The sequence below is a fragment of the Phoca vitulina genome, unplaced genomic scaffold (assembly GCF_004348235.1).
Source record: "Phoca vitulina isolate PV1807 unplaced genomic scaffold, GSC_HSeal_1.0 scaffold30, whole genome shotgun sequence".
In the NCBI taxonomy this organism is placed as follows: domain Eukaryota; kingdom Metazoa; phylum Chordata; class Mammalia; order Carnivora; family Phocidae; genus Phoca; species Phoca vitulina.
In genome coordinates, this window is record NW_022589733.1 from 4,227,645 (window position 1) to 4,370,360 (window position 142,716).

General features: G+C 45.2%; 2 protein-coding genes across 11 annotated transcripts; both read left to right on the plus strand.

Annotated features, from left to right (window-relative positions):
• The first annotated feature begins 659 nt into the window (after positions 1-659).
• On the plus strand, positions 660-36,004 carry NOD2 (nucleotide binding oligomerization domain containing 2). 2 transcript variants are annotated; one of them, XM_032424569.1, is made up of 11 exons: positions 6,669-7,127; positions 13,851-13,956; positions 16,511-18,326; positions 22,434-22,517; positions 22,732-22,815; positions 25,063-25,146; positions 27,062-27,145; positions 27,870-27,953; positions 29,493-29,576; positions 33,003-33,086; positions 34,509-36,004. In XM_032424569.1, exons 1-11 carry the CDS (start codon positions 6,669-6,671, stop codon positions 34,579-34,581), a joined length of 3,042 nt encoding a protein of 1,013 aa, XP_032280460.1. In that variant the 3' UTR covers positions 34,582-36,004. The 2 variants fall into 2 exon arrangements, with proteins under 2 accessions (XP_032280459.1, XP_032280460.1); XM_032424568.1 differs by lacking the exons at positions 33,003-33,086; positions 34,509-36,004 and adding an exon at positions 660-744 and having other exon boundaries at positions 6,661-7,127; positions 29,493-29,592.
• Positions 36,005-43,264: 7,260 nt separating this feature from the next.
• Positions 43,265-108,512, plus strand: CYLD (CYLD lysine 63 deubiquitinase). Of its 9 annotated transcripts, none has more exons than XM_032424096.1 (19): positions 43,363-43,467; positions 44,118-44,198; positions 44,813-45,153; positions 50,371-51,022; positions 52,221-52,523; positions 54,804-54,909; positions 77,860-77,958; positions 79,499-79,615; positions 86,866-87,245; positions 88,120-88,285; positions 89,562-89,703; positions 90,971-91,093; positions 93,211-93,302; positions 94,213-94,279; positions 99,128-99,260; positions 100,189-100,297; positions 101,314-101,432; positions 101,709-101,925; positions 103,433-103,617. In XM_032424096.1, the coding sequence occupies exons 4-19, from the start codon at positions 50,519-50,521 to the stop codon at positions 103,615-103,617; spliced, it is 2,862 nt and encodes a 953-aa protein (XP_032279987.1). In that variant the 5' UTR covers positions 43,363-43,467; positions 44,118-44,198; positions 44,813-45,153; positions 50,371-50,518. The 9 variants fall into 9 exon arrangements, with proteins under 9 accessions (XP_032279986.1, XP_032279987.1, XP_032279991.1 ...); XM_032424100.1 differs by having other exon boundaries at positions 44,118-44,178; XM_032424099.1 differs by lacking the exon at positions 43,363-43,467 and adding an exon at positions 43,474-43,558 and having other exon boundaries at positions 44,118-44,178.
• The last annotated feature ends 34,204 nt before the right edge of the window (positions 108,513-142,716 follow it).

The window sequence follows — 142,716 nt, forward strand, 5'->3', positions numbered from 1 at the left end:
AGAGGCTCAAGCCCCATTAGTTCCAAACAGAGAGGGCTTGCTTCAACTTAAACAGAAGGCTTGCAGGAGAAAGGAAAAAAAGAGGAACTTGAAATGCCCTGTCCACTCTCACCTAACATGTAACCCGTCACACTCTGGAAAACACTGTTCTGGGACTTCACAATATTAAGGCCTTAGATGACTATGGACTTACTGGCTGTCAAAGAGTGCTTTGGTTAATACTGACTCCCACAGCTTTCCTAGCTTTTCCTTCCACAGGATGTCTGGGGCGTGTGTCTCGGGAGGGCGCCTCTGGTTCCCTCTAGTAGAAAGGTGGCTCACTAAGTGGGACACACTTGGCCCCGGGTCCAGTTGACGGGCTGCCCAGGCCTGTTCCTGTTCACCCTCCTGCCCAGTCTCGGGAGACCTCTGGGTGGCCGCGGGCCGTGATGCCAGGACCGGGTGCCAGGACGGGGTGGGGCGGAAGGGGGTGTGGCCCGCCGGGAAGGATGGGTGGGCTCAGCGCGGGGCGGGGCGCCCGGGCCGGGGCTGAGTGTCCCCGCAGGGCGGGGTAGGTGGGTACAGCGCGGGGCGGGGCGCCCGGACCGGAGGGGTGTGGCCCGCAGGGCAGGGTGGGTGGGCAGAGCGCTAGGGCGGGGCGCCCGGACAGAAGGGGCGGGGCCTGAGCGGAGCAGGAATGGGAGTCCGAGCCTTGAGTTTTGCGCCCAGACCGCAGGGAGGAATTGGGGCGCAGGTGACTGTGCGGTGAGTGCTCCTCTACCCAGCACGGGAGCGCGGGGAGGGGCTGGGCGCCGAGGGGAGCTGTCCCCGGGTCTCGGACACTTGGCTTTTGAGCCGTCCCGGCCGTCGGGCTTGGGGGAAGGGGATGCCCCGGTTTTCCCTTCGGCAGTCCCGGCGTCTAAATGGAGGTTAGAAGGAAAGGGGGAGTCTCGAGGTAGCGGAGCCCCCTGGCGGGCAGCGGCTACAGAGAATGAGTAGGCTTGGGGGCGTGAGCAGAACTTCCAGGCCCCTTGAGCCTTTGAGGTCTGGAGAGAGGCTGTGTAAGGCGATCCTGACGGGTTTGAAGGGAGAACCCGCAGAATGAGAAGTCCGGAGGCACGGGGCTGGCCTGGGAATGAGATTTCAGTTCTTAGAGGAAGCCTCCTCAACTCTCAGTCGAGACTCCTCCTCTCTCTGGGCCTCAGTTTCCCCATCTTCATCATGCCTGTGAATGGGTGGGTATAGGTGAGAGAATGCCTGGATGGTATCTAACCCTGCCTGTGGCCTTGTAACTCTTAGGGGAGCCTCCTGCCTCCTTCCCTCCCTTGGTGGGTGTGGAGACCCCTCCTCATTCCCATCCCTTCCTGCATGGACCCACACCAGGGCCTGCAAAGCCTTGCATTCTCTGTGCCTTCTGCCCTGTCCTTTGGTCCTCATGTTGGGGAGCAGCCATCTGGTCTTACTTGCTTTCCAGCAGATTAAAAAGCATCCCCAAATCTCCTCCCACAGTTGGATCCCTGACTGTTTGTCTGCTCTTGCTTCTCTCCCTCTTTCTGAGCCCATAGGATTCTCCCTTGTGTGGCCTTGATCTCCCCATGGGCTGTTCTTGTCTGCCATGTCACCTGTCCCCTTGGCGAAGACCAGAGTGACACTCCCATTGCCTCTGCTCTCCTGTCCCAATCACTCCGGCCCTAAGTTTGTTGGTTACTCAGATCCCCTTTGCCAGTCTGGGATCTGAGGCTGGAGGGGACCCCTATTTAGCCCACCCACCTCCCACCTGGTGCATCATCCCTAGTGATGATGACTTATGGGGTGCCTGTTCATCGTCCTGCAGCTCTCGTTACACTGAGCTAAAATCGATGGCTTGCAGATTTCCACCGCTCCGTTCCACTTCTGCCTCCTGGAGCCATGCAGAGACCCTGGGCTATAGCAATAAGAAAAAAAAAATCGGGCAAAACTCCCTGCTTTAATGGAGTTCATATTCTAGAAAGGAGTAGGACAGCAATCAAGTACATACGTGATCTGTCAGGCAGTGAGAAGTGCTATGGAGAAAAACAAAGCAGGCAAGAGGGGGTGAGGGCTGGGCTTGGGTATTGCGGTTTTATAAAGCATAGGCAGGGAGGGCCTCTCCGAGGTGGTAACAACCTGAACAAAGCCTTGAAGGAGGTGAAGGGTGAGCTATGTGAATATCTGAGGGGAAGGACAGTGCACCCGTGGAGGGAAGAGCACAGAGCATGTGCAAAGGCCCTCAGGCAGAGGCATGCCTGGTGGGAGCAGGTCCAGCTTGTTCCAGGAACAAGGAGGAGGTCTGTGTGGCTGGAGCAGGGTGGGTGAGGAGCCCTTGGGGGGGGGTTAGTAGGAGATAAGTGAGGAGAGGGAAGGGGTGGGGAAGTGGGGGTCCATTGCCTGGGGCCTTGAAGGCCACTTTGGTTTTTACTGGGAGTACAGTGAGAGCCATTGGAGGACTTTGAAGAGAAGAGTCACCTGCTCTGACTCAGGAGTTAGCAGACTAAGACTGCAGGGAGGTGAGGGCAGAAGGTGGGGGGGGGGGGGGGGCAGGGACGGGGCCACTGTTGTCATTCTGGGGAGAGACCCTGGGGGCAGAGAGGCTGTGGGAAAATATCCGATTTTCCGATTTGGGGTCAGGAGGGTTTGGATGTGAGAGAAAGGTGGAGTCAGGGATGACTCGAAGGTTTTTGGCCTGAGAGTCCGGAAGCTTGGAGCTGCCATCTCCTGAAGTGGGAGCTGTTTAGGGGGAAGAGCCGGAGTGCTGGTTTGTGCTTTTTATGCTTGAGATGCTCATTAGGCATCCACTGGGAAGATGCCCAGTGGGGGCCTTGCGGGGGCTTTGGAGTTGGAAATAAAATTTGGGGCTGGCATTTAGAGCTGTAAGAGCAGGTGAGCTCAATTAGGGAGAGAGTGGTATGGAGGAGAGAGACCCAACCTGGGAGCTCTAGGGCTCCCAGCATCAGGAGCCAGCCAAGGAGACAGAAGGAACGGCCAGCAGGCTGGGAGGAGAAGTCAGAGTTGGGGTGAGGGGGGTGCTGCAAGGAGAGGGAGAGCCATTCTGATAGACGCCTTTGGCCAAGCCAGCTGGCCCAGGGCTGAGAACCCAGCTGAGACAAGAACAGTCTGGGGGGCCCAGGGGGATGCGCCTGGAAGACAGCACTACAGACCACAGACAGGAGTCCTGCTGTGAAGGGGGTCAGAGAATTGGGGTTCGAGCTGTCTGAGGAAGAGAGGGCTCTACTCTCCTGATGGAGACACTACAGTCTGGGTGCTGGTGGGAAATGGTCCCCCAGAGAGAAGCTCAGGGAAGGGGGTGGAACGGAAGAGGGGCCACAGGAGGGGCAGGGATGGGTCCAGTGCCCCGGGGAAGGCTTGGCCCCAGCTGAGAGTCAGGACAGTTGAGAAACCAAGCTTCCCTGGGCCTCCCTCCTTCTCTTGTCTGCAGGGGCCCAGTGGGCTGAGATTCAGCCCTTAAGCCAATCAGCTGGCTCAGAGCTCCAGAGAAAGTCGGCTGGCTGTGGTCTCAGGAAGGAAGGAGGTGTGTCAGGGCTTCGGCCTGGGCCTGGGCTTAGGGATAAGGGAGGGCCCACGTGGGTTGTCCCTTCCACTTGACTCTGTTTCATGCCTCTTTCTTGGCCTGGGGCTCACCTTCCTCAAGGAAAGACTGATAAGGACTCCAAAGTTGTAGTAACTCAAGTAAAGAAAAGGCAGTGGAGATAGACTGATTTAGTTAGACTGAAGAGGGGAAGTCTGAACGGGTGATTCGGGGGCCAGAAGCTGGATTTTTAGGGACAATTTTCATGAAATAGGGGATGATTGGTCATCTGTTTTCTCTCACTCCCAACTGAAGCTAAAGCAGGAGAAACTTAAGTTAGACATGATGAAGAACTTCCTGAGCTGGTTATTTGAGGACTGCAGCAAGCCCAGGTCCTCCCCCTGCCTGTTTACAGTAAGAAAGGACAATGTCTGCTCAGAGACAGGGGTCCGACCAAATGGGTCCTTGGGGATTCTTCCTGCTCTGAGGTTTCTGGAAGGAAGCCAGGGAAAAGTTGGGACTTTCCAGCTGCTGGTGGGGGTACAGAGCATCAACCTTTAGGGCTCAGGCCTGCTTCTCCTTCCTGGTGTCCACAGATCCTTGATGTTACTAGTTGGGTGTGTGTGGCTCAAGCATTTGTCAGCTGCTGCGGACTTGGTGTGTTTGGGAAGGGCCCCTGCTTACTCCCAGCTTGTCCCCTTGGGGGTGAGCACAACTCTGGGTATCTCAGTGCAGGTCATGGTGGATGCACAGAATGTTCCAGGGCTTTACACCAGAACTGATGAGAATTACCTAGTTCTGCACAGTGGCTTGGCCACCTCTGGCTTCCAGACCATCCTTTCGGGATTTCCCAGGGAGGTGGGGTCTGTAGGTGAATCTAGACCTGGCAGTCCTGTGCCACTCAGCCTTTGCCTTCCTGCTCAAGGCCGTGCCTGCTCCACCAAGCCTAGTAATCTTTGCAGGGGGAGAGTGTGGTCTAGGTTCTCCTGATGCCTACGAGGGGGCAGCCCTCCGTCCTCAGGCATCCTCTGGATAAAAGGAGCAGGTGTTGCCTGGTCTCATGTTAACCTTGCAACATCTTTAATTCCTGGCTGCACACATGCCCTCCAGGCATGGGGTCAGAGAGAGAGTGCCCACCCCATGTTTGGGCTCTTCCCAGAGGGAGGGGCGGGTGGTTCTTTTCCCCAGGTCCTGGACGGGGGTGGCAGTGGGGCTGGGCTTTCCACAGCCGAGAGCCACGCCAGGGCCAAGCCCAGAGCTTTTCCTACCTGTCCTGTTCTCTCCTCTCCCCCCTCCCATGTCTACCCTCCTGACTCCTCTGCCTGGCAGTGGGCACAGGGTGGAGGCCTGCTTGGCCAGAGAGAACTGCCCTAGAGCAATCTCTGCGTGGGGAATGCCCTCCCGAGCTGCCAGACACGCAGGCAACCTTTGGCGTGCCTTTGTCTCCTCACCTGGCCAGCCCAAGGCTTCCATCCCGAGTGCTAGCAACAGTCTGAGTTGGAGACGTCTCCTTTCACTTCCCTTGGCTGGCATGAGGGCAGGCACAGAATGTTCCAGGCCCTCCTCTTCCTCAGTGGATTTTTGATTCATGAGCATTCCCACCGTGCCTCCCCGAGGCCCAGCCCTGTACCAAGCTTAGGGAGGCCAGGATGAGTAAGACCCAGGCTTCTACTCGGGCCAAGAAGGGGGAAAGACACATAAATAGCAAATAGGAGAGATGCAAAATCTCCAAGCACCTTGGCGTCTGCTCCCTTGAGTATCTCAGAATGTCCCTGTTTTGTAAAAAGAAGGAAGTGTTCCTCTTCTTTTTCCCTTTTGCTTTCACTTTCTCTGGGCACTGTACCCATCCACGTCCCTGGTCCCTGTGACAATCGCGGAATGGCTCCCGCTGAGAGATTTTCTCTGCTGCTTGGGGATGCTCCCGGGGCCTGAAACTCAGAGAAATCACTTCCTCTCAAATTCCCAGAGCCCAGAGTCTGAAGGCTGAGCCCAGAGTAAGCCCCCCGACAGAGATGACAGCATTTAATGTGTGGTGGCAAGGGAGTGGGAGGGAAGGGAGGGCCTGGGGGCAGTTGGGAAGGAGGCGGTGACAATTGGGGTCCGTGCTCCCCTGAGCTTTGAAATGACTTAGTGTGCGCTCTGATTTTTGCTTCACCTGGGCTGAGTTCTTTATAGCAATGTTCTGGTCTGCCCTCTGGGGTCGCAGCAGGTTACCCTAGCAGGCATGGGTTCAGGGGCACCCCTGTGGTGGAACCCAAATATGGGGGAATTAAGGGCATGCATTCTGGAATCACACTGCTTGGGTTCAAACCCCAGCTCCACCTCACCTGACGGGGAACCCTTGTACAAGTCACTTGGCCTCTCTGTACCTCGGTTTCTTCATCTGTAAAATGGGGCTGATCATAGCAGCTCCTTCAGAGTGCTTGGGAGGGTTGAATGAATTCCCATGCGGAAGCGCTTAGACTGACTGACAGCACTCTGCATGTGCTTAGTAAATATCAGCTGTTACTGGAGAGAGCAGAGCCGTCAGCCTGAATCCAACCAGCAGGGGAGAGCCCTCTCATAAGGTCCCAAAGAGAGTTAATTTCCAAATCCCTTGGGAGTCATTGCTCGACTATCAGCTCAAGACTTACTAAGCCTTCTTTTTTTTTTTTTACTATAATCTTTTTTTTTTTTAAAGATTTTATTTATTTATTTGAGAGAGAGAATGAGAGAGAGAGAGAGAGAGCATGAGAAGGGTGAGGGTCAGAGGGAGAAGCAGACTCCCGGCTGAGCAGGGAGTCCGATGCGGGACTCGATCCCGGGACTCCAGGATCATGACCTGAGCCGAAGTCAGTGGCTTAACCAACTGAGCCACCCAGGCGCCCCAAGACTTACTAAGCCTTCTTAAGCCAGGGATGAAGTGCAGATGTGGAAACCAGGAGCCGTGATTGAACTCTCTGTGGGACCTCGAGCCAATTTCTTGCCTTCTCTGGGCCTCAGTCTGTACATCCGCACAAGGGGGAGCTTGGATTGGGTAATGTCCTAGTAGATCCATGGCCTCTTCGGATTGGGGTGGGGCTGACTTGTCCTCCTCCCCTCACCCCACTGCCCCCTGCCTGCTTTCAGAGGAGTCCTGACCTCACTGTCCTCCCCAGGTTATGAAATGTGCACGCAGGAGGCCTTCCAGGCTCAGAGGAGTCAGCTGGTGGGGCTGTTGGTCTCAGGGTCCCTGGAGGGCTTCGAGAGCATCTTGGACTGGCTCCTTTCCTGGGAAGTCCTTTCCTGGGAAGACTACGAGGGACTCAGCCTCCTGGGCCAGCCCCTCTCGCACTTGGCCAGGCGCCTCCTGGACACTGTCCGGAATAAGGGCGCTTGGGGCTGTGAACAGCTTGTCGCGGCCATCCGGGAGGCCCAGACCGACTGCCAGGCCCCAGAGCTTTCTGGCTGCTGGGATCCTCACTCGCCCCACCCAGCCCGTGACCTGCAAAGTCACCGGCCAGCCATCGTCAGGAGACTCTACAGCCATGTGGAGGGCGTGCTGGATCTGGCGTGGGAGAACGGTTTCATCAGCCGGTACGAATGTGATGAAATCAGGTTGCCCATCTTCACATCCTCCCAGCGGGTAAGGCACTTCTGTCTTGGGTAATCAGAATTCACAGGAAAAGGGTGCTTAGTCACCAGGATGGGTTTGTCTTTAGGGAGTCAGCCCCGTGGGAAGACAAAGGTGCTGGCCTTCCCCCTAACAAGGTCACCAGGCAGGTAAAAGTCGTTCAGGGCCTGTTCTCTGTGATGCCGGGGCTTCTCTGTGGAAACTCTCCCTCCTTAATCTCCCCTGTCTCTTCTCCTCGTCTGTGAAATGTCAGTAAGGTTCTCGGGAAAAGTCAGTGAGTTGATTCATGTAACCCTTCGAACAGTGTCTAGCGCATTGTAACCACTCGTTAACATTCCCATTGGCTGCCATTTGTTGTGTTATTGGTGATATTCTGTACTTGTATGCTTTTTGGCTGTCTTAAATTAACAGCTTAACATCATCAAAATTCATTAAGTTGTCTTTGTATTTCATAGTTAATTATTACATTGTATTTAATAGATACTTTAACATTTCATTACTAATCGTTAATAATTAGCACACTATGGACCACCATTGTTCACATGTCTACGTTGGATTTCTGATACGAACTTGCAATGGCTCATAGACGTTCAGAGTTGGGGTGTAACTCCCTCTGAAAACGCATTCCGTTAGACCAGAAAAGTGTCTGTTGGGTAGTTTTGAAACTCCTTATTCATTTTACCCCAAATAGCGACCCTCTGGGCTCTTGTGATACAGATGGACCCATCACGGACATCCCCCTTTATATATTGGAGAACTGATGCCCAGAACAGTAGTTTGATGGCATGGAAGTGCCGTGCTGGACCTGGTACCTTGACTCGCTTGTTCATTGTTCATTCATTCATTTATTCAGCCAGAATCTTTTTTTTTTTTAAAGATTTATTTATTTATTTGAGAGAGAGAGAGAGAGAGAGAGAGAGAGCACAAGTGGGGAGAGGGCAGAGGGAGAGGGAGAAGCAGGCTCCCTGCTGAGCAGGGAGCCCGATGTGGGGTTCGATCCCAGGACCCTGAGATCATGACCTGAGCCCAAGGTAGACGCTTACCTGACGGAGCCACCCAGGCGCCCCATTGGCCAGAATTTATTTAGATGCTTAATATGTGCTGGGCTCTTAAAGCTTCTTGTGCTCAGTAAATAGGCACTCAATAAATACTTGTTGATGAAACACCTCAGTTATTGAATGAATGAATAAATGAATTGGAATTAAATGGCAGTGTTAGGATGGGTCAAACTGGGGGGTTTTCTAGTCTTTATTTATCTATTTAAAAAAAGGGCTGGTGATTAGGTGAGTCTAGGTTGAGACTGATGGGATAAGCCAGTGCATCCTTAAGGCTGGCTTAAGGTGGCTGCGTATTTACAGAGCACGCGTGGTGTGGGCCCCTCCTGTTACTCACTAGTGCACATGAAACCTACAATTCTACCCTGAGCACCAACTCCTTGAGCCTGGCCCTGTGGGGATTACAAAAAACATGTTCGCTGTTGCACCTACCCTGGTGTCTTTGTGATCTGTTGTGGAGATCGAATCAGCCCATACGGGAAGTGAAAGGATTGTGTCTTGTCATCTTTGATCAAGTGTTCAACAGTGTGGTAGTGTGGTCCAGCCTGGATGCTCTGAGCAGTTTAGAGAAGGCAGCCTTGGGCCTAGAGACAGGGCATGCATAGAGGAGGTATTTGGATTGATGAAAAAAGAAAGTAGGGTAACTCATGGGCCAAAGAAGAAATCATAATGGAAATCAGAAAATAATTCAGAACCAAACAGTAATGAGAATCTGACTTATAAAAATTTATGGGGTACAGCTAGAGCGGAACATAGAGGGAAATGTATAACCTTAAATGCTAGTATTAGGAAAGAAGAAAGGCTGCATTTTAATGAGCTAAGACTACATCTTAAGAAAAGGCCAGGTGGACAGCAAAAGCACCCATCACTGGCACTGTGCAGAGCATGTGCCGACAAGACCTCTGAGGGTCGTAGGAGTTTCCCGAGGGACTGGGCGGCCTGAGGTTTAAGTTTTTGGAGTCCAGCTCTCTCTGAGCCTTCTTTGAGGTCTGGCATCGTATGGTTCTCTAACTTGGTGGCTTGCCTTCAGTGGTTGAATTTCTGATTCAGGGTGGGTGGCACTGTGGTATGTCCAACCAACATATCCTCCCAATCCAGGACTGCCTTGTTTACTCTTGTAACTGACCTTGTAATTTCCTATAAAGAGGCAGGTATCATGGATTGCAGGTTGGGCACCAAAAAATGCTGTGGAATGAAACAAAATGCAAGTTGAAGAACTAGATCCCTAAAAGACCCACTGCTACTATTTACTGAGTGAGTGCCAGGCACGGTCCGTAGCCCTCGACGGTTGTGATCTCTAAGCCACACTGTGACCTTCTCAGGGTGTCGTGTTGGCTCTGCTGTTTCTTAACAGTGGAGAAACTGCCCAAACCACCCATCTGGGAAGTGGCCCAGCTACAGTTTGAATCCAGGCCTGACTGTCCCCAGAGCGAATGATCTTCTCTTTCTGACCTGAAATGTGGGGCTTCGTGCAGTGACCTCGCACAGTCGGGTATAACATTGCTAGCAGACCTGAGGCTATAAAGCCAGCTCTCCATCTGACTCATGCACCTGCTAAAGTTGCTAGGGCCAGAGTGTCAGACTGAAATGCTTGACTCTTTTATGACATTAACTCCAACACCTTTAACTTGGGAAATGTAGCATGCCTGCAGAAAAGTGTATAATTTCATATGTTGTGGTATAAACACATTCCCATCACCCACATGAAGACAGAATGTTACTAGTACTTTCCTCTGTTGCTACCCCTAGCCTGACTTTTGTGTGAAGTCATTTCTTTGCTTTTCTTCATAGTTTTAACACCTTATGCAATAATTCTCCAAACAATGTGTTTTGTTTTGAAAAAGTTCTAGCAAGCACAAGCATAGCAGTGTCAGGGAAGGGTAGTCCTGCCTCTCCTTCTTGGAGGCAGGCTCCCAGGAGCACGGAAGCTGAACAGGGCCTCAGGGACTTGGTCTTGGCTTTACCATTTGGAGGCTTTCTAAGGGCTCCTGCTGGGAAGTTAGTGGGCAAGGTCATTGAGTGAGTCCCGAGAAACAGAGCATTCACTACAGTTGGAGGATCTGGTAGGGCAGGTATGAGTCAGAGCCGGATGTCTGGGAATAGTCAGAGGAAGTGGGCTACTCTGTATGGTCAGTTGTAAGCTTGTCCAAGGCTCTTCCAGCTCCCAGGAATAGGGCCAGGCCAAACACTTCTGCGGGGTGAAATGGGTGTCTTCTGCTGACCCAGGCCACAGGGGTGGAGAGAAAGAATATTAGCCTGCGGTGCAGACAAGCCAAGTATAGATAAGGATTAGAGCCAGGCCTGCCTGGACATCTAGGAAATAATTGCCCTGGTCCTTTGTGAGTCTTGAGTCACGTTGCTCCAGTCTGCCTCAACTGGTGGCCCTTTGCTTATGGTAGAGCCATCATCCTGAGATTTCCCTTGATAGTCCTCTTGTGTTGGTTTTCCTCTATCCTGAGTAATGTCTTCCTTTTTCTTGGTTTGTTCTATTCTGGGAGATTGTATCTCCCCCACACTGTAAAATGAGTATATGGGAGTTAAATTTTAAGCTCTTATATAGCTACAAGTTTCCTCGTATTTGGTCAATAATTTGGCTGGGTATAAAATTCTGGGTTGGTCATCATTTTCCTTCAGAATTTTGAGATTATTACTCTCTTATCTGCTCTCTTCCAGAGAAGAATTGCTAAAATTCCAAAACTCTTTTATAACTCTTTCTGGACGCGTGTGGAATTTTCTTTTGGCCCCCTAACATTGTGAAATGTCACAGTGATGTGCCTTAGTGTTTTTCCATTGTGCTGGGCACTCAAGGGGTGCTTTGAATCTGAAAACTCAGTTTCTTTTATGTTCTGGAAGATTTTATTGATTATTGATGATTTCTTTCTCTTTTTTCTTTTCTCTCTTTATGGAACTACTCTTTGAATTTTAGGACTCCTAGACTGATCTCCTAATTTTCTTCTCTTTCTTGTCCATTTTCTATCTCTGTGTCCTTTTTTATCACTTCCTCTATAATATCTTCCACTTAATCTTTAAACCCTTGTGCCCTTGTGTTTTTCATTTTTGTGATCACTTTTAATTTCTAAGAGCTATTTTAAAATGTTTCTTATTATAGCATCCTGTTCTTGTTTCATGGATGCGATTTCTTGTCTCACTTAAGGACCATAACGATACGTGGTTTTTTTGTTTGTTTTGTTTTGTTTTTGGTGGAGGGCAGATTTTTTCCCACCCTGCGTAACCTTTTTATCCCACAAGTTGCTTTCCCCTTCCCCACTTATTTGGCCTCGATCTCCCATATGAGATGCTTTCTTTGGGCATGTGGTGATCCTTAGTTGACTGCTCATGACTGAAATATACTCCCTGAATCTTACTCTGGAAACTCAGAGCCTACAGGTGAAACTTGTCTGTCTCAAGTTTCACTGTAGACATTTTGGGAAGTGATGGTATTTGTATCTTTAGACTTTTCCTCCTAGGTTGGTCAAGTTACCAGCCTGGAGGTAAAGGTCTGACTTCCAGAGTTGTGAGAACCCAGTGAGTAAGAAGGCTGGGTGGTGATAGTGGTGGGGAGAGGTCTCTGTGTTCAGCACTTATTTTGCACATGGTCATTTAAAGCTGCTTTTGGGGCATGATGCCCACCTCCTTTATTATGCCTGGTACCTCCCAGTCCAGGGACCCTGTTTTAGCCTTTCCAGAATATAAATCTCCACACTTTGCCATGGCAGGGCAGGAAAAGTTGTTGTTGGCTTGGAGTGGGTCAGGGGAACCAGAGATCTGTTTTCTAAACCATGTTGACTCAACCCTCCTTACTTTAATCATTTCCTTTGATTATGGAGGTACCTGATGCTCTTAATTCCAGAGATCTTTATAGAGTCTGAGATGCACATTGTGTGGTTTTCAACCCACTGTTGGCTTAGGATCTGGCTTTCTGGGCTCTTCTAAGTCTATTACTATTCATTCCTTTGGCAAGTTCTTGAATGCATGCTCTGTGCCAGGCACTCTTCTAGGTGTTGAGGATACAGCAATGAGCAAAATAGACAAAAATCCTTGTCCTGGAGATGCTCATGTTCCAGTGCAGGGAGATGGATAATAAGCAAAAGGAAGCAAATGACAGGGCATGCTGGAAGGTGACGGATGTGCTATAGAAAATAGCAGAGTGGGTCTGGGGGTTGAAAGTTACAGGGGGTGGAGGTAGTGATTGCAATTTTAAGTAGAGTGGTCAGGGAGTTCTCAAGAAGGTGATATTTGAGCAAAGGCTTAAAGGAGGTGAAGGAAGGAGTCATGTGGACAGCTGGAAAAAGGGCATTCCAGGCAGAGAGGACAGCCCCAGCAAAGGCCCAGAGGTGGGAGCATGCTTGATGTTTCCAGAAAACCCAAGGCTGGTGTTCTGAGCGGAATGAGCAGGGGGAAGATCAATAAGAGGTGAAGTGAGAGAAGTTAAGCAGGATCCTGAGGGTCACAGACAGCACTTTGGTCTGTTTAGAGCCTTGTAGGTTACTGTTGAACTTAGGCTTTTACTCTGAGAAAATGAGGGAAGTGCTGGGACATTTGTAACAGGAGAGGTATGATCTGACTTTTATTTTTAAAGAATGACACTCTGCCTGCGATGTTGAGAATAGATTCTGGGGACAGGGATGGAAGCAGGGACACAAGTTAGGCAGACTTTGCTGTTTTCCAGGTGAACAATGATGGTGGCTTGGACGGTGGCATAGAGGAGGGGACAAGAAGGGGCAGGGCTCTCTAGCTGTGCATCCAGTGGGGTAGACACTGGCCACATGTGGCTATTGAGCACTTGAAATGTGGCCGGTCTGCAGTGGCATTCTGTTCTGGAGAACGAATGTAAAATAGCTCAGTAATTTTTTATATTGATTACATGTTGAAATGGTGATATTCCGGCTATCTTGGCCTAAATAAAATATACGATTGAAATGGATTTCATTTATTTTTACTTTAAAAAAATATGGCTACTGGAGGACTCAACATGACAAATACGTCTCACATTTGTGTCTACCCTCTGGGCAGTGAGCATTATACTTCTATTGTGCTGTTCTGGATATGTGGTCAAGCCAACAGGGTTTGTTGGTGGATCGCAGAGGAGAAGTTTCCAGGGTGATTCTAGAAGTTTGGGGCTGAGCAACTGGAAGGGTAGAGTTGACATTAGCTGGAAGGAGGAAGGCTGCAGGTTTGAGGGCGGGTGTAGACCAGGAGTTTAGTTGTGGATATGTTAAGTCGGAGGTGTTTAGGGGGCATGGTGGGCAGGCAGTTTTGGGTGTGTGTGTCCAAGGTTCCGGGGAGCAGTTCAGGTTGGAGATGAAAATGTGGGGGTCGTGCTCAGTGATGGTATTCCAAGCCTTGGGGCTCCATGGAATCACCTGTCTTCCAAATGATTTCTTGCTTCCAGAGTTGTTTTTCCTATCCTTGCAGGTTTATGGATTTATGTCTTTTTCTCCTTTTTAAGTGATTCCCTCTTTTAGTGAGAGACAGATTGGGTGCGTGTGTTCAAGTGTTCGCTTCACCATGCAGCACCTAGTAATGTCTTCTTCAAAGTCCTCTTGCTTTGGGGTGTTTTTCTGGCCTCTTATTGTGGTGGAAGGGAGAGGCCTAAGAAACTGTAGTGATCGGTAGAAACCTTCCCATACCGTCTCCATCCGCCTTTCTGGAAAGATACTGACTTTTGCTCTCCCCATAGGCAAGGAGGCTCCTCGATCTTGCCACAGTGAAGGCGAATGGGTTGGCTGCCTTTCTTCTACGTCATGTTCAGGAATTGCCAGTCCCGTTGGCCCTGCCTTTCGAAGGTATATACTTATATGTTCTTCTCGGTTCATCAGAAAGGGAAAGAAAGGCTGTACGGATTCCTGGTTAAGGGAAGAACTCCAGAGCAAGACGTGTCCTAAGTTAGAATTCCACTTACCGGCCCTACGGGCCTCCCTACGGCTCAGTTTCCTGATTTCAAGGATAACACCACCACCACTGACTCACTGGGCTACTGGGAGGATTGAGAGGCTCACCATGTGTAATATTAGGGTTAGCTTTTGTTACTTCCCAAGATGTACCATGATAACTGGAGCCTACTGTGCCCTGAAGCTAAGACAGGTCTTCCTCACCAGCCAAACTCTTACTATCTGTCCTGAAAGGGATATACTTTTGAGATAGGGCTGTTACCTCTTGATTTCTGCAATTTAACTACTCACTATGAGAAACTCTGGGACCAAATGGATTTAGATAACGTGGTAGCTCTCTCGTTGCACATGGCCACCAACCCAACCCAGGGACAGGAGGGGCTCGGATCCCACAGTTGGCACGTGGTAGGCATCCTTGCAAAGGTGCTTTATTTACCATATCCGTCCTTTGCAGCAACCTTGAGAAATCCGTGTCATTTTTTCCATTTTACGGATGTGAAAACTGGGGCAAGGAGGGCGGGGTTCGAGGTGAGGAGGATGTGTCTGGTTTTAAACCGTCTCCACTGTCGCTTCCCCTTTTCTTGGGAGGTGAGATCATTAGTTGTAAAGAGAGGGCGTGAGCCTCGTATGTCTTGTTCCACCGTCACCATAGGGACTGCTCATTGGCAGTGAGGGCCCCTGACCTGTGGGTGGTGCTAGCAGAGAGATTTACCACCCTGGGCTCTACCCTCAGGGCAGGGAGCATGCCTGCGGGAGGGATGGCTAGAAGCTTGTGCTTCGTACCTCGGTGTGCACCATCTCCCTGAGAACAGGGCACAGACATCAGTGTCCAACAGGGGCTACTCATCACAGAGCACTGTGCCCGGGTTGGGCCTTGGTTAATGTCTGCTGTTGACACCATCAAGCCCAGCTGGCTTTCATGCATTGTAACTCTGTGACATGGGGTCAGATTCCCCAGGGTGACCAATCCCAAATGGACGATTGACCTGTGTTTGTTTTTCAAATGAGAGATACCTGTTTTTCTGGAGAATTTTTTATTGGTGGGTCGTGTCTGGAAAACCTGCATTAGAACTCAGGGAATTAGAAAGGCAGGTGTATATTTTATGGTATCTACATTCAGTGCTCCTGGTATATCCAGATTTAAGAGCAATGATGACCATCAGCTCTGGGAACAGAAGACGGAACACAAATACGGGGCAACTGCTTTGGATGACCATAAACATAGCTTCGGTATGCTAAGTATGCTCTGTGAGAATAACTTGTTAGCTTTTGAGTTGAGGACCAGGGGGCTGGTCTTTGGTTGGGAGCAGCGAAATCATGATGCTCGAGTGTCCCCCCACCCTGGGGGCTCTGGACTACCACTTCCCCATTCCCTGAAAGAGGAACTAACCCCTGATACAGAAAGTAGTTTGCTCACATTGGTTATTAGGATGGTAAAGGAAAAGCAGCTGCCTTGTGGACACACCCTACGTGCAAGAGGGTTGCCGAGGGTTATGTGAAGAGGATGGGGAAGTGAATCGTGACCAAGGACTCTTGTCCAAGTGCTTGACCCAGGCACCCCGCTGCCCCTGAGACCAAAGAGTGCTAGGTCCACCTGGATCACCCAGGATATGTCCCTATCTCTTTAGTTTAATCACATTTATCTAGTCCCTTTTTTGTAAGTAAGGTGATATATTCACAGATCCTGGGGATTAGGACATGGTGCTACTGTTATGCCTACCAAACCCATCAGTATCACGATAATAAATACCATCTTTCAAGAGTTTACCATATGTCAGACATTCCTCTAAAGTTTATCTTATCTCATTTCCTCCTGTAACAATCCTTCATGGTGTGGATTGTCCCTGATTTTGGAGATAAGTATACCGAGGTTGAGTGGCTTGCACAAGCTAATGATGGAGCCAGCTTTCAAACCCAGGCGTATCTGACTTCAGAAACGGGGCTGCCAGGCTCATACACCTTGTATTTTTCTTTAGAAAGACGCAGCCGAGATTGAGTGGTGAAGAGGCTTCTCGGAGGCCGTCTAACCAACATGGTGGGACAGGCATCGGAATGCAGGTCCTCTGATCCCAGCCCAATGCTCCTTCTAATCTACAGCTCTTCCTGATGTCAGTAGTAATAATACCACTAGTTAATATCTTTTGAGCTCTGTGTGGGATGCTGAATGAAGCACTTGACATGAATTATCTTAATTGCTCCATGTAAACCCTATAAGGTAGGGACCACCATTTCCCCACTTCCCAAGGTGGGGGGGGGGTGGAATTCCCAGGCTTAGGAAGGTTACCTGACTGTCATCAAAGCCCACAACCTGAACGTGGAGAAGCCAGGGCTGGCACGTGCTGGCTCTTCTTTCCATGCATAACATCACATTCCCCCATGCAGCCCCCTCTCTGTCAGATCCCATCCTCCCCACCGTCCTACCTCATTCGCCTCTTCTTCGGTCTTCCAGATGCCGCATGTAAGAAGTACATGTCCAAGCTGAGGACCACGATATCTGCTCAGTCTCGCTTCCTGAGCACCTATGATGGGGCTGAGAATCTTTGCCTGGAGGAAATATACACAGAGAATGTTCTGGAGATCCGGACAGAGGTGGGACTGGCCGGACCCCCGCAGAAGAGCGCTGTGACCCTGGGCCTGGAGGATCTCTTCAGCACCCGTGGCCACCTCAATGAAGATGCAGACACCGTGCTGGTGGTGGGCGAGGCGGGCAGCGGCAAGAGCACGCTGCTGCAGCAGATGCACCTGCTGTGGGCTGCAGGGCGCGACTTCCAGGAATTTCTCTTCGTCTTCCCATTCAGCTGCCGGCAGCTGCAGTGTGTGGTCAAGCCGCTGTCTGTGCAGATGCTGCTCTTTGAACACTGCTGTTGGCCTGACCTCGGCCAACAGGACGTCTTCCAGTTCCTCCTCGACCACCCCAACCGTGTCCTCTTAACCTTCGATGGCTTTGACGAGTTCAGGTTCAGGTTCTCGGATCGCGAGCGTCACTGCTCTCCCACCGACCCCACCTCTGTCCAGAATCTGCTGTTCAACCTTCTGCAGGGCAACCTGCTAAAGAATGCCCGCAAGGTGCTGACCAGCCGACCCGATGCGGTGTCCGCATTCCTCAGGAAGTACCTGCGCTTGGAACTCCACCTCAAGGGCTTCTCAGAAGAGGGCATCGAGCTGTACCTGAGGAAGCGCCATCGTGACCCGGAGGTGGCCGACCGCCTCATCCGCCTGCTCAAAGGGACCTCGGCCCTGCATGGTTTGTGCCACCTTCCTGTTGTCTCGTGGATGGTGTCCAGATGCCACCAGGAACTGTTGTTGCATGGCGGGGGCTCCCCAAAGACCACCACGGATCTGTACCTGCTGATCCTGCAGCATTTTCTGCTGCATGCCTCCCCCCCAGACTTGGTGCCCCGCGGTCTGGGATCCGGCCTACTTCGAGGCAGACTCCCCACCCTCCTGCGCCTGGGCCGGCTGGCTGTCTCAGGCCTGGGCATGTGCTGCTACCTGTTCTCAGCCAAGCAGCTCCAGGAGGCACACATCGACAGGGAGGACATTTCTCTTGGCTTCCTGGTGCACGCCAAGAGCGTTGTGCCCGGGGGCGCCGCCTCCCTCGAATTCCTGCACATCACCTTCCAGTGTTTTTTTGCAGCCTTGTACCTCGTGCTCAGCGCTGACCTGTCACCGTCCTTGCTCAGACAGCTCTTCAACTGTCACCGGCCGCGCAGCTCGCTGCTGGCCCGGCTGCTGCCCCCCATGTGCGTGCCGCGCTCAGAGGGCCAGGAGGGCGGCACGGCCGCCTTGCTGCGGGAGGCCGAGCCGCACAACCTCCGGATCACGGCAGCCTTCCTGGCGGGGCTGCTGTCCCGGGAGCACCGCGGCCTGCTGGCCGAGGGCCAGGCGTCCGAGAAGACCCTGCTCCAGCTCCAGGCCTGCGCCCGCGGCTGCCTGTCCCGCAGCCTCCACGAGCACTTCCACTCCATCCCCCAGGCCGTGCCGGGGGAGGCCAAGAGCATGCACGCCATGCCCGGGTTCATGTGGCTCATCCGGAGCCTGTACGAGATGCAGGAGGAGCGGCTGGCCCGGCAGGCCGTGCGGGGGCTCAAGGTCGGGCACCTGAAGCTGACGTTTTGCGGCGTGGGCCCTGCGGAGTGTGCCGCCCTGGCGTTTGTGCTGCGGCACCTCGGGCGGCCCGTGGCCCTGCAGCTGGACCACAACTCTGTAGGGGACCTCGGTGTGGAGCAGCTGCTGCCTTGCCTGGACGTCTGCAAGGCTCTGTAGTGAGTGCGGGGTGACGCAGGCTGGGTGTGGTGCGAACGCCGGCGCGAGCGCTCGGTGCCTTGTGGGAGGTGGGCGGGGCGCGGGGGGGAGGGGCCGGGCGGCCAGCCCCCCGCCACCCCTTCGGGGCAACCCCAGCCCCGCCCCTTCCCCGGTCCGGGGTCCTTAGTTTCCTGGTGATGATGACAGCCATGCGTATGGAGTGTCCCGCGTGTCAGGCGCTGTGTTACACGCTTCCTGCAATTAATTCCTTTCATCTCGGTGAACACCCGGGGCCGTCTCCCCGTTATCCTCCGTTTGAGGCCCAGAGAAGCAAAGTCACTGGTCTGGTGGGACACGGGAGATGGCAGAGCTGGGTTGAACAGATCACATCTTTCCTGTGACAAGTCCTTGCTCCCCACAAGCAGCCTGCCCGTGGATAGGTTTCGGAGCTCCACGGGAACCTTGAAGCGACACGCAAAGTTTTGTGTCATATGTGTGTGTTATTAGGAACCCCCCACAATTTATTTATTTTTATTTTTTTTTTTAAAGATTTTATTTATTTATTTGAGAGAGAGAATGAGACAGAGAGAGAGAGAGCATGAGAGGGGGAAGGATCAGAGGGAGAAGCAGACTCCCTGCTCAGCAGGGAGTCCGATGCGGGACTCGATCCCGGGACTCCAGGATCATGACCTGAGCCGAAGGCAGTCGCTCAACCAACTGAGCCACCCAGGCGCCCCTAGGAACCCCCCACAATTTAGAGGTGACTTAGGCCCCATGAGAGATTTTAAAATCCCAATGAGATGCGAATTCCAGGATCCAAGAGCTGGAAAGTGGCTGCAAAGTCGCACCGCATGCCCCCCACTTTTTTTTTTAAAGATTTTATTTTTCATTTGAGAGAGAGAGAGAGAGAGAGAGATCAGGAGCAGGGGGGGAGTTGCAGAGGGAGAAGCAGACTCCCCGCTGAGCAGGGAGCCCAATGTGGGGCTCGATCCCAGGACCCTGGGGTCATGACCTGAGCCAAAGGCAGATGCTCAACTGACTGAGCCACCCAGGCGCCCTGCACCTGCCCTTTCATCCTGCATGCAGTGCGGCACCCACATGAGGGTATGCTGTCACCCGTACTGCTTCCGGACCCCCGTCTGGACATGTGAGGTTTCCTTCCCCCTTTGGAACGTCTGTTCCCAAACCCGCAGGGCCTCTCTCCGTCTAGGGCCAGGTGAGAGCAGAGGTCATGGCCGGGTCTGGCAGCCAGCTGGCTGCAGGCTCCCCCACTTTCCTCCCTGCCTTGAAAGGGCATGTCCTGCTCCCTATTTAAAACCTCTGAGAAAGCAGAAGTGGTAGCTTAACATTAAAATCTACTCACAGCTTTCTGGGGCTTTTGGTCTATCCCAGATGACCTTATTTGACCCTAAGCAAGGGACAAGCCTCTCCTTGAATCTATTAAGATGGCACACCTTCTCTGGGCCAGAGCAGCAAGATTTTTTTTCCCTCTGGAGCAAACATATGCCTATCTATTAGAAACTTGGTGGCCTGTGTTATCCCTTACATAGGGTCCATGATCGTAAGTTTATAAATATAATGTAATAATAATAATATGTAGCATATTTTATATAGTTAACATGTATATTATAGATAATATATGTTATGAATATATCAAGAGGATATAGTGTTGACATATTTAAATTGGGTCATTTGCAGAGAGTTTAATAAAGGGACTGTTTACAGAGGCTTGGGCAGCAGTTAGGAAGAGCCAGAAAGGACAGGGCAGGGTCCTGGGGCCAGTGACGGTGGGGTGGGGATGGGGCTGTCACCCTCCGCAGGCCTGGAGAGGCAGGGCTGGGGGGCAGGTGTGGAGAAGGCTGCCTAGTAGGAGCTGAGACTACAGAAAGCTGGGAGAGTGGGGGTCCTGGCCTTTCCTCCCCTTCCCACTCTTGCCTTGACCAACCAACCGGGAGTTAGCGCAGGGTACCTGCTGCTGTCATCCGTAGGCATCAGCCCCTCAGGACCGAGAGCCAGGCAGAGAGGGGAAAGTGGATCTGGCCAGGCAAATGGAAGATGGCCAGCACCATACTCTGTTTCCCCAGGAAGGAGGAATCCCCATATTTTCACTCAGGAAGTCTGAGACCTGTCTGTGGGAGTCATTTTCCTGATAAAATATGAACGTGCATTTTTCTGAATAGTGGACCCGTCATCCTCAAAGGGGTCCTTGAGTCCCAAGAGGTCGGGAACCACTGGCCTGGATGATCCTTATAGACCAGTCCATCCTTAGAATGAACGGACCCCCTCTCCTCAGTTAAGGAAAGCCCACGTCACTCCCAGAATGTGTCAAAGGGCTGAGGGGAGGCTCGAGGTCTGTTTTTTATTCTCAGAAGAAGGTTCCAGTGCTCTGCTCGTAGGTGAAAAGGAGCTTGTGGAAATGCAGATTCGAGGGCCCATCCGCAGTGATTCTCATTCCCTAGGTCTGGGGTGGTTTGTGGGAACCAGCTTCATTTTGCATGAGCCGTAAAAGACCTTGACCAAGTCCCACTTCTGTTTACTCTCTGTACCGAAATTGCCAGTGCTGTGTGGGAGGGGAAAGGACCTGGAGGTTGCTGCTTGGGCATTTCCTGTGTGTGTGTGTGTGCGCGCGCGCGCGTGTGTGTGAGACAGAGACAGAGAGACAGAGAGACAGAGACAGAGGCTAGTGGACAGCGGGAGGACTCCTCTCCCCCACAGCCATACTGCCTCTCTCCCACTTGAATTGTTTCCATGCCAACAGAAACGCGCAGCCTCCAGGAAACCTGTCTACCGAGTGTCCCCAGCTAGGTTTCTTTAGACGCTGGCTCTGACTCTAGGCTGCTGGCTTTCACAGTTTTTGGGCTGTGACCCACTGTGAGAGAGAAGTTACAAGCAGGCACACAGGCATCTAAGACTGAAACAAAAACTTCACAAAATGACTTTCCGGTGTAAACTCGGATGCATTCTGCCCTCTTCTGTCCTTTCTCCCTTTTCAAAATGCTGCTGGGCCCTTCAGAGTTGATTTCATGACCCACCAGCGGGTCACGACCTGCAGCCTGAAAATCACGGCTCTAGGAGCCCCTAGAAGGCCTGGGGGGAGAGGCAGGGGATGTCATGCTCAGGGGTGGGGTTCGGAGCCAGACCTCCCTGGTCCAGATGCTTTAGGCACTGTGCAACCTTGGCGCGGTCACTCCACTTGTCTGTGCCTCAATTTCCTTCCCCTTAATAGACATCATGGTAGTACCTACGTGGTGAGCTTTTGTGAGGATTAAATACCTTTACTTTTGGGAAGTGCTTAGGTGAGCACTCCATGCATGCGAGCGGTCATGATTATAGGGAGCTTCTACCCATTCCAGGTGCTCACAGGGCTTTATGTGCACTGTCTCTTTAAATCTTACTCTACAGCCAGGTGGGGCTGGGAATACCATCCCCCCCTTTTTACCGAGGAAGGGAGCAGCAAATAACTAGTAAGTGGCTGCTAAGGATCCGAATTTCCACTGAGGGATTCCAGAGCCCACGTTGTTAACCTTTAAGTTAGGGTGTCCCCGATCTGCCTGAACAAGGGGATCATGGGCACAGTTGTTAACATACACAGATCCCTGGGCCCCACCGCCCCACACATACAGAATCACCAGCTCCAGGGGAGGGGCCTGAGAGTCTGTATTCTAGAGACGCTTTCTGAAGATCTTGTGGCATCAGGTGAGTTTGGGGGACGCTGCCCTCCGGTGCCCACCATCACCTCCTGCGGGGGAGGGGGCCGGCTAGTTCCCACCACACCCACCCACCTCGGGACCCTTCTGTGAGGCTGCTATGAAGATCATTTCTGTGTTACAAAGCTGGAAACAGTTCCTTGGACTAGGCCAGTGACCCCGAGGATTCCAGTGTTCTTTAGCAGGAGCTCTGGGTCCCCGCTTGCTGAGCTGTCCCCCACCTAGGGCATGGCGTCGGCACCCAGACCAGGGATGGGGGCGTCTCCTCTGTTCTGGGGCGCTCAGTGCTTTGCGGTGTTTTCCAGAAGCCCAGACGATGGCACTTTGGGCACGCGTGCAAATCTCTCCGGGGGTCTTGTTTATTTGATTTTTCTCTCGTCAGCTCCGTTTTCAAATTTATTTGTTTTGCCTTTTGTTCAGCTTGCGAGATAACAATATCTCCGACCGAGGTGTCTGCAAGCTCGTGGAGCATGCGCTGCAGAGCGAGCAGCTGCAGAAGTTAGCGTAAGTCGGGCTTGGGCTGCGGACGTCGGGGCCTCGTGCCCCCAGCCACGCTCCAGGCCGTGCCACCGGGGCCGTGAGCCGGGCCGGGGGGAGGTCTGCCTGGTCGGAGGGTGCGGGCGGCTCCTGTGCTGAGGGAACCGGCTACCCGGGGCTTGGGGTGGTCACTGACTGCCGTGCTTGGTTTCCATGGCTCCTCCCTTTTGGAACTTTTCAGGCTCTTCAACAACAAACTGACCGATGGCTGTGCACAACCCATGGCCAGGCTCCTTGCGTGTAAGGGGAACTTCTTGGCGTTAAGGTGAGCACTGCCTTTCTGCTGCACAGCTGAGTCCGCCTGGTCTGGCCTTGGCCCTGGCCCTGGCCCTGGCTCGGCCTCTGCTGGGCTGCTGATCTCCTGGCTGCTTTACAGGGCCAGCGTCGCCTTGGAGCAGGGTTTCGCCAATGCTCTGACCTCCCCAGCAAACTCCGGACCGGCTCTGCTCGGCTGAGGGCTTCCCGCCCTTTGACCTTTAGCCCCAGGGCTGAAGAGGGTTTCCAGGGCCTTTTCCTTCCCCGTGTCTAAGAGTGTCACGAGCTCTCTGGGGTTTCCCAGCTCACTGATGCACGTTGAGCACGGGCTGTGGGCAGAGGTGTGCATCAGTCTCCTGTCCCCACGGCGGTGGCAGCCAGTCACCGAAAAGCTCTCAGAAGGTCCTTTCAGCGCTTGGCGGGTCCGGCTTTGTACTCCAGTCTGTGAAGTCTGCGATTCTGCTGCTCTTGGCCCTCCCGGCTCAACTGGAGTCTCTCTCCTGACACTGTTAAATCACCTCTCCTGCTGGCCCCTGGCTTGGCCTGGCTTCTCTCTCTCTCTCTCTCTCTCTCTGGGAATGTCTTGCCTCCTGGATTTCTGTGGATGAACAATTGCTATTGTCCATTCTTTCTACCTGCTGGGCTGGGTTTGGGGATGGGAGCCTCCAGTTTTAAATTGCTAACCATGTAGCTCAGTCTCAGGCAGGGTTGCTGAGGCCAACCCCAGAGGTGGCTTTCTGTACAAAGGACTCTGTTCTGCCACCACCACCCGCTCCCCCAGACTCAGAATCCTGAGAGCCGCTGTGGCCAGGGGGAGGGCCGTGGGGTAGCGGGAAGGTGCTACACTCGAACCTGAGGCCTGGGTTCTGGGCTAGAATAGCACGATAGTTGAGAGCATGGGGCTCTGGGGATCAGACCGACTGAGGTTTGGGTCCAGGATCCCTGAGATTTGAATCCTCATTTGCTGTGTGACCTTGGGTCAGCCCAGTGTCTCTGTGACTCTGTTTCCCCTTCCGTAAAATGTGGATAATAATTACAGCTTCCTCCTAGGTTGTTGCGATGACTAGGTGAGTTAACATATGCAGAGACCCGGCACAGTAAGTCGGTGCTTTAAGCAGTGAGCTCAGTGGCTAAAAGATGGCGAATAATCCCGAAAGTTCTCAGTATGTTTGTCCAGTAGTTCAGGCCTCTGAGGAGGGATTAGATGTGCAAGAAATTTGTTGGGGAAAATGCCAATGAGGGGCAGAGGGGGAAGGCACTGGGGGAGGCTGGGCAAGTCAGGTCTGACCCTGAGTGAGGGGGAGAGGGAAGGAAGAGGGCTGGGAGGAAGTGTCCTGGCCTTCAGTGCAGTTCTGAGAGCACAGACGGTGGCGGCCAGTCCTCCAGCCAAGTGTGCCCAGCTGGGTCTTGTGTCTCCGGGTCACCGGCTGGGAGCCGCCTGTGGGAAGCGGGCCTCGGTACAGAGGCGACCTTGGGTTTCCCAGCCCAGCAGCAGGGGCCCTTAATCACAGGGCCTGTGGTCAGAGGTGTGAGAGGCCACCACACTCCTTCTGGAAGGGGATCATAGTGCCTGCCTTGCAGCATTATGAGCTAGAGTGGCTTCAAGGGCCTGAAAGTTCTCTAAAAAGAGGAAAGTGTATTATTCCAGGAAGCCTGGGGTTGTGGGTGAGAGTTCTGGGGACCTCCCTGAAACTCTCTGAGGTACCTGGATGTGGCTGAAGCCTCCCCCCTCCAGTCCCTGCTCAGCAGGATCCCCTTCCCTCTCCCAGCGGCCGGGGCCTGCCCTCTTTCCAGAACAGGTGAATGCTCCCTGCAGCAACAGTGGACCCAGGAGAGCTGCAGGGGGGCATGGAGTCTAGTGCCAGCCAGTGGCTGATGCAGGAGGAAAAGGTGTGATAGTGAGTCACCCTCCCTCCCCTGGGGAAACCACCTCCTAGGACACCTGCCTATTGTGCATTCTGCCCGTACCTGTCACACTGCTTTGCAAAACAGGTTTCCCCCACTTCTTTCCCTTTGCAGCTGGGAAATGAAGTAGCGGGAGTCATTACATCCCCCAAACAGGAATAGAAAAGCACATACGCTCACTGTTGGGCAGGCAGGAGCTAGAGGACAGGCTCCTGCGTCCTGCAGAGAGCTCCTCAAAGCTTTTCTCCATGTTTCTGTGTCTGGGACACACTTTTCCCAGCAGCCCCGGGCTTTCTGGGCACTCACATCTCCCTGTCCCGCACACTCTTAGCCTCCCTGCCTTCCCTTCCAGGCTGGGGAATAACCATATCACTGCCGCAGGAGCCCAGGTGCTGGCCGAGGGGCTCAGAGCCAACGCCTCCTTGCAGTTCTTGGGGTAGGTTGGATTCTGGGGCAGAGGGACCGCATTGGGGGGGGGGGGGTGGGGGGACTTAGAGGTAGGTGACACATTTCGGCCGGAAGGTCCCAGAGGCAGTGGGAGAGAGTGGGTGGCCCTTGGCTGCTTTGGTGTTTGTCTTTCACTCAACAAACAGGAAGCTCAGGAAGAGCCCGTGGTGGCAGGAAGCTCTCTGGTCCTCGCTGGGTCCAGGGCTGTGCCTCTCGCCCTCGTGAGTCCATCAGAACCACTTGGGAGCTTCTGAAGAATGCCTGGGCCCCACCCTAGACTAATTAAATGAAGCGCCCGGGTGCAGGGCTTAGGAATCAGTCATTTTAAAAAAAACCTCTGCCGAGGTTGTGCGGCCAGGGATGAGAAGCAGGGTAAGAGAGGGAGGTGGACAAGGCTGGAGACTGGCCCCAGGATGGGAGGGGGCCTTGCCGGGTTCTTCAGAGCGCGTGTTGCTGTGGGGTCAGGCCAGGCCTTCCAGGGAGGGCAGAAGAGTCAGACGCGGGCTGGGAGGGCAATCCCACAGACCACAGGTCCCCACAGAGTGTTGCGGGGGGCGGGGGGAGGAGGGGGGCGTCCTCTGGTTGCCAGGCAGAGTGACCACCCCCCAGGATGGCATCCTTGCAGTCCCCGCTCCCGTCCTGCCTCCCCTGGTGTGAGCTAGGGTCCCTTGGACGAGAAATGCGGGTTTGAGGACCAAGACTGTAGGAAGAGAGACTAAAACCTTAGGGCCCAACCCATTTCATAGGCAGGCGAGCTGCCCACACGCTTGGGAGATCAGCACCTTTCCAAGCCGCGTGCCCAGCCCCACAGAGTCCAGCACAAGCGTGGCCCCAGCCCTACCAAGCTCTCTCCTGCTCGGGGTCACAACTAGTGGATCGGGGCCGTTCTCTTTCAACACATGTTTATTAAGGCACCTGTCTGGACCAGGCACTGTGCTCAAACCTCCAGATGCTATCCTCTGATACAAACTGTTCTGAATATTGGTTTTTTCTTGCTTAACAATATATCTTTCATACCCTAATGACCCCATTTTTGAAAGACAAGCCGCTTAGTATTCCACGGGCTGGATGGCTGTAATCTCTTTAACCCAGCTCCTTTTGAGACACACTGAGGTTGTTCCAGGTTTTTTGCTGGTTGTTGGCACTCTCCCCGGGGCACAGAGCGGTGCTGGTGCGGAGCCGGGGCTCAGTAAATATTTACCTGATGAATGAAAGCGCAGTGAACCTCTTAGTTAGGCCACCTTTGCTCACGTGTGCCCAGCCAGGTCCGGGCTCACTTCCCGTGTGTAAAACAGCCAGGTCACAACGTCTGAGCCAGGCCCCACCTTTGAAAAGGGAAACATCCATCCAAACTGCAGGAGGTCTCGGGGGATGACCCCAGGGGTGAAGGAGTTTGACACCATGAAGGAAAGGGGATGCTAGGGTGGAACAAGGATGACCCCGGGGTGAAGGAGTTTGACACCATGAAGGAACGGGGGACGCTAGGGAGGAGCAAGAGAGAGAGAGCTGGCTTGTGGGAAAAGAGTGAGACTTGTTTCGGGTGGTCCTGGAGGATAGTTGAGGGCTAGGGGGTAGCAGTCCCTGGGAAGAAGGGTCAGGAAAAATGTTAACCCTGTGACTTGTCACTGAGAGGCAGTTCCCTGTCCCTGAGGGCATGTGCTAGGTGGGCCTCTATTGTTCTGTAAATCTGACTGAAAAATGTGAGTGTAGTTTGGCCATGCTCCAAAAAGGTGGAGGTAGGACCACTTTGCTGGGACCTAGGAGCCCCACTGAGACCATTCTGGAATTGGGTGGTCGTAGCCCCTCCAGCCGGGGACGTAGAGAGGAAGGGCAGGCTTCATGCATGTCTAGAACACACAGCAGTTACTCACTGACCGACTGACAGAATCTGTTGGCCTTTTTAGGTTGTGGGGCAACAAGGTGGGTGATGAGGGGGCCCAGGCCTTGGCTGAAGCCTTGGGGGATCACCAGAGCTTGAGGTGGCTCAGGTAAGCTTCGGGGTCTGCATGGCCGTGGGGAGCGGGCATGAGGAGGGAGGAGCCTGGGCCAGTAAGTCCTTCATTTGCTTGAACTTTGTTTTACATCTCCCCCACCCCCCATGTTAGGCAGTGGGATGAGAAAAAAAGACCCTTGGATTTGGAGTCAGGACATTTGAGTCTTTCTGGGTGACTTTGGAGTATCCCTTCTCCTCTCAAGGGTCTTGATTCTCAGGGGCAACTAGGTGGCTCAGTCCGTTAAGCATCCAGCTCTTGATTTCGGCTTAGGTCATGATTTCAGGGTCGTGAGATCGAGCCCCGCGTCCAGCTCTGCGCTCAGCATGGAGCCTACTTAAGATTCTCTTCCCCTCTCCCTCTGCCCCTCCCCATTCTCTCTCTCTCTTTCTCTTACTAAGAAATATTAAAAAAAAATTCTAAAATGGGTCTTGATTCCCTATCTATAAATTGAAGATTTGGGGCTGCATCAGATATATTTTATCTCAAGAACCAACTCTAGTCCATTAATAGTGACTACCCAGGACATCATGTCGGGAGGGAGTCTAAGGCTGCTTCCTGGGCTTCATGGACAAGAGCACTGTAATCAATCAGTCGTGTCCGAAATCAAGCCGACTAGGAAGCTGGGCCATGGGTGTCGTGCATTTTGCCCTTCTTGGCTTAGCTTCTCTCTGAGGTCCCTCCCTGCCCTGACACGTCGTTGTTCTTTGATTCCATTCAGCCTGGTGGGCAACAACATCGGCAGCGTGGGGGCTCAAGCCTTAGCATTAATGTTGGAAAAGAACATGGCACTGGAAGAACTCTGGTGAGATCGGGGGGTCCCCTGCTCTGGGGGGCAGATAACAGCCTTTCTTCATTCCCGGGCCTCCTCCGTGGAAGCGGATAAAACTGAGCTGGATAATCAAGCGGTTGGGCTTTTGGGTTTGTCTTTCTCTATGACCTGGGTGGTGTGAAGCATAGAGAGCCTGGCCTGTAGGTGCTGATTCTTTTCATTAATTATATTTATGGGTTTGTATACTACCTCCATGTGGCATAATGGTTGAGAGCAGAGACCCTGGAATCCAGCTGGCTGAGCTTCCAGGCCTGCTGTGATCTCGGGCAAGTCATCTAATAATCTCTGCATCCCAGGTTTCTTACCTGTAAAATGAGGGCATGACTGCTTCCAACGGTGAAGCATATGTTATCATACTCATAATGTTTTGTTATTTCTAAGTTGAGTGCCTAAGAACACCGGAGAGTAGAGTGAGGGTCACCTTAGAAGGTGGAGTGGGGTTTGGAGCAAGTTCAAAGGTGACCCATAAATTGTACTCGCATTGTTGACCTGAAACTGATTCTAAGTTTCCCGTCCTTTCGATGCCACTAGTCTGGTCTTCGTATGACACGTTCTGGGCAGTCCCTGATTATATCAGGGAGGTCGAACACTGCTTTCTCCAAGAAGTGGAAGGGCATTGAAACCTCTGATCATTGTCACAAAATGGATATTGTGGTGGCCTTGGCTGTCAGCAGGGCTCCCCAGCTCTGCCGATGTCCCATTGATTATACCCCGACTGGACTGTACCACTCGGAAATTCTCGTTAGAGGCGGGTCTCACCCTTGGGCGTATCAGTTATGACTACACGATTAGGCTGCAGGGGAGGGAAAAACTCCATGTCCAGTGGCTCAAACCAGTAAAGGATTTATTTTTTTCACGTCCCACCGGTCTGGAGGTCGGCGGCGTGGGGCCGGCGTAATGGCTCCACCAGGCCAGCAGGGGTCGGAGACTCTGTCTCTCTGTCGCTTCAGATCCTCAGTCTGTGGCTTCGCTGTCAAGGTTGGGTGCCGCATGGTCACCAGAGGGCTGCTCTACCTGCACTACTATTTCTGTGTCCCCAGATTCAGTCTATATATCCAGGAAGGGCAGGAGGCACAGGCCAGTGAGGTCTCTCTCTTTGAAAGAGCATGTCCAGGAGCCCCATCTGCCGGGTTCCCCTTGTGTGTTAATGGCCATGTGGATGTCACCGACCAACCCCGGCCAGAGTGGAGAGTGGGAAATGCAGCTTTTTTTTTTTTTTTTAAATCAAGCACAGGGTTGCCCAAATGGAATGAGGCTTCTGTTAATAAGGAAGGGAAAATGGCTATTAGGTCACCGGGACATGAGGAAGCCTGGGGTGAATTCTCTCCCAGAGACACCCCTGGGATTGAAGACCCTCACATCCGACTCTCCCGGTTCTCACTTTATCTGTAAATGTAGATTTTCAGAAGTTGGCTTTTCTAACTGGGGGGCAAGCAGGTTAATCCGTACTGACATCCTCTTCTATAATAAATGTTACCATATCAACCGGATTTTCTCTCTTGTTCTTGCCAGCCTGGAGGAGAACCATCTCCAGGATGAAGGTGTGTGTTCTCTTGCCAAAGGACTTGAGAGGAATTCAAGTTTGAAAGTTCTGAAGTAAGGAACCCGTAAGCAGGAGCCGGGATGATAATGACTGGCCCGGTGGGGGGGTTGGCGGGGGGTGTCTCTGGGCAGCTTCCCACCTGGCTAACTCACCCAGGGTGACCTGGCAGAAATCGGCTGGTAGGGTCAGGGATCCCCCAGACACAGATGGGGATTCAGTGCAAGTTGTTTACCGGGGAGGTGGTCCCAGCATGCACTGATGAGAGGTCAGTGAAATGATGTGGGGGAGGACAGGGATCCAGTAACAAGTGTGTCATCAAGCAGTTATCACCCCACTTATCACCGAGGCCAATAGCGGCTCAGACCTGCTGGGGAGCTCCAGGAGCCCCTACCCAAGCGAGGAGCGAGGCACCAGGGGTATTTAGCTTGTCCTTCATCGGTGTGCTTGTGGGGATATGAATTTTCCAGCACTTCCGGTTTGCCCTGCACATGGCCGAGCATGCTCCGGGGCGTCCGTACAAAGGCCTCAGGCAGAGAGTGGAGGTCTTCCCAGCAAGCGGCCCTCAGAGTTAGAGGGGAAAGCTGAGGGCATATGGGTGGGTTGCCAATGGAATCTGCTATGGGGCTTACAGGACATGCCCCCTCTCCAGGGGCCATCTCTAGCTCTGGCAGATGTCTTCTTCCATCATCTCTGGTGGGTTCTCTTAGGTTATACAGGTAGGCGTGCTTGCATTTATTCATGTGTGCATTCATTCATTTCTTTGTTGTATATCCATGCCTACATTCATCCATTTATGTTTGATGCAAGAAATATTTCTGGAGCGCTCACTGTGCCAGGCGCTATTGGAGGCCCCGAGGATAGAGTGGTGGAAAGAACAGAGCAGGCCTCAGCCCCCTTAGCTCTTAGATTCTAATGGGAGAGGCAGATAATGAACAAGTAAGCAAATATACAAGATTATTTATAATAAAGGATCGAAAGAGAAGAGAATTCAAGGGAAAGATGTGTCAGGGAGTGTCTGGAGGGGCAGGGTTGCAGCTGCCTGGGAAAGGCCTCTCTGGGAAGGTGGCATGGGAGTTGAAACCTTGAATAATAAGAAAAGTTATTGTTCTTATAATGCTGAGGTCTCAGGAATGCACACTCTAGGTGGACCGAACAGCAAGTGCAAAGGCCCTGTGGCAGAAACAAGCTTGGTGGTTTTGGGAACAGCGGGCAGGGCCTGCATGGTTGGACTGTATATAGGGGTGAGTGGAGGGAGGAAGGGGCAGGGTGAGGAGGCCACATAGGCCTCAGAGCCATGGGAAGGATTTGGGGCTTTATTCTAGGGGCCTTGAGAAGCCTTTGGAGGATTTTAATCTGCGCAGTGACATGATCTGATTTACATCATAACAAGATCATGCTTGCTGCTTTGTGCCGAACAGATGGGAGGAGGGGTAAGATGGAAGCAGGGAGACCAGTCGGGAGCTCCTGCTGTCTTCCAGGCGGGAGATGAAGCAGAGAGACTTGGATCAGGCTGGTGGCGGAGGAGAAGGCTGGTTGAAGGCGGGTAGGCGCTGATTGGAGGTCCTGCGGAGGGAGGGTCCGGGAGCCGGAGGGCTGGAGGGTGGCAGCGCCGGCCGGAAGTGGTGGCGAGCCCTGGTGGTGGGCTCAGCGGGCAGGTCCCCACCCACGAGGACAGGGACGGCCGACGTGAGGAGGAGCCCAGCTAGGGATCATCAGGGGCTTGTGCGCGGGCTCTCCGAGGCTGGCGCCGCACCTGCCGGGGTGCCAAAGATCTCACTGGAGAGGGACGTCAGGGCATCCTCAGACAGCTCCTTGTGCGACAGGAAGGGTGGCATCTGCCCTGGCAAATGTGGCCCGTGGAACACGCTCGCCTTCAGCGGCGGGCAGACAGCTGCCTCTGGGAGAGTGTCTGCTTTGCTGCCAGCCCGCCAGCCACTCTGGCAACACTTGTTTGTATTGCTTTGCAGGGGCGAGGAAGTTGCCAAATGTTTGGGGAAAACACTTCCGCCCGTCACTTGGGTGAAACCGGGCTGGGAGGCCTGGGGGACGCCAGGACTGTCTAAGTGGGGACGCCAGGCTTTGCACACGGGGGGCCGACGGCATACCTGGCTTAGTACTAACCAGGTGTGACACGGCACGTTTGTCCTCCGTCGCTGTCACAGACTTAGCCCCGTCTACCCCGAGGGCTGCCAGGTGATGGCAGCAGGGCTTGGCCCACGCTGCCTAGTCCAGAGCCTTAACATTAAGCTCCCCTGAATTCCATCATCCCTCACTGTTTCCCCTTCTTGGGGCGCCTGGGTGGCTCATTCAGTTAAGCATCTGAGTTTGGCTCAGGTCACGGTCTTGGGGTCCTGGGATCGAGCCCCGCATCGGACTCCCCGCTCAGTGGGGAGTCTGCTTGTCCCTCTGCCCCTTCCCCCTGCTTGTACTCTCTCTCTCTCAAATAAATAAATGAAATCTTAAAAAAAAAAAATGGGGGGAGCTTCTTATGTACCTTAAAAAAAGAAAAAAAAAGCCTGCATCCTTCTTTTTCCAGGCAGAGTGGCTGCCAAATGTTGGTTAAGTGTGTGGGCCCTGGCACCTGGCGGGTTGGGTTTGGACCCCAGCTCCAACATTACCCGCTGTTTCTCCTTGGTTTTGTGCTTCAGTAGCATTGAGTGTAAAGGGGGGTAATAATGGGACCCTGCTCTTCGGGTTGTGAGCGTCACTGGGGTGACAGAGGTATTGAGCTGGCACATAGTAAGAGTTCAGCAGATATTGGCTGTTATTATTATCAGCGCTGGCTTAGGGTCAGCTTCCTGGGTGGTCCTGAAATCCTGGAGGTGGCAGACACATCGTGGAGATGTCTCGAAGGCCAAGCTCTGAGCTTAAAAAGAACAGCAGGGGGTGGTGGCTCTTCTCTGCTGTCTCTGACAGTGCGCCTTCTCCCCTCCCAATTGCCAACCTCGTATTTTCTCGAATCCATGTCCCTGTGCCCCCCATCCCCACCCCACATGAAAATATTACTGTTCATTGATTATTTCCCATCAGTTGAGTACGGTGCCAAATGCACCACAGAATATGCCATTCTTTTGTTTAAGTCTTAGACTCCACGAGGTAGGTGCTCTTTTAGGTCTGTCTTACAGATGAGGAAGTTGGGATTAATTTGCCTGAGATCAAAAAAGATGCGGTGTAAGTTGGATTGGAACCCAGGGAGTAAAATGCACATACTTAACCCCCATGCCATAGCCCCTTCCTAAGGGAGTAGCTACCTAACTAGATACATGAATCTGGGGAACAGAGGAGAGAGGGGTGCATTTCCTTGTAGGCCTTGAACCTTTGTGGATGAGCTTATTGGGAATCTCAGACAAGAGAGTGACATGTCAAGGGGGCAGGTAGGCTTCTGTAGGCTGGCCAACTCCCAAAGCCTCCTTTAATTGGACAGGCCCAAGAGGAGAACCAAGCATCCTTGAAGCTCACCTTTCAGTCTTTCTCTCCAGGCTGTCTAACAACTGTTTCACCTACCTTGGGGCAGAAGCCCTCCTGTGGGCCCTGGAAAGGAATGATACCATCCTGGAAGTCTGGTAAGGCCCCTGGGCAGGCCTCTTTACCTCTCTGAGCCTCCCTTTTCCAATCTGTAAAATGGGGCCAGGAAAGAGGGGGAACTCATTTTCCCTCTGGGCTCTGACATTCTGTGACATTCTGCATGCAGTGGATCTAATTTCTCTCTGGGGAAGATGTTTTCACGTCTCCAAGCATGGATCAAGTGGTTCATTTTTAAACCCTGAGTATTCAGGAATGTTTCAGTCCAGGTAACAGCGTAGGAGGGGGTGTGGTGGAAGACGGACACGGACACAGGAATTTGGGGGCGTTGCACCTGCCTTCCCAGGTTGGGGCTGTTGCCTCTGGGTGGAGGTGACATTGGTGGGGGGGGGGCGGGGGAAGGAGGTACTGTTGTACAGTGTTTCCAGGTCTTTATAATTAAAAGCCATGTTCTTTCATGTGTTTGAAAAAAGCATTGAGTCACACCTTCAGAGATTTATGCTCCTTCTTTACAGGGATATATTTATCACTCACAGAGTAAGTATGAAGTTTCCCGCTGTACGTGTTTCAGGCACTGGGCTATAAGCCCATCTTTTAAAACTAGGAGATTCCCCCCATGGAAATCTATATTTCTGAGTTTTCTCCCCAAAGTTTCCAACTCTGGGTCCGCACGGAAAATGCCAGGAAGTAAGTAGAGTAGAGTAGGGCTGACCCCACTGAGCTCTTGCCGACTGTACACCTAGCAAGCTTGGCGTCCTGGACCAGGCCCCTTTGACTGCCGTACGTCTCATCCCTGCGAGCTTGTGACCCCTGCTTCGCATATGCCAACTGACCGGTCCCTCCCTTAAAAATCAAGGCAGCAGCAACAAGACGTATTGGATGATGAAGTTAAAAATGAAGACTTGTCGGAGTCTGCCCTGGGAAGAGATTTTTCCTTTCTGTGTGATTGTGTAATCCCTGTAGGCCATGAGGTCCTCAGGTCCTGGGCAGAGTGTGGGTTTTTGTTTTTGTGTTTGTTTTAAACCATTGCATGGTCATAGGAAATGTCACATTCTGCGTCTGGGGGGGTGGGGGGGGAAGGAAGCCAGCATCATGTTGATATTTTAAGGGTTCTGATGTTATTTGCCGCCTGTTGGCAGAGCTTGGGAGGGCATCAGTGTTTGCTCATTGCATTCTTGACGGATTCTGCTGTTGCCTTAAAAAGAATCGCCAGCCTTGGGGAGTCGGGGCCGGCTGGGTCTAGGGTGGGTTTTCTCTGCAGAGTCCCAGAGGCTTGCTTCATCACACGCAATGATTCATGAGCCGCCCTGGTGGACCAAGGCTAACACCAGCATGGGAGGGCTGCAGCTGGGCCCAAGGGGCCAGGCCATTGAGGCCCAGGTTTAGGAAGTAGCAGCTTCCAATTAAAAGCACCGCCCTGGCTCAGCACTCATCCAAACCTCTCTTTGCTTTATCCCCTTTAGGCTCCGAGGCAACGCTTTCTCTCCCGAGGAAATTGAGAGGCTCAGCCAGAGCGACACCAGACTCTTGCTCTGAAGCCTGGGGGCCAATGTTTATCTCAGTTTGTTTGCGAACAGGCTGTGGGTTTAGATCCCAGGAGCTGGATTACATCTGGCAGCAGCCCATTCACACAGAGCCGTGTCCTGCCCAGGGAGGGCTGGCGCAATGGGTCATCTTTGTTCCGGCAGAGGAAGGAGCCACGGTGCCCTTCGGAGCAGACTTTTCTGCAGCCGACTTTTGCATCCGGTTCTTCCTACGATTCAGTCCATGGACTGTAGCAGAGGGACAGCTCCTGCCGCCGACTCCAGCTGATCTGACGTGGGTCAGTGGGGCCCGTGGATGTTACTGCGTGCCCGTCACTGTCGAGACCTAGACCCACAGGAGAGGCCCCTTCCCACCTGCCTTGCAATGAGGAGGGGGACTCAGGAAGCAACTTTCTGCCGGGTTTTAACCCCTGGGTTGTCATCTCTCCAGGCTCTTCCCCACATCTGGTCCCTCCACCCATCCTGGACCCCCGCATGGGGCACTTCCTCTGTGGGGAAGGACTCAGAATACTGGTGTTCTCAGCTTTGATATTTATAGCCTCCCCCACCCCACCCCCCACACATACGCAGGGTGGGAAGGGCTATAATTTACCTGCTGCCCTTCCTGATACTTGACCTTATTGAAAGGGGACATGTGACAGCCATTTAGTTCCTCCAGACATTCTAGATTTTCACTTGCTCTGAGCCAAAAGGCTGAGAAGCGATTTTCAAGAAAAATAAGACCACACTACAGCTAATATCATATGCATACTTTTATTTCCGATGAAATCAATTAGTCTTCAGTTAAGCCTTTGGAAGCCACTCTCCACCCAAATGCAGTTTTTTACAATCAGTCCGGGCCAGAATTTTGAGCAGTCCCACCAGGGCTCTGGTTGATGCCTGGGAGCTGGACTCTGACAGCAGACTTCTAAAATATATTCATAAGAGATGGTTCAGTGTTATGTGATAGAAAGTTATGGATCAAAAGTTTACAGGGGCAAAATCAAAGACTTTTCCATATAAGGCAGATATTTTTCTGGGTTTTTTTTTTTCCCAAATGATGCATGTTGAAGCCTCTGTAAATGGTAGGTGCTGTACAAGTGTTATTATTTAAACATTATTATTTGTGAACACTGGTTAATATTTATAAGCCACTTTGTTTTATTCTCCCCAGTTTGTTTTTATAAAAAACACAACCATGGATTTTATGCTGTAAATAGTCACAGAGAAGAAAACTGTGGAGAGGCCCCCAAAGCTGTCTTCACTGTGACCAAATATTTAAAAAAAACATTCCTGAACGTTGCCAGATATTTAAGCACAGTTTTCTACTTGGAGGGGGAAGGATGATGTTTGGACCAGAAAATGTATTGGTTAGGGCAAAAGCAGTTCTTAGAAATAGGCTTGCAAAAAAACTCTCTGGGCGGGGCGCCTGGGTGGCTCAGTGGGTGAAGCATCTGCCTTCTGCTCAGGTCATGATCCCAGGGTCCTGGGATCGAGCCCCACATTGGGCTCCCTGCTCGGCAGGAAGCCTGCTTCTCCCTCTCCCCCTCCCCCTGCTTGTGTTCCCTCTCTCGCTGTCTCTCTCTCTCAGATAAATAAAATCTTTAAAAAAAAAAAAAACTCTCTGGGCTTTGGCTTAGAAAGGTCTAACCCTGCGTGAAGTCTGTGCAGGAGCCTCGTGGTGCCCCTCATGGCTGCAAGGCAAACGTGAGGAGGCCTCTGGGCCTCCCTTGATTCTCTCCCCGTGTCTCCAGAAGTCTTTAGCAGGAGAAGGTTGGAGAAGGTTCGGGAATAGCTCTCCTCAGCAAGCAGCCTCCTGGGTAGGCCTTGTTGAAATCATTCTCAGCTACATTAATGAGCAAGAGCTCAGGTAGCTCCTCACCGAAGTGAGATCCGCTTCCTGGGAATGTTTTGTGTGGGCCTGGCTCGTGAAATACTGCGGCATCTCCATGGGCTCCTGTGTGTGAGCTTGCCTGTGGGCTCTCTGTTGGTGGTGGTAGTTTCTGGCCAGTCCGCTGTTGTGATACAGAAGATCAGGAGGAAGGTGGAGATCGATGGGCCTGCTTTCCCTGAGGAGTAAACACAGCAGTCCATGTGTGTGGCGGCGACTTGGATTGTAAATTTCGTTTTCCTGAAATTCATTCAGCCATGATTTATGGGCCAGATATGTTAGGACCATCGGTGGATGAACACAACAGACGGGATCCCTGTCCTCAAAGCACTTAGGTTGGGGAGCGGTGGAGAGGTGGGCAGAAAACTAGTGAACTGGAAGATATAGAAAATAAGATCCACTGTGGTAAGTGCTAGGAAGGAAATAAACAGGGGCACCTGGGTGGCTCAGTCGTTAAGCATCCACCTACAGCTCAGGTCATGATCCCAGGGTCCTGGGATCGAGTCCTGCATCAGGCTCCCCGCTCGGTGGGAAGTCTGCTTCTCCTTCTCCCACTCCCCCCAACTCATGCACGTGTGTGCTCTCTCTCTCTAAAAAAAAAAAAAAGAAAAAGAAAAGAAAGGTTCAAGATAGAGGGGAACTTTCAGATTGGGGATTGGGCTGAGACACGTAAGCTGGGACCCTAAGAATGAGAAGGGTCTGGCCTTGCCAAGAGTGAGGGGGCTTGTTCACCGAGGACAAGCTGCATGAAGACCCTGTCATGGGGAAGAGCTTGGTACATGTAGTAGGCTGAATAATGGCCCCAAATATTTAGCTCCTCATTCCTTGAGCCTGTGAATGTTGCCTTACGTGGCAAAAGGGACTTTAAAGAAGTGATTAAGGGGCGCCTGGGTGGCTCAGTTGGTTAAGCATCCAACTCTTGATTTTGACTCAGGTCATGATCTCAGGATTGGGAGATCGAGCCCCACATCCGGCTCCGTGCTCAGCGGGGAGTCTGCTTGAGATTCTTCCTCCCTCTCCCTCTGCCACTCCCCCCCCTCAAGCTCTCTCTCTCTCTCAAAAAAAAAAAATGTGATTAAGATGAGGATCTTGGCTGGGGTGCCTGAGTGACTAATTCGGTTAAGCGTCTGCCTTCGGGCTCAAGTCATGATCCCGGGGTCCTGGGATCGAGCCCCCCATCGGGCTTCCTGCTTCTCCCTCTTTCTGAACAGAAAAAGGGGAGACCAGCTAGGAGCCATTGCAGGTGAGAGGCGGTTGTTTTAACGTGGTGTCAGCAGAGGTGGAGAGAAGAGGATGGATTCCAGAAACGTTCTAGGAGTCGATTCCTGAAGGTTTACAAATGGAATGGATGAGAGAAGAGGGGGAGGGGAGACTCAAGGCTCCTCAGTTTTTGACTTGAGTAACTGGGGCACACCATCCTGGAGGTCAGGTGGGAAGACAGATGGGAAGCCAGCTTGGAAGTAGGAGGGACTTTGTTTTGGATGGTCAAGTTTGGGACACCTGAGTGATGTCAAGTGAAGACACCAAGTTATGCTGTGAGTCTGGAGCCCGTGGGAGAGGTCATTGCCAGGTTTAACAGCATGGGTGTCCTCAGCCTCTAAAGGGGAATGGGGTCATTGGGCCTGGATGTCATAACCCAGGGAGAGATTATGGAGAAAGAAGAGTTCAAGAGGGCCCAGGGAAGGGTGCCACCGGGACCTGGATATGTGCTTACTGTCAGAGGTCAGAGTAGAGGCTTCTTACATTTCCAAAGTCTAGCAGATCCACCAAAAGCATTCTGGGCCTGGGCAGGTAACTTGCGAACAAGTTAGCTGACTTTCCAGAAATCATTTGCAGAACAGGAGCAGACACATTCTAGATTTGTGGCTGAAAATACATAATTCTTATGTGCAGACAAAAAAAAGTACCAGAGCAAGAGAATTTTTTAAAAGAGCTTCAGACTTTTAATTATATTCACCATCACCCTAGAAGAAAAAAAAAATGTCAATCTGAGTGCTGCCCCCCCCTACATAGCGCCAAAATCAGATACTGGAACGAATACACCCCGCAGAAAGTGTGGGAGGTAGAATCACATTCTAAGCAGGCTGAGTTGAGACTACATACAGCATCATTTCATTATTGCACCAACACATCTTCACGCCTCCATCCCCACTCAGGAGATGGGTGCAGCCCAGCGGGTGAAGCACACAGCGGTGGGGACGCACACTCTGGTAGTGCCCGCACCCAATGGAACACATAGGCTCGGGCCCTGGGTGGCAGGTTTCAGGTGAGTGACATCAGGGCCATCCTTCAGCTGTGCGGACAGGCAATCCGAGATTGTTGGATTCTCCAAGATTCCTTTTTTTTTTTTTGCTCTAAATTTAATCCCATCTATCATCACTTCCAGAACAACCCACAGATCCAATCCCCTAGGCATCATCCCTCCCTTATCAGTCACCCTGAAAATCCCTCCCCTCCCTTTTTTACTTGGAACAACTTTCTTGACATCTTCAGTTCCACATGCCCCCCCTCCCCATGTGCTCTCCCCCACCTCCAGGAAAGAAGGGCCTCCTTAGGGGCCCACCCTTACCTGGATTACTGCATCAGTGTCTTAACTGGCCTGCCTACGGCACCTGACCCACAATGTCAGCCTGTTAAAGGGTAAGTCTGTTGAACCACTAGCTCTGATCAAAATGCTCCAGAACTTGCCAATCTAGCCCAGGGTGAAAGTCAAGGTCCCCTCTTGGCCTGGCCCACCCCTGTGTTTTCACGGACCTCCCCTTTGCCACTCCGACTTCCGTTCCTTGCGCTCCAGCCACACGGCTTCTTGGCCGCTCCTTGACAACGCAAACTGCGTCCAGACCTTTGCATTTGCCTATTTTCTCTTACAGGAACACTCTTCCCGAGATAGTGGCCTGGTTGGCTTCCTCATTTACAGCAGGTCTTTGTTCAAGTGTCAGCTCATCAAGGGACTCCTTCCCTGAACCATTTACCTCAAATAGCCGTCCCTGACCACTCTCTCCTCCCCAGCCCTGCTTAATAGCGTCTTCCCAGCACACACCACCTGACGTACGTGTGTTTCTTCCTTCCCCTAGAATGTCAGCTCCATGAGAACAAAAGCCATGCTTGCTGCAGAGTCCTCCAGGGCTAAAATAGTGCCTAGTGCATAGTCGATGCTCAGATATTTGTTAACCGAATGGAGAATCAACCTGCCTAAAGGAGGCAGAACATAGAAGTTGGGGAGGATTATAAAAATGAATCGCCTCTTTCCCAACACCATTGGTATCTCCTTCCTAAGGGAGGAAGGTTTCCTGCCACATGAGATCATTCCTAATGTATTTACTGCCCCAAATGGGATTCCGGAGGTAGCACAAAGGTCCCAACGAAGAGCATTAGACCCCTTTTCTCTGTGGGTGTGTTTTTTAAATCACGCAGAGATCATTTGTCATTGATAACAGCAAATAGCTCAAACGGGAGCATGGATTTATAGTTCAGCAGGATTAGGGGAAAGATGATTAAAGTAATCCCTTTTATCTTATCAAAAAGAGCTTTAGGGTGACCAGAGTAAAAGCCCCCACACAGAATGTTCAGTTGTACCTGCAGATCCACCCCCCCCCCAACCCCCCACCTCTAAGAGACAAGCACATACTTGGTATGGTGGACTCTCCACTCATCCAGTGATTGAAACACTGTGCTGGGCTGTAGGGAGAAAGCGCCCATGCAGTATCCTTGCCTGTGGGGATGCCTGGTCCAGTTAGCCCCGTGGTTCAGAGCTTATTCATTAGCCCCATGGTTTAGAGCTTATTCTGAATGCCCCTATTCCCAGGAGTGGTGGGGAAATGGCTGGAAGCATGGGAAGCTGGATGAACAGCTAGGAGTTGCCATTTCCTGGGATGGGGAAGGCAGAAGGACTGAGGTGGGAGTGGAGGAGCATCAGGAGTTCACTTTTGGCTGTGTGGGGTGGAGGTGCTGAGCAAGCAGTAGGACCTAAAATACTGAATTTGGTGAGGCTGGAAGTAAGAGGTAGCCTGTGGTAGCCATTTGGGGAGCACGGAGCAGGGTCTAAGAAATGACCGTTACTTGTGCTACTGAGATTTGGTTGGGTCCTGGGTAGGTGTTACTCCAAGTCACAGGTCCCTACCAGGTGACCAGGTTTCCAGCTCTTGGGGGAGAGAGCTCAAATTAATCCAATGGCTTTTTGTTGGGTTCCTGCTGTGTACAACGAGAGCTATGGGAGACAGTTTAGAATCAGTGTTAACTACCTTATTAAAACCCTTCAGTGGGATCCTGCTCTTAAGCTAAAGACCAAAACTTGACTCCCAAGGCCCTACCTGAAGGGCTCTCTTGTGCTCACATTTACTGTGCTCTGCCTCTTTCAGTTCCTTCAATATGTCACGCACAGTCCTGTTCCCTTTGCCGGAAGTGCTCCCTTTCCCCCTTGGCTGCTAGTCGTCTTTCCTATTTCATCTTATAGGTGACTTCCTCAAACAGGCCTTCCCTCAGTGCCCAACCACCTCTTATGTGTGCTCAGCACAGTTCTCCTTCTGGGGCTCACCCTGCCCTCCGTAGTTTAGTAAGTGATCTTGTAGCTAGTCCTTTAAGGTCTGCCCTTCCCTGCCAGAGGGTATGGATGGCATCTCTCTTGGACACCCCTGGGTTTCTTGGTCCCTGCTCGGTAACCCAACCAGGAGTTGTGTGGATCCAGGCCAGGCTGAATGGAACAGGCTGTGAGGTGGTGAAGAAACAGAGGGGATCAAGCAGGGCCTGGAGCCATCTGCAAAGACCCTTGGAAGAGGGTGGACTTTGGTTAGGCCTGAAACAAAGGGAGGATTGGAAAGCAGAGAGGATAGGCATTTCAGTTGGAGAATCTGTTTCAACAGAGCTGGAAAGAGCCCTGACTTGAAATCAGGAGAACCAGGGTCTCAGCTCATCTCCTGGGTGACCTGGGACAAGTTATATTCCCTCTCTGGACCTTAATCTCCTCTCTGTAAAAGGAGAGACTGGCTTAGCAAGGATTGCAAATAATAGCACCATGACACTATTCCCCAATCTTATCCCCTGGCAGACATCTCTTTTCCCTGAGAGCCTGAATACAGTTTTAGAATTGTTTTCAACACAGTGTTCTAGGCAGTCATTACCAATTGATGGGAGATGGTAATTGAGATAAGCCCTGTTTATCGGGCCTGGCTTGGAAGAGTATCTCTTGGATGAAGTCAGGCTTTGACACTGTCTGATTCAAGGAATGGGTCACAGGAGGACTGAGCAAGGCTCTGACAGAAAGCAGCGGGCTCAGCAGCACCAAATACCATCATCAGAAAAGGCTTGAAGACGTCTTCGTCCTGTGGTGGCAAACTGACCTTCGGGGGCCAGTAGAGAACGTAAAGGAGAGAAATATGCCAGGTGAATAAACTAGGGAGTGGTGAGCAGTGTGGCAAACAGGGGAAAGGGAGACTGCCCTGTCTTAAAGGATTCAAACTCTTTCTCTCCCATTCCACTTCCTCTTCTCCTTCCTCCTCCTCACCATATAGGTCAAGCAAGAATAGTCTTCAGGCTGAATTGCTCGCCCAGACAGCCAGACGGTGACCTCTGAGTCCTCCTGACTTTATTGGAGAATCTAGACCTGGGAGGGAACTGTGTCGCCTAAGGCCACACTGTGAGCCAGGCCTGTTGATTTCCATTTTATTGCTTTCTACGGCACTGTGGCTTTGAAGCTTGGGACATAGGATAGGGACGAATGAAAGAGACACAAGAGTGGATTGAGGCTTAGGTTTTCAAAAGATGTCCATTTCATCCTGGGTGCTTATGGGTGGCCTGTTTACTAGTACTGTTAGTAATCACTCATGTGACTTCTTTTATGTACTCACTGGTTTAAACTGCCCAGATCTTCAGAAATGTCACTTTCCACTGGGGAAATTTTCCCTCTCATGATTAAATACACACACCCCTCTTCTTTCCTCAGTATTAATCACCTTCTCCTATAATTGGTACTTAAAATGTCAAAGGAGAAGGAATTAATTAACAGGAGTATCCAGTGCAGCAAGGCATGCTATGCGGCAAGGCTCTGGGACTGATTATAAAAAGCACTTCCTTAAATATTTTGAGCACTTTTGGGAATCAGAAACCTCCCTTCTAATTGAAAGATCCTTAACTACACCCCAAGTCCTGGCTGGTGGCCAGGGGTACAGAGCTGAGTGAAGCAGCGAGTGGAAATCCCGTCTTCGCCACCCTAGGGAGACCTCCCTCCAAACTGGGATAGGTGGCAACAGAGGTTTCGAAACAGCAGAGGTCCCGGGCCGAATCTGAGGGAGGAGAAGAGATTCAACACGACTGAGCTCCTGCTGTGTATCGGGAACTTTACCTACGGTGTTTGGTGTTTCACAACCGTTCTGTAGGACAGGTGATGACTATCTCCATTTTACAGATGAGGATACTGAGGCTTAGCGCGGTCGTGAGATCCTCACGTCACGAGGCTACTAATTGAAAGCGCAAAGGATTCAAACTTAAGTCTGATTCTAAAGCTTTGCTTTTTCATGGAATCCTGAAATCCTATTCCCAGCTCGTGTCACCCCAGCCCCAAACTCCCCGCAGGAGTTTTGACAGCTAAGCCGAGAGCCAGGACCCGGGCCTGGGAGGTGGAGCGGGGAGCAGCACAGCGCCCCGCCCCGGCTCCGGTATCGGCCAATGGTAACGCGGCACCCACAGTCCTCTGTCCAATCAGCCAGAGCTCCCCGCCCACCTCCCCCGCTCCACCTCCCCTCCCCTCCGCTTTCCCTTTGGCTCGACCGAGCTTGACGGAGCGGAAAGTCCCTTCAGCCGGCTCCGGGCCGGCAGCCATTGGAGGAAGGTCTGTTACAGGGATGCCCAATCAGAGCGTGCACAGAAACGCATCTCGGGCTACGATTGGTTAGTGCGGCGGTTGGCCCCTCGCCCCCGCTCTCCCTCTCTCCCCCCGCCGGGCGGCTCGGAGGCGGGGCAGGTGGGGGCGGGCCCAGGTAGCAGGTTCGGCTGCGCCGGGGCCGCGCGTCGGAGGTAAATATTAAGGCGGTGGGTGTGGGGCGCCGGGCCGGAGTGGGACGCGGGCTAGCGACACTGGGGAAGGGGCGCTGCCCCGCCGCCCGAGGTGAGTGAGTGAGCGGGCTACTGAGGCGGCGAGCAGCGGACGGCTGGGTCCCCTCGGGCGTCCCTCCCCGGCCTCGGGGCGCCTCCAGCCGCCGCCGCGGCCGTCGGGCCCTCGCCGCCGGCCCGTTAGTTTCCCTGACCCGGAGCCGGCAAGGCCCGCGGGGGTGCTGAGCCCGCTGACGTCAGCCCGGGCTTCCCCACCCCCGGAGCTTCCCCCCCCGCTCCCCCGCCGCCCGGGCTTCCTGAGAGGGCTCCCGAAACGTGGGAGCGTGGTCGCCGCCGCCGGGACCTCCGGAAGAGAGAGGACTTGGGGTGGGAGCCGCGCAGGAGACCGTCTCCCCCGCCGGCCCCCCCGTTTACAGATGCGGAAACTGAGGCGCGGGCCGCTGGCCGGCTCCCGACGGCCTCCGTTGGCCTCGAGAGCCCTGGGCTGTAGTATCTCCTCTTTCCTAGCCGAGGGGCGTATCGATCGGTCGGTTTGGGGGTGTTTGTGGCTCCTGTCCAGGAAGAGCAGTCGGGGTTCTGGCCTCGTTAATGGCGTGTTCTGCTTTTTCTTTCAGTTTCCCCCTTTCCAGGGTGAGGATGCTCTTCTACAACAACCTGGAGTTCTTTAGTTGAAAGGTGCGCTCTGTCGAAACGAGGTATTCTTTTCCTTCCTTTTGTTTTTCTTTATAATGTTAACGATCTGTGGGGAAATCGGGAAGTCTTGACAGAAGATAGTGTTCCTGAATTTGTTTCTCAGCTGGGTCAGCTGCCCGGTTATTCATGTACTTGGCATCTTTTCTATTCCACCCTGTGGCATTTGCATGTTTTAGGATGGTTGTCATCTTCCAGCCACCAAGCCTTTCAGTCTCTCAGCTCCCACCATCCCTGCCCCCATCCTCTCCCCGGTCTCCCTGGAAAGTTGGATCCTTAGCTCAGCTAAGGAGCATTCCTTACCTTGCTTTTGAATTCGGGCTAATAGAGATCTTAATAAGATTGTTCTTTTTGCAGTCATTGGCTCCCGGAGAAAAACCCAGGCCTTGAGGGAGGGTGTTCATTCAAGTGTTGGTTTTCTGCACACCCCCTCACGCCCCAAGTAGACTGAATGGCCCTGAGGATTAGGCTGCCAATTCCCCACTGGGTAGTGGGTGGATTTGAACTAGAACAGTATTAGGAGAAAATGATTTGCTGGGAATTCTTGTGGAAGTTCGCGTACTGTGAATGTTGATATCACCCAGAACATTCTCTAATGTTCTGCTGCAACATGTTATAGTATTCCTGTGAAGAAGCCTTCCTGTGGATGGTAACTTTTGTGAAGAGCTGATAAAACCAGGGCACTATTACGTAAAACAAACATTCAGCAGCAGTGATTTCTCATGGTCTGGCATGCCTGAACTGTGATTTTGCTTGACTTACGGAAGTCCTTATCATAAGAAGAGAGAAAGGATTAATTATCCTATTCATCAAAAGATGAGTATTTTGTTCCTGATTTCCACACATTCTTCTTAAATTTGTCAAGGTATTTTCATTGGTTACACAGAATTTATGGGCATCACACATGATGTGAAGATCTAGGAAACCAGTTTCAAATGAACCTCAAAACAACTTGTTTTGGTAATTGTGAAATTTGTCTTGTTTCTTCTCCTATGTGTAACAATGCAGTGGTGGTAAACATTAACCATGACTTCATTTATTCTGAGAAGTAGTATATATATATATATTTTTTTTTCCTTTTTAACCTGGAAGATATGCTTTTAATCACTTAAACAATTAGGATGAGGAAATGGAATTTTGGCTTTCACTTTTATCACCTGAGTTAACCAAATCATTCATTCATTTCACACGTACTGAATGCCCTTACATGTCAGACAGTGGTTTGGCACTGGAAATACAAAGATGAAGGACTTGAGGGGTTCCCAGTTTGGAAGTGTAGTGGCTGGGCTTAACTCTACGGAGACTTTGGGGTTCCTTGTTCTTCCGCCGTGAATATACATGCAGATGCAGGAGCCAGACTCTTTTTTAACTTTATAAATCCCGCTTGTTTTAGGGACGGAATACTTGTGCGCTTGGGACACAGTTATGTGAGGAAGGATAAAGCTGACTCTCTTTTCTGGTCATGGAATCTGTTTTTCTGTTTTTAGCTGTTTAGTGGTATAACAACTTGTTCTTTTAGTGAGAGAGATTCTTCCTTAAAATGGTGATTATTCTAGCCATCTAGAAGCTTTTGGAAAAAGTCCTGTGTGTCTTCTTTCTTTGGTATTCATGCTGACCTCCCTGTCTCTTTGCCGCCTTTATAATTAGGGGCAGAATTTTAGTCTTGTAAGTTTTATTCTGATTTAGATAGTCTCGTGTGGTTTTTAGTACAAGTTGGGATATTTGAGAAGATGCAAAAACGTTCTTGAATTAGACCTATCTTTGTTTTCTCTAGTGAGGTTCTATGAGCAGTATAACCTGATAGCCTGAGAATTAAAAAGACATTGTATTTTCTAGACAACCATTGTCAATTGTATGTAGCTAATGCTGTTCATGTGTACTGTATATTATCTTTTAGAATGTGGTAATTCTGACCTTTAATATTTTTGTATAAAACATATTTCTTGACCCATCTTTTCATTGCATTGATAGGAAACTGATAAATATTTGTGTCTTTCAACCTTCATCTTGGTTTAATGGCTTTATTTTAATACAGTTAAACTCTGATTTGTTCAGAATCCAGACCCTCAACAAGCTCAGATAACCAGATGTATTTTCAAGTCTTTGTGACCCTGAACCATTCCCTCATCTCGAATGTCGTCAAAGGAAAGGCCTTTTCTGTTCAGTATGGTTTAGGGTTAAATATATCATTGCATTCCACCTCTTTGGTAATTTTCATTCAGTACTTAGAGTAATGATCAGGATATTCATAATCACTCAATTTTCCAGCCTGAAATAAGTGCAGAGGCATTTAGATGAATCATGTGTGATATATTTACACTCAAAGTGAAGTATACTATTAGAGGCAATTTTAAACCAATTAGACCTGAAAGGTAGTAAGAGAACATAAAGTAGGGCGGTTATCATATCTTAAATCTGCCGTACTTCTCAGCATCTAACACTGTGCTGAGTGCACAAAAATACTAAACAAACTAACAAACCTTGACTGATAAAGAACTCATTGACAATGTCATTTAAATCTTTCCCATATCGTCTTTAGTTTTTATTGCTTGGGGTTCTTAAGACTTAATCTAACTGTTGTGCATATCCCAGTGAAAGAAGAACGTTGTCATTCTATTCATTTCTACAGAGGAGGGAAGTCTCTTTATTAACCTATTTCTGCTGTAATGGCAGTATATTGAGATATTCACGGCCATTAAATTTATTATCTTGTATAGCTCTGGAGTCGTAAAGTTCCCCATTCACCTTTCTCGAACTATCAGTTGCAGTGATGAGAATCAGTGTTTAATACGGTAATTCCAAACTTATTCTTTCTTAATGTGTGCTTTCTAAAAGAGGAAAGGCCACAGTCTTTTTATTTTTGGATAATGCTTTTTAAATGTTTTATAAACTTTTGCTCTGGTTCTTCTAGTGGTCTAACACGACCCCTGCTTTTATTGATGTGAAGCTCACTCCCACTTGTGCTAACGCAGGTCCGAGCAAAGCTGCTCCTGTGTGTTTACTGTAAACTGTGGTTCTTAATAATGATTGTTAAGTTGCCTTCCACCTTTTTTATAATCCAAAGGAATTATATTAAATTTTACTGTGGACTGTCTCTTAAATGATTAGCAAATAACACTTCTGTAATCAAATTCATTTAAAATAGTGTCCTAATGCATTACATACAGTAATTTAGTTTTGTCTTGGTAATATTTCATTATCCACTGGTGGGCTTTGTTTTAAATCATGACATGACTTGTTAAGCTGGGGAACCAATGGAGTAGAAATCATGGGCATATAATATTAAGATTTAAGGATGTTCTTAATATTTGAAGGTGTAATTTTTAGGAATTTTATTTTTTTTTTTATTTTTTTTATTTTTATTTTTTAAAGATTTTATTTATTTATTTGACAGAGAGAGAGATAGCGAGAGCAGGAACACAAGCAGGGGGAGTGGGAGAGGGAGAAGCAGGCTTCCCACCGAGCAGGGAGCCCGATGTGGGACTCGATCCCAGGACCCTGGGATCATGACCTGAGCCGAAGGCAGACGTTTAACGACTGAGCCACCCAGGCGCCCCATTAGGAATTTTAAAAAGTAATTTCTTTTCTAAATAGAGTTACCATACTTGAAAAGCAATTTTTGGCCAAAAATATTTAAATACATTTAGAAAGAGAACAAAGCAGCTCCGTTTTTTAGAAATTGCTTTGTGACCATCTCCACCTCCTGGGAGTAACCCAAACAAGTCCATGCGGTAAAACTTCTGCACTTCACTCCTAAAAGGCTGTTCAGAGTTTATGTATACCTCTTTAGTTATTGTTGTGTTTTTTTTTTTTTTTTTAAACACACAAACATATTTCATCCCCTGGCTTCTCAGAACTGATCAGAAGCCGTAAGTAAGGTGGAAAGCAACAAGGCCATAAAATGAGTCAAATGCACCCTGGAGGAAACCACAGAAAATGGCTGATTGCAAGGGAAAATCAGGGACTGTAAATCTGTAGAAAGCAGACACAGGAACTCAGAAAGCATAACGTCAAGCCTTTTAACAAAGTCACAAACATCTTTGCGTTTTGAGAATCACATGAGAGCTTATATTCATATTGATAATTCGATGATTCAGAAAATAGTATTTCCTTGTTGACATTTGAGAAGAATTTTAGTCAGAAATAACACATACTTCATTTTGGTACTTTAAAGGAGTAGAGCCAATTTAAGGGTTTAGGTCTCTGTCTGGGTAGCCTTCATGAGGGATTTTGTTTATAATGGTGCCAAGATAGGGGTTTCCACAGGTGTCTTATGTAAGTGGCAAATATAAACTGATTCTCTTCCTGCTGAAGTAGACAGTGCCCTCAAGTGGAATTAAGACAAACACATTATAAAGAAAGGAAAAAAAAGAGAGAGAAAATCACTTTACACCAGCTCTGCCCCTGCCTTTACTGAATGTTGCACAGATATTTCAATAATGTTGGTTTAAAGGGATGCCAAACTTTTTATCCTGTCTCGGGTAACTTACATGTCTCATTCTGGGTTGTAGAGGGACAGACCTTTAACAAAAACTCGACCAATTCTAGAGTACTTCATTATCTAATGATGCATTCCATGTGTAGATTTGCCAGATTATTTAATCATTACGTTAAATTATTAAACTTAAAATTTGGTTCTTTAGTTTTAGAAGTACTTATTTCTAAATTCCAAGAATAAAATAGACAAATATGATAGTGCTCTCAACTGCTGCTGTGAAATGGAATGGAAATGGATACCTCTACCTCAAAGAAGGATGGAAGGGCTCCTGGGTGGCTCAGTTGGTTAAGCGTCCGACTTTTGATTTCAGCTCAGGTCGTGATCCCAGGGTCCTGGGATCGAGCCCCACGTCAGACTCTCTGCTCAGTGGGAAGCCTGCTTCACCCTCTCCCACTCCCCCTGCTTGTGTTCCCTCTCTCACTGTCCCTCTCTCTCTCTGTCAAAATAAATAAATAAAATCTTTTAATAATAAAAAAAATAGCCTTCTCAACCCTACTTTAAATGATGGTTAAAAACGATACAATTTCATCAAATCAAAATAAGATTTAGTTCATTATCTTAATAATTATCTGACTGAAAAAAAAGTTCTTATGTATTTTCTGTCACATGAGTGTGGCCATTTGGTTTCTAAATACAGTTACTTATTCCATCCTTCTTTTTGGGGAGGGGGGCAGGGAGGGGCACAGGGAGAGGGAAAGAGAGAGAGAATCTTAAGCAGGCTCCATGCCTAGCGCAGAGCCCAATGCAGGGCTCGACGACTGAGCCACCCAGGCGCCCCGAGAAGGCTATTTTAATTGTGAAAGATTAGTATTGTAAAAATTTTAGGTGAAAATTTGAAACTGAAAAAGAAATAATCTTTTTGTATTCGTTTCTAGGATAACATAGTTAAAATTGTGGTATAAAAATTTTTGTATTTGTTACTGTATTAAAGTTATATTCTTTGTTACGTAGTCCAAGTTTTAGTGGCTACAAAATTGATTTTTAAAGACCTCTTTACTATAATCAGATTTATATTATCTGAGATTTTGAGAAATTAGATGATGGCTCTGATTAATATGATTAACATTTGCCTAAGGACAAAATGTACATGATGAAGGAGATGAAACTGGATCAGAGAGCAAATAAATGATCCATTATCAAAATATGGAACACAGATAAATGAATCGTGGTTAAAGTTTCAGAATATGATTGATCATTTTTTTTTTTTTATAAAGGATGTTTATCATAATAATTATGGTGGGTAACTTTTTACTTAAATGGTGTGTACAGAAATAACAGCCTTTTTGATTTATGTGTGTTTTGCCAAAAAGAGCAACTTATTCATTTAAGTTAGGCAGGATCTGTTAAAAATGCTACTTTTTAAAGTTAAAAATATATATATATTTAAAAATGTATATAATGTTATCTGTTACTCGAATTTAGTTTCGTAAATTTCATTGCCTTGGAAACAAACATTATTGTATTGTCTTTGAAGACACTTTACAATTGGATCTCCTTAATTAAAGATGCAAAATTACGGTAGATACAAGTAATGTATGTCTTTTAACCTTTCTAGGTACTTTTGGAAGTTTCATTTATGTGTGTGTTTTTACTAATCGAATGAGATCTTAAGAAATCTTTAATCTTAATTTTAGCTCATGTAGAATAAAGTGTAAAGTTTCTTTTTGCTTGTCCTCCAGGCATTTTGCTTTGCTGTCTTTTTACAGCATGGACACCAAATTGCTAAAAACGTGCTTTGGGACTGCCAGTGAATTTATCTTTTGCGGTTTTACTACAAACTTAGTAGTTCCCTTTTTTTTGAGTTAATGTTTTGGAGTTAATGTCACAATGAGTTCAGGCTTATGGAGCCAAGAAAAAGTTACTTCACCCTACTGGGAAGAGCGGATTTTTTATTTGCTTCTTCAAGAATGCAGTGTTACAGACAAACAAACACAAAAGCTCCTTAAAGTACCAAAGGGGAGTATAGGACAGTATATCCAAGATCGTTCTGTGGGGCACTCGAGGATTCCTTCTGCAAAAGGCAAGAAAAATCAGATTGGATTAAAAATTTTAGAGCAACCACACGCAGTTCTCTTTGTTGATGAAAAGGATGTTGTAGAAATAAATGAAAAGTTCACAGAGTTGCTTTTGGCAATTACCAATTGTGAAGAGAGGTTCAGCCTGTTTAAGAACAGAAACAGACTAAGTAAAGGCCTCCAGATAGATGTGGGCTGCCATGTGAAAGTACAGCTGAGATCTGGGGAAGAAAAATTTCCTGGAGTTGTGCGCTTCAGAGGACCCTTATTAGCAGAGAGGACAGTGTCGGGAATATTCTTTGGAGTAGAATTACTGGTAAGTTTGATAAACTGTTTTAGTGGGCTGTGTGTGTGTGTTTCTGTGTATATTTGTATGCCCACATGTATTTTTTTTCCCCTTTAAATATAACAAAAAAGTTTTTCCAGAAATCTTCTGTAATTTTTAATATTCATAATTCTTAGGATTTACTTTCTAATGATAAATTGAGATGATGCAAAGACGATACATTGAAAACTTTTTAATAAACAACCTACTATGGTAGGAAATACACATAGATCGTGTAATTATTCAAGGCTTTCAAATCTTAGAAATTTTAACATTGTCTATTTTAAAAATGGGGAACTTTACCAGTTATAACTGAATTACTCACCTCACAAATTGTTAATTATCTTGTGACGTTAGCATCTGTAGGTTTCTCAGTTTTTCTTAGTGTGTGGTATTAAGTAATGTAATGTAGCTCTAAGATTTTAGAAAATAAGGTGCAGCGATTTAAACGTGCTTTTGGTCGTCCCTCATAATATATGTGAAAATTGTCTTGGAATTTGTTTCTACTAAAGAGAGAACCAAGAACTCTGTGATACATTTCCAAAATTAATATTAATTCTCAAGAACTTAAATGTCAGTTACATTTTTACATTCTTGCATATAGGATTTCATGCCTTATTTAGTGATTAAAGTTTTTAAAGCAGTGATTGTAAAACAGTTGGAGATTTGAATCCCAGTTATGCTATTTACTAGCCGGGTTGCCAGCTTACTTAACCAAGCCACTTCCCTAAATCTGCTTCCTCATCTGTAAAATAGTGAAACCAGTACATACCTTGAAGTGTTTTTGTGATAGGCTGATTCAAGAGTTACCGGGGTGGCTGGCCTATAGTAAGTACTCAGTAAATGGAGCTAATGTTACCGTTATTTTAAAGTGAATTTTTCTTTTTACGGCAAAATTATTGTTCAAATCACAGTGTAGGATCTGGCCAGGCTCTCTCACAGTGGAATTATGATTTTAAATTAATTAATTAATTAATTGTATTTCAGCATCACATACAGCTTCTTTATTCTTTTTTAGACACTTGAAATTCAGTAGCAGCTGCTAATAATAATATTTTTTGTATGTGTCATTTAGAATTTTCCCAGTGATTTCCCTGAAATCCCCAGAGTGGATCTTTTTTCTTCTGGATCATCTTTCTCCATCTCTTTATCTATCAATCATTTTTTTTCCCTCTCATTTGAAAACTAGGAAGAAGGTCGTGGCCAAGGTTTCACTGATGGGATATATCAAGGGAAACAGCTTTTTCAGTGTGATGAAGACTGTGGAGTGTTTGTTGCGTTGGACAAGCTAGAAATCCTAGAAGATGATGACAATGGATTGGAAAGTGATTTTGCAGGTCCAGGGGACACAATGCAGATGGAACTTCCCCCTCTGGAAATAAACTCCAGAGTTTCTTTGAAGCTTGGAGAAACTATAGAGTCTGGCACAGTTATATTCTGTGATGTCTTGCCAGGAAAAGAAAGCTTAGGATATTTTGTTGGTGTGGACATGGTAAGAAACTTTTGGAGTATATTATCTTTATGGGTATATCTATTTTATGACCAATTTTAGGTATAAATTAAGCACCTTGAATATTTAAAATGGACTAATTTGGAGTAACTTAAAAACATCTTCTAATTTATCTTTGGTAAAGGAACATTGGTATGGGACAGGAGTCTAGATATAGAGTTACACTTACTCTTTTTTCCAATTTGAATAAACTGGAATAATGTTTCAGTCCTTAAATTTGCTCTATGATAGCTGACCAATAAACAGAAAAAAAAAAAAACAAAAAACCCCACCCAAGTGTGTTATCTGAGGTCTTATTTTTCTTTATCTTGCAAAGGTTGTTCTTTTCCCCCCTAATCTGTGATTCTCTTTTTATGGTATTTTGCAAAATCTTATTGGCTGATCTTATTTTAATGAGTAGTGTAAACATCATTTATGGAAAATACGTGCGTAGAGGAAGAGCACATTGCTTTAGAGGAAAAGATGATTAGAGTATCTCCTTATTTCTTTTCATTGTGGTTAAATATATGTAACATAAAATTTACCATTTTAACCATTTTTAAGCTTATAGTTGCATGGCATTTAATTTCATTCACACTGTTGTGCAACCATCACCCCTATCTCCAGAGCTTTTCATCATCCCAGACTGGAACAATGTCCACATTAAATGCTAACTCCCATGACTCCTCTCAGCTAGTATTCTGCTGGTAGCCAGCATTCCACTTTCTGTCTCTGTGAATTTACCTTTTCTAGGTACCTCATGTAAGTGGAATCCTACAGTATTTGTCCTTTTGTTCATTGTTTTGTGTCATTTTTAATGTTATCTTGCAATCATATTTGTTCATAACGGAAACATAATATGACAAGTTGAATGTTACCTGTGGGCATTAAGAGAGGGAGAAGAAAGAGCCTGAGAACATTTTTATTACAGATTGGCACTATGGACAAGAATTTGTTAGGTAGAAAGAAGTAACTCATACAGAATTATTAAACACTAGAATGAGTTAGGAGAGACCATGACTAATAGACTCTTGTCTCATGATGGGTTTAGTGATTATTTTTATCTACTCAGGCATACTTTTTGGGAGGGTATGAATGCTCTAGCATCAGTTTATCTTGTGCTTGGAAATTCTAGGAAATTCTATTTGATACCCTTTAGTTCGACAAACATTACTATGTTGTTTAGACAAACATTTACTGAACATTTGCCCTGTGAAAAGTTAGAGACTTAGGACCACACTATCCTGTGTGGGTCCCTCAGGATAGCTAATGATAAAGCACACCTTTAATATTTACTTAGAGGAGAGATTGTGAGCTGGGTGGAGGGAGGGTTGGAGAAAAGAAGGCCATTGGTCATTGGGGTTAGTTTCTCTTGCTTCGGGCATCTGGGCCTCATACTTGGTAAAAGCCCTGTAGGCCTTCCCCCTTCTTAGATGGCAGTCCTGAGGATCATCTTGTTTACTCGGGGCAGGCTGCCTAGAGCTTTGCCCCACCAGCTTCTCCCCTGCCTCTGTCTATCCTTCAGTTGGCCTGTGCAAGTGTACATTCCAAACCCCTCTGGTGTGCTCTTTGAAAAGAAAGTTCTGGCAAATGCAGTATTCTTCATCTACTTCTGTTTCTGATGACAGCATGTTGTACACATTGGTGTTCAGGGCAGTTGTCTGACTGGCCCATCTCTTAATCTAGCTCGGTGAACAGCACTGTACTACGTGGTGTTACATTGGAATATAAAAGAATTGAATGTAAAAATCTATTTCAGAGGGAATTCTTGCATATCCCTACAATGTCAAAAGAAAAATAAAAAATTGATTTTCTATGTATAGAACGGCATACAGGGGTTCAAATGGAATACTTAAGTGCTCAGGGAGTGTAGGAGTGATTAGAACAAGCTAGGCTTAATTGGGGGCAGATTTCTGGGTGAAACAATGTGTTATTAATAAGTCTTCCTATGCAAATGGGTGTTACCGTGTAGACTAGCATCTGTTGTCCAGTAAAGCATGACCAATACTTTCAATTTCTTGCTCATCTATGAGCTTACTATAACTTGATTATTCTTGGATCTCATTTTTACCAAAACAAAAACAAAAACCAAATAAACACAAACAAACCAAAAACTATTACTGTGGCAATTATTTCTGGTACATTCTTTTCTCTTTTAGGAAAAATAGTTAAAATTGGCCAGTGTAAAATCTTTTGGAAGATCATTTTCTGGAAAATAGAGATTTTCATACTCATGTTTTATTGAGAAGGGTTTACAACTTTATTCTATTACTTAATTTCTAGGATAATCCTATTGGGAATTGGGATGGCAGATTTGATGGAGTGCAGCTTTGTAGTTTTGCAAGTGTTGAAAGTACAATTCTCTTGCACATCAATGATATCATCCCAGGTATGTTTTCTTTGTGTTTTGTATATTATATATTTTATATAAATATAAGGCAGAGTTTCTAAGCTGTATTTTGTTTTGAGGATGTAAATATAAACTTCAAGATGCACTTTTGGAACTTGACTTTTTATATTATGGAATTGTTATTAAATAGAATATCCTTTCTTACCCCCAAATGAAGACAACACTTAACAGATTTTTATTCCAAAAGTCGGTGAGTGTGGCTTGGCATTTATACATTATCATTAACTTTTCATCGCCTGGTTATTCTAAGTGGGAGGAAAAAGCCCTTTCTGATCATTAGAAGGGTCAGATAATACAAGTGAGAAGCTGGTTTTGAACTAGAAGGCTTTAAGCAGAAGTTGGCCATGTAATGTGATCTGATCTACTGTGGAGAGGATTCTTGCTGGATGCCCTATGAGATTTCTCCCAGTTTTGAGATGGTGGAGATTCTCTCTCTCTCCCCCTGTGCCCTCCTGCTCGTGCTCTCTGTCTCTCACTCTCAAATAAGTAAGTAAATCTTAAAAAAAACAAACAAAAAACAAAAACCCAAACCATCAAGCAACCTTTTATTTTACCTCAAACATGTGGCACCTAACAGCTGCTGTCAACTAATTAATAAATTCGTATTGATGGAGAAATCAACAGCATCTTCCCCCTGCCTTTAGTAGAATTCCATTTACAGGCTAGTCAGCTGATAGTATGTTAATCATGAACTGACAGGCATTCAGAGGTGGTGCTTTTTATTGAGCATTATGCAACTATGAGTAAATGTCAGAAAGCCTACATTCAGTAGCCACCAATGTATGAATCCATGAATTAGATGACTTGTACTTCTTTACATTCCTGACAAATTTATAAGGTCTTAATTATTCCCATTTTGCTGATAAAAAACTGGGGCTTAGCTAGGACTAAGATTGGCTAGGATTCAGTAAGTGGTAGAGCCAGAATTCAAATCCAGACCTGTCTGATTATAAAGCTCTGCTCTTTTTAGTACCTCCTCACCCCACATCCTGTGTGTACACTTCGGATGTGAAGACTTGCATAGAAAAGCATACTTCTCAGCCTCAGATGGATACTTGGGAATATTGTTTCCATGGAGATGTATTTTTTCTCTAATTCTATAAAAGCTGAATTTTCCTATAGCAGGGATCATAACCGAACAAAATGATTTTTCTGCTTCCAGTGTTTTTCCCTTCTTCCTAAATTTGACACAGAACACTTTTGCGTTCCCCACAGGTCATTTCAGGTCCTCAGTATCTTTTTTGTAAAAATGAAGGGGCTGATGCTAGATGATCCTTAGGATTCCTACTAGCCTGCGCTGTTTGCCCTTCCTGTTCCCTGTTGGCTTGGCAAGTAATAAATGCTTGTTTCGCTGAGTTGGGAAATGCTTTCTACTTTAGCTTTTAGTTTTACAGCAAGAGGACATTAATTTAATTGGGGGTATGGGATTCAAATAACAGCTTTATTTCGATTTTGCTTTGTAAAAGTCTTGACATACTTGGGTTTTCTTGAATTTTAAACTGAACATTCCTATACCTACCACCTAGATTAATAAAATGGACATTTTATTGTACATGTGGTGTATATGGGCCAATTTAGTCCCCCCTCCCCCAGATAGTTACCCAGTTGTCCCAACGTCTTTGATTAAAAAGTTCATTTTTGGGGCGCCTGGGTGGCTCAGTCGGTTAAGCGACTGCCTTCGGCTCAGGTCATGATCCCAGAGTCCTGGGATCGAGCCCCACATTGGGCTCCCTGCTTGGTGGGGAGTCTGCTTCTCCTTCTCCCCGCTCATGCTTTCTCTCTTCTTCTCTCTCTCTCAAATAAATAAACTTTAAAAAAATTTCATCTTTTCCTACTCCTTTGAGATGCCACTTTTACCATACTCAATTCCCACATATACTATGATGTATTTCTGGACTTTCTATTCTGTCTGCTCATGCTTCATTCAGTACCACATTGTTTTTAATGATTCTTTATAATATGTTTTTGTATGAGCACTAGTCTTGCCTCATTGCTCTTCTGAATTTTCCTGCTATTCCACATTGTCTTCTAAAAGGTTAATAGATACATTTAAGTCTATAATCCACCTGGATTTAATTTTGTGTAGGATGTGAAGTACACATACCCAATTTGATCTACCACGCTTGCTGCATATAAATCCAGTGTCAACATACTATACATGGATCTCTTTCTGGGCTCTACTCTTTCCCTACACTAAGACCTTTAGGCCTTCATTATCCTAGCTTGACAAGAAGCCTTCTAGCTGTAAGAGTACATTTCTCCTCTTGTTCTTTTTTCATAGTGAGTGTCTTGGCTGTTGTTGGCCCATGCATCTTCATTGTCAATTTAACAACCGGCTTCTCAAATATTATAGGAGAGTTCCATTGGGATTTTGATTGGAACTGTTGAGTCACTTGAGGAGAACTGACATTTTTATCCTATTGAAATTTCTAATACATGAACATCGCATTACCTTTCATTTACTTAATCTCTTTTTAGTAAAATTGTCTAAGTTTCTCCATTTCTTGCATGCATTCTGATACGTTATAAAGTAAAACGTATTTTCTAATAATTTTTTGTGGTATATAGAAATATAGTCAACTTTAAAAAAACAAGTTGTATTGAAATCTAATTCATATACCATATAATTCCTTCATTTAAGTTGTACCGTTCAGTGTATTTTAGTATATTTACAGATACATGGGGTCATCACTATAATCAGTTGTAGAACATTTCCGTCACCTCACAAAGAAACCCTGTACCTTTTACCTGTCCCTCCACTATCCCTTCCTTCTCCTTAGTCCTAACCGACCACTAATCCACTTTCTGTCTCTGTATGTTTATCTATTCTGGACATTTCATAGAAATAGAATCATATAGCATGTGGTCTTTTGTGACTGGCTTCCTTCACTTCACCTAATGTTTTCAAGGTTCATCTGTGTTGTAGCACGTGTCAATACTTTATTCCTTTTTATGCCTGCGTCATGTCCCATCGTATGGATGTAACACATTTTGTGTATCCATTTGTTTTTTTTTTATTTAAATTTTTTTATTGTTATGTTAATCCCCATACATTACATCATTAGTTTTAGATATAGTGTTCCATGATTCATTGTGTGTGCATAACACCCAGTGCTCCATGCAGAACGTGCCCTCCTCAATACCCATCACCAGGCTAACCCATCCTCCCAACCCCCTCCCCTCTAGAACCCTCAGTTTGTTTTTCAGAGTCCATTGTCTCTCATGGTTCTTCTCCCCCTCCGATTTCCCCCCCTTCATTCTTCCCCTCCTGCTACATTCTTCTTCTTCTTTTTTTCTTTCTTAACATATATTGCATTATTTGTTTCAGAGGTACAGATCTGAGATTCAACAGTCTTGCACAATTCACAGCGCTTACCGGAACACATACCCTCCCCAGTGTCCATCACCCAGTCACCCCATCCCTCCCACCCCACCCCCCACTCCAGCAACCCTCAGTTTGTTTCCTGAGATTAAGAATTCCTCATATCAGTGAGGTCATATGATACATGTCTTTCTCTGTTTGACTTATTTCGCTCAGCATAATACCCTCCAGTTCCATCCACGTCGTTGCAAATGGCAAGATCTTATTCTCAAAGGGAGTGCTTTCAGCGTTTCAACTATAAAGTGTGAACTTTGCCCTAGGATTTTATTGTTGCAGCCATCATTTATCAGGTTTGAGAGGTTACCTACTGTTCCCTGTTTTCTAAGAGTTTTATCATGAATGGATGTTGAAGTTTATCAAACTTTTTTGTCTGTTGACATAATCTTGTATTTCTTTTCTTTTAATCTAATTTCCTAATATTAAATCAGCCTTACATTTCTGATGTAAATCTAACTTCATCATATTCATACATTGCTTGGTCCAGTTTGCTAATCTGCATGTGTTTAAAAAATCTTAAAAACAAATTGTAAAAATAGCTTGTATTTAAATTATAAAGTTTTTTTTTTAATAGTGGTAAAGTGCACATAACATTTACCATCTTAACCATTTTTAAGTGTACAGTTCAGTGGCATTAAGCACATTCATCTTGCTACCATTCATCTCTGCAACAGTTTTCATTTTGTAAAACTGAAACCCTACACCCATTCAATAATAACTGCCCAGCCCCCATCCTCAGCCTCTGGCAGCTACTTAATCTACTTTTTGTCTCTATGATTTTGAGTACCTCACGTAAGTGGGATCATACAGTATTTGCCTTTTTATGACTGGCTTTTTTCATTTTGTGTAATGTCCTCAAGGTTCATCCCTGTTACGTGAGTCAGAATTTCCTTCATTTTCATGCTACATAATAGTCCATTATATATGTATATGTCACATTTGTTTATCTGTTTATCTCTTGATGGACACTTGAGTTTCTTCCATGTTGTAGTTATTGAGAATAGTGCTGTTCTGAACATGGGTGTAAAAATATCTCTTTAAGATCCTGTCTTCAATTCTTTTGGGGATATACCCAGAAGTGGAATTGCTAGATTATATGGTAAATAGATTTTTAATTTTTTGAGGAACTACCACAAGGTTTTCCACAGTGTCTGAACCATTTTGCATTCCCACCAACAATGCACAAGTTTTTCAGTTTCTCCCCATCTTTGCCAACATTTATTTTGTTTTCCTGATAATGGCCATTTTAATGGGTGTGAGGGTGATATCTCATTGTAATTTTGATTTGCATTTTCCTAATGATTAGTTATGTTGAGCATCTTTTCTGTATTTATTGGCCATTTGTATATCTTCTGTGCTGATAATGTCTGTTCAAGTCCTTTGCCCATTTTTTAACTTTTTTATTTTTTTGCTGTTGTTTTAGGCATTCTCTATATATTCTGTATATTAATCCATTACCAGATATGTAATTTTTAAGTATTTTCTCCCGTTCTTTGGGTTTCCTTTTTGTTCATAGTACTCTCTTATAATCTTTTTTATTTTGGTGGAATCAGTAGTAATGTTACTACTTTCATTTCTGATTTTAGTAATTTGAGTTTTCTCTCTTTTTCCATCTAGCTAAAGTTTTCTCAATTTTGTTGATGATTTAAAAAATCCAACTTTTGAGCTCATTGATTTTTCTCTATTGTTTATTTTGTATTTTGTTAATCTCTGATCTAATCTTTATTTCCTTCTGCTATTTTGTAAAGTTCTTGTAATAAAGCTAGTTGTAAAGTTAGGTTGTTGATTTGTGATCTCTCTTGTTTTTCAGTGTAAGCATTTATAGCTATAAATTTCCCTCTTAATACTGCTTTCACTGCATCCCCTAAGTTCTAGGATGTTGTGTTTTTGTTTTCATTTAATTCTAAGAATTTTCTAATTTCCTTGAGATTTCTTTGATTCATTGGTTGTTTAAAAGTGTTGTTTAATTCCCACAAATTTCTGGGTTTTCCAGTTTTACTTCTGTTGTTGATAATTTCTTCCTCTTGAGAAGATACTTCATATGATATCTGTCTTTTTAAATCTATTGAGAATTTGTGGCCTAACGTATGGTGTATCCTGAAAAATGTTCCAGGTGAACTTGAGAAGAATGTGTATACTGGTGTTGGGTAGAGTGTTTTGTGTATGTCTGTTATATCTAGTTGGTTCGTTGTGTTGTTTAGGTCCTCCATTTGCTTATTTCTGTCTGGTTCTATCCATTATTGAGAGTGGGGGATTGAAGTCTCCAACTATTATTGTAGAACTATTTTTTCCTTCAATTCTCTCAGTTTTTACTTCATAGATTTTGCTGATTACTTATTAGGTATGTAAATGTTTATAACTGTTGTATCTTCTTGCTGCATTGAACCTTTCATTAACACGTAAATGTTGTTCTTTGTCTCTTGTAATCTTTTTTGACTTAAAGTCTATTTTGTCTGATATCAGTATAGCCATCACTGCTCTCTTTTGCTTACTATTTGCTTTGGATATCTGTATCTGTCCTTTGATTTTTAATCTCTGTGTCTTTGGATCTAAAGTGAGTCTGTTATAGACAACATATAGTTGGATCATGTTTTTTTTTTTTTTTTTTTTTAAGATTTTATTTATTTATCTGAGAGAGAGAATGGGAGACAGAGAGCATGAGAGGGGAAGGGTCAGAGGGAGAAGCAGACCCCCCTGCTGAGCAGGGAGCCCGATGTGGGACTCGATCCCGGGACTCCAGAATCATGACCTGAGCCGAAGGCAGTTGCTTAACCAACTGAGCCACCCAGGCGCCCTGGATCATGTGTTTTTATCCATTCAAATTTGTCTTTTGATCGGAGAGTTTAATCAATTTATACTTAAAGTAATTACTGATAAGGAGGAACTTATTTGCATCATTTTGCTATTTGTTTTCTATATGCCTTCTAGTTTTTTTTCACCCTTATTTCCTGCATTACTATTGTCTTTTGTGTTTAGTTGATTTTTTGTAGTGAAATGTTCCTTTTTCATTTCTTTTTCTGTATATTATAGCTATTTTCTTTGTGTTCACCACAAGATTATATTTAACATCATAAATTTTTAACACTCAGGTTTAAATTGGTACCAGCTTAACTGCAACAACATAAAAATAAACTCTTTTCCTTTATAGCTCTACCCCACCCCTTTCGGTTATTGATGTTACAAAATTACATCTTTATACCTTGTGTATCATAAAGCATAAACTAGTTAAGTATTATAAATGCATTGATTTCTTAAATTTTGTAGAAAACAAAATGTAGAATTACTAACCAAAGTTACAATAATACTAGCTTTCAGGCTAATTGTTTTTTTAAAAATGATGACTCTCTTAAAGCCTGTAAAAAAACAAAAAGTAGTGTTACAAACTGTTGTTACAGTAATACTGGCTTTTGTAATTGCCACTGTATTTACCTTTATTGAGATCTCTATTTCTTCATATGCCTTAAGATTACTGTCTAATGTCCTTTGATTGCACCCTGTGTGACTCCCTTGAGTATTTCTTATAGGACAGGTCTAGTGGAAACAAACTCCCTCAGTTTTTGGTTATCTGGGAATATCTTAATTTCTCCCTCACTTCTGAAGGACAGTTTTGCCAGATATAGGATTCTTGGTTCACAGTATTTTTCTTTTAGCCCTTTGAGTACATTGGCTCACTGTCTACTGGCCTCCAAAGTTTTTGATGAGAAATCTGTGTATGTCTTTATTGAGGATCCCTTTTATGCCAAGTTGATTCTCTCTTGCTGCTTTTAAGATTCTGTTTTTTGAAAGTTTGATTCTAATGTGTTGCTGTGGGAGTCTCTTTAATTCATCTTACTTGGTGTTTGTTGAGCATCTTTATATTCATTGCTCTCATCAAATTTGGGGTTTTCACTCAGTATTTCTTCAGATATTCTCTGTTTCTGTCTCTCTCCTTTTTGGGATTCCTACGATGTGCATATTGATATGCTTAATGGTGTTCCACAGGTTCCTTAGGTTCTTAATTTGCATTTCCCTGATAATTATTGATGTTGAACACCTTTTCATATCACCTCTTGGCCATTTGTATGTATTTTTTTTGAAAACTGTTCAGTTCCTCTGCCCATTTTTAAATCATGATGTTAGTTTTTTTGCTGTTGAGTTGTACAAAATCTTACATATTTTGGATATTAACCCCTTAGTAGTTATATTATTTGCAAATATTTTCTCCCATTCTGTAGGTTGCCTTTTTATTTTTTATCAGTTGTTTCCTTTCTGCTCTGCAGAAGCTTTTTAGTTTGGTGTAGTCTCATTTATTTATTTTTGCTTTTGTAGCTTGTGCTTCTTTTGTCCTGTCTGGGAAATTACTTCCAAAATCAATGTCCAGGAGCTTTTCCTTATGTTTTCTTCTAGGAGTTTTACAGTTTCAGGTCTTACACTTAAGTCTTTAATTTATTTCAAGTTCACTTTTGTGAGGGGTGTAAGATAGGGATGCAGTTTTATTCATCCGTATGTGGTTTTCCAGTTTCCCCATTACCACTTATTGAAGAGACTACCCTTTACTGCACTGAGTATTCTTGGCTCCTTGGCAAATACTAATTGACTGTATATACATGGGTTTATTTCTGGGCTCTCATTTTTGTTCCGTTGGTCTATGTGTTGATATATGTTTGTAGTTTGCAATCAGGAAGTGTAATGCTTATGCCCTTGCTCTTCTTTCTTAGGATTGCTTTGGCTATTCAAAGTCTGTTGTGGAAGTGTTATTTTTTTAATGAATTTTTCCATTTAATCTTTGTTTTTTTTAAAGTTTTTGGCACAACATTCTTAAGATCTCTTATTTTCTGTTAAATCTCAGCAGTATCTGCAGTTGTGTCCTTGTTTTCATTCAAACAATTGTGTCTCTAGAGGTTTCTTTCATTTATTAAAAAAAAAAAACAACCTTATCTTTTGGCTTTCTTAATCCTTTCTAGACATTTGTTTTCTATTCTAGTAATTTCTGTTTTTCTTTATTATTTTTTTCTTTGGATTTTTTTGGATTTATTGTTTTTCTTACTACTTTAAACAGTTTATTAATTTTTAGTTTTTCTAGTATAAAGCATCTAAGGCTATAGATTTTATGTACTCATCTACCTACATTCCACAAAATTTATATAGTTATCTTGTTATTAAATTTGAAGCATTTTGTAATTTACTTTATGATTTCTTTTTTATGTAACCCATGAGCTATTTTAAAATATGATTTTAAATTCTTAGGTGACTTTTTTGGTCATTATTATTTTTTTAATTCAGTTGCTTTATGGTAAAAGAATATGATACCAATCCTTTGACATTTGTTGGGGCTACTTTATGGCCTAGTACATGATCAGTTTACAGAGATGTTCTGTGTGGACTTGAAAAGAATGTGTTTGCTCCAACTGTAGCCTGGATGCATTGCATGCATATTTTATATGTCCCTTAGATCAAGCTAATTTATTATGCTATTCAAATTTTATGTATCATTATTGAGTTTTTAATTGCTAGATCTATCAGTTACTGAACAAGCTATGTTAAAACTTCCTAACAATGATGGATTTGTAATTTCTTCTTAATTTTATAAGTGTTTATTTTGAAATAGTTATTTGCTGCATACAAGTTTAGAATTTTTAAGTACCTAGAGTTCGGAGTTGTTATATCTTCCAGGTAATTTGAACTATTTATTGTTATATAGTCTGTCTTTATAGAGAGAGAATGAGAGGGAGAAGAAAAGAGAGGCACTATCTTCATTGCTAGTAATTCTTTTTGCCTTAAATTCTATTTTGTATGCTGTGGATAGGTTTTCTTTTGGTTAGTATTTTCCAGGTATTTCTTTTTTCAATCACTTATGTTTAAGGTATGTCCCTTGTAACAGCATGTAGTGGGATATCTTTTTTTCTTAATCTAGTTTGGCAATTTTTGTACTTTGAAGATTTAATCTATTAATATTTATCATTACTGATAATTGGATTTATTTCTACTGCCTAATTGTTTTCTATTTGTCCTAATTTTCTGCTTTACCCCCACTGTGTTGTTGGATTGAGATGTTTTCTCTCCCTTTCCTCATTTCATTTTCCCATTCAGTTCCCATGCTTTTTTTTTTTTTTTTGAGAGCATTTAATTTAAAACATCTATTCTGATGATCTTTGTCTTTTCATTGTTGTGTAATCTATTAACATTTAGTGTAATTATTGGTATTATTGAGTTTAGAACTATAATTTTATTATCTTTTATTTGTCCATGTTTTTCTTTCCTCTTATACTCTTTTTCTACCTTTTTTGCAGATTATTTGAAAAATTTTAAGAATTCTATGTTAATCTATTGGCTTTTTAACTGCATATCATTGTCCTATTGCTTTTAGTGCCTTCTTCAAGGATTACAGTATATATTCTTAATATTTTAGTGTAGTTAGGGTTAATATTGTACAACTTTATGTAAAATGTAGATGCCTTGCCACCATGTAAGTCTTTACCTCTTTGCCATCCTTTATGCTATTGTCATGTATGTTACATCTATGTACATTAAAAACTCACAGGAAAATGTATTTTTTGCTGAAATCATGTATATTTTAAAGAAATTGAAAGATCCGAGTATCCACCTGTTAACATTTTCCTTCATCCTGAAGAACTTCTTTTGTTGTGTACTGAGGTACAGTTCTTCTAGAAATGAATTTCTCTTAATTTTCTTGTATCTGAAAATGTATCTATTTTGCCTTCATATTTGAAGGATATTTTGAGTGTATATAGAATTTTGGTTTGCTATTTTTTCTTTTCGTTCTGTTTTCCAGTGGTTTTCTAGCATTTTCTAACCTCCATAGTTTCTGGTGAACATCAGCTGTCATTTAAATCATTATCCCTCTGTATGTAATGCAATATGTTGTTTTTCTTTTGGAGTTTTGATGATTTCTCCTTATAGTTGGCTTACAACGGTTTAACCAGGACATCCCTTGCATAGTTTTCTTCATATTTATCCTGTTTGGGGTTTACTGAAGTTCTTGGATTTGTAAATATGTATCTTTTAACAAAGTAGGAAATATTCTGACCATCATTTTTTCAAGTGCTTTCTTTGTCCCTATCAGCCTTCCCTCTTTCTGTGGCTTCAGATGGATACATGTTAGAATTTTTGGTATTGTGCCTGCAGTCCTTGAGGCTCTCTTGATTTTTTTCATACTTTTATGTATCTGTTCTCCACATAATTTCTACTGTTCTATCTTGAATTTTACTGACTTCCCCTTCTCTTGTCCACATTGTGTTTTTAGGGCTAAAATTCATTCATCCAATGAATTATTTTTTCAGATATTGCCTTTTAAGTTTTTAGAAGTATTTTTAAGACATCCATCTTGTTCTTTCTCGTTTGTTTCTTTAAATAGTTTTTATTTCTCTGGTGAGATATTGCTATCTTCTTCACTGTGAGCATATTTTCTTTTTCCTCATTAAGCGTAGTTATAATAGTTCCTTTAAAATTCTTCTTCTCTGCCAATTCCAACATCAAAATAGTCTATGGATTGGTATCCATTGTGGTTTTTTCTTTTGAGAATGGGTCACAAATTTCTTTTTTTTTTTTTAAGTATGTTGAGCAATTTTGGATTATATCCTTGTATTGTGCCCTTTTTAAAAAATTTGGGTTTCCTTCATAATCTGCCTGTTGGGTTTTCTTTTTTTTTCTTTTTCTTCTTCACTCTCCAGTGCCTGCAGGTAGTTGTTTTTATGTAATTTGTCAAAGTTTAAATCTATTATTTCAGGAGAGGAGTTCTGGTGTGAGCTTACTTCATCATTACAGCTTTATTTTTAAATATATATTTTGGAATGTGGAAAGCATTTATTCCAGAAAAAAGGGGATTTCTCTGGGTAGGTATGATGAATTTTATTTTATAGTTTTTTCCCCTTATTTTCAAGTTCTTATTTTCGATTCCAGTTAGTTAACTTACAGTGTACTACTAGTTTCAGGTGTAGAATTGAGTGATTCATCACCTCCATACAACACCCAGTGCTCATCACAACAAGTGCTCTCCTTAATAATACCCATCACCCATTTAAGTTTCTGATTGTTTGAAATACAGTATTGTTTCACACTATCACTATTGAATTTTTAAGTTTTTTTAAAAATTGTTTTTAAGCTTTAGTACAAAATGTTTATAAGAAGGTCATTTCATTTCTAAGCCAAGCAGTTCTCAACCTTGGGTGATTTTGACCCCAGGTGTCTGAAGACATTTTTGATCATCACATGTGGGGTGGGAGTACTACTTTGAATCTAGTGGATAGAGACGGAGATGCAGCTAAGTAAACATCCTACAGTGCAGGAGAACAGCCCCCACAACAGAACATGATCTGGTCCAAAATGGCAATATTGCTGAGGTTGAGAAATCCTGTCCTAAGCAAATTCTGTGAATTATGCTACTTTTATAATGTTAACTTGCCGGATGGCTAAGGAGAATCCCTTGTAAAATAAAATTTCTTTCATTATTAAAGTATTCTTACAGGGGAAACCAATTCTGTGCTAATGTTGTTTCTCCAAAATCACATGGATAAATGTAATTTAACTTGTCTTACCAAATCAGAGATGTTTGTGGTTTCATAAAACAGACTCTTAACTGTAAAGAGCAAACTGAGGGTTGCTGGAGGGGAGGCGGGTGGGGGATGGGCTAGATAGGAGGGCACTTGTGATGAGCACTGCCTGTTGTATGGAAGTGGCAAATCACTCAGTTTATACCTGAAACCAATATTACACTGTATGTTAACTAACTGGAATTGAAATAAACTCTTGAAACTACACAAAAAGTTTCCAAAGGGTGCTTTTGAAAACTCAAAACCTTATTAGTGTAACCATCCTTTTTACCTACCTTCTTTGAGTTTTGCATTTTACAAGTGAGTATAATTCATTACATTGAGTAAATTGAGAGACTAGGGAGAACACTAGTTTACTGTTATAATTTAAGAAAGGAAAAGATACCTAAAATATGAAGTTGGCTTCTGTATAATTGATTGTGTTTTTCTTAGTCTGCAGTAGAATAAAGATTTGAAATGCCTCCCCCTCCCCCCCCCAAACTCTAGAGCTGTATTTCTGTATATTTTTTCCATGTCTCAGTTTGGTTTGAAATGTAAATGATCTTGGGTTCTACACTAGCACAAAAAGAAAATGAAAGGAAAAGCTACCATTTCTATTTTTCCTGTGATGGAATTATATATGACCTGACAGAGGAGTTCTTTAATACTATTTATCTTCAAAAACATTTACAATTCTGTTTTATTTAAATAGTGATGTAGGATTAAAATAATAAGAATTAGTTACATGAATCTCTTGGGAATTACCTGTCAGGCACACTTTGATCTTCTAGATCAGTGGCTCTCATTGTCATTATTATTGGCTCTCAGAGCAGTGACAAGAAAGGAAAATAATGCTTTTTCTTCTCCTTTTAAAGCTTGATTTCATAAACCTTGAATAGAAGATAATTAAGAATGATTCCAGCTTTTATAATGTAATAATACAAGTTATACTTTTTGCCAACAAAATAAAGCTCACAAATAGACTTAAAAAGTAAAGTTGTCTAAATGAAAATTAGTTGCTTTGAATGGGTCTTCGTCTGTATTTCATGTCATCATTAACACCCTTTTTTGGAGAGAAAAAGAGAGTCATAGTGTCTCTTTTAGTTCCTTAGTTTCTTTTTCTTGCCCAATTACCTTCCTTTGTAGGACAAAATTAATATTCCCAGCATTTAAAACTGTTTTGAAGCAGTTCAACGGCTGGTGAGATTAGGGGAGAATTCATCTCCATCAATTCCTTGTTACAGTGGGCTTCTGAGGAGTCCCTTTGACTCCAAGATGCAAGAGTCTTAATCTGTTTCAAAATTTTTTCTCTCTTCATTTCTGCTTCAAATGTTAAAAACTCTAACATAGCTAATTTGATGTGTTCACGTTCTTAAAGCTGTTGTGCTGGAGCAGATCATTTAGTGCTACCCCTAAATTATACATTTCTGCTTTTTCTAGTCCAGCCTGTGTCTTCTTTTTTTAGTGTTGGAGGTTGGGAATGTAATGCTAATTTGGCTTTTTAGATTATTCAGTGCATGCACATTTGCACAGAATTTTAAAAGGCTATGTGAGATCTTTCCCTCCCAACATTGACCCCCAACTACCTACCTTCCTTCTGTATCCTTCTTCTTTTTTTTAAGTTTTTATTTAAATTCCAGTTAACGTACAGTGTAGTATTAGTTTCAGGTGTACAATTTAGTGATTCAACACTTCCATACATCACCTGGTGCTCATCACAAGTGCACTCCTTAATCCCCTTCACCTATATCGTCCATCCCCCCACCCCCTCCCCTCTACATCTACAGTTAAGAGTCTGTTTCTTGGTTTGGTTCTCTCTCTCTCTCTTTTATTTTTTTACCCCTCCCTTTGCTCATTTGTTTTGTTTCTTAAATTCACCACAATCAAGATAGCATACCTATCACCCATAAGGATGCCCTTTGTGATTATTTCCTCCCACTTTTGCTTGCCCCGTCCCCCCCAAAATCCAGACAACCACTGATCAATCATCTTTGTATCCGTATACATTTGTCCACATTTTCTGGAATTTTATATATGTGCAGTAACTCAGGATGTACTCTTTTTGTCTGATTTATTTCACTCAGTATAATTCATTTTGACACATTCATGTGTCTTTATTACTGAGAACTATTTCATTCTGTGGTAGTATGTAATTTTATATATATGTTTTATAAGTATATTGTTTACTATATATTAATATATATAGCTTATGTGTATTATTTCATGTATGTTAATACATTGTAACTATATATTAAATATATTTTATATATATCCTCAATTCTTGCTTATATTTAGTCTTTGACCTGGATTCCTGACCCAGAGCTCCTAAATCCCTTGGAATTTCCTGGGTGATAGGAGTGCCTTCTGTTCTAGTGAGATGACTCTTGGTGGGCTCCTGGATGGGGGCTGGTCACTAGAAAGACCAAGCCATGATTAGAAGCTTGAACTTTCAGCTCCAGTCCCTATCCTCTGCAGAGGGGGGGAGCAGGGAGAGGAGCTGGAAATGGAGTCAGTAATTGATCCTGCCTACCTATTGAAGTCTCCATAAAAATCCCTAAAGTACAGGGTTTGGAGAGCTTTCAGGTTGCTGAACACATGGAGGTGCTGGGAGGGGTTTACTCCTAGAGAGGACACAGAAGCTCTGTGCCCCTTCTCCATACCTCACCCTAAGTCTCTCTTTATCTGGTTACTAATCTGTATAATTTATTATATCCTTTATAATAAAATGGTAAATGTAAGTGTTGCCCTTAGTTCTGTGAACCAGTCTAGCAAATTATGGAACCCAAGGAGGGGATCCTGGGAGCACTGATTTCTAGCTGGTCAGTCAGTAGGACCACAACCAGGAACTTGTGACTGGTGTCACAGTGAGGACAGTCTTTCGGACTGAGCCCTTAACTTGTGGGATTTGCCTCTGATTTTCTCCTAAGTTTTTAAAAGTCAAAATATAATTCACACAGCAGAATATTCACCCCTTTAAAAAATGTACAATTCCATGACGTTAAGAACATTCACAATATTGTGCAGCCATCACCGCTGTCTAGTTCCAGAACTTTTTAATCACCCCAAATGGAAACTCATACTCAGTGCCTGGCAAACACCGATCTGTTCTCTGTCACTATGATTTGCCTATGGACATATGGACTATATGCTGCTATGTGGACATATCATATAAACAGAATAAGAAATATGGCCTTTTTTGTCTGGCTCCTTTCACTTAAGCATAATCTTTTCAAGGTTCATCCATGCTGTAGAATGAATCAGTACTTGAGTTCTTCTTATGGGTGCACAATATTCCATTATATAGGTATAGGGCATAGTTGACTCTTGAACAACATGGGTTTGAACTGTGTGGGTCCATGGATTTTTTTTTTTATAGAACAGTAGTATACATGTATTTTTTCTCTTCCTTATTTTCTTAACAATATTTTCCTTTTTCTAACTTACTTCATTGTAACAATACAGCCTATGATACATATAACATACAAAATATGTGTTACATTGTTAACGTTGACTATGTTATCGGTAAGGCTTCTGGTCAACAGTAGGCTATTAGTAGTTACGTTTTGGGGGAGTCAAAGTTAAATGCAGATTTTCAGCTGCATGGCAGTCAATGTACCAAACCCCCCTGGTGTTCAAGGGTGAACTGTATCTTATTTACCCATTCATCAGTTGATGGCCATTTGTATTTCTAATTTTTGATTATTTATAAAAAATGTTGCTATGAACGTACATGTTATAAGTTTTTGTGTGGACATACTTTTCAGTTCTCTTGGGTTCATGCCTAGGAATAGAATTGCTAGGTCATATGGTAGCTGTATATTTAATCGTTAGTAGAACTGCCAGGCTGTTTTCCAGAGGGGCTGCACGTTTTACGTTCCCACCAGCAATATGTGAGAATTCTGATTTCTTCACATTCTCCTTTTTCCTTTTATTTTTTTTAAGTTTTATAGTTTTTCATCTTACATTTAACCCCATGGTTCATTTTGAGTTAATTTTTTATGTACAGGTATTTTTCTTTTTCTTTTCTTTTTAATGTCTAATTGTCCCACAACCATTTGTTGAAAAAGACCTCTTTCTTCCACTGAATTGCTTTTGTACCTTTGTCAAAAATCAGTTGGGTATATTTGTATGGGCCTATTTTTTGATCATTTTTTTCTTTTGAGAACTTCCTCTAGATCTGCTGGTGACAAATTATTTTAGTTGCCCCTCATCTGAGAATGTCTTGCTTTCCCCTTCATTCCTGAAGGATATTTTCACTGATTATAAGATTCTGGGTCAAGAGTTCTTTTCTCTCAGCACCTGAAAAATACTGTGCTACTTCCTTTGGGCCTCCCTGGTTCTTGATGAGAATCTGTTCTCATTTGAATTGCCTTTTTTTCCCCTCCTAAATGTTTTGTTTTTCTCTGGCTGCTTTCAGGAGTTTCTCTTTGCCTTTAGCTTTCTCAAGTTTAATTATGATGTGTCTTGGCATAGAATTCCTTTGGGTTTATCCTGTTTGGTGTTTGCTCAGCTTCTTGGATTGCTAAGTTTATATCTCTTGCCACATGTGGTCAGTTTCAGCCTTCCTTTCTTTGAGTATTTTCTGAGGCCTGCCTCTTTGTCCTCTCCTTTTAGGATTCTGATGAAATAAATGTTAGATCTTTTGTGAAGTCCCACAGGTCCCCGAGTCTCTCTTTTTCTTTTTTTTCTTTTTTCTTTTTTTAAGTCTATTTTCTCTTTGTCGTTCATACTGGCTAATTTGTATTGTTCTATATTCAAGTTCACTCATGATTTCCTGCGTTTCTTCCATTTCGTTATTGAGCCCATCCACCGAGCTTTGTATTTGGGTTGTTGTTTTTTTCAGTTCTAAGATTTCCATTTCACTCTTCTTTATATCTTCCGTTTCTTTGCTGAGACTTTCTATTTCTTTGATGAGGTTTCTGTTTTGTCATTTTTTTCTAAGTGTGTTTCTAATTGCTTATTGAAGCATTTTTATCATGGCTGTTTAAAATCTTTGTCAGATAATTCTAACCTTTCTTTCATTTCAATGTTGGCCTTTATTGACTATCTTTTAAAATTCTTCTTGAGGGGCGCCTGGGTGGCTCAGTCAGTTAAGTGTCTGCCTGTCTGCCTTCGGCTCAGGTCATGATCCCGGGGTCCCGGGATCGAGCCCCACATTGGGCTCCCTGCTCAGCGGGGAGCCTGCTTCTCCTTCTCCCTTTGCCATTCCCCCTGCTCATGCTCTCTGGCTCTATCTCTCTGTCAAATACATAAAATCTTAAAAAAAAATTCTTCTTGGGATCTTACTGGTTCTCAGTATAATGAGTGATTTTTATTTGAAATCTGGACAGTTGGGTATTATGTTTTGAGACTCTAGATCCTACTAGATCTAGAGCCAGCTTTTAGCCAGCTTTCTCTGACACTGCTCTGGCCGGGGAAGAGGAGGGTATATGCCACCTCATTATTGCCGGGTGGAGGCAGAAGTCTTTTCCTCCCTTGGCCTCTGTTGATACCTGAAACGGAAGCTCCTCATTCCTGCTGGGTAGAGGTGTGCGTTGGTTTCCAGTGACACTGTGATGAGTGTGGTCTCATCGCTGCTGGGCTATGGAGAAAGTTCTGACTCTCCACTAGACCTCCTTTGGCTCCACCCCAGCAGGTGGACAGAGACGGAAGTCTAGGCTCTCCATGTGTTCTCCTCCGACACCAAGGGGGTGGGAGAACTTGGTTATCAGGTGGTGGCTCCAGACTTGGCTTTCTCCAATATCATGCAACTGGGGTGTTGGAGTACTTTGTAACACCCTTACATGAGTGGAAGTCTAGGCTCCCCATTTGGCCTTGGGTGGGGCCACTGTTTTTTTCTGTGGTGTTTGCCTGGTGTTGAGTGATTATTATCTAATATTTTTCTGTCTTACTAGGTTTCCTCTTTTCTCATCCTTTGACTAGAGAGAGCTGACTTGTTGGGGCTTTCTTTTGTCTATACCCATTGGCGTTTCCAGTTTGCTGGCTTCTTCAGTGCTAAGAGGGATACGTGAGGCAAGAAGAAAATCCAGAGAATTTTCCACCTTCTTGTTCCTTAGGTCTGGAGCTCCTCACCTGGTCTGCCTTCTCCTCTCCACCTTCCAGGGTCTTCTAATTTCTGTTTTGCATGTGATGTCCAGAATTTTTAGTTGTACTTATCAGGAGGAATAGGAAAAGGTATGTCTACTCATCTTTCCAGCAGTGGAAGTTGCACCTGTTGTTGTAAGTTAACAATAATAGATCTTAGGCATCGTTTCATATTAGTATATGAATTGCATACTTAGTCTTTTGTTTAAATTATGCATTGTATTTCATTTTATGAATGTACCATAATTTTTTTAACCAGTTCCCCTACTCTACTGATGGGCATTTAGGTTGTTTTCAATCTTTTGCTCTTACAAGCAGTGCTTCAGTGAATAACTTCATGTATATGTATCAGTTTGCAGGTGGTCCAGTATAGCTAAAAGATAGCTTCCTGTCTTACTATCCATATCTTCTTAGAGAACTGTGTATACATTTGATAGGAGAGTCACTGTTGCCTAAAGGAAATCAGAATATTTCATTTTAGATGGATCTGATTGTGAAAAAGTCACTCCTTGTATGAATGTGTGCTTAGATCTACTTTCCTACAACTTCATGCACTGATTCTAGTTCAGAGCTAGTGATCAAGATAGGACAAATCCAGCTCCTCTTCCTTACAACAATCCTTAGATATTCAAAGCTGGATGTCTTTGGAACCTTCATCTTCTGTTCTCCATCCTAAAAAGTTTGAGTCATTTTAGCCATTGCATGATTTCCAGATACTCTGAATAAGACCTGGTTTGTTGAAGATGTTTTTTTACACTTGGGCATCTAGAGGGAAATGGAATACTATAATCAATATGTTGGCTAATGGTTGCTAATGACAAAAAAATTGACCCCAAAATTTTGGGGACAGCCCTGTCACAGTCTGAATTATATTCCCAGAGACCACTGTAATGCCTTCCTTGCATTATGAATGAATGACTGCATCTATAAATCAATAAATTAATAAATACTGAGCTTACTCTTGACTTAAATCCCCGATTTTGTTCATGCATATGTCTGCTTCTGATCTGTGCTTGTACAGTTGATTTGGAGGGCATCAGCTGGACTTTGCATTTGGCCCTATAAAACTTTATGTCATCAGAGCTATCCAGTCTTCCAACATTTTCAGATCATTTTGGATACTAATTGTGTCCTTGCATGTATTGTTTCTCTCTCTCAACACCATGCCATCTGTACTCATCTGACTACTTAAATGGGATATATTTTGCTCATATTCATACAAAATATTCATAAGATATTTTTTAAAAAGGTAACTTCCTGGAAGTAGAGTTGCCGGGTCAAAGGGTATGTGTATTTACATTCTGATAGAGAATGCTAAATGGCCTTCCACAGAGATCGATTGTCCGTCTGAATCACCTTTAATTTGAAGCACTAGATCTGAGTATGTAACCCTGATGTCATCTGATGGGACCTTCCACTTTTTTTTTTTTCAACAAGTTTTCATATAAAATAATCTAAAATATAAGGAAAGCATTTATTTTGATCAGCAGCAATCCTGCCTCATGAAGACATCTTTTTTTTTTTTTTTTTTTTAAATTTTATTTTATTTCTTTAAGATTTTATTTTATTTTATTTTATTTATTTTAAAGATTTTATTTATTTATTTGACAGAGAGAGAGACAGCGAGAAAGGGAACACAAGCAGGGGGAGTGGGAGAGGGAGAAGCAGGCTTCCCGCTGAGCAGGGAGCCTGATGCGGGGCTCGATCCCAGGACCCTGGGATCATGACCTGAGCCGAAGGCAGACGCTTAACGACTGAGCCACCCAGGCGCCCCTCATGAAGACATCTTTGTGTAGTTGTTATGTATCGTACGTTGGTATCTGGTTTTATAATACCTCATTTTACCCAAGTAAACTTATATTTTCTCTAGTAGCTTTTTCTGTGGATATTAAACTCTCATTTGGGTCTGAATTATGCTCTTGTGGCTGATGATGTTAAGCAGTACATCAGTTAAGTGATTTTTCTCAATTTAATGGGTCATTCAAATTCACAGACATTTCTTGTGGTTTGATGGTTTTGTTCACTAGTGTATTGTCATGATTTCAACCCAAGATTCTCCAAGAGATTTTTGTTTTTCTGATTAAATTAACAAGAGTGATGGATGAGCTGCTACTTTATAACTTTTTATTGAGTCATAATTGATATAGAATATTCTATTAGTTTCAGTTGTACAAGATAGTGATTCAGTGTTTTATACATTACCAAAAAATGATTGCCATGATAGGTCTAGTTACCATCTGTCACCCTACAGATTTATTACAATATTATTGGCTCTATTCTCTATGCTATACATTACATCTCTGCGATTTTTTTTTTTTAAATAACTGGAAGTTTGTACCTCTTAATCCCCTTTACCTATTTTGTCTGCCCACTTCCCCTTTCCCCTGGCTACTGCCAGTTTGTTCTCTGTATCTAGGAGTCTGTTTCTCGTTTGTTTTATTTATTTTTTTAGATTCTACATATAAATGAAATCATATAGTATTTGTCCTTCCCTGTCTAACTTCTTTAACTTAGCATAATACCATCCAGGTCTGTTCATGTTGTTGCACATGGGGATTTCATTCTTTTTTATGGCTGAGTAATAGTCCTGTGTGTGTGTGTGTGTGTGCATGTGTAACACATCTTCTTTATCCATTCATCTGCTGGTGGACACTTAGGTTGCTTCTGTATCTTGGCTATTGTAGGGATACATACATACTTTCATCATTTTGAATGTAGTCCTGCTTTGTATATATAATGGATATTCTTCATCTGGTTTCTTTTACTCAACCCAGTCTCTGTGTTGTATATATCAGTAGTTTATTCTTTTTTTTATTGCTGTGTAGTGTTCTGCTGTATGAACAGATTACAGTTTGTTTATTTTGCTTAGAATGGATTATTTCAGCTTTTGGTTATTCTGAATGAGGTTGCTATGCACACTTTTGTACATGCCATTTGGTGGACATATCACACTATCTCTTTTAATATCTCTTAGGCATAATTGTTTTAATCTCACAAAATTGTCTGCCGGATTGATTCTTTATTTACTTTCCCATACTGTGCTCACTTTGGCAGCATGTCTACTTTCCCATACTTACTTTTCCTGAGATGGTAATCTCCTAAAATTCATTTAAGGTAGAAGGCTTTGGTTTTGGATCATGAACATAGCAGTGACAAAGAAACAGTATTTGGTATGTCATTGCTGGAGGGCAAGTTAGATGTGGCATAGAATTCTGTAGGAATATCTATTCCTCAAAATTGGTGTTTGACATTCTCTCAGACAAAGTCTTTGGCGAAGATAGCTACTGTTTACAACTCCAGTGCTGTGTTCCTAGTCTTTGGAGCCCTCCCCTAATCACCCCCAGAACAGCCACCAATGGCTCGTCCATGTGGCCCTCTGTTACTGCTAGCCTCTGTTAAGACCGCTTGCTGCCTTCATTGTAATCACCACTAACTGTATCATGTATGTAGGATATCACGTGCATGTGTGTATCTTTCGAACATGGACTTACATGTAGCTAGTTACAGTTAATAGTGGGAATTAGTTTTCTTTAGTCAATTTATATGCCATCATTTGGGGACTTTTTTGCCAGTGACTGAGAAATTTTACCTTCCACAGTAGCTCTCATATACTTGGAGACTTGGAGATACTTGAATGGCATCATCATCAAAGTATTAGTAAATAGCTTTTACTATATCACTTGGTTGAAATCATGGCTATTTAGTATAATTCTTGAATTAAAATAATTTTTCATTTGATCATATTCTGACACATTTAAGATACAGTTTAACACTGAAATCTTTTCTCCCTCCAACCATGATTTATATACATTACCAAGCATGATTTATATATGATTAATTCAGTATTATTTCCTTTTTCTAAAAAAGTGGCCTTTTCCTTATGTTTAAAATGTAAAAATTTTCCTATTTTTTTCTTTCTGTTCTCAAAAACCTACTGTGGGTGCTATCGTTTTTTGCTGATATACAGCTTTATCAGGTATGATTCCTGTGTCATGTTGGACTTGACAGATATGTTGTTGAAATTTCCCGGGGAAAATCTTTCCAGATTGACTCTCTACATTTGCTTGATCAGTATTTGTGAATATCTGATGAAAATTGTTGGCCTTTAAGGTATAGAGTGGTCTATCAAAAACAACTTTGCCAAATTTATTACACCTATATTCCAAAAAGAAGTTTTGAGTATTTTCTTCAAAAATACTGGTATTTTTCTCTGGTTTTCTTCACCATTAATCTGTGTATAGTTCTCTGCATTTTTCCTGTTTATACGCATACATGTTTGTATACTCGTCAGTGTTATTCTTAACATACATGATTTTTCAAACTGCTACATATTTCTAACCAGATTTTTTCCAGACTGTCTTCCATGAAATACATTGGTCTGAGATGCTAAAGAGAATGGGACAAAAAATATTATAAAATGTTTACTATATCCCTCTTTGAGAGATTCACCATGCACATTAACATATTAAAGGATCTGGTGTTATGCGGTAAAGAAATTTGTTTACCTTTGTTGATCTCAGCATCTTCTAGAAATATTTGAGTGTAGAACACTTCATAACACCCTGGGTGTTGTGGGGATACCCACTGGGGAACTCTTGCAAAAGACTGAGTAGAGTTTTCTCTGTAATGTTTTAACACATCAAGTAATAATTGATTAAAAGTGATTAAATTTTCAAGAAGTTAAAACACTTAGCTGAATTGTATTTGGGTTGTATTTTCTTGTAGAAATTACATTTTGAAATACAGCATTGATTTTTTTTTTCCTGTATACTCTCTTTCAGTACTTGTGTCGACCTTTAAACATTCGTAAAACTACTATAAAAATGCTGCTTTTTTGTAGGAAAGAGGTTTTTTTGGTTGCTGTTATCATGTTTGCTCGATTGCTTCTCTTCTGTAAGAAGTTGCTTTGATCCTTAAAAAATATGTTTACTGTTTCAGATAGCGTGACACAGGAAAGGAGACCTCCCAAACTTGCCTTTATGTCAAGAGGTGTTGGGGACAAAGGTTCATCCAGTCATAATAAACCAAAGGCCACAGGTATGGGTCAGGAGACTACAGTTCTTAGATATTAACATGGTATCTGATTTGCCATAGCACTGAAAGGAGGTTGAAAGTTTTTACTCAGTGTATATGTAGGTTCTCTTCTTCCAAACGTTTTTAGTATTTCACTAAAATTTTTTATAGATGCTCTTGCTTAAGCCAAGAGTTCCCAACCTTTTTTAGTTCATGAAAAGTTTTCTGTGAGGACCTGTGTCTTTTGTTGGTTTGTATCAGCTGGTTTTTGGAACCCCCTACTTGTAACATTTGTATGTAAAGTTTAGAGTTACAACTGTACAAAATCACCCTATCTGGATAATGTTAGAGAGGGTAAAGTATATAGAGAGTAATTATGTGGATTTTGCTAACAAAATGTGGCACAAGATAAATTCCAAACTGCTAAGCAAAAATTTTTGTCTCTCTTCCAGAAACTCCCTCACAATGCATGTGGAGTTTTTAGCTTTTTTTCTTTAGCTTCCACATATTTCATAGTTTTAAAGGATGGTGGTTATACAAGCTAAACAGCTAATTTAAAGAACTGTAAGAATGTTTGTTAACTCAGATGTGGGTTAGGAGCAGAATATTTTTTCCTCAGTTATCTGGTGAACAAAACTACTTTGGCGCGTTTTAAAGGAAATTGTATTTTAAGAAGTATTTTATGTGACTTTGGACCCTGGGAGACTTAGGATTAAATGGGAGACACAAGTAATCATTATTTTTTGTGTTAACTTATGGATCTAGATAGGATAGCTCACACTTGTTATTCTCACTTAAATATAAATAGCCTACAGATTTTCTGAAGACATGTGCATTACTTGTGTTGTAGCAGATCTTAGTTATAAGCATAAAATATAGAGCTATCTGCTTTAAATTGAAAAAAAAATCAGATTTTGTATGGGTTCTAGAAATGCCCTGCTCTCACCTACAGCGTGTCCTCTTAGTACTGAGGCAGGGTAAGGTCTTGAAATGTCGGTGACAGGACTACACTAACTCTTTCTTACTTTAATATAAAAAAAATAATACTGCTTCAGGTTTTCAAAGGCATGAAGAAATGAAGCAAGGAATTCGATGATGAAGAATTCCAAACTGTTTAAATTTTTTAAACTTAATTGGCACACTGATTTATGTATACAACATTTGAAGATAACCTTCTTCTGAAAGAAACAGTTTTAAAATAACAGGTTAAATTTGGGAGCCAATAGGTTCATCACATGAAATTGGGGAATGGTGATGTTGACACTTGGAAATAAGCCATAGAAGGTGAAATAATTTTTAAAAGCAGTTTGTCTTAAAAAAAAAAAAAAAAAAGCAGGCTCTTTTTTTAACTTCTTCCTGTTCCCCTCCTATATTGATTCTTGGGTGGAAGAATTTTTTGACATTGCCAAAGTGGTTGAAAACGCTAATAAAATACATTGTGTTTGTATACCTCTATTGCTTTCTTAAGCAATTGTTAACGCTGTATGCATGTTAATTTCTCTTAGGGAAAAGCTTTCACACCATATTGACTTTATTTTTAAAAGAAACTTTTCTTGATCCATAGGCTCTACCTCAGACCCTGGAAATAGAAACAGATCTGAATTCTTTTATACTTTAAATGGATCTTCTATTGACTCACAACCACAACCCAAATCAAAAAACACATGGTACATTGATGAAGGTAATCCATAATTTTAGTGTCTTTTATAATGATCCTCTCCTTTTAGCTCATCAGGAAAAAAAATAAAGGCTTTTTCACTAGCATATCTCATTTTTGGAAACAGAATGAATAGGCCACTCTTCAGTAATATGACTGAACTAAAATATTTTGTACAATTTGAACTGTACTGCTGTTAAGATTAATACAACATTCAGAAAATGTATTAGTAGCTCGTTTTCTTCCCTTAGCTGATCTTTAGGGTAGATCTCTAGAATCAGTTGAATCATTTAAAGTCTTACCTGTCTGGGTCTTTCTTTACCTCTTTAAAACACTCCCTTTTTACCTTTCTTTGGTTCAGGGACGTCATTTTCTTCTGGTTTATTATTTTCTTTGTTCATCCCTTCAGTAAATATTTATTGAGTGCTTACAATGTGCCAGGCACTCCTCTAGGTACAGCAGTTACAATGGTGAGTGAAAAACAGGGTCCTTGCCCATTCTCACTTTATGATCAAGTTATTAAAACGGACCTTAATCAGACCATCACAGAAACAGATCTAGAATTGCAATCATGGTGAGAGCAGTGAACGCACGTGATGCTGTGAGAGCATATAAAGGTGGATTTTACCTATGGGGGCTCGGGGATGTTTCTCTGAGGAAGCAGTGTGAGCTTAAATTTACCAGAGGAGTGCGAGATAACACAGGGAAAGGGACAAAGAACCTTTTAGGCAGGGGGAATAGCATATGTAAAGGCCTCGTGGAAAAATGGAGCTGGTGTTTGCCAAGGACTAAAAAGAGCCAGAGTAGCTCGAACAAAGAGAGAGGCATAACATTTTATGAGAAAGGCTCACAGGGCCAGGGCATGTGGAACCTGGTGTGCCCTATTTAAAGGAAATGGGAAGCCGCTGAAGGATTTTCAGCAAGGGATGACAATGACCAAGTTTGCCTTTTGAAAATCATTCTGGCAGCATGGTGGACAGTGGATTGAAGCAGGGACCGTGTGGATATGAGGGCACCATTGAAGGTGGTTGCAGGGCCCAGAAATAGATTATAGCAGCTAGGGCGAGACTTGTTGGGGGAAGGGATGGGGAAAGTGGATGGTGTAGGAGATATTTAGGAAGTGAATTGATAAGACTCAGATAGACTGAAAGTGAGAGCTGAGGAAGAAAGAGGTATCAGTGATACTCCAGATTTTCTGGCTTGTATACTTCTATGATTATAGAGGAAGGTGATGAATTTGATTTTGAATATGTTGAGCTCCAGGGGCCTTTTGAACTTCCCAGAGGTGATTTGTCAAGTAGACAGTTGGATATACAGGTCTGGAGCATAGAAGAGAGTTAAGAGCTGGAGAAGTAAATTTGCAAGTTGCTCCCACATATTTGGTGATTAAAGTTCTGTGAATAATACCACCTTTGTTGAGAGTGGGGGGCGGGGGATGGAGGGTGAGGGATAAGACCTTAGTGGCTGGGAGACACAGGAGACAGAGAAAAAGCAACCGGAGGGAGGTGAGGAAAACCAGGAGGTTGTTGGGTTAAGAAGCTGGGGAGCTAGCGGACAGCAGTATTGAATGCACCTAGGAGGGCAAGGAAGATGAAGACCACACGATTACCTGCTGGATTTAGCCAACGGAAGCCATCGATAACCTCAGTTGGTTATGCTTTCGTGGAGTGAGGAAATGGAGACATGAGTTCAGCTGCCTAAAGTGGAAGTTTAGGCATCATCCTGGACTTCTCTCTCTCATTAGTCACATCCAGTTGTCACCAAGTTTTCTGGAGTTCCTCCTCTTCAGCATCGCTAGAATCTTTCCCATCTTCTTCATTTCTGCAACACTGCCTTAGTTTGGATCCTTTGTTGCTGTCTGGTTAGTATAATGGCCTTCCAACCGGTTCGTCTGCCTCAGCCTTGTTCCTTCTGAATTTATTCTGAACAATAATAACCACCCTCACCATCATCTTTATCATTGCTACCATCATCACTGTGGCTGACGTTTCTTGACAACTTACTGCACCAGGCATTGTGTTACACGCTTTAGATGCATTACTTTGTCCTCATACCAGCTTTATGAGGTAGGTATTTTTACTTTGTCTCTTGTTACAGTGGTTAAATACCTTGTGCCAGTGTTGCACCCCAAGTCTGCTTAACACCAGACCTGCCGCTTTTGATCACTGCACTGTGTTTCTCTTCACATTACTCTCTGGTTGATTTTTCTAAAGCTATATCTGCTCATGTCTCCCCTTTGCTGGATATCGATTAATTTTCTCCTGGCCCTTGAAGGTAAAAATCCAGATTCCTTACTTTGGCCTGTTGGACTCTTTTGCGGCATGGCTTCTTACTTGTTTCTGTCATTTGTCCTGCATTCTGGCTCTAGCCATGCTTGGAGTGGGGCCATTTTGGAACGTGCCATACTTTTCTCTTGGCGCCTGTTGTTCCTCTTGCCTGGAAATCCTTCTTCCTGTTCCTCCCACTCCGTGCTCAGGCTTACTTCTATCCATCTGTTCAATCTCAGCTTGGGTATTATTTTCTCCTTGGAAGCCTTTCCCGTCTCTCCTGGGTTAGGTGAGGTGCCATCATAATTGTTTGTCGCCTGTCTCTTCTGCCAGACTGGAGTTCCAATTGCCTCGCACAGGGCTTGGCATGGAGTACATTTCGTAATTGTTTGCAAATTAAATCCAAATAAGAATTGAAGAGTACTGTAGAACTCTGTAATGACTTTTTAGTTATCATATGGATTATTTATATTATACATAAACAAATGTAACAGTCCAAGTCTACTGTTACCTCCCTTGGGCTCAGATACTCCCTTGGGCTTAGATACTCATAGGAAATGATTTGAGTGAGCTCTGATTTCGCCTTCTCTGTGCCTTCGTTTCGACTTGGGTAGGATATTGTGAAGATAGGCAGGCATAGGACCTCATCCCCAAGATTCTTCCTATAGCCATAGAGCAGGGAGCTTCCTTCAGTGATGCTTCTCCAAGAGGGTTCTGTCTCCCGAGAGACTACTTTGGTAGGTTTTGGCCCATATGTTAGCAGTTATCCGCTCTCTCAAAGATATTGGGAGTGTTGGGGCACCCGGGTGGCTCAGTTGTTAAGCGTCTGCCTTCGGCTCGGGTCATGATCTCAGGGTCCTGGGATCAAGCCCCACATCAGGCTCCCTGCTCTGTGGGAAGCCTGCTTCTCCCTCTCCCACTCCCCCTGCTTGTGTTCCCTCTCTCTCTGTCAAATAAATAAATAAAATCTTTAAAAAAAAAAAAAGAAAAAGAAAAGATCTTGGGAGGGTTGAGACAGCAAGGGCCTGGCAGGGTCCTTTGGTGAGTCACAGCCCTGCTGGCCTCTGCACAAGCATGGGGACTGTCCATGGTGGTTATGGCGCAGCCCCACTCTCTCCCTCTGTTGTTACTGGTGGCTTTGGGAATGCTTTTCCTATGAGCTTCTTTCTTTCTAAGGAAAGGAAACTAGTAAAACCGTGGGTTTGTCATAACCTAGGTGACATTAATTCTTTAAGTTTATGCTATGATTTTATTCTTTTTTTTTTTTTTTAAAAGATTTTATTTATTTATTTGAGAGAGAGAGAATGAGAGACAGAGAGCATGAGAGGGAGGAGGGTCAGAGGGAGAAGCAGACTCCCTGCCGAGCAGGGAGCCCGATGCGGGACTCGATCCTGGGACTCCAGGATCATGACCTGAGCCGAAGGCAGTCGCTTAACCAACTGAGCCACCCAGGCGCCCCTATGATTTTATTCTTATACAGTTTCTGTAGTGTGGTAGAATATTTTTAACTTCTTGACTTTAGTCTAATGCTAAGTGTATACTGAGTGTATATAAGAACGTGGGTCCTAAACGGGATATATAAAGTCATGAAATCTATATGGAGTAGGCCTTCATCCTTAAATTAGAAAATAGAAGTAATTTCATTGTAAAAGAACATTTCTTTTCTATAATTAATTTCACTTATATATTAAAAAGCTTTTTTTCCTACAACATTTGATTCATGTATTCACTTTTTTCTTAAATGTTGAGTATTTTCTTGTGTTAGTGGCTATACCAAGTGCTGTGGATTCAACCATGAAGCCTCATGAAAAACCATGAAAAAGACAAGCAGAATTCCTGTTCTTATGGAGCTTATAGTCTGGTATGACAGACAGTAAATATGTAGACAGACAAGGTAATAATCAATGGTGCCATGTGCAAGAAAGAAATGAACAGGGCATGATAGCATCCGGTGGGAAGCCAGCTACCGTAGAGTGTTGTGGAGAGGTCTCTTTGAGGAAAGGATATTTGGGTTGAGATCTGGATGTTGTGAGTGAACCCGTCAGAGAAAGAGCTTGGGAAGAACATTCGAGGCAGAGGAGATAGGAAAGGCAAAGACCTGAGGTGAGAAAGAGTATTCGAAGAACAGGAAGTAGGCCAGACTGGCTACAGCATGGAAAATAGGTATATGAAAGGAATTTGGACAGGTAGGTGGGAGCCAGATCATCCAGGACCTTGTAGATCTTGGTGAGAAATTTAGTATTTATTATAAGAACACTGGAAAGCCGTTGGAAGTTTTTAAATAGGGGAATGATAGAAGATCATGGAAGATCTTTAGATTTTAAAAAGGTCTCTCTTAGAGTTGTATGGTGAATAGTTTGGAGAGGGACAAGAAGAAGGTCAGATCAGGAAAGAGACTGGTTACAGGGTGAAAGATGATGGTGGCTTGAATTAGGGAGATAATAGGGGTGAAGAGAAGAGGATGAATTTGACATATATTTTGGAGCTAGAACCAAATGCTTTGTGGATTTGGGTTTTGGGCTTGAGGGGTTGAGGGTTTGAGAAAGAAAAGAATAACTTTTAAAATTCCTATGTTAAAGGGGATCTTGGGTGGCTCAGTTGGTTAAGTGTCTGTCTTCGGCTTAGGTCATGATCCCAGGGTCCTGGGATCGAGTCCCATGTTGGGCTCCCTGCTCTGTGGGGAGTCTGCTTCTCTCTCCCTCTGCTTTCAGCTCCCCTGCTGTGCTCACTCTCTCTGTCAAATAAATAAATTAAGTCTTAAAAAAAATAAAGTTCCTATGTTAAATATCATTACTAAAGAATCTTAAATGGATAACGTAGATAGAATAATGAGGTACAAAGTACAGTGAACACTCATGTAGTCACTACTCACTTTGAGAAAAAAAACTATCATCGTGACCTTTGAAATTCCCTTGGAGCCTCTTCCTAGAATCCTTCCCTTCATGCTCTCCTCTGAGCTTCTGTCATCTTTAATTTAGTGTTTATCATTCTCCTGGTTTTCATGATAGCCTTATAAGTTTGTACATCTAAACAGTACACTGTTATTTGTGCATGTTTCTGAGCTTCCTATAAAGGAATCAGACTGTATGTATGCTGTAATTTCCCCTCAGTATTATGTTCCAAAGATTCATCACAGTAGTAGTATGATTATAATTTATTTGTTTTCATTGCTGTATAGCGTTCCATTCTGTTTCATTCCATCGCTGTGAAATGTCTAAATATACCACAGTATATGTTTCCAATCGACCACTGATGGACATTTGAATTGTTTTTATTTTCCTGCTATTATTAACAGCTCCGCTATTAACATTCTTACACGTGTCTAGACTGTATACTTAGAAATGGATTCACTGGGTCATGTCATATGCACATCTTTCCTTTACTAAATCATGCCACACTGTTCCCAGAGTAGTTGTACCAGTTTACACTCCCATCAGCATTGTGTAAGGGTATCATTTGCTCTTCATCCTGACCAATAGTTAATGTTCTAAGACCTTGAACTTTTGAAATATCTCACATTGCTTTTGTCTTTTTTTTTTATCTACTTACTAGTGAGAGCAAGAATCTTTTCACTGATGTGTTGGTGATTTGGGTATCTTTTTCTGAGTTGCCTTTCAGGCCCTTGGTCCATTTTTTCCTAGGTTTTTTTTTTTTTTTGTCTTTTTTATATTGATTTATAGGCTTTTGTCCAATTTTAATCCTTTGTCAGAAATATGTATTATAGGGGCGCCTGGGTGGCTCAGTCAGTTAAGCGACTGCCTTCGGCTTGGGTCATGATCTCAGGGTCCTGGGATCTAGCCCCGCATCGGGCTCCCTGCTCAGCGGGAGGCCTGCTTCTCCCTCTCCCACTCCCCCTGCTTGTGTTCCCTCTCTCGCTGTCTCTCTCTCTCTGTCAAATAAATATAAAATCTTAAAAAAAAAATATGGATTATAAGTGTTTTCTCCTTGTCCGGCTCATATTCTCACTCTTGTTATGATGCCTTTTAATGAATAAGTAGCTCAATTTTAATATCATATTTGTCAGTCTTTTCCTTTATGGCTTGTATACTTGTATTCAAAAAATTACTCTCTGGCCTAAAATCACAAAGAACATTCTTGTGTATTGTCTTCCAGAAGCTTATAGTCTTGCCTTTCACATTTGTCTTTGAAACACCTGGGGGTGATTTTTGTGTAGAGCATGCAGTACAGGTTCAGTTTAATTTTTTTTTAAAGTTCCGGTAACTGATGATCTCAGTATTATTTATTGAGAAGTTTATTCCCTGCCCTTCCCTCCATGGTCTGCAGTGCCTGCCTGGCATCTGTATTAGTTATCTTAAGGAAATAGCTTTTGGCTTTCTCTTTTTGTATGTTGGTTTTGTCTTAAATTATTTTCTGTTTTTGTAAATTTATCTGGTTTTGATTCTCTTTGCTGTAGGTTTGTCTTCTCTTTCATTAATTCCTGTTTTGTATTTATTCTTTTCCTCTTGACTGTTTTTTGGGAGGTTAATCTGTTCTTCCAACTTCCTAAGTTGTATTCTGAGTTCATTAATATTCTTTTTTTTCTAAAATAAACTATATTAAGTCTGTACATTTCCTTTGTAAGTACTAATTTAGTTGTGTTCCACAAGCGTTTGTTGCTTTCTCTTTTTTCTTTATTTTAAAATTTTACATAATCATTTCTTTGTTGGTCCTTTAGTTACTTAGAAGCGTCTTTCTAAATTTTTTGGTATTTTTTGGTACTGTTTTCTAACTTAAATGTATTATGGACAAAGTAAAACCTATTTAATACCAATCAATAATAGATTTTTTTGGTTTGAACAATTGGGTACCATTTTCTGAGGTAGAAAAATCTGGAGGTGGGAGGAGAATCTAGACCACTGTTTGGAGAGATTAAGTGTGTAGTGCTTACAAGAATCCTTCTAGAGTCAAAATGGGCAGTTGGACTAGGCATGTATATTAATTTTTAGAGATATGGGCATATTTAATGTTCTTGAATACATTTTTCTAAATAAGAATAATTTTTTATAGTTGCTGAAGACCCTGCAAAATCGCTTACAGAGATATCTCCAGACTTTGGACATGCTTCACCACCCCTGCAGCCTCCTTCCATGAACTCATTATCCACTGAGAACAGATTTCACTCTTTACCATTCAGTCTGACAAAGATGCCCAATACCAATGGAAGTATTGGCCACAGTCCACTCTCTCTGTCAGTTCAGTCCGTAATGGGAGAGCTAAACAATGCACCTGTCCAGGAGAGTCCACCCTTGGCCATGACTTCTGGGAACTCACATGGTCTGGAAGTGGGCTCTCTGGCTGAAGTTAAAGAGAATCCGCCTTTCTATGGGGTGATCCGTTGGATTGGTCAGCCACCAGGACTCAACGAAGTGCTAGCTGGACTGGAACTGGTAATTCAATTTGACTTAAAAATTGCAGTTCTCTTCTGGAGTTCTGTGTATTTTTTTCCCTATTACGCTTTTTTGTCAAAATGTTTTGTCAAAAAGGCATCACTAGAGAGACATTTTATTCCCGTGTTGCCCAACTTCTTTGCCACCCACGAAGCATCTGACCCACTTGTTCCTGATGTTAGTTGATCTATGTTCAACTAATGAAAACAGATTTTTAGACTAATGTGTTTAGGCTCATTACATTAAACAGAATACAGTAAGGAAAGCAAATCTGTTATCAGCTTTCTTTTTCTTCCTCAGTCTCCCTCCCCCAGTCAGTTCTAATATTTATATCATTGGTTTTAAGATTAATTGCCATTTTTAGAGATTTTTTGTGATCTTTATTAGAGGGAAAGATTTTCCCTTTGGAGACTAGGAAAGCATAACGTTTGGCCTTTCATGATCTGGAAAGGATAATTTGAGAACATTTAACTTTTATCTATAAAATATATTTCTTAAAAAATTTGTTTGCATGCCAGTGAATGCTACTTTTGGGGAGGGGCAGTTGTTAAAATAAATCGCCTCTGCCCCTTAGTTTCAGTACTTGTGGAAATGGTGTGGGAAAGTCGGTTAACCAGGGAAGGTTTAAGCACACATTCTAGAAGAAAATACACTGAGGACTTCATGTTGGATTAAGGAATTAATTTCTTAAATGATTAGTTGTGGGCTGAAGCACTGGTTAGTCGATCCCTTTTTTCTGATGGAGTTCTCGGGACAGGCGTGATGAGGGAATTCTGAGAAAGGCTGAGCCAGAAACACATCTTAGCAACCTTCGTTCCTTGTGTGCTATGTTGCAAGGGGCAGAGTAACACATACCGAAGCATTTCTTTTTCAGGAAGATGAATGTGCGGGCTGTACGGACGGAACCTTTAGGGGCACTCGGTACTTCACCTGTGCCCTGAAGAAGGCGCTGTTTGTTAAACTGAAGAGCTGCAGGCCCGACTCTAGGTTTGCCTCTCTGCAGCCAGTTTCCAATCAGATTGAACGCTGTAATTCTCTAGGTATTTGGATGCCTTTCGTTTACTTTACCAATGTGGAGTGACTCTGGTTCTGATCTCAGGCCATTTTGCAGTAGGAGGCAGTGACAGCGTTTATACATATTTCTTGCCGATGTTCATCGGCTCATAAATCAGTAAAAATCGCTACTTGGTGTATAAGAAAGTTACAGTTGTCCCAAGAGGGGACTTTTGAAAAAAATATCAGGAAAAAAAATGAGATTTGGAAAGTGAAAAATAGTGGGACTTATTTTTCTCTTCCTGTTGGTCGCCAGCATTTTTTTAATGTTTTTAAAATATTTTATTTGTTTGACAGAGAGAGGGAGAGAGCACAAGCAGGGGGAGCGGCAGGCAGAGGGAGAGGGAGAAGCAGGCTCCCAGCTGAGCAGGGAGCCCCGGGGCTCGATCCCAGGACCCTGGGGTCATGACCTGAGCCAAAGGCAGACGTGTAACTGACTGGGCTGCCCAGGAGCCCTGGTCGCCAGCATGTAATTTTTAAAAACACGGGTGGAAATTGAAAAGTGGCCTTCTTTTGGTGTATCGAGTACACCAATAAACAGCTTATCAAGGAGTCAGCATTGTTACACGAAGTAGTTTTAGATTGATTCATAGAGGACAGATACCCTCATCATTCATAACAGGGGACAGTTTCCTGATGCTATCCCTTTCCAGTTTTGGGTAATAGTTGTGAAGCATCTTTTTTTTTTTTAAAGATTTTATTTATTTGAGAGAGAGAATGAGAGCATGAGAGGGGCAGGGTCAGAGGGAGAAGCAGACTCCCTGCTGAGCAGGGAGCCCGATGCGGGACTCGATCCCAGGACTCCAGGATCATGACCTGAGCCGGGAAGTTGTGAAGCATCTTGACAGTTAAGCAACTATCAATAGGAAAGCCATCTTTATGAAAAACATTTTTCATTACAGTTGAAGTAGTGCTGTGGAATTTTTTTGTTTTCTTTTTCGACTTGAAGATGAAACATCTCAGACAAATTATAAAATATTCGGGGAACAAAATATTTTATTTGGCAGATGCTTTTTATACAGTACTTAATACCCTGAAGTGTTTTTTAAATGGTGGAGGAAGTGAGGTTGAAATGAGCAGTAGCATTTTTACAAGCCAAGCTGGAGAACAATGAACCCAAACCTACCTTTTACTTAGTTTTAAGTCATGAAACAAATTTTGCCTCAGAATACAAAAATGTATTTTAAAATGAAGAAATATATGGGAGTACGTATTGTAATAGTTAAAAAGGGGACTTTGGCATTTTCATTTTTATGTTTGCAGCATTTGGAGGCTACTTGAGTGAAGTAGTAGAAGAAAATACCCCACCCAAAATGGAAAAAGAAGGTTTAGAGATAATGATTGGAAAGAAGAAGGGTATCCAGGGTCATTACAATTCTTGTTACTTAGACTCAACCTTATTCTGGTAAGTTTCAAATTAATGCAATAGGGATATAGTTCCACGGGGGCAGAGGCGTGTGTGTGTGTGTGTGTGTGTGTGTGTGTGCGCGTGCACGTGCATGCGTGTACATGTTGCATGTGCATGAAAGAAACTGCTAACTGCCTTTGAGTGGCTGGGGAACAGCAAAGAAAGGGAGATTTACATTTCATTATACCCTTTGGAAGCTATTGAACGTGGTCTTGTGCTCGTATCCAAAAAAATTACTATAAAAGTAATGCTGTGAGGGAGGAGTAAGACTGATAGTGTTACAGGGGGGACAGATATTCTGGGAAATCGTGTGACTGAAGAGAATTAAGAGAGTTTTTTTTAAAGACTTATGTTCAGTAGAAGCACAGTTGCCCTCATATATGTAGTTTATTCCAAAGTTGAACGACTTAACGTGGCAAGAAGTTTTACACTGAGATCCAACCAAGTTCGCCACTAGTTAAGTTGAATGTAACTGACCAGCTGTCTACAGCCATGTTGTAAGAATTAGGAACTCAGTGCGGTGTTAACATTTTAAAAGTGGGGAGGAGAGTAAACGTGGTGCGCCATTCTTTTTGGCAGAATACTTTACATCTCGTGGGTATGTAAGGATAAAAACAAGCCCTAAAGAACTGGTAAAAGACTTTTTAGATTTCCTGATAAAAATTTGTATTAGCCAAATTTCCTTTTTCTTTGATCCTAGCAAGTCACTGCTGTTAGTCGCTCAAGTGATTTTGGCACAAGTGATTTTGGCATTTAAAAGAAATTTCTATCTCTGCAAAGGGGTGTGTGGGGAGAGAAGTAGGATATCCGGAGTGGGTTATATACTGTGTATGTGTATGCCTTGGGAAGTAGTTTCAGACTTCCTCCTCTGTTGTCTGTCTGTACTTCGACTCAGATTTGTAGGCCCCTTTTCAGGTTTTGCAGAGAAGTTCACTTAATATACTTGAGGCATGTTTTTATCCTTTAACATTGTCAATCAATAGTTTGTTTTCTCAATATTGGTATTTTTAACTTAGAAGGATCTCTAGACCCTGATGATTAAACAATGGGAAACTTAACGGGTGTCTCTGGGACCTGTGTTAACAGAAAGCACTAATTTGTATGTTTCTTGTTCTCCAGACTTTGTGTGTTTTCTCTTCAATTCTCTTTAGTCTCTGTTTCCCAAAAAGTATCATTTTAGTATCTGTTCAGTATCTTTTTAGTATTCTGTTTAGTATCTGTAGTAGTGTACAGCATGAGGAAAAATATTCCTTTTATTTTACAGCTTGTTTGCTTTTAGTTCTGTTCTGGACACTGTGTTACTTAGACCTAAAGAAAAGAATGATGTAGAATATTATAGTGAAACTCAGGAGCTACTGAGGACAGAAATTGTTAATCCTCTGAGAATGTAAGTAGAAGATCTATACTTATTTTGCCTTTAGATGGTGCCCTATTTGCTGTTTTTTGGTCTAGTAATTAATTTATACCTGCTTTCATTTATTAAGGAATGGGTGAAAATTTGTCTCTTGATGAAGTATGATTGAACCTTTACTGCCTTTGCTTATTTAATTTCTAAATCTGGTTAAGGTGTAGCACATAGCGTATGCCATAAAATGATGAAACCATTTTGGTAGAGTCCAATTTAGTAATTGCAGTAGGTTTAGAAAAGCTGATATAAGGTACGTGGTACTCTTATCTTCTGTTATAGCTCATTCCAGCAGTTACGTCTAACAGTGATCATTCTTTCTGGTCCAATTGGCATAGTCTGGCTTCTTAAACTTAATTTTATCTGACAAAAAAGGAGCAAAGGAAAATTTTGATTTGTAGAGTAGCTAGTATTTAGTACTCTTGTATTAGAAACAGATGAGATGTATTTTATTAACACATTTCTTGGTTACAGGAATATATTTAGGCCACCCTGCACATCCTTTAAAAAGTGATGTTTTTGGTCATTTCTTAGTTTGTGAATTATAAATACGTCTTTCTTTGGTCACAGAAAGCAATTTGTGATGATATAAGCTCAAGTGACGAGACATCTAGTAGAGACATTTCATAAGTGGTAGTAGTGATGTGTGATAATTTCACATTATAAAATTTAAACTATGAAGAGTTAGCTAAGGCCCTAGACTATGAAAGAGATCTGTCCACTCAGGAATATAGAGAACAAACTATGTAATTTAAAGTCCATATTAATTTGAATCTTGGGACCCTTTTCTTACTTAACATTTAAAATTTAAAAATAGTCTGACAGAAGATTTTGATGACAAAAATGCAGAAGACTGAATAATAAAGGAGCGCATGCAGAATGGCCTACGGTATAACATGGCTAGGAAAGTAAATTATAAACAAATAAATCTCCCTCCTTCTATCTTTTCTTTACATTCTGTAATGAAAATGACTCTAGTTTTCATCCTTTAAGGTAATTACGAGTCTTGATTTGGTATCAGTTATTTTATCTGATGAAATTTTTAAGTTTACTGTCCATTTCTTCTCCCAAGTAATTGATAATGGAACAAGACAGATCAAATCCAAAACTCTAGACCACTTCCTTCTTTCCTTCCCAAACATCTTAAGTCCATTAACAGAAATTATTTGGATACTGTTGTCCAACCAGTTAAGAATCATGATTAACCAGACTCTGTCACCCTGTTCACAGCAAGGCCCTTGGCAGATGCCTTGTTGTGATCGAGATTCCCTGTGTCTGCAGCGTTCCTATCTCCATTATAGCTGACTGGTTTTATCTGTTACTGAAACTTCTGCTTTCTCCGTTTCAAGCTCCTCAAAGGCAGAGTCCCTGTTTTATCACCTTATTCATTTTTATATTCCCAGTGGCTGACAGGTTAGAGTACTGTGTTCAGTGGTGGATGCTCAGTGTATGTTAGTTGCAGAGAGTTAATGAGTGAATGAATAGTCAGTATACAAAATGGATATTAGATCAGCTAGTTTTGACTTGCTCTTGTTAAGCTTGTGATGGCCTCCCAGGTTTCTTCCGAAGGCATTTTTAGCGTTAGAATTTTGTCAGGGATCCCCGTGGAATGTACTGAATGTGTCCTGTATTCAGATAAAGATGAGAGACAATGTCATGCACTTGATGACCAGCTTGGTTGCACTTCCAATTTTCAGTTTTTTATCAAGGCCCTTTACCATTCCCTTTGGCAGCTTTTTCAGTGTTTAGTATTAAAAGGACTTGCTCTCAAAGTTTTTTTTTCTTTTTTTTTAAGTAAATGCTTTAATTTCTTAAGCAAATAGAATCAGAAGACCTGTCATCGTAATTTAAAAATGCTTTTTCTTAGATTAGTATATGACAGCTATTACTTAGGCATGATAGTGTCTGGGGTAATTCTGATGCTAGATTTTTAATTTGTAAACCTCAAGAAGCAGCCTATAACTGTGATTTTCAAAATAATTGTCTAGCTAAGAATTTATGTATGACATATTGGAATTATATAAGAACTGTGTGATTATCAGAATGGGTTATACTAATTTAATATATATGCCAGTATTAATTGTTTTTTACTAACGTAGATACGGATATGTGTGTGCAACAAAGATTATGAAGCTGAGGAAAATACTTGAAAAAGTTGAGGCTGCATCAGGATTTACCTCTGAAGAAAAAGGTGGCTCTTAATTTATAGGATATGCATTAAAAATAATTTGAAAGCACATGCTAAATTATTGGCGGAAATGTGTGTCTGTGTAGTTTTGGGGATTTTATTTTAAACTAGAAATTCCTTTCTGTGTGATGTGCAATTTTTTTTTAAGTTCTTTTTCTAAGCTTTTATTTAAATTCCAGTTAACACACAGTGTAATATTAGTTTCTGTGTAACAGACAGTTTTGCCCCCTTTTTGTAAATACTTTATCTCTTCTAAGTGAGTGATATGTGGGAAAATGAATCCCTTTGAGAAGCTGCCTAGTTGTAGTACTTTAAGTTAATAAATAGTTTTTGTCTTTCCTTCCAGCAATGGTATTCATCATTGTTTCCCTTTAGGGGTGAAGGGTTGCATTGGGTTCATCCCCATTTTTCCAGTTAGCTTTCCTTGTTATAAAGGGACTAACATGGCAAACTAGAATTAAGTTTATGGTCAGAGACCATGTTTTAATCTATGCTTAGCTAATGGATTTCCTTAGAGATTCAGCTCCTGACTGTGAACATGTTAGCAGCATACTGTAACCAGCTATGATGTTTAGAGACTTGGTAATTATTCAAATAACAGGAAAAAACAAGATTATATTTCCAGTTTTATTCTGCTTAACCCCCCAGAAGAAATTAAAATTATTTCATTATACATGAATTTACTATACATTTTCATACACAGTAAAGTTATAACAAAATTGGACTGTCCTATTTTGTCGTAACTATTAAATATCCTTTATAGTTTTCATTAGGCAGGAAAACTTGAGAACTATGCTTTTAATTGAAAAAGTATCAATTATGAAAGTGAATTTAGAATCAGAATATAACTATTATGAAAAAATAGAATGACTTAAAAATTTCGTCTGTGACTTATTTTTTTATTTTCTCCTAGATCCTGAAGAATTCTTGAATATCCTGTTTCATCATATTTTAAGGGTAGAGCCATTGTTAAAAATAAGGTAACTTTTAAATTGTTACAGAAGCATTGGAAAAAATAGGCAATCGTCATTTTCTCTGCCATCATTCCAAAAAAATGATTTCTTTAGTGATTATGTAATATTGTATTTGTTTAGGAATCTTAATATGCTAGGTTCCTATGATGCAAATTTAACCATTTAATTATGTAATTAATTAGTTTAATTGTTCTCCCCATAGTATCATAGTTAACTGGAAGAGTGAATCCAGTGTAAATTTATGCTTTTAATTTTAACCCTAGTAATAAATATTACTGCAAATCATTTTCTTATAAAACTGTACATAAATATTTTTATAATTTAATTAATGAAAGATTCTAAGGGAAATCAAGATTCTAAGAGAATCTTATTCTTGGAGCGCCTGTGTGGCTCAGTCAGTTGAGCATCCAGTTCTTGATTTCAGCTCAGGTGATGATCTCAGGGTCCTGGGATGGAGCCCCACGTCTGGCTCTGTACTCAGTGGGGAGTCTACCTGAGATTCTCTCCGTCTGCCCCTCCACCTGCTCATGCTTGCACTCTCTCTCTTTCTCTAAAGTGGATAGATTAATCTTCAAAAAAAAAAAAGAGAGAATCTTATTCTAACCCAGTCAAATACCATGAGAATGCTGTTTTTGATGATCCATCACTCAGAATTAGTTTAGCCTCATATTAGCTCTTTTGTTCCCAGTTTTGTAACTTAGCCTTTTTTTCTCCTCCATCTTGAATGAAAGTCTTGAATCTGATGCACTGAAGTTCTTAGTGAGATATTCTAAATGGATGAACTTTCCAGGTGGTTTAATGATCACAGTCTAAGTGCTGGACCCTTTTATACTTCAGCTTGGGTTCCTCTGTTGAAAATCTTGCTGATTTACTATTACTTCCCTAAGCTGGTCACGTACAAATACTCTACTCGTCTTTGTGTTGTAAGTGATGTTGTTTGATGCCGGTGTTGAATCGATGGGTAGAAGGAAGGGAAAGGAGGACAGTACCACAATTACAGTTTGATACTGTTTTGGAAGTTTTATCTAATGAAATAAGACATAATACATAAACATCAAGAATACATATTTATTCTCTATTCAGAGATGGTAATAGCTATATGAACATCTAGAAAATCCTAGAGAATTGTTCAGAAACTACTGGAAGTAACACAAGAATTTGTAATTTGACCATGTAGACAATAATCATGGAGAAATCAATAGCATTTCTATATACCTTCTAGCAGATATGAAAAGGGAATGCTTTCATACTTCATGAAAGTATAAAATGCCAAGAAATCAATTTTATTAAGATGGATTTTTTTAAAAGACTTGCCCAGAGCTCAAAGGTGAGTTAATTAATTAGTGAGAAAGATTGTGTTCCAGTTAAGAATAGTAAGTTACTTAGAGATGTTAATTTTTTACAGAATGATTTGTACATAAACAGGATCTTAACTTTTTTTTTTGAACTCAGTAAAGTGATTTTAGAGTTCTTTACAGGATGTAATGGGTGAAAACATTGAAGTTTGAGGGTTTTTTTTTTTTAAGAGCTCTATTATAAGCTGTAAGGCAAAGCACTAGACATTAAACAGTGTGATACTATATAAAAGTGGACCAATAGACCTGAATAGAAAGCTCAAAAATAGAATCTCAGTATCTTACAAGTCAGCTTTCAGACACAAATGAGGAAAGAAAGCTGTGTTTAATATATGATGTAGGAAATCTAACAGGCAATTTGGGAGAAAAAAAGCTACTTTTGTTTTCCTCTGGAAGAGCTAAATTTCAGATGATTAAAACAATTGTCTTTTTTTTTCCCCCCATAGCCCAACACCCTTTGTGAATGTCATAGACTCTCAGTAATAACAAAGATGAAAACAGCTGTGATTCTCGGGGGGGTGAGGAGGGCTGGATACATGTAAGAGTGCATCTTGGTGCTTGAAGGGCTTGTGGGGTTTGGAGAGGGCCCTGGGAAGTTCCGCCACCCCTCGAAGGGGTCACTGCTCCCCTCCCCTTTCAGTGGCCTCTTCATATGGGGAGTCACTCGTTTAAAGATTGTAAGAAGATATAAAAAGATACTTCAAACGTTAGCTTTTCTGTCCCAAGTGTCATTCTTCACCTGCACGAGCCTTTCTTTCTGAGGGAGAGTCCGCTGATGTAACAACTAGGAAGAGGAGTACCGTAAACTCTAAAATAGTGGAACAGTCTGAGAGACTGCACAGAAGTCTTACAGGACTGACGAGACAAAGGACTTAGCCACCTAGGAGGATAAATGTGGATTAGATAACAAACAAAATCAAATAAACAAAAATAGAATTCCCAGAAATAGAGATTAAAAATGTCTATCTCTGTATATATGCTTTATGGCTGGGAGGGGGTGCGTCACTGGATGCAGTATGTATTGCTGAAGAGAGAATTGCTCATTTGGATGATAGATCTGAAGAAAGTACCTGGAATGTAGCCCCAAGGGAAAGAAGTTGGAAAACGAGAGAGGGTAAGAGACGTGGAAGACAGATTCTAAGTGCAGTTCTAGGAGACACTGGAGAGAATGGGGAAGAAGCAATAATTTTGATAGATAACAGCTGAGTATTTTCCAGAATTTTTGGCAGACTTAAGTTCTAAGAAGAAAGGTGCACAGGATTCCTGAGCAGGAAGAACCAGGACTAAATCACCTAACTCAGAGACTTACTACAGGATATACTTTAGAAAGACAAAGCTGAATTTAGAACAAAGGAGTAGTATGCTAGAAACAGGGAAGATCAAGGTCATAAATATAGGTAAATTAAGCCTTCATACTCAAAAAACAACAATAACAAGAGTATTGGTAATGATGACTCGTGTGGGGTGTTAAAGAGAAGGTAAAACTGAAGTCATAGCCACTTGTAAGAGAGGATAGTGCACAGAGGCAAAGAAAAATTCCAAGAAACAGAATAAAATTGGCAATCAAGAAGCAAAGATACAGGGCAGTTTCAGGTTGAGTTACTGACGACTTCTCGTTATAGAACATGGTCTGGGTATTCTTATTACATGGATATATTCTATTCCACAGTGCTAGATAGCCCAGAATCTAAAGAATTTTGTTTTTATCTTCTCCATAGATATATGTTTTCTTTTAAGGTTAATGCAACATTTGTACCCTTGTGCTTTTAGATTTTCTTAGTGGAAAGCGGCAATCTAAATTGTACGGTTCTGTGCCATCCCACCAGCTTTGTTGTAATTCTTGTGTCTGTGTGCCTTAATGACCCGCTTATTAACTTTAGGGTTTTAGCCTTCTAAAACTGTGGTAATGAGATTTGAGTGCTTGTTTTTTTTTCTCCCCCACCCCCCTCCCAGGCTCCTAATCCGTCTGCCTCAATATCGTAAAGCTGTTGGTCTTCATCCTCATTTCTGGTTCACTTCTCTCGATGCCTGCTCTTGGGTTCCCATCAACCACGATTCCCCTTCTCCCCTCACCATTATTATTTCTAATTGTTGCAACTACTGACCTCGACCACTTTATGCTTTCTTAGTTTCCTGTCCTATTTTTTTTTTTTCCCTGTTACCTGTAAGTTAAATTTTTTTGTGCTTTTGGCTTTCACAGAAAAATGCTGGTCTTTTATAAAGTCATCAACAACCAAGTAAAATATTGATAGAGCATAACCTTCAGGTTTTTTGGTTATCATTTGTTTTTATTTGTTGTGGGTTCTCATGAATCTCCTGGCTTTGTTAACAAGTAAGTTTTGTTTATTTCAGGACATAAGTTGCTTGGAAAGCTGAGGGCTTTGAAGGTTGGTCTCTGAACAGCTGTTTCATTATGAAAACTATGTTAATAAATTTCTATAAAAATCTTGAAATCTAGCTATAAAAATAGGTTGATTCTGTACCCAGAAATTCTGCTGAGAAGGTAAATAGTACACTTAAAGATTATTAATCCTTTTGGTAGAGTTAGTTTTTTAAAGATTAATGGTATTCTATAGTAAAATATTTAGTTAATTTAAGATTTTATTTATTTAAAGAGGAGAGGGAGAGCATGTGTGAGTGGGGGAAGGGGCAGGGAGAGGGAGAGAGATCTCAAGCAGACCACCGCTGAGTGCCGATCCCGACATGGGGCTTGACCTCCCAACCCTGAGACCATGACCCAAGCCGAAATCAGGAGTTGGACTCCCAACGGACCGAGCCATCCAGGCGCCCCTGTCGTAAAATATTTGAAAGGGAAAATGTATAATATATTGGTAACACTGTGACAGACATATAGTAGGAGCTTACTTGGTATTTGTTGAATAAATGAGTGACCATCTAAAGAGATAGCATGCTTTCATGGAAAGAATAGTCAGCGGTTGATAGGACACATGGCTCTGCTTTAAGTTGCCAGGAAGCGATGATTATTCTTTCCTAGAACTCAGGGCCTTCATTTTAGAAGTGAAGCGTTGAGTCTGGAAGGTCTCTAAGGGTCTGTCCCATTCAGAGACATAAGAATTTATTTTCCTGTTTAAAGCATTAAATGCCTTTTAGATTTTAAACAATCAATAGTTTAATGGATTGTTGATTAAAAATAGTTGTTAGATTTAGACAGTTAAGTTGAACCAAGTAATTTTAGCTTCTGGTTGTTATTGTTCACACAGTGCTTCTCGACTGCAGATGTTATTCCATTATTTTTCTGCTGATCACTAAGGGGACTTTTGGATATGAAAACTAAAATAAGAACTCATTTTTAAGGTTTTATGCAAAGTACATTTAATTAATTAATCTGCATTATTGTTTTTCACCTGTTGTTCTGATGACCCAGGGGGCACCGTCAATGCCGTAGGTTTTTCTGGCCTCAAATACTGCTGGGACAGCTTCACGTTCTGACTTAAGCATTTTGGAGAAAAATCATATGTTTCTTTCTGCATGTTTTTAGATCAGCAGGTCAAAAAGTACAAGATTGTTACTTCTATCAAATTTTTATGGAAAAAAATGAGAAAGTTGGAGTTCCTACAATTCAGCAGTTATTGGAATGGTCTTTTATCAACAGTAACCTGAAATTTGCAGAGGTTAGTGATTATTATATTTTATGTGACATTCCTTAGTAATCTTGAGACTACTACTAGATTTAATAACTGTTAATTTTACCCCACTGAGAACATAGTAACTGTTAACAAAACACAAATTAAGAAAAAAAAAAAGGTCAGTGTTTCAGTTGTGTCCTTGCAGAAAATGCCTTAGAATTAAGATTAGACTTTCTGGATTTTCGGTGCAAAAGAAAATATAAAGCTAATTTGTAACTTGAAAACTTTTAAGTAGTATTTGAAGCAAAAGGAAGAATTGTGTTTTTTTTTTTAAATTGTCATTTTACCCAGTTTAACATTTTATCTAAGCATATAAGCCAAACATATCAAAAAAGAATGTTTACTTTTCCTTCAACAAGAGGCAAAATAAATTCACTTATATTGGTTTGTTAGTGAACAAGTGATAGAAATTATTTTTCTTTTATTGTTTACTGTGTCTTCATGATCTTAGTGGTACGTGCTTGTGGTTTATTTTTATTGAATTTATTTCTGAAAGAATGTTCTGGTAAAGCTTTTAATGGCTACAGTTATTTGTTGAAATAGAAGGAATGGTGTCCTTCAGTGACCACAGTTTCTTTATTATACTTGCCAAAACAATCTTTCTAAAATGTTTGTTTTAAATATAAACCCACAGTGGAGTGTTACTCTAGATTGTCATCATATTGTTAGAGACCCAGGGATGTTGACCTGCCTGACCTCTGGGTGTCCAGGGAATGGATCCTGGACCACTTGAAAACTTGTGGCTCATTGGTTCTCTGCCTCCCCGCTCTGCATTCACGCTCGGATCCTGCATACAGGCCGTTGGTATTATAGCAGAACCGCTGCTTGGCGTGATGACCATGACTGCTTCGGTTTCATAGGGAGAATTTTGTTCAGCACTTTGATTCTAAAAATACATGTATCTTGTTTTTAGGCACCATCATGTCTGATTATTCAGATGCCTCGATTTGGAAAAGACTTTAAACTGTTTAAAAAAATTTTTCCTTCTCTGGAATTAAATATAACAGATTTACTTGAAGACAGTAAGTATAAGATTTTTTAGTTTGTTTTGTTTATTTTTCACAAATAGGCCAGTCTCATTAATTATGAGTCAGAGTCTAACAGGATACGGTTCTTCCAAAAGGCAATTCAGGATCTGAAGAGCCTGAAATACTAAGCTAGTACTTTCAGTTTTAGGTATTCTGAGAAAATAATCAGAGATGCAAATAAATATTCTATATACAGATGTATTTATTGTCACATGATTAAGAAATTAGGAACAATCTATTTGAGAGAAGAGTAGTTAAATGAATTATGGTGTATCTGTACAATGGAACTACTGCCATTGAAATTCATGTTTGTGAAGGTAGTTACAACGTAATGTGAAGTGAAAAGGTAAGTTGGTCCTTTCTATAAGAGGACCCTCCCCCAAACGCACACACACGCACGCACACACAGGGTTACATAAATCTGCAGATATAAAATTATTGGAGAAAATTCACAATAGTGTTGACAGTGGTTATCCCTTGCCAACTGAAATTGTAGATGCTTACAGTTTTCTTCTTTATATTTTTTTCATTCTTTGAATTGTCACCAGTAGACATTTCATAATTGTGTAAAAACACTCTAGAATACACTGTTTTTAAAGAATTGTCACTTGGGGCGCCTGGGTGGCTCACTTGGTTAAATGTCTGCCTTAGGCTCAGTCATGATCCAGGTTCCTGGGATCGAGCGCCAAGCCCCGAGTCAGGCTCCCTGCCCAGCGGGAAGTCTGCTTCTCCCTCTCCCTCTCCTGCCCCCTGCTCGTGCTCTCTCTCGCTTGCACTCTCTCTCTCTTAAATAAGTCTTAAAAAAAAAACAACAACCTGTCACTTGATCATAGAAAATGTCTTTTTAAAGATATCCCGAGTCCAAGGAAATGTAACATTTATGGGGACAGGGAGGGGTGGACTTGTTGAGGCTAAGTCCTCAGTAAAGCTCACCTTTTCCTTTTAATTTGTTTAATGGAAGAACGCATGTTTAAGGCCCCATAACCTCTGTCCCACCCCTACCGTTTCAGCCCCCAGGCAGTGCCGGATATGCGGGGGGCTCGCCATGTACGAGTGTAGAGAGTGTTACGATGACCCTGACATCGCTGCTGGAAACATCAAGCAGTTTTGTAAAACCTGCAACACTCAAGTAAGCTTGACGTCACTTAATGGGTGTTCTCTCCTGAAATAGGAAATTATTTGTAGTTGGAGTTGGAAACATTTTTGGAAACTTTTCAAAACCATTATTAACTTGAATTGATGATCAAATGGTATTGCTCATGCGTCTTCTGTTTCGTCGGTGGACTGTTGAGAAGTACTTGGTTGCTGTTGATCGGGTTGAATTGAGTTAGAGTAAGTGGGGCCCATTTGCAGGAAACGCTTGAGTTTGGCTCACGAGTGACATTCCCTTCATGCTCCGTTTCAGGTCCACCTTCATCCCAAGAGACTGAACCATAAATATAACCCGGTGTCACTTCCCAAAGATTTACCTGACTGGGACTGGAGGCACGGCTGCATCCCCTGCCAGAAGATGGAATTGTTTGCTGTTCTCTGCATAGAAACAAGCCACTATGTCGCTTTTGTGAAGTATGGGAAGGATGACTCTGCCTGGCTCTTCTTTGACAGCATGGCGGATCGGGATGGTATTTTGTTTTGTTTTGTTTTTTTAAAGATTTTATTTATTTCTTTGAGAGAGAGAGAGAGTGAGCACCAGCGGAGGGAGGGGCAGAGCGAGAAGGAGAAGCAGACCCCCCCGATGATCAGGGAGCCCGATGCGGGGCTCGATCCCATGACGCTGGGATCATGACCTGAGCTGAAGGCAGACGCTTCACCACCTGAGCCACCCAGGTGCCCCTGGGATGGTTTTAAGAACTTTTCTTCTACGTGTGGCACCATTTTAGTTTGTAGTGGGATAGTTCATAGCGGATAGTCTGTTCTGAGTCATAGAGTAGTGTATGTGGAAAGCCTCTCAGGAGTATTTTGGTGACATAGTCTTTATATCTTGAAATGCATATGCAGCCCTGTTACTAAATTAAGGAACAGTATCATTGTGATATTTTGACACACGTGGTTTTTATTAAAAGAAGGATCCTAAAATTCTTATTTTAGGGCTGAGAAGTTTTCATTTCAGCTTCATCGTCTTTTACTCTCAGGCCCCTCTCCGTTTCGCTACAAGCCGTAGTCACCATTCATGAAGCGCCTACGCGCCGAGCTCTCTGGGAAGTACGTTGAGTCATTGTCCCGAAATCCCTGCAAGATGGGGGACTGCTCCTCTTTTCCTGTTATTAAAGCTGAAGTGAAGGTGCCTGAGGTCACATAGCTTGTATTTAAATCCATCTTTCTGACCTCATTGCTTCTGTCTTTTATACTACGGACGACATTGTCTTCTAAATGATGAAGCAAAGAATAGAAACAAATACCTTCTTTGGAAAAATAAGCCTATTCTGCGTGTAATATTTCTTCCCGAAACGGGGAGTATGCTGCACCTTCTCAGCCATGTTCGAGGACGCTTAGGCATTGTTTAACCAATACATAACGAGCACATGTCCAGTACCAGGGGCTCTCACGTAACTGAAAAGCATCTGGGGGTCGGACATTGGGAAAAGCCTTTGAGGGGCTGGGCCAGGAGCACCTAAAACCGCACCAGCGCCCTCATTCAGTCTGATGATATGTGAAGCAAAGCCTTGCACAAATATGTATTTAAAAATTAGGGAAGTGGAATAGTATTCATTTTGCTAGATGTGCTCTAAACTGGATGATCTCATGGTGGAGCGACCGGGGTCCTTCTGTCTGGGAGGGGACACGGGATGTGAGGAGTTGGATGTTGTGTGATTACGCATATTATGGAACACTATTCCCTGAATACAGAGAAGCCTATAAAGTGGGTTTTGGACTTTGCTCAGGATATGCCTCCTTTTACTGGTTTTATTCCATTGGTCCCAGAATCCTTTCAGAAACCAAGAGGTGAGAACGCTGTCAAGACTTAAAAGGAGCCTTGAACTTCTAGGAGTCAGAAGTAAAATAAGGTCCTTCAGATCTTGGAAATCAGCCTCCACTAAATTTAGAGTCGCAGAATCGCTTTAGTAGGCCGGGGCGGCCAGAGGGGTTAGAACGTGGCTGCCCTAACTGGAGCTCTTCCTCTTTCCTCAGGCGGCCAGAACGGCTTCAACATTCCCCAAGTTACCCCGTGCCCGGAAGTGGGAGAGTACCTGAAGATGTCCCCGGAGGACCTGCACTCCCTGGACTCCAGGAGAATCCAAGGCTGCGCACGGAGGCTGCTCTGTGACGCGTACATGTGCATGTACCAGAGCCCGGCCATGAGTCTGTACAAGTAGGCGGGCCGCGTCTGGGCGGGGCAGCGGCCGAGGCAAGGCTGGCGTCACGCCGACCCGAGCCAGCAGTTCTGTTCTGCGTCCATTGCCGGCAATGGATGTCTTTGTGGTGGTGATCCTGCCGAGAGGGAGTCCTGTGTTGAAAAAAACAAATTGCTTTTGTGTTACTGAAGTATTTAATAAGAAGCATTTTGCACTCTAGAAAGTATGTTTGTGTTGGTTTTTTAAGAAGTCTATCTAAATGAAATTATTAATACCTGAAGCTTTAAGTTAAGTGCATTGATCATATGATATTTTTGGAAGCATAAAATTTTAATTGTGACAGTTTAAAACCTCTCTTAGTCCATTGGGAATGTAAATAAATGTGTCTTCTTTATGGACCAAGGATATGAAATCATTTTTCCTTTTAGCTAATGGTTGCCTTGAGGAAGAAATATGTTGGTTTTATTAAGAGTCTACTTTCAATCCAGTTATGAAAATTGTACTGAGTTTGATTTGTTAATTCTCTCCTATATAGTGCCGAGCCCTGCATGCCGCACCCCGCTGAGCTTCTCTGTCTCCGCAGTAGTGGCCAGAAAAGTACTTAAATCCCTTTAATGGTGTTGTTTCCTATTTGTTCTGGTTTTGAGGTATCTTAGTGATTTTTGTCATAAAACGTCTATTTTTGATGTAATTTTCCTGGGGGGTTCGAATATACAGCAATTGAAGCTCTTCATTCACACCAGTAACTGTCAGCTGAGAGGTTTGTTTGGGTGTTTTTTTTTTTTTTTTTTTTTTGTAAGGCTCTCTAACTATTTTGTGGAACAGGGCACAATGAATTTTATTAAAGGGTTGGGGTGATAAGTAGATTTCTACACAAATATATGGCCCATCAGAAAATAAATTTGAATCTGGAATACTCATTAAAATCTCCCTGAAGAGATGTATTGGCTTTCTAAACCTCTCCTGTTGTGAGGAAGACCGTCCAGAACGTAAGTGAGGTCAGCCAGTCTGCTCACTAAATCCAGCTTGATTTCATGGGAGATCATGGCAGTTACGAATCAGATACATTACTGAAATGTTTGCAGCAGCTTCATCCTCCTTCTGGTGAAATAAGTAGAACATGGATGTGTTCTTAGCTCATGTCCACAGTGCGTGTCTAGACCACGAGTGGATGTTGTAGACTAGAACCGCAGATTATAAATGTCAGTGCCGTGGAACGTGCTTTGGTCTGTGTTTTCTCCGAGTGTCCTTTTGTGGTGTTGTCCTTCTGGAAAGACTTCCTAACCAGGCAGAAAGACAGAAGAGTTGTCCTGTGTATATAGCATGTGACTTCATAAATCATTTAATGTAAAAAAAAAAAAAGTAGAAAGAGTCTTTATAAACCCTGCAATTAGTTTTTTTAAAGTCGTGTTTACCTTTGGTTCTATCATTCCATTTTGCTGATACTTACTAGCTTTATAAATTGTAGCAAGGTAGAAAAACTCTTTCATCTTGTAATTTTTTCAGTTTTGAAATGAAAAAGCACATAAATTTTGCATGAGGTTTTGCTAAATGCTTGGGTGGGGCCGGGAGGCGGATACTGGGTCAGGGGTTGGGGGTGAGGAACCCAGGCTATGGGGCTGGTACCGCTCCTGTCCACCTTGGGTAACAAGGGAGGGGCCTGGGGTGCACGATATCTGAGGTCTCTTCTGGCTCTCACCTTCTACAAGACCAGTCACCCCTTAGTAAAGCGGTGTTGAGTGAATAAATGGATGAATGAGCTTATCAGTGTGATTTTTAAAATGATTATCTGGAGGAATGACCAGGAATCTCTATCTAGGTAAGAATGAATTTAACAGTTAAAAAAGAGGAGAAAGTTCCTTTTCTTTGAAACAAAATGTACATTCAAGAAGGTCTGTCCTCCCTGGCCTCTTACAGCAGAAGGCTTGGAGAAGACCCATATGGATGCATGCACAGGTTTCCCCCTCTGGGATATGGAGGCTCTTTCCAGGGGGAGGGGCCACATCCATAAATTATTTCTAAGGATATTTCCTTCAAATAGAACCTTATGTCCTTTCACTGTTAACCTGGGGGAGGGAGTGCTCAGTAAGGGGAGGCCCGGGCCAGCCGTGGCGCTCTCTGTGGAGGGCTGAGGCTCTTCCCCTGGCCCTGGATGGTCCCTCGCCCTGTCCTAGCAGAGCCTGTGTGGCAAGTGGGCACCCTCAGGGCTGGGCTATATGGCCCCAGTGGCTCATGTACCTGGTGATTTGTTTAATTTTTAGCCTTAAATTTCCTTTAATACTTTCCTGTTGGCTTCTAAAATGTTTTGGTTCTCCCTTTTCCCATATCCTATCTAAAATCAAGATGGCAATAGAGTAGAACTATTTATAACATGGTTTATGATTCATAGCTACAAATAGAAAATGTAACAAGTCCTGTTCGCCCACCTCCCAACTAAATTCACACTTGTAAGTTTGTGTGTGTGTGAGCGCTGGCGTAGGGGTGGGAGGGAGATGGGGCCGGGGGGAGGGAGGGGAACCGTGTCGTGAGGTAGAGGCTAAGTGTGTTTGTCCCTCACAATCAGCTTTATTAAGGGAGTTATAGTTTGACTCCATCCCCGAAAGAATGTTTTATAAGACAGAAAACACATGGAAAGCCAAGAGAAACAGTAACAAAAGTCACTAACATATAGTTGTTATAATTGCTAAGGATGATCTCCTATTAGAATAATTTAGGATTTTTGTAATTCACATTTGCCAGAATGTTATAGGTAAATGGCTTCTTTCTATCCCTTGGATTCATTTATTTTTTCACCTAACACATAATTCAGGAACAAGAGAAAGACGTAGTAATTAATCTTATGCAACTTGTGTCATCATGCCGAGTCCTGTTGTTTGAACTTGGCATCTTCCTAAGTTCAGGCTTTACTCCCCTCCTCAGGTAGATTCCCATATCCAGCTAGATAATGTCGCACCTGCTTGGCTGATCGGAGACAGAGAAGTGAGCCGGGAATACAGCATTAGGCCTTAGCTGAGCGACTGCCCACCACCGAGTATTTACTGGACATTTATTACTGAGGACTGTGTCAGAAGGAATAGGAGACAGGGTCCCTGCCTTCGAACAGCTTAGCGCCTACTTCTGACCACAGAATCCCCACTCCTGGTGGCTTCAGTGTAAGGGCACCAAGTCTCGGGGACGCTCTGGGACTCAGTAACAAAAAAAGGAGTGACCTGGTTCACCCCTTTCTCTGGCTCTTGCTCTGTTAGAAGCAAGGAAGAAGGTGACTGCTTCACTACTTTGGACCTTCGTGTCCTCTGTATAACAAGGGGGTTGGAATATCACATCTTATAGGGAAAAATACAAACTTCTGGGTCCCACGCCACACCTGCTGGATCTTCATGAGTGGAGCCGAGCCTAGGGAATTTGCTAGTAAAAGGCTCCACTGGGCAAGCCTGATGACCAGCCAGATTTGAAAACTACTGAGCTAAAAGATCTCAAAAATACCTTTTCTTTATGTGATTGTGTGATTGATAATGTTATGGCATTCATTTTCTACCTAAACGTAGGTAATTGGATGTTTATCACATTGTTTGTCTGTGTTTATGTATGAATTTATGTAAGAAATGCATTTGAGTATATATACCTCAACCCACTGTTTCCTAGAGGTTTTAGCAGTCTTTGGAACACACACATATCCTAAGAGGATATTTGATATTATTTACCTGGACATTTGTCTCCCATTTTATTTCTTTAGGGGAAACTGAGGCTCTCTCTGGGTACCAAAGAAATGGAAAAACGCAAACTCTTGTGCAAAATTAAAGAAAACATTATTCCGTACTATCTGCTACTTGATGAAAATCTTAACATCACATGAGAAGATTTTTCGTTGGGGTAATAGGTCCTCTTATCATGAAGCAAAATGTCCTTGTTAAAGTAGGTGGAGTATAATGTTTCAAATTAAAAATAAGATCTCCTTCTCTGGCAGTTAGTGATGTTAACAACACACCCACGATTCCCCTTCAATGAAAGTAATACTCGAATCCCCCAAGGCACGTAGGGGGAGTGGAGGAGGAGAGCGTATTAAAATGGAAACCAGTGTGCACACGGGAGGGTGGAGGACGACAGAAGGTAACCCCCTCCAAGCGGATGTGGTGCGTGGGGCCCCGTGAAGGCAGGGTCTCTGTGCATCTCCTGGGGTCCTTGTCACTTGTCAGAGACTAGGCTTGTGGAGTGTGAGGCTCCCTGCAGGGGGTTTCCCTGGCACTTGTCCGTGCTCCTTCCAGAAGTTTCACTGGAGGGAAAAGAGAAGAAAGGACACTTCATCTTATTCTACATCCTGGGGCAGCTGCAGGGTCTCTCTTGAGTCAGGGAGCAGTGCTGAACAGCCAACCGGCAAAGGTGGCCAAAGATAATGGAGACGCAGGGAAGGAGCTATTCCTTCTTCCTGATCCTTCCAACACTGGTGTTTGCAGAAGGCCACTCCCGGAGCCCGGGTTGGTTTCTTGACCCTCAGTCTTGGCCATTTTTGTTCGAGCGCATGTCAGAGTCTCTCATTCTCTCACATAGGTTGGGGGTGTGGTGGGAAGGGAAGGCCAGTTATGGGGGAGGGTGGTCCCCCCAGGCACCACACACCTCAGATCTCTCTCTCAGTCTTAAACACTGTCCACTCTTGCTTTGTACATTTTTTCTAGAGAGATTATGTTGGAGACTCTACTGTCTTTGGTTTTGTTTTTGAAATGGCCTATAGTACTGTCGAATTTTAACTCCAGAGAGTCTAATGTCTTGTCACGAACATTCACTTTTTTTTTTTTTTCAATCCCATTTGAAACTTCCCAGGGAAGTTGTGGTTATTCATAAATTGGTATAAAGGAGCACATTTTGTACTACATTTCGCATATCTGCTATCTTGTTTGGCATTCTTTTTTTTTTTTTGGCCTGAAGAACAGCCTGTATTTATGAAGATGTTCTTTAAAAATAACACCCCATAAAATACCCCTTTACTATCAGATTGCTCTGATTTAGCCTTAATTTTGTTAAATTTTTTAGAGATGAATGAAGTGCTGCTGTGGAAAGAAATGTACTATATACTATTTCTGTATCATTAAAATTAAATTTTTATGGTTCCTTTTCCTTGGATTTCTTTGGGAGAAGGGTTTTGGGTGACGGGAAAACTGGGGTTGACTACAACCTCTTGCGTTGTTGCGGGTGCCAGGCAGGTGCCCACTTTGGGGGAAAAGCTGGACCTGGAAATGCAGCCTCCACCTTCATGACGACCGTTCTAGAAAACCTCGCAGATTTCTCCTGCTCTGGGCAATGTGCCAGTGGGTTGCTTCCTGGCATCACGGTTCCCAGTAGTTTCTCGAAGTAACTGGGCATTTCTGGGCTCTGGCCCTGATGAAAGCTCAGTTCTGCCGGTCTCTAAACCACTCCAACTAGCCGCCGCCCTCCTGAGCCTCATCGTCTCTAAACATGGGCACAAAGCTGTCGACTAGAATAGTGTGTCCCGGTCTCCCACGGCTGCCAAGGAGGCGGTTCAACACTCTGCTGTCCTGTCTGACCCAGAGAAGTGATCACAGGATGCTACACGGGCTGACACTCTCATCTCCTAGGTACCCATAGAACAAGTCCTCCTCAAGAATTCCTTGGAGTTCGGGGTCCCTTGCTGCCAAGGTAGGAAAGCCAGAATGGTCTAAGTGATACTGAAAATAATAGTACACCCAAGAACCTTCTTGTTTCAAAACCCTATAGCTGAATGAACACATCGGTGATCAAGAAAACGTTGCCATTTTAGCATCCTTCGGTCAGACTCCAGGGTTTGTGTACTTCGTCCTAGATGCCATTCGTAGGGAGAATGTTAGCATGGCAGTGAGGATGTAGGCTCACTGCGGGTAGGGACCACCGGGTGAAAATGAGTCCCGGTCGGAGGAGAGCTGAGCGGCTTGGCAGAGAAACCGCCAGCCCATTCTAAGCCTCCCTTCCTGGGGCCAGGCTGGGTGCTCTTCTGACTCTCGGAGGCAGGTTGTCCCCCACTAAAGCCTGCCGTTTAGACCAGCAGCTCTCATCCCAGCTGTACGCTGAACTCGAGCACGGAGACTTCAGACCTAGAATGCCTATGCCCGCCCAAGCGATTGGAATCTGCAGACAGGGCCAGCCAGGCACTGGGTGTTTTTCAAAGCTCTTTACACCTGTCCATCGTGCAGCAAGATTGGGAGCTGCTTGTCAGGAGGACTGGGGCTTTTTGAGAGATGTAATCTACTTGTCATTCCCCGGTGGAACTTTCTGCTCCGGGAAAAGACAGAGGATCGTGGACTTGGACAAGCTCCCAAGGGGAAGTGGAAAATCTGTTGTGGGGCTCCTGGCCTCGCCTCTTGAGAAAGAGCCTTGGAAATGTATGTTGGACGTGTTCTGGAGGCAGGAGAAAGCATCTGGAGGCAGGATGAATTTCACTAATTCTGAACGGAGGACTTGAATAGAGTATGACGAAGATGCTCTTCTCTCCATTCAGGGAATATTCCAGATGGTGTGTAAACTTAGATGTCATAAACAAACAAGAAAACGCACCAGGCCAATTGGGTAAGAAGTAGAGGAGTGCTCAGGAAGAGACTCGGATTTGGGGGGGCAGCCGTCGCGCTGCACCGTGGACGATCACGGTCCGCGTGCCTTGCCCGCTTTGGAGGACTGTTCCGCAGCGCCGAATGCCGCCGGAGGAGGAGGTAGTTTCTGAGGTCTAAGCCAAGAGTCAGGTGAGCAAAGACTGATCTGGACAGCGGTGACCTTCATCACAGACGCAAATCGTATCCGCTGCCTGGACTCCTGAATTTCATCCAGCAAACCATTCCCTTACAAATAACCCCTGTGTCTGTTTTAAATACTGCTTCTTCCAAAGTAGCTTGTGGTCGCCGACTTTGCCCGGGCTGCCCTCTTGAGCCCCTCTCCCCCGCTTCTCCCCACTTTGTGAGGTGTTGAATGGGACCTTGGAGGTCTAACCGTGTGGGCGCCAATCAGCGGCTGGCGCGGTCTTATCAGCCTCTGGAGTAAATGAGGTCAGGCCTTGGACCATGATCCGTGGCTTCCTAGCTGCCCATTCTAAATAGCTAAAGAGAGGGGCGCCTGGGTGGCTCAGCTGGTTAAGCATCTGCCTTCGGCTCAGGTCATGGTCCCAGGGTCCTGGGATCCAGCCCCGCATCAGGCTCCCTTGCTCAGCAGGAAGCCCGCTTCTCCCTCTCCCACTCCCACTGCTTGTGTTCCCTCTCTCGCTGTGTCTCTGTCAAATAAATAATAATAATAAAAAAAAAGGCTAAAGAGAGGCAAAGCTGTTCCCTGGAGTGTGGCAAGGTGGGCTTACCATCTTGCCATCTACATTCTACGTATTTTAAAGAAGTGTGTGTTTTACTCTTTCTGGCCATCTCTGCAAACTTTAGACTATTTTGTTTAGATGTATTTCCAAACTATGCCCTGTAGGTCGCCCCTTGTGGGTGGGACGGGCCGCCGCAGGTGGAAGGATAAAGTGCTGTTCAGAGTTTCTGCTCAGAGGTCAACTCCTCAAAGAGGCCTTCTTCACAGCCCACGTTAGCTGGTGCTGTGCTGGTAAATGATTAACAACCGGCTCTCCAGGGAGAGGAAAAAGCCCTGATCTGTAGCCTTTGCTGATTTTGTGGTGTAAATACTCTCACCATGGCCGATGGCAGGCTACCAGTGTGCCGTCTCTGCAGGTGGATTTGGAAAGAGATGCAATTAGGATTGCATGTATGTATGTAGCATTTCCACTGAACAGATAGAGACCTAAATACCTGAGCACAGACCGGGGGCAGGGGTCACAGCCCTTAGGCCAAACCCAGCTCACCGCCTGTTTTTGGAAATATTTTATTGGAACACAGTCCTGTCCGCTCATATTACACATCTACGGCTGCTTTTTCCCAGTAGTCACCATGGAAACTGTATGCCCCACTCAGCCTAAAATATTTACTGTCCCGCCCTTTACAGAAAAAGTTTGCTCAGCCCCAGCATAGATAATTGTAAAATGTAAGAGAATTCAGAAGTGATGAGTTTTAAACAGAACTTATTAAATTAAATTTAATGATAACTTTTAAATATAACTTATTAACTGTGAGCTTGTGTAATTTAACTCTGAGAATAGATGTGTTTAAGAACTGGCTCTCTAAATTCCTGAAAATCCAGCCATCGGCTTCTGAGAGCCAGCTCCGGTTACCAGTGACGTCTTCGAAGATGCACCTGCGTGCACCGTGTGCGCCCAGCACTGTTCATTCTCTCCACCGCACCTCTGGCGCCCGACCTAATGGTTTATTGTGGTCTCTTTGCACTAGAAGCAGGGACTTTCTCTAGATCCCTTTGTTCCCTTTCCTTAGCACCTTAAACAGTGCCCCGCACAAAGTAGGTGCTCAAACATTTGCAGAGTGAAAGAAGGAAATTTTAGCCTTGAATGCGTGGAAGCCAGCCCGTTCACTATTGTTGATGTGGCCAGAATTAGACCACTGTCCCTACATCTTTTGAGATAATACAAGAGGTCCCGGCCTCTGGTTCCGCACATACTGCTTCCGCTGAGAAGTGGAGATGTCCTAGAATTTCCCTCATAAGTCTTTATGAACTTGAGATGAACCCATGCATATCAGTGCTTGCCTGGTACCCAGCAAGCCCGCAGTCAACGGTCGCGACCAGCAGCCGCAAGCAGTCGTGGTATTATCATGAATTTGAGAGACAGTTTGCAAGTCTAATCAACACGTCTCTCTCCACCTCGCTTCTCCCTCCCCGATCGTATTTTCAGGTCATCCACTCAAGTCTTCATTTTTTTTTTTTTTTTTTTTAAGATTTTATTTATTTATTTGACAGAGAGAGACACAGTGAGAGAGGGAACACAAGCAGGGGGAGTGGGAGAGGGAGAAGCAGGCCTCCCGCGGAGCAGGGAGCCCGATGCGGGGCTCGATGCGGGGCTCGATGCGGGGCTCGATCCCAGGACCCTGGGACCATGACCTGAGCCGAAGGCAGACGCTTAACGGCTGAGCCACCCAGGCGCCTCATCCGCTCGACTCTTCAGATTGCTTTTCCAGACTTAGATTTTCTTATGCAAAGGTGTCCTCTTGGCGCAGCACCGCCATCTTGTGGTCGTAATGGGTTATGGCAACGTCCCGGATCTTGACTCCCCGCTCCCCCGGCAGCCAGGTCCCAGGTTAGGGAAGCAGCAGGTGATTGTTGAAAGCAAATGTGGCAGTGAGTCAGGGTTTACACGCCAGGTTACAGATGACATCCAGGAGGGTTTAGGCTTCGTCTGTGTCATTTCAGGACAGCTGGCTAGTGGGGGGCATTTCTGCTTGTTGCCTGTCTTCTCCCACTCTCTCCGTCTTGGCCTCTCTCTGTCTCTCCTTCTACCTTGAGCTTTCAGGTGGATTTCTGCTTATTTCAGACGAGTTAGTGCCATCTACCGGGCAAAGGCCGCAAGGTCGGATGTGAGGTCTCTCAGGGATCTGCAGGGGAAGGAATTACCCACCCGTGGCTTTATGGGAAGAACATAGGCAAATAAAAGGATCCTGATGTCAAGCCCCTTAATTGTTGCAGATTTCTTCACTAGAAGCCTTCTTCTATGAGGGAAGGAGGCGCGGGGAAGGGCTGTTAGTGTGAGCCTGATGGCTACTGTGCTGAAGTTAGTAAACCTACACTTGTCAGGGTCTCTGTGTGAAAACTGGTCACACTCTCATCAATTTTTCCTAAAGGGTGGTCTGCAGACCACCTGCATCCGGGTCATCCACGGTCTTAGGAAGGCAGGCTCAGAGTCCACCGCCCTCTCCCCCCAAACCATGCAGAATCATACTCTCAAGAGCAGGACTCTGGAATCTGCATTTTGAGCACCCCACCCCCTCTTTTTCCCAAGTGAATCTTATATGCACTGGAGTTTGAGAACCACTGTCCTAGACCCTGCCTTTGTAGAAAAGACTATTTTATTTCTGCAAAATTTGGAAAGAATTTGCCCTTGGATTAAGGCTTTAGTAAACTGCTTTGTGTGCTAGGGAGAGCACCCATCTCTTCACAAAGCCATGGCTCCGCCTTCACTCATTCTGTGTGGTGGACTGTTAACAGAGCCCAACGACCCTGGGCCGGCGCCTGGCCCATCACAGGTGATCCTCCCGACTCTGCTGCCCCTGGCAGCCACGTCCCACCGACCCTCTCTCACTCCGCTCCGCTCTGCAGGTGGGGTAAGCCCCAGCCACACACCTGTGCCCAGGCTTGGCACGGGGCTGTGTTGGAAAGATTCTAGAACTGGTGGTCACCACCTTCCTAGGTGGCTTCTCTCTGAGCCTCAGTTTCTCCATCTGTAACACAGGGGGTTGGGACTCTAGTCTCTCCTGTCCTTTCCAGCTCTGACATCCGGGGGTTCTGCTGCTTTATAAGCCCGCTCTCCATGTTGTACTCATGATGCCAGTTGGGTCTGGTGTGTGTGCAGATGCCTCCTCAGACTGCTGACTTCTCTTGTTTGGCTCTTGCTCGGCCCCCAGTCCTAAACAGTTACACACAGATCGTGAATGACATGGGTGTTAAGACGTGCAAGCTTTTTTTTATTTTTAAAGATTATTTATTTATTTATTTGACAGAGAGAGAGACAGCGAGAGAGAGAGAACACAAGCAGGGGGAGCGGGAGAGGGAGAAGCAGGCTCTCCGCTGAGCAGAGAGCCCGATGCGGGGCTCGATCCCAGGACCCCGGGATCATGACCTGAGCCGAAGGCAGAAGCTTAATGACTGAGCCACCCAGGCGCCCTGAGCTTTTTTTTTTTTAAAGCCTTAACGTTTTGTATGCCTTATACTCAGGAATTCTATTGCCAGGACATTTTTATTTTTCTTTTTTTTTAAATATTTTTTAAAATTTTTATTTTATTATTTTTGTGAGAGAGAGAGAGAGAGAGAATGAGCGAGGGAGAGGGGCAGAGGGAGAAGCAGGCTCCCTGCTGAGCAGAGAGTCGGATGTGGGACTCGATCCCAGGACCCTGGGATCATGACCTGAGCCGAAGGCAGACACTTAACTGACTGAGCCACCCCAGGACATTTTTCTAAGGACATGATGCTCACAGGAGTGGCCGAGATTAGCTCTAAGACTGTAGGCAACATTGTTTATAATTGACAAACTTAAACGCATAGGACCTTGACCAATTCAGGGTATGGCTGGACTATGTATGCAGTGCTCTGCAGCCATCCAAGATTCTTCTAGAACATCATCTTTTTTAATGACATGAGCAAAGGTCTACAATGTATTAGTTGCAAAAAAGCGGGTTATAAAAACTTACATAACACATCTGACTTGGCTTATAAAAAGATTTGTGAGAATGTCTTGAAAAGTTTGCAAGTGGGGACCCCACTGACTGCCCCGATCGCAGTGACTGCCAATGAGTTTTATGTTTCCATGTTTCCCCAGTTGAGACCCACGGCTGACTGACTGACAGGGCATGCAGGGAGGGTGGCTGGGAAGGGGCCGTTCATCATACGGAGATACTGGATGTGGGAAAGTTTGGGAGCTGTGAGTCAAACACCGTGGGGATATTTGGGAGTTTGGGGTGGTCATTTGGGAGGTCATTTAGTGTGATGAAAACCCAGGTGCATTGCCACCAGTTTTGCAAGCAGATGACCCCCACCTCCTGGCAGCCCTGGCAGGAAGGCCCCTGGGAGTGCATGGGAACTGGGAAGGAAGGCGGGAGGGGCCCACGGAGCCCGGAGGGCTTTTCCGACCCCAGGGAGGGAGTGGACGGCAGATGGCACCCGAGGGTGAGGCCGCGAAGACCTCAGCATATCAGAGGTGTGGCTGGGGGCGCGCTGGGGGTGCTGCCCATGGCTGGATCCATGCAGAAGCTCTTCTTCCCGGACCAGCGAGCCTGAGTCAGGGGCTCTGCGCAGGGCAGCATAAACCTCCAGGATCAGCCTGGGGAGACTGAGGCAGCTGAGCGGTCGTCCGGTGCGTGGTGACGAGCGAAGAGAACTCACTGTGCTCTGTGCGTTTTGGTGCAACGCAGACTCAGGCGACGGCCCTCGGGCCTTATCGGCTCCGCTCTCTGCGGCGTGTTCCATCACCTAGAAAACACCCTCACCGCCTTCCCCTCAGCTGCCGAGTGGCCAGAACACACACAGAGAGAGGTTCATTTTACAGGTGGAGAAACTGAGGCCAACGGGATCTGCTGTGATGCTCTGGGAGTGTGAGCCCACCTCTCCCGGGGCCCTCGGCCAGGGCCGCGAGCACAGAGCCTGCTGCCTGCTTTGCAGCGGAGAGTGGGGAGGGGAGAACGAGGGCAGCCCCCCACCCCGAATGGCAGTGCCCCTTCCCGGCCTTGTGTGCTCAGGGCCCGGGATGGGGGGGCCCTCCTGACCCAGGCAGCGTGGCGGGGGCTGCGAGAGGGGCATTGCGAAGGGCTGCATCGGGCAGGACCATGTGTTTTGGACACCAGAACAGGGGGCCAGGAAGGAAGTGTGGGGCCGGCTGCATTCCTGCTAGTAGTCCAGGGGCCTGGAGTGGGAGTGAGGGATGGGGGGCACTGGGGGGGCACTGGGGAGCAGGAGGAGCCTCACAGGACTCTGCAGCCAAGGGTCCTGGTGGGAAAGAGGCTCGGCTCTGCCCTGAGCGAGGCGTGTCTGCGCCCCGGGCCTTGGTGTCCCCGCTTGGCGAGCATCGGGCCCTGGGCTAAGTGCTTCCTATGCGCACTCTCTCATGCTGGCCGGACCCTCCTCCCAGTTCCCAGATGAGGACCTCGAGGCCAAGGGGATTTGAACTTGGGGCCACCTGGCTCCGGAGACCTGGCATTGACTCTAAAATGGGGGTAGTGTTGGGGAGGGAGCCCCAAGACCGTTCCCTCGGCTCCCACCTGTTCCTGCTGGGTGCCTGTGGGTCTGTGCTCCAGCCAGCTGCCCCCCCCACCCCTCCCCCACCGACAGGGCACCCTGCCTGCCAGGTAAGGGCCCGATCGGATGCTCTGTGGGTGTGGCCTGGTGTTTGGAACCATCTGGTCCACGGTGCAGAGAGCACGCTACCACCCTGCCAGGGACCGGCACCCCTTCATGGCAGCGCTGAGCTGGGGTGGTATTGAGGGGTCCCCAGGCCACCTGCTGCAGGCAAGACTCCGTGTGGCAGCTGAGAGCAGGAGCCCGGGCCCCCAGACCTGTGTCGGGCCTGAGGACGCTCTCCTGCCCACCCCCCTGCCCACTGGGTGCAATGTGCATGGGCTCCGTGATCTGCCTCCATGTCAGGGACCCTTCCAGCACCAGGCGGCCTCCCTCTGCTCCCCCCAGTTCCTCCTCCTGACCCCAGCCACAACCACTATTTTGACTTCGGTCGCCCTGGCTTCATTTTGCCAGGTGTTCGTGCCCGTGTGAAGGGAGACGCAGCTCCCATACACTTCATGTATGTCTGTGATTTTCATCCACTCTATTGCACAGCTCCGGAGTGCCCTGTTAGGGGAATACCCCATAATTTGTTTATCAACACGGATGGACATTTGGGTTGTTTCCAGGTTGGGGCTATTATGGCTACGTGGCCAGGAACCCTCCTGAGCATGTTTTTTGGGGGCACTCATGTAAGCCCAGCTGTGAATGCCTGGTGGTGGATCCGCTGGTCACGGAAGACAGGTGCGTGTTGAACTAGCAGATCCTGCCACACTGTTTCTCAAGGCGGCTTTCCCATTTGTGCGCCCTCCTTTCCTTATTTTTCTCAGCCAACCTTACGGTAATGAAACAAGGAGACCATTAGATGGGGATGCTCGGCCTCAGTGAGCCAGCCAAAGCCCAAGCCGGAGACCGTGTGCTGGGCTTGGAGGACATGAGACCCAAGACCTGCCAATCACAAACAGCCAGCGAGGCTCCCCCAAACCAGGCAACTGCCCAAGCGGAGCCCTAGCCAATCACAGCGGGGCCCCCCTTTGCCTCTGCACCGTCCCTGCAGAAACCTCTCTCCTAGGCTGGGGCGCCCCTAGCCACTTTTGTTTTGGCGCTGCCCGATCCGAATGGCTGGGCACTCCAATAAACCCTTCAAAATTGTTATGTGCCTCAGTTTACCCCTGAGCACCGACTTCACAGAGCTGTTGTTTTATACAGAGTATTTTAAGGAAACAGATGAGTTTTGACAAACTTTCTCTTTGTGTTAAAGTTCAGTTACTTTGTTCAGTTACCTCCAGCTCAACGGGTGTGTGTGTGTGTGCGTGTGCGTGCGTGCGTGCGTGTGTGTGTGTTCCCCCTTTTTTCTAAAGCCAGGCCCAGCGCAGAATGAGAAAAGTCTCCAGAAGTTCAAGTTTGCAAGCAGGCCTTGTCTTCAATACCATTAACATCAGGGGCCTGGGCCTTCGGAGTGGTTGAGATTGGGTCCAACCCTTCATTTTAAAGTTGCGGAGCCCACAGTCTATACCACGGGGCCCTGTGATGCTCCCGGGGCATCTAGTTCATGCGGTGAATTGGAGACAGGGCTGGACTGGAACCCAGACGTGGGCCGGGCCCTTTCACCCTGGATGTTCTGTCTGCGCCGGGCGGTGGGAGAAAGTGGAGTGGGGCCGGCGCTTGATCCTGAGCTATGTTGTCCCCATCCCCTCTGCACCCCTCGCAGGACGCCTCAAGCCGTGGTGGGGGGGCGGTCTCTGTTCCCTGAAAGCCTGCGTGATCCACATAAAGGTCCTTCTTCATGAGCATCTCCCAGCCGAAGGTTCTTCCGTGCTCATGTTATTTGGGGTGTCAGAACTTTCCTCTCTGGTGCCCCTTCATCCGCAGGCCTCAGAGGGCCCATGTGGGGTAGGGAAGAAGTTTCTCCACCCTTCTCCAGCCCAACTGGAAGAATCTGGGGTTAGCAGGCCTCAGCCTGTTGTTTTCAGCTGCAAACATCCAACACGGGGGTGTGGGTCCATCAGCACCCCGACGTTTCAGGACCCCGCGAGCCTGATTCATCGCACACGGTCCCCTTCTGCCAAGCCCCACCTGGCTACGGCAGGGGAGTGTCCCCTCGTGGACAGGCCACCTCCCCTGGGGCCCTAACTTGGCCTAGATGCTCTGGGAAACCAGCCAACCTCAGGCTTCTTGGAGCCGGTTCACCATATGCACCTTGATGGGCCTCAGTTTCCCTACCTATACAATGAGGCAGGGTCCTAGACCAGGGCTCCTCAGGGACCAGGGAGGTAACAGAAGGAAGGGAAGAGGGTTGATGCTGTGCAGGGAGTGGGGGAAACAGAGAAGCAGCCCAGGGGAGTCTGATTTTTCAAAGTCAGGAATTTCCAAAAGCAGTGAGCTCTCGCGGTTTGTGAAATGCTGGCAAAAATTGAGTGTTTGGGTTTGTTTTCGAACACGATATGGGCCCCCCTTTTGGGAGCACTGGCCCAGACACTGGGTCCCAGCCCCTCTGAATCTGCATTCCTTCTGTCCGGGGCCCTGGCTGGGCGGCGGCAGGCTGCAGAACCCCGAGACTGGGGGCTTGAATTCCGACCGCCTCTCACCCCCGGCCCCCCCCACCAGCATTCCTGTTGCACATCGTAGCACCCCCTTAGCAGGGTCACCTTCCTTCTGGGGTGTTTGATCTGGCACATGAAATTCCGATCAGATTGCCTTTTGAATGAGTCGACTGTCAAGAATAATAGGGCAAAGGGCACCAGCATTGTGTCCTAACTATAACCGTTCCAATTAATTATGGGTTTAATTAGCATAGAGCAGGAACAGCCCTGGAAAATCATACTTCATGGGTTACGGATACCCTGGCAACTCTTACATGAAGGGTGATACCGGGCTGGGGTAGAGATAGTTATTAATAAATTACTCCCATTGTCGGAGACCCTTATTCATACAAATTAGCAGGGGATACGTAATCAACTTTAACTGTATAATTTATAATAATTGATTTCATTTTGACTGACCACTAGTCGGTTACCAAATACCCTTGGAAGAAAAATTGCCCTATTAGGGTAAGTTTAATCCTAAACATAGCTAATGAATCCTATTACTTTAAGGTCATATTTGAAGCTTTTGTTAATTGTCAGAACCATTTTAAATTGATTAGAGTTAAATTAAATCAATGTAATGTTTAGAAAAACAATATTTCTAATGGATGAGGCCAGGCTGACCTCGAATAAACATATTTATCAACCGATTCCCAGTGACGAGAAGGGGAACAGCTGGGCCCATAATTCACATTTGTCTATAATATGGGAAATGTCACCAGGCAATTAGTTATGTCAGGTAATGAATAGGGAGCATGGGGACTCCCCTCTGGCAGCTGGGGTGGATGGGGGTAGAATGTTCTGGACCCAAGCTGCTGCTCCCCTCTGGATGGCTTCCCTGTCCCCCAACCTCAGCGCAGGGCTCGCCGGTCCCTCACCAGCACCTCTCACCCCTCCTCAGCACTCAGGGTTCACGTAAGCATCATAGCCGTGGTGAAGCCTCACTTGACCCCACAGATTCCATCAAGTCCCCCAGGTGTGGGCCCTCAGGGCAGCGGGGGCCCCCGCCCCAGCTGTCAGACTGGGTGACTCTCTGATGGCCATCGTGAGCCGCTGTGTGGCTTTCCCTGGCACGGGGTCCCACATGCGGACGGCTAACAGGTAGTCCGTGAAGACTCGCCGGATGAATGAAGGAAGGAGCGACACAGGACGCTGGCCAGCCGCTCTGCGTGTCCTGGCTGGAAGGAGAAGGGTGCCGTCTAGCACTCCCTGAACACTTACCGAGGCCACGTGCTTTCCATGTATGCCGCTAGCTTTTGTTAGGTGGGCGCTGGTACCACGTGGTACAAAGTAGCTAAGTCACCCATGTTATCCCGGCCAGAACTCAATCTCAGGCCCGAGAGAATCCGGAGCCCTTTCTGGGGCCTCCGTCCAATCAGGAGGGCTGCCTGTAGGAGGTGGTGTGGGGAGCCTTGAGGGAAGGTTTGGAGTTCCCCAGGGGGCAGGGGGGATGCTCTAGGCTCATTCCCAAGGGAACAAGATTGAGGTGGGAAGAGCAGAGATGGAGGAGAGGAAAGAGATGGGTTATTCCAGCGGCTGCCGGCTTACTTGCCCAGCCCAGTCTGCGGCAGGATGGTGGGCAGGCTGGAGTTCCTGGGGGGTGGGGGGAGTTGGGGGGGATGTCTAGACCTGGCGTGAGTCCCTGATCAGAAACTTATTCAAAGTGTTGACTTGGGCGGTTCACTCTGGCCTCAGTTTCCAGGGCTGTGAAATGGGCTCCCGGCCACCCCCCTCAGAGGAAGGGCCTGGAGCTCAGCCCTGCTTCCGCCACTCTGGCCGGGCAGACACCAACCACAGGCCAAGCCGACAGGTTGTGGGGGGTGGGGATCTCCCACTTGATTCGGCTTCTGCTTGGGACCCCGGGGCAGAGTGCCGGAGGCAGGCAGGCTGGGATCTTTTGAGCCTGCTGAAGCCTGAAAGAGACCAGAGACCCCTGAACACACAAGGGCGCCCAGGACAGCAAAAGCATCCCGACTCCCTGTCTGGGGAGACAGCTTTGAGAATCAGCCGGATCTGCAGCTTGTCGTGTCCTCTAACCCGGCAATTCCCAGAGCTCTTAGGGCCCCATCACCGAGAAAAGCAAAGCAGTGGATTCACGAGCCCCTCCTCCCAATCGAGAAAACTCAGGCCAAGAGTTTGCTGCTCCCTGCAACAGAGCCAGAACTCCGCCTCCTGCCTCCGATCTTTCTATCGCTGCCGGGCTCTCCTTTCCTCCAGGGTGTAGCCGACCCTCTGCCCACTCTTGCTGATGACCAGACTGATGGGGGAGACGAGGGTGCAAGGCCCCCAGCAAGCCACGATGTGCCAGGGCCATCCACGGCCAACGGCTACCGTGTGTTCTCCTTGGGCCCAGCAGTGTTTGCTGAATGCTTTCCAGATACTGTCGTAATTAATTCTACAAAAATTAGGAAGTATTTTTTTCATGATCATCCCATTTTGGGGATGTTTTCACGGAGGCACCGACGGGTTAACACCTTACCCAAAGTGGCACAGATCCTAAGTGGCGGAGCTGGGATTTGAACCGTGGTATCGCGCTGGGGCCCGCGCTCATCAGCCTCTCTTTCTCCTCCGGTCAGGAAGACGGAGGGCCTGGAGTCATTTCTGAAGACCTCTAGCAACCTCATCTTCGATCACAGCTTCCTTAAATGGCCGTAGGTTTTTCTCATTAAAAACCATTTTTAAAAAGCAAATACAACCTGAGCTGGAGTAATTTGGGCAACAAAATAATGAGCTGCAGGGTTGCATTATAACCCAAAGGAGAAAGTTAATACACAGGATTCCATACTGATATACATACATGATTGAATAAATTTAAAAGAAGGGACAGATCCCCCTTTCCGAAAATGACGAATAACACGGAGCTGGGAGGTGAAGCCTCCCTCTCTTCGAGTCGGGGCTGACCTCAGGGATTGGCTTCTGAAGAACAGAGTGTAGACGGGAAAGAACAGCATATTCCCAGCGGGAAACCAGCAGACGCTACTGACCAGGTGACAGGTGACATCACTTGTGTGAAGTCCTGGGGCCCTCATGTACCCCACATGGTGTGACAGGGAGGCACATCACCCCTGTGCTGTTCTTCCCCCAAACCTGTACCCTCGTCCGGTCATGAGAAGACATCAGAAACACAAACACCTGACTGCTACTCTTCAAAGGTGGTCAAGTCACGAAAACCAAGGAAAGTCTGAGAAACTGTCACACGCTTAGGAGACGTGCTGATTCAACGCACTGGGGGATCCTGGGTGGGGACCTGGAGCGGAAAGAGGACATTTGTGCGACACCTGGTGATCGCTGGATAAAGTCTCCTGTTGAGTTAAGAGGACTGGGCCAGGGTTAATGTTTTTGCTTTGACAAATGACTGGGTGGCTCAGTCGTTAAGCGTCTGCCTTCGGCTCAGGTCATGATTTCAGGGTCCTGGGATCAAACCCCCCATCCGGCTCCCTGCTCCGTGGGAGGCCTGCTTCTCCCTCTCCCTCTCCCCCTGCTTGTGTTCCCTCCCTCGCTGTGTCTCTCTCTGTCAAATAAATAAAAAAAAAAAAAAAGAAAAGAAAAAGAAATTACTGATATAGGGACGCCTGGGTGGCTCAGTCGGTTAAGCGTCTATCTGCCTTTGGCTCAGGTCATGATCCTGGGGTCCTGGGACAGAGCCCTGCATCATAGGGCTCCCTGCTGAGCAAGAAGTCTGCTTCTCCCTCTCCCTCTGCCCCTCCCCCCTGCTTGTGCGCTCTCTCTCTCTCTCAAAAAAATAAATAAAATCTTAAAAAATAAGAAATTACCGATATAAACATATGGTTAAAAAAGATGTCCGGTAGTATGAAAGTGGAAAGTGAATCTCTCTCCCACCTGTGCGCCTCAGTTCCCAATTCCCTTCCCCAGGGTTAGACATTTTTACCAGTTTCCTATTTCCTTCCAGAAATCTTTTCAGGAAGAGACACAGGCAAATAAATATCCACCTGCCTTTTTGGGGCACAAACGGGACACAGTCTGCACTTGGTCCCGCGCTTTGCTCTCTTCACTGAACCCCATAAGCGGGCACCTTAGTCTCTGTACGCAGCTACATTGCGTTCTATTCTTTGGTTGTCTAGCATTCATTTCGACTTTGAGGTTGCTTCCAGGCTGTAGGGTTTTTGTTTTTCTTCTTCCTTTTTAAAAAATAAGGATTGGTGTATGGTAAGAGAGAAACTTTCTAGGTGCTTTGATCATGTAATAAGCTCTCTCCAGGCTGTCTTGAGGGCCTGGCCAGATGCCAAGTGGTCCTCGAGGGATGAGAGCTTTCCTTTACGGGCTCTGCGTCCCTTTTGCCCCACACCTCTGTCACTGGAGGGACCCGTGTGTCGCTTCGAGCAGAGGTGGCTGCAGTGGGCGGGACCGTGGCTGGGAGCAGGGCCCTGGGCAGGGGGGCGGCCGCCAGGGCAGCGGGGTGTAAGAGCAGACACTGGAGAAGTGAAGGCGCTCAGAGGGTGTGCACAGTGGGCCCAGGCCGCTGTGGGGCGGGACGGCTGCGTCTGTGTCTCCGAACGCTCTACTCCTGCCGGGGGAGGCACTGGGCGCTGTGAACGGCAGCATTTTCTCCACGTTGCCGAGGTTGCAAATTTGCAGTCTGTGGGGTGTCTGGACACAATTGGGAAAGGTTGCCAGTGTTGTTTTTTTTTTTTTTAAAAAATGAAGATGTCACATAAAATCTGGATATCCGGCTTTTCTTGAGAAACTGGAAGAGTAAGCATGTTGGGGCCTGTTTTCTAGAAGGGCGACCAGGGGCTGGAGCTGACAGCAGAGGACTCTGGGGACAAGTCTTGTGCGCTGCGGGTCTCCATGTCCCCACCTGGCCACCATGTCCGAGGCCTGGACACCAGAGATAACTGAGTTTGTCACCCCTGGCATAAAGAGAGGGGCCTCCGGGGTCCACAGATCCTACCTCCAGCGAAGGTCAAGGCTGGTCTTCACGGATCCTACCTCCAGCGAAGGTCAAGGCTGGTCTTCACGGATCCTACCTCCAGCGAAGGTCAAGGCTGGTCTTATTTTAAGCGGAAGGAAATCCCACTGCATCATGTGTGAATAGGAAGAGAAGGGCGCAGGGAAGTGACCTCTCCCGGGCACTGACTCCGTGCCAGGCACCTTATAAGCACGTCATAGACACACGACGCCCCTGTTGCTGGGCTCTTAGTTCCATTTTACAGATGGGAAAGCCAAGGCTCAGAGAGGTTAAGACTGCACCTATCCCTGACACGTGGCACGGGGTCTGGCCCTAGGGAGGGCTTCTGTAAGCTTCTCAGGACGGCGAATGAAGGAATATTTGAGAGAGTGGATTGTGTGGTGGTTGAACACGTCTCGTCCTGTGGCCTTCCCTCCGTGCACGTCTGTCTCTGTGTCCAAATGTCCCCTGTTTGTAGGGACGCCAGCTGTACTGGACGAGGCCCAGCCGAACTTGATTACCTCTGGAAAGTTGCCATCTCCAAATAAGGCCACACTCTAAGGTGCTGGGGGTGAGGACGCTCACATACTGTATTTTGGAAGGCACGATTCCACTCCCAAGGGGTGGCTTTAAGACTCAACTTCATTTATGGCCAAACGAGTTCCTGTTACCTGGCTCCCTCCTCAGTGCCACACCATTCTGTTGACAACCTAGGTCCAGGATGACTTGTTTGTCACTGTCCCCCTTTCCTGCTCTGTTGATTACAGAACTTCTTATTGAGCCTGGCTGTGGTCTCGGAATCCCAGACTTGGTTCTCCTGATGCTTGCTTCTGCTCTATTCATCAAGTCTGACCTAGGCCTCCTTTCTGCTTGGTTCAATCCTGGCCCCCAAGGCCAAGTGCAGGGGTCTGCTTTCTCCTTCTCTGAAGCTCTCCCTGATCATCCACGCAAAGAGTATCTCTTCTTCCATGTGCCCTAGTAGCACGAGTTCTGGAATTGTCCCTGTAGGAAAGGCTCTTGTTGGAAGGAAGAGACCTGGGGATGGATTTGTGCCATCTTTGCTCAGGAGTCAGAGAAGCTCCATTGTTTCCTTCAAAGTAAGGGAGAGGGGCTGATGGGGATGCAGGGAGGGCCCGCGCCCCTCACTCCTTTGTCACCCCTGGGCTTGTGTACGTAGCACTCACCTCATTTACCTCATTTGTTGTGTCTTGACGATGATCTGTTTGCCTGTGTGGTTGATGAGAACCTCTGTCAGGTGGAACATGACAAGTCAACCTGTCTTGCCTTTGAAGGAAGCCATGACAAGTCAACCTGTTTTGCCTTTGGAGGAAGCCCGCGGCCTGTTCCTGGGGTGATCTGAGGGGAGGGTGGACCTGGCCCAGGGCTGAAGGGAAACATCCCCTTCTCTCAGGGATTGCAGATCCAGCGGTGATATTTTTTAAGACCCAGTCCTCCCTGCTCTGAAGAAATGGGGGATCTTAGTCTTGTCTCGCTAATGATTTGGACTCGAGGTTTCAGTATCAGACGGAGATTCTTCCTGAATGGCTCTGCAGAGGAGGGGTGGAGAACAGGAGGGAGGGGCAGATCCTCCAAGCTCATTCACCCAAAGTAGATCCTGGGCGTAATGAGCTCCATAGTGGCTCTCTGAAGAGAGCCACTGAACCTCAGAATGTGACCTGATTTGGAAAAAGGGTCTTTGTGGACGTCGTCAAGGTAAGGCTTTTGAAATGAGACTATCTTGGATTAGAGAGGGGCCTAAATCCTGTGGGGAGTGTCCTGAAAAGGGACAGAAAAGAGGAAGACACACAGAGTCACACAGGGAGAAGATCACGTGGAGGAGGGGGCCATGATGAGAGGGAGGCGTCCATAAGCCATGGAGCGCTGGCTGCCAGAGGACGCTGGGAGACACAGGAAAGCATTCTCTTTCAGCCCCCGAAGGAGCATGGCCCTGCTGATACCCCCCTTAGGACTCTGGCCTCCAGAACGGCGAGAGAATACACTTCTGCTGCTTTCAGTGAGACAGAAGATGAGGTTCATAGCAGACGTCTCTGAAGGGTGGCGCATCGTTCTGTGTGGCCCTTCGTAGCTTCCCAAGGAGACCTGGACCCCATGTTATGCCAAGCCTTCTCTGGGTCTGCCGCCCACCATGTCAGACCCTGGCATGGCCTCGGTCTGAGGGCCTCTGGGAGGGAACACAAAAGCACACCCCTTTGGTGCAAGGCTACGGGGTGGGGGGCAGCATGGGGAGATGGTGGGAAGCAGTGGAGTGGTCATTGGGAAGAGAAAAGGGGGCTGGAGCTCTGAAGCCTGGGGTCCCCCAAAGTGAGGCTGCCAGAATATTCTTGTTGGGTGGGGTGTGGGTCTCAGAGAAGATCTGTAAGGGGTGCTGCTCTGAGGCTGGTTGGATGGGGAATCCTCTGGGTCGGCCACAGACCCTAAAATCCCACTACTGAATCCTCGGAAGAGCTGGGAGGGGTGAGTCCCACAGCAGTTACTCCGCAGGTCCTGTTGTCCTTTTATAAGTCGCATCCATGATGGATGGTTGGCGACATTCGACTTCAGTTTTCTAAAGGCACAGTGAGAATGGAGATGCTTGTGGAGCACTCTGAATGCACAAACCTAGATTTCCACGAGATTTTCTCTTAATCTTTCACGGGTGCCTTGCCTGCACCCACTCCCACCACAATGTTGAAAGCAAATTGTCGCTATGGAGTCTTCGCATGAGGTACACTCAAATTCTTTTCAAATTTTTTTCCCACTCGTATTTCATGGGCTGAATACTATTTAAGTCCTATTACAGGAACACTGGCATAATGGGTTTGAGACCAGACCCAAGTGACTGTCAATCATCACCCAACCCAAACTGGGGGGCGGAAGCGGAAGTGAGCTTCTGCCCCGCCGAGACCTTCTCAAACTTCCGCGTGCAAAGGAATAAGGGGGGTGGGGCCGGGGTTCTGGGAAAATGCAGGTCCGCCTCAGAGGGCATGAGCTGGGGTATGGGATTCTGCATTTCTGCCCTGCCTCCCATGGGCATGCTGATCCTGCCGGCCTGGGGACGATGCATGGAGAAGGCAGAGAGAGCAGTATCTCAGCCTTGGCCGACTGTCACTAGGTTCCACGGTGCAGAGGGAGAGGCTCCGTTAACCAGACCAGTCGGCTAGTAGAGGTGCCCAGGACTGCAGCATGCAGCTGGTGTCTGCATCCCTATACTTTCCCCATCCGCTGAGTCCACTTTTGGTCTGGCAACCAGGTGGGGTAAATCGCTAAGTGACTGCAAGCTTCATGGGAACAGCATCAGCTCAGTGTTTAGCATGTACTTGGAGCTCCTTAAATCTTTTATTTTTTTGTCTCGTTTATTGAGGTAGAACATATGGTAAAAACCGCTTTAAGAAGTGAACAGTCCCATGAGTAGTTTTGACAATATATAGTCATGTACCAGCCACCACCCGGATATGGAACATTTGCTAACAGCCAAAAACCTTCCCTCGTCAATTTCCTCCCCATCCCTACTTCCTGGCAACCACGGATGTGATTTCTGTTCTTACACTTTGGTCTTTTCTTGAAAATCATGTAAATAAAATCCTACAAATCGAGTCTGGCTTCTTTCACTTACCATAATGCTTTGGAGATTCATTCATATTATTGCAAAGATCAGCGGATCGTTCTTTTTTATTCTGAGCAGTATTCCATCCCATCCATTCATTGGTTAATAGCTTTTGGGGTTGCTTCTGGTTTAAACCAATATAAATGATACTGCCACGAACATTTGAATATAGGACTTTGTGGGGACATGTTTTCATTTCTGCCAGGCGTGGAGGTGCTGGATTGTAAGGTAAGAGTACATATTATGGCTTTTTCAAAGCCCGGCAAAAGGTTTTCCAAGAGAGTGCTTGTTGCGTCAGATTCTTACCACCACATGGATTACCAGTCTTAATTTTAGCCATTCTAGTAGGGGTTAGTAGTATCTTATGGTGGTGTTAATTCATATTTCTTTAATGAGTGATAATGTTGAGTATCTTTTCAGGAGCTTATTTGCCATCCATGTATCTTTCTTGATGTAATACCTGTTCTGGTTTTTGCCCAATTTTTTCTTGGATTTTTTTGTCTTATTATTGAGTTGGAAGAGAGTTCTTTATTTATTCTAGATTCAAACATTTTATCCAGTGTTTCTCAATGTATTTTAATATTACCTTCCTCTTCCCCTCTCAGGAGCCTTCTTAGACATTTTTTCATAATGCCCCATCATGAAATTTATTACCATGGATATACTGTATATTTGTTTATGCACTATGCTATTTGGAGGGCCACACACCATTGTGATATTTAAAAAATTTGGGGGGTGCCTGGGTGGCTCAGTCGGTCAAGCATCTGCCTTCGGCCCAGGTCATGATGCCAGAGTCCTGGGATCGAGTCCCACGTCAGGCTCCCTCCTCAGCGGGGAGTCTGCTTCTTTGTCCCTCCCCTAGCGTGCTCTCTCTTTCTCTCTCTTTCTGTCTCTCAAATAATTAAATAAAATCTTTTATGAAACTAAAAAAAATAAAAATCTTTTAGTTCCCAAAGAACCAATATTTGCTCCCTTGAGGGTATATCACCTCCATTGTGAATGCATGCTTTAATCAGATATGTGTTTTGCAGATATTTACTCTCAACCTGTGGCTTGTCTTTTTATTTTCTTAACATTATCTTTTGAAGAGCAAAATTTTTAATTTTAATTTTGACAAAGTCCAATGATTTCTTTTTATGATTTGAGCTTTTAGCTTTCTAACGATTTGTCTAAACCCAGATCACAAACATTTCTCCTATGTTTTCTTCTAGAAGTTTTGTATTTTTAGCCCCTATATCTAGGTTTATGATCTATTTCAAGTTACTTTTTGTATGTGGTATAATATAATGGTCAAGGTTTGTTTTTTTTTTTTCCTTTTGAAAGGAATGCCCAATTTTCTAGCACCGTTTATTAAAAATACTATTATTTTCCCATTCCATTACCTCTGGCACTTTGTCAAAAATAAATTGATCATTATGTATGGGTCTATTTCTGGACTCTTAGTTCTGTTCCACTGATCTGTCTGTCATTATATAAATACGACACCATCTTGGTTATAGTAGATAGTCTTATAGTAAGTCTGAAATTAGTATGATTCCTCCAAAGATCAAAAAATTTGATTTTTTTTTTCAAAATTGTTTTGGCTATTCTAGGATCTTTATCTTCCATGTAATTATTTTCCATGTAAATGTAGAATCAGCTTCACAATTTCCACAAAAAACCTGCTGGAATTTTGATTGGGATTCAATTGGATGTCTAGAAATATTTGAAGGAGAACCGACATTTTAACAATATTGAGTCCTCTGATCCATGAATGTGGTATGTCTCTGCATTTATTTTGGTCCTCAATTTTTTTCTTTCAATAATGTTTTATGGTTTTTAGTACACAACATAGCTAGATTGATCAACAGCTATTTCATATTTTTCAAGCTATTGTAAGTGGTCTTTTAAATTTTTAATTTCCAATTGCTCATTTCCAGGACATAGAGGTATAAATGATTTTTTTGTATCCTGATCTTTTATCCTGTGACCGTGCTAAACTCACATAATAGTTCTAATAGCTTTTTCGTTGATTTTATGGCAGAAAAAAAAATTGATGGTAGAATTTTTTTTTTAATGTAGATGATCCTATTGAATGTGAAAAGATGCCTTTTATTTCTTTTGCTTTCCTTATTGCACTGGCCAGGCCCCCCAGTACAAATTTGAAGAGAAGTGGTGTGGATCTCTGTTATTAGATCTATTGACATGACCATTTCATTTTTCTTTTCTCAGTCTGTTGATGTGGCAAATTCACACATTTTTGAATGCCAATCCGATTTTTCATTTCTGGGATAAAACCCATTTAGTCTGTATATTGCTGAATTTTATTTGTTCGTTTTTTAAAAGTATTTTCGAGTCTATGTTCATGAGGGACATTGATCTCTAGTTTTCTTTTCTTGCAATATCTTTGTCTAGTTTTGGTATCAGGGCAATGCTGGCCTCATAAAATGAATTGGAAAGTAGTATCTCTTCTATTTTCTGGAGCAATCTTATTTCTTCCTTAAATGTTCAGTAGACCTCACCAGTGAAGCCATCTGGGCCGGGAGTTTGCTTATGGGAAGATTTTAAACTATGAATCAAATTTCTTTATGGAAAATGATTTGTTTCTATTCAAATAAGCTTCGGTAGTTTTTCTTAAAGGCATTTGTCCATTTAATCTAATTTATCAACTTTATTGGCATCAAGTCACTCTTAATATTAGTTTATTATTTTAATTTCCATAGAATCTGTAGTTACGGCCCTGCTTTCATTCCTGATCCTGTCCATTTGTAGCTTTTCCCTTTTTTCTTGATCATTCTGCCCGGAGGTTATTGGTTTTATAGATCTTTTCCAAAGAATCATATTTTGTTTTCTTGATTTTTTTTCTATTGTTTTTCTGTTTTTTATTATATGGATGTCTGCCTTAATCTTTATTATTTCCTTACTTCTTCTTTGGTTTAACTTTCTCTCCTTCTTCTAGTTCTCTAAGATAGAGCTGAGGTCATTAACTTGAGACCCTGCTGCTTTCCTAATGTCAGCACCACGGGGTCTACCGAATCCTATGGCTCCCAATGAAGGGCTCATAGCACAGCCCGGACTCGGCAGTAAAGCCCTTTCTTGCTTTGGGTCTCACTTAAGACCAGCAACCTTCCACATAACTCAAGGAATGGGCAGGAGCAGTCTTCCCAAATGTGGGAGTATGCTGCCTCCAACGTTTAAATGGGTCCAGCAGTCATTGGGCTTCTTTCTTAGTGATAGGAGGTGCACAGGACAATCCTTTGTGCTTTATTACCGATGCCTCGGTAAGATCCATGCTCTCCAAAGGATGGGCAATAAATGATTCAGAGGTATGCATCAGCAAAGCTTCTAAGGATCCAGTTATCTGGAGCAGTGGAGCATCCCTTCCAACATAAAGCACAAAGGATTTTCCGAAGATGCCATTGGGACAAGGAACTAATGTCAGGTTTTGTAAAGTGTCCAGATGGTCCAGGTCACTTCAGATTATATTATGATATAAATCAGCATTACTATATTCCAGGGCTGGTTGTAAATGAATGCTATTTTCCATTGGATGTAAATGCGAACAGCTTGGCAAGGGTACTTTGTGATGGGTATGCGGAGTGAGTTGAATGATGGGGTCCCCCCATCCCCAAAGATATATCCATCTGGAACCTCTAAGTGTGACCTTATTTGGAATAAAGGTCTTTGCAGATATAATTAAGGATTTCAAGATAAGATCCTTTGGATGAGGGTAGGTCCTAAATCCAAAGATTAATGTCCTTAGAAAAGAAGGGAAAGTCAACACACAGAGAAGGAGGCATGTGAAAAGGGAGGCAGAGTCTGGAGGGATGTGTCCACAAGCCCAGGATTGCCGGCAGCAGCCAGAAGCTGAAGCGACAGGGAAGGCTCCTCCCCTCGAGTTTTCAGAGGCTTGCCGGCACCTTGATTTCAGACTTCCGGCCTCCTGAACTGAAAGAATACGTTTCTGTTGTCATAAGCCACCCAGTTGGTGGCCATGCATCATGGCAGCCTCAGGAAACGAACACAGTATGGACAAGAACACCTTTGCCAGATCAGAAATTGCAAGCCACACCCCCGAGGCTGGGTAGATTTGCTCTAGTAAATGTACCACATTTGGCACAGGGACTGCAATCCAGCTACTGCTGGGTTGAACCTTTCTTCCACCATCTGCAACCGTAGCTCCGGCATTTCTACTTCACGGAAGGCAAGCAATCATTTTCCCCAAGCTGCTAGGAGCCATCCCAGCTGTGTATTGGACCCATTTCCAGGGACTTAAATCCTGGGTCAACAAATGTTGCTTTAGCCAGCATCTCATTCCGTCCACCTTCAGCACCCACAGGATCCACCCCCGGGCAGACTTTCCCAGTCCTGCTGGGGTGTGTTCACCAGGTCCTGTCGCTTATAAACCCTCCGGTCCCTTAGCAGGCTTAGCACAGCTGACTCACGCAGAGATCTGAACTTCACCTGGTGGCCAGGAGGAGCGGTGACAGCAGATCCTGAGGAGGGGCCAACACTGTCTCAGAACCCCAGCTGAGGCTTCCTCGATGGTCTTCTTGCAAGGGGGAGAGAGCCGCATCTGCAGACCCAGGGAAGTCGGAGTTCCCAAGTGCATGGATTCCATGGAGTCCAAGTTCTGAGTCCACTTGGGTATAGAAACCTTGCCTACGCCAAGGGTTTCGATTCCTCTGCGGCTCTGTCCCTGGTGGTCAGCTCAAACGTCAGAGCTCTGGTACAAGGCAGTGTCCCCCCCCACCCCATGGGTTTCTAGCCAGCTAGTGACTTCAGAATCCCATCCCCTGAGTCTATTTCCTAAGACCACTCATGGCACCAACTATATTAGCTCAGGTTCCCTAGAGGCAGAAGAGTGCATGTTCTGGAAAACACATTGCCGACAAAAATTCACTATCACCATGGAGCTGTGCGTTCCAAGAATATAAGACACACCACCTCATGGAATAATTAGTCTCAAATTCCGTGAGCTTTGAGTTTTGCGGGGTCTTTAGGGCACTGTTGTCCCCTCCCAGTGCTCCTTCCTGGACCTCTGCTGTGCGGTCGGCTGGTCGTGGCCCCCAGCTGCCCCTTCTCTGGAGCACTGCCCTCGGCTAATGGAAGAAGGTACTTCATCCTGGAAGTTAAACCCCAGCGCACAACTAGGGCGGCCCACAGCCAGTGAGGGGCTGATGGGGTGGGGGGTGTCCAAAAGACTCTGGCCTCAAGGCAGACAGCTGCAATGAGATTTATGCTTCAGCGCGCCCTACCTTTGCCATGGCTCACACAGGACTGGGCTCTCGTGAGGTGACTGTCATGCCCTGTTCTTTTGTCTCTCTTATCCTGCCTGATTCTCTCCCTTAACAGCCTTTCCCCGAAGAGAGAAACTTCTCGGTTGATCATGTGCTCCTGATGCACAACATGGTGGTTGTTTGGTCTTCTTCAGAATAACTTTACTCCCTCCGTTCTCTGGCCCGGAGTTACTGATGTTTAGGGGTGTGTGTGTGTGTGTGTGTGTGTGTGTGTTTTAACACAAATTCTAGCATTACTACCACCCTTTAATACATGCTTGCATAATGTTGTTAAAAGATTAAAATATGTTTTGAACTGTACGATCAGGTAATAATAATGCACTTAGCCACCAAACTTACTGTCAGAATCTCTGATGACGGGGTGACTGCATGGGTCACCTCGTCATGACAAAGGATGGCGGGTCCTTCTTCCCACTGGCTGGAGTGCCATCGCCATGTGGCAGTAATAGAAATGCGGCCTCAGCTCACATGGCCTGCTAGCTTGGAAATTACACAATTCCCGAGGAGTTGTTTTACTTTGGGGGGAGGGGATTTCAAATTTTGCATGTCACACGGAGATATTATTATTCTTACGTTACATGATTTCAAAATCACTTCATTCAACTTCACATCAAATACAACACTCGGTATCTTCTAATACTTTTCTAGATTTGTCTTTTATTTTTAGCTTCTTGATCAGGTAGGAATTAATTTTTATACATGATGTGAGGTAGGGATTGATTTTTTTTTTTTCAAATGGAGGGCCCAATGTCACAGTCTCATGTATGGAAAACTCCATCATTTCCCTGATTTTCCCTACATGCACATGTCTATTTCTGGAATTTCTCTTCTGCTTCTCTGGTTTCTCTGCCTAACCCTTTCCACTTCACGTGATTTTAAATACTTTATGGTCTGTTTTAATATTTGGTAGAACAGACGCCCAAATAATTGTTTTTCTTTTCACATTTTTTTTCTTGGCTATTCTCTTGCATTTTCTCTTCCAGGTGATGTTTGGCATTGTCTTGTCTGGTTCCATAAAAAATCCTGCAGGGATAGTGATTGGGGTGGTAGTGAATTTATAGTTTAATTTGAGGAGATTTGACATCTTTACAATATTGAGTGTTTCCATCCAGGTCTATGGTTGTGCCTTCCCATTCATTCAGGTCTTCTTTTATGTCCCACTGTAAATTTTTATAGTTTTCTTCTCATAGATCCTGAGCATTTCTTGGTAAGTTTATTCCCAGGTATTATATATATATATATATATGGTTTTTTTTGGTTTTCACTGTGAATGATCCTGGAGGGTTTCTGCCATTGTACTTAAATCACGGCAGGATTCTTGAGGCTTGAATGAAAAGAAATGTTTCCAGCTTCTGAGTGAAGGAGGCTGTACCTCACTTGACAAGTCAGAAGGCAAAAGTGACCGCAGACGTGGGTTCGTTTTCTTCAGCGTGCAGTCAGTCCTTGGGTTCTGATTTCGGCTCGAATGCGGTTGCAGCCTCCTGTCTGGTGTACGGGGGGCAGGTGGGCTCCCTCAGCACCCGTGAAGCCCGATGCTGAACACGGTTATTACACTAGTCCTTCTGCAGTCGCTCTGAACACAAGGGGACTTTGGGTCTCCGCTTCCTTTCTCAGTAGCTCCGGCTCTGGTGGTTTTCCCTGTGATTTCCTCTGTTCCCGCCAACCCACTCCCATCTGCTCCCCATCTTCCAGGAATTGTGGACAACTTCTCCAGCATAGTTATAGATTCACTCTGTCTCTTTTAAATACGGCGTTTCTTTCCAGGGGCCGGGGGCAGGAGGACAGGGAGAGATGTTTTGGGTGTTCATATTTCTTAAGTCAGGAGAATCTTAGATACGTTTCCGGGGGGGTGCAGGGCAAGTTGAAGATGCAGGGAAGAGGTGCTAAGTGATGTGGCGCTGTCCCTCAAGGAGGAGCAGGAGGGGCTGGGCTCAAAGGTCGGTGGTGGGAGGGCTGGCTTTAGACAGGCAGATCAAGGGCAGGCACAGGTGTAGGTGTGTTCGTGGTAGAACACGAACTGTGTCCCCATTTGTTCCTTCTGTGTTCTCAGTGAGGTAGGACAGATGCGAAGTTATCATGCATTTCTGTTCAAGGCAGGGAGGGTTCTCCACACAGGCTGGTGGGACAACCACAGATCCCACCTGTCCCCAGCTGGGTGGGGGGCTGTGCAGGGAGCCGAGGTGTGTCCCGGTGCACCCACCAGACAGGCTCTGGCCGTGGACCTGTGTACCTCACTCCCAGAGAAGTGGGAGCTGTTCGAACCGGCAGGGCAACCAGGCTTTTGGACGGCACATGCCGCAGCTTCTGTCGCTGGCCCTGAGCTGGTGCCGATCGTCTGCACTAAGCCAGACCATGGGGCAGGAGTCCCGGGAGCGTCCCACGGAAGCCGAGGCTTCGGCAGAGAAGTGAGAAACCTGTGCCCAGCGCGGGCAAGTTGGAGAACTTCAGTGTGTGACTCGTTCTTTTCCAAAATTCCTCTTTCCCCCCTTATTTAATTTTTTTTTCAGAAAACGTGTGATTTTATATGCTTTTCTCTGCATGTATTAAACAAATTGCACAGCTGAATAGCTTTTCTTAAAACCTGGACATTCACCAAAAAGAAGTTTGCCAGCACAAGCGATTAAGCTTTCTTCTTTGAACAATGGATCGACTGACTGGCACATCTGAAATGCGAGCGTGCTTTTTTATTCCACTGTTCATCCTTCAAGCTGATAAACAGCAACAATGGGAAACAGCTGGGACAGGAAAACATTTGAGTTTGTATTTTCAAAGCAAGCAAGAAAGAAACCCGTCAGTGTGGGCCAGATCCCGTCTTCCGCCTGAGGGCGAGCCGGCATTTGGGGAGGGAAAAATACTATACATATTTCTAATCAAACATTACATATTTATTAATGTGCAGCTGGTGCATTGTATTCCGAGGCTTGGTGGGGGGGGGGTGTCTTCCCCCACCCCCACGCCACCCGCCTTGTTCTTATAATGTGTCTTGTCTGGCAGGCTGGTATTGTTCTATAACTGACGTTACTTTATAAGAACCCAGAGCTGCGTCCATTTAATAGGAGTCATGGAGACAATCGCTCTTGGAGCAACTCGGGTCCTGGTGACGTCGGTGCCATCTGAACCTTAGTTTCTGTTCTGAGAGCAGGATGGGTAGACAATGGAGGTATTTGTGGACAGGTGCACTGGGGATACCGTGCACGGGGAAGCCCCCAGCACCTTTGTGCCACCCCCCCCACACTACACCCTGGGGTCCCTTCGATGAAGGACACACCTCCTGCCCATGGGTCCGTGCCCTTTCAGAATGCGGGAGCAAATTTATTTGGATGCTTATTGAGATTAAACTTGCCGTGCACTTCGTTGGGAGCAAGGGTTGCATCTGTTCATTAGGTGGGGAGGCTCACCTTGTCAATTTCCATCGAGCGCGGGCACGAGCGATCACTTTATCATCATTTGTCAGCAGCCTGGACAGGTTTTACTCAGCTCTGATTCCTCCCGGGCCCCGTTGTCATAACTTCATTGGCTTTATGGCCGCAGCTGAGCTCCCTTGTGCAATTGCCTAATACATCGACTTTACCTTAATATTGGTAATATGTTAAATGTAAAAGAACGTGGAAGAGAGACTAAAATATTAAGCTTCAGGCAAGCCACACACTACTGGGAGGCCCACCCTACACTAGTGTCCCCATCCGTCATTGGAAATCCCATTATACTGGGTAAGGGAAGGGATCCGTCTCCTAGAGTTTGGAAAAATTGGAGATTTCAGCCTCCCTCTGGTCTCGTGGACCCAGAGAGTTTAGTCGGGGAAGCTGGAAAGGGTTCTGGGCCAGGGGGTGGGGGCATTGGCTTCTGGGGCACAGGGATGGCAGTATCATTCACCCCCTGGGCTTCGGGCTTCCCATCTGCTTGCTGAAGGGAGCCGGCAGGAGGTCAAGGCTTTGACGCTCAGATTCCCACTGGGGCCGGGCAGCAAGAGAGAGGAACAAGCGGGCCAGGTGGGGGCTAAGGAGGCCACCACCACTCTCACCTGCACCGAATGCTGCCGTGGGGGAGAGGCGGCCCTGCAGACCCAGACGTTTGGATTTGGAAAGAGAAACTGGAAAGTTTGGAATTTGGAAAGAAAGAATTCAGAATTCTGAATGTGTATGTCAGCTGTTTTAATTTTTAGTGTTGGCACGGAATTAAATTTTAAAACCCCACTCTGTTGATACAATGAAATGTCTGCTGACCTTGATTAATGATGATGATGATGATGGTGATGATGATGGTTAATGATAACTCACATTGCTGAGTGCTTGTCATGGACCAGGGGCAGGTTTCCTCCTCACGATGATGCAATAAGACAAGAACTGATATTATCCCTGTTTTACAGGTAAAGAAGTGGAAGCCTCATAAGTAACTAGCCCAAGGTCACTATCCTTGCTGTCGGCTGATCAGGTAATTTGCTTCCAGGACCTTGGACATCTACTGACAAGGGACTCTGGGCCTGTGTGGGAAATGCGGCTCGTGTATGAACTCAGATTTGCTGGCAAAGACCAACGTCTTTCAACCTTCTGTTTAGAAAAAAATCTATGCTGCCCTTAAAAAAGATACCTTTTGCTGGAATCTTCCACCTCTCTGTTATTGCTGTCCTTCAAAATCCTGGGTTTTCCTTAAGCAGCAGGGAATGACCGTGTTCACGTCCTAGTTATAGGGCAGAGGTAAAGGACATGGCTTGGGTTTCCTGACTTTCCCACAACGTACCTTCCTTCATACACAGCCTAGAGCTCTGTCTTAGGTTTAGCGAAATGTGTGAAAATCCAAGCTGTGTCCTCCACTCCCTACAACTCAGCCCTCGGGCCTCCAGACGGGACATTTACCTGAAACTTCTTAGCTCCTTAATAAACACTTGTGAGATGAATGTTTGATGAATTAAAAATTTGAGAGTAGGGTGTTATGAACAAGGGTTTCTTTCTTCCTCCCACCCTCCCTCCCTCCTTCCCTCCCTCCCTTCCTCCCTCCCTTCCTTCTTTCCTTTCTTTCTTGCCCTTCAACTGGGCTTAATTTTTTCCTGTCATTATCTCTGGTTGTCCTTTTCACAGACTCTCGTGGACAAACACACACACGTGCATACACTTACCTTGGTTCCACACACACCTCCGTACACGCAGTGCTTACCTGTGGCCCAACATATATCTGTGCACACACTTATGTGTAGTCCAACACAATTGTGCACACACTTATATATGGCCCAGCACCCACCTGTGAATGCATATGCTTACATGTGCAAATGCACACACTTACATGTGGTTCGACGTCCATGTGTACACATGCTTGGTGTGGTTCAGACACACCTGTGGGGTGGGAGCCGCAGTGTGTCCCTGAGTGATCCTGAATCCCGCCCAGGCTTAGAGGTGCCGAAGTATGTTTCCTGTGCCCTAGCCTCGGGGAGAAAGATAAGGGTCTGTTCCTGTTTCTCACCTGAGCCAGGATCTGCGACTGCCCCAGTACATGTCCGACATTGGCTGATACCCAACATTCTCAGGAGGTAACCGACGACGTTCACTGGTCAGCGTGACGTTCCCCAGAGAACCCTTTGGCTTGCACAATTCCACCCAGTGAGCCCATCAGCGGAAGACCTGTCCTGCCCTTGCAGGTGGGGTGATAAAGGGAGGTGGCTTTCCAGGGTGTAAGGCACAGAAAGTGTCCTTTGTGCGTGCATGTGCACGTACACGCACACATTGCAGTGGGTGCTCATATGTGTGTGTAGGCCATGAAGGGATGTCTCAGGAAGGAAGGAGGCTCATGCACCTGTCCAGGTGCAATGTGCCCTCTGCTGGCTTAACCAGGGAACGTCAGCAGCCTCCTGCTGAACTGGGTCCACCCTGTTCGCGTAAACCCTGAGGAATGGTGTTTTCTCCCTGGGGGAGGTGGGAGGCTGAGGATGGTCAGAAGCTTGTGTAATGGAGCCACTCACCTTTCACCGGGACTCGGGCTCGCATTTCATTCCAAGGATTCTGTGGAAGACTTGTGCTTTCGTGGAGAAGTGGTGAATATTCAGGCAGGTAGCAGGAGATTCTGTTAGACTGGGACCATGCAAGTTCACAGGGTTGGGAGTGGAGGGACTCCCTCCTGTCCCTCTAGACCCATTTCAAATGCAAGGTTGGAGAAATGGAAGGAGGGGCTGATGAGGAGGGGAGAGTAATTGAGGATAATAATAAGGCAGCCTGAGCACCTACTATTTTTTTTTTTTTTTAAAGATTTTTTTTTTATTTGAGAGAGAGAGTGAGAGAGAGAGAGAGCACAAGAGGGGGGAGTGGGAGAGGAAGAAGCAGACTCCCCGCCGAGCAGGGAGCCCGATGCGGGACTCGATCCTGGGACTCCAGGATCATGACCTGAGCCGAAGGCAGTCGCTTAACCAACTGAGCCACCCAGGCGCCCCTGAGCACCTACTATTAACCCATTTTGCTAGGTGCTTTTCATAGATCATTTCCAATCCTGACAACGACTCTGTGGGTTGATAGCTTTACTATCTAGGCCCATTTCTCAGAAGTTATAACTGAGGCTCAGAGATGCTAAATCAATCCATGCAAACTTAACGTAGCAGGTTCATGCAGAGTGGCTTATAATGCCGGGACTAAATGATTCCAGAGCCCCTTTCTGTCCCCACAAGGACACCAGTTCCCAGGCTCCCCACCCCTGAAGGCTGGAGCGGGCCCTCCAGGGCTGGCTACTCCCGTTTCCTGGTGCCTAAGGCCCGTAGAAAAGAAAATTTAGCTCCATCACCAGCCTGGCCTGCTCGGCGGGACCTCACAAGCCAGAGCGGTCCCTCCACCGTTTGCGGAGCGCGAGCCCCGCCTTTCCCAGTGGTCTGTCACTTCTGGGAGAAGTTGGGAGCCGGCCTCTGCCTCGCGTCCCGCGTTCAAGGTTATCCAGATAGCGCCGCGGGCCTCATTTGCATGGCGGCGCGGTGCGAATGCCCAAGCAGCGCCGGCCAGTGGGGGCGCGCAGATAAGGTCTGCAGGCCCAAGTTTCGGGGTTGTACTTGCATTATCATAGGCTTCCTTAAGCTCGGATGAATATGTAAATCTCCCGCCGCCGCCTCCTTGTTCCGCGGTAATGGGGCCCGCCTCCGCCCGAGCAATTCCGAGGGTAAAATTGATTAATATTTGTTTTCAAAATGACACGCGGTGATGTATGGGCCCTTTTACAACTTAAATTAATACTTTAAAGAGATGAATGGTCTCTACAGAGGGTGTTAAAGTTCAAGCCCAGGGAATTTGCATATTTATATTACAGCCAACTGATAGTAATTGTGGGAACGGACTGTAATGCCGTTCGTTTGTCATTTTCAGCAGGGGTGTGTTTCAGCCCGGGACCTCATTAACTCCCGGAGCCTCAGCCCCTCCACCCCGCAGGACACGGGCTGGCGGCTCTGGGCACCAAGGGCCTGCGTCCAGGCCCCAGTTCGGCCTTTTGATCCCCAGGAGGCTGAACCCCCCCCCTCAGGTTTGGGCACCTGTTTTGGGGGCGGCAAAGACATATGGGCAGGGGTGAAGGCGGATGCCTTGAGCTTATAGACCCCACATTCTGTTTGTCTGAAATCCCTCTCCCTTGTAGCCAGAGTCCGACCCTTCCTTACCATCTGTGATGCCCCTCCCAGCCACCTCCCACTCTCACTAGGGTCCTGCCATCCTTCTGCCTTCCTGAAGGTTCTCCCACATCTGAGACAGGGTCTGAGGGCAAATGGTTTCTTTAGGAAGTGACCCCAGGGAGTAATGGTAGAGAAAGGGTAGGGGACCATACAGGTACATCAACAAGCAGGTGGGACGCCACCCTGCCTGGGACCTGGGGCATTGCTGTAAATGCTGTAGGGCAACTTCGGGATTGTTCCAACCAAAGGTGAGGAAGCTGGTGCACTTCATTCTCAACTTCATTTGTCGTTGGCTGAGGGCTGCTCCTTGGCGACTAATGGGGAGCACCTGCTGCTAAGTGCGGGCACAGAAATGCACGGCTACAGTCCCCGGTGTCGCCATTGGGCTGGGCAGCCTGGACTAGAGTGGTGTGTGGGACGGGGAGGCCAGCGTCTCCGAACCGGCCTCCCTGCTCCTGCCTTTGCCTCCTCAACCTCCGTCTACCCTCCACTCAGCAGCCAGGCCAAACCTTTTGAAGCAGAAATCAAGCCAGATCATTCTCCTGCTCAGAACCCTGCCCTGGCTCCTCCTATCTCTTTGGAGAAAAGCGAACAAACTCCATGCCATGACCAACAAGGCCCTGCACATTGGACCTGTCTCCTAATCTCTCCCCCTTGCTCCTTCTGCAGCCACAAGGGCTTCCTGTTGTTCCATGAATACACCAGCCATGCTCCTGCCTCAGGGCCTTTGCACTGTCTTCTTTGCCTGGAATCCCCACCCCCCACCCCCCCATTCCCTGGACATGGCTCAGTCCCTCACTTCCTTCAGATCCTAAATCAAATGTCACCTTCTCAGGGGAGCTTTCTCTGCCCACTCTAGTCATTATTCTGCCTCCTTAGCAGTTCCCCGGGCCTCTGCCCCACACTTGGTATGTCTCTTCCTGCTTTGTTTCTTCTTTATAACTCTGCTCACACTCTGACATATGGCATATTTTTCTTGTTTGTTGTTGGTCTTTTCACTCTGGAATGTAAGCTCCATGAGGGCTGGGACTTGTCAGCTCACTGCTGCATCCCCCAGCACTTGCAACAGTCCCTGGGTATAGTGGATACACGAGAAATCCGTATTGAATGAATGAATGAAGGCAGGCCCAGCAGTGGCTGCGTGGCGGGTCCCACTGCGCAGGTGGGATAGCTAGGGTCGGTGGAGGTGAGGAGGTCCGGCAGGTAGAGCTAGCTTTATGAGTTTGGGCCCTGTTCGGGGCCCCATGCTTAGCCGGGCTCTGTGCTTGGTTTAATGCTCAGCTTTGCTGTCTTGAAAATTGTCATCATCTTAGAATAAGGGATTCTACATTTTCAGTTTGCACGGTTCCACAAATTATGAAGCCAGCCCCACTGGCAAGTTACCAGAGCTTAATTCAGTCTAGAGCTGCTAGCACGGGGTCTGGGCAGGGACTTTGCAGGGAGTTTTTAGATCATACTGCTACCAGTGATGGGCGGTGCGCCTCACAGAGGTTTTGGGAGGACAGAGGGCCTGGCGCTAACCATCCCCGAGCGAGATAGGTAACGAAACACAGAGTTTCATTATTTCTCATGGGCGTGCACCCCTCACAAGCCCATGTGTTCAAACAGGCACACACAGACAGACCCAGGGGCATGCATTTTAATATAGATGTATTTTTAAATGTCCTACATTTTTTTTGGTAGATTACTTGCAACATTGGCTCAGTTCTCCACCTCTCTATCCAGGGCAACGTGAGTGTGCAGTCCTCCTGTTACAAAGTGGAGTCTGTTTATTCCCCCATCCCTTGAACTTGCGAGTTGCTCTGGCCAGTGGAATAGAGTGGAGGTGCCCGGTGCTGGTCTGGACTCTGTCTTTCTTGGATTTTGTCTCCACACGAGAACAAGCCTGGGCTGGCGGGCTGGAGGGTGAGGGCCCAGAAGAGTCAGCCAAACTCTTCTAGTGGAGATCCCGGGCGGAAGCCCAGGTGAGGCGAGCCAGAGGACCACAGATGTGTCTGTGAGTCCTGCTCTGCCTGGCTTCGATCAGAACTGCCCTTTTGACCTGTAGAACCGTGAACAATAATAAATGGCTGTTAGATAAGCGGCTGCATTTTGGGGTAGTCGGTTGTAAATCAGTATTGTGGCGATGGGTAATCAATACATGACTTGTACTTAACTAGGCAATTGCTCACACAGGAGCCAATGGCCATGTGTTTGCGCGTCCTTACTGAACCATCTCAGACCCCCCAGCGGGTGGTGTGGGCAGAGAAAGGAGCCGGAGGAGCGGAGGG

Bases quoted from the DNA above. Each gene is read 5' to 3' on its own strand.
- NOD2 (XM_032424569.1), top strand. From the start codon at position 6,669: ATGTGCACGCAGGAGGCCTTCCAGGCTCAGAGGAGTCAGCTGGTGGGG. The intron at 7,128-13,850 runs GTAAGGCACTTC...CTCTCCCCATAG, and splicing joins TCTTCACATCCTCCCAGCGG to GCAAGGAGGCTCCTCGATCT. The intron at 18,327-22,433 runs GTGAGTGCGGGG...CCTTTTGTTCAG, and splicing joins GACGTCTGCAAGGCTCTGTA to CTTGCGAGATAACAATATCT.
- CYLD (XM_032424095.1), top strand. From the start codon at position 50,519: ATGAGTTCAGGCTTATGGAGCCAAGAAAAAGTTACTTCACCCTACTGG. The intron at 93,303-94,212 runs GTGGCTCTTAAT...ATTTTCTCCTAG, and splicing joins ATTTACCTCTGAAGAAAAAG to ATCCTGAAGAATTCTTGAAT. The intron at 101,926-103,432 runs GTATTTTGTTTT...CTCTTTCCTCAG, and splicing joins CAGCATGGCGGATCGGGATG to GCGGCCAGAACGGCTTCAAC.